This window comes from Hemiscyllium ocellatum, chromosome 11, assembly GCF_020745735.1.
Source record: "Hemiscyllium ocellatum isolate sHemOce1 chromosome 11, sHemOce1.pat.X.cur, whole genome shotgun sequence".
In the NCBI taxonomy this organism is placed as follows: Eukaryota; Metazoa; Chordata; class Chondrichthyes; order Orectolobiformes; family Hemiscylliidae; genus Hemiscyllium; species Hemiscyllium ocellatum.
The window spans coordinates 88,201,837-88,346,015 of NC_083411.1; the positions used below are offsets into that span (position 1 = coordinate 88,201,837).

A 144,179-nucleotide genomic window follows, 5' to 3' on the forward strand; every position below is an offset into this window, starting at 1 on the left:
TATCATCTTAAAATATCTTGAGGTTGTTTGGTCTGGTCCACAACAAATAATTAATTACTGGAAAGCCCAGCTTTAAGAAAGCTTATAGGGTCCTCTGTGCTGATGATCGTCCAGCAACTTCTTTCTGGGTTAGAGTTCTGTTACAGACAGAGGAGGTCAGACAAGTAAACCCCAGCGGCTGCAAGTTTCTCTGTCAAACTTTCCAAGAACCATATATAGGTTTGATATTTCTTTCTTATAAATCCGATATTCAAAAATTTGGATCCAGATTGATTTCAATCCAAAATAATCTTCCATTAGTTTATTCTATCAGCAATTCTACTTTGTTGACAAGAAACTTGGGAGAAGACATAATTTGCAAATAAAGATTAGAATTTTTGGTCAATGGGAATGTTTATCGTTTTGATAAGGAACTCTCTTTGCAGGGCCTGTCTTTTGTGTTGTGTGTGTTCTAAGTTATACTTCTGGTGTTCGCACCTTCTTTTTAAGAATGAGTTTTATTTTATAATAGTGATTATATTTGAGTTCTAAGGAAGTCTGATGAAAGTATCATTTAATCTGGATAGTGGTACAAAAGGCTATTTTCATCACTGTGTGACTTGTGGAGTATTGGGGCTTCATGACTGGCACATTGCTCTGTCATAGTTTTAACAGTAGGAAAATACCAAGGGCAGATCTTTGATCATTGTTAACTAATGAAGTTATAGAGTCATAGAGATGTGCAGCATGGGAACAGACCTGGTCCATGCTGACCAGATATCCCAACCCAATCTAATCCCACCTGTCAGCACCTGGCCCATATCCCTCCAAACCCTTCCTATTCATATAACCTTCCAAACGCCTTTTAGATGTTGCAATTGTACCAGCTTCCACCATTTCCAGTGGCAACTCATTCCATATACATAGCACCCTCTGTGAAAAGGTTGACCCTTAGGTCTCTCTTATATCTTTTCCCTTCTCACCCTTAACCTCTGCCCTCTCTAGTTCTGAACTCCCCAACCCCAGGGAAAAGACTTTGCCTATTTATCTTATCCATGCCACTTATGATTTTATAAACCTTGATAAGGTCACCTCTCAGCCTCTGGGTTCTCCCTTTTAAAGAAAGGATGAGAGTTGAGAAAAATGTATACAACAGCACAAAGATGAGTGGCAGGTTAGTTGATTTCACAATACAAAGAATGTGAATGATGAAAATTGAACTGAGAGGAAGCTAGCTCGAAAGGTAAAAATGAATAACGAGTTTCTGCCTATAAAATGGAAAAGAGTAAATGAGGTGTTAGCCCTCTAAAATGGGAGTTAAGAATTAATTGTAGATAATGAAATGAATAAATATTTCCCTAATCTTTGTAGAGGATATGAAAGCATTCCAGTAATAGCTGCACATTAAGAAGTGGAAGTGAGAGGAGTGTAGCAAAATCACAATAATAAGCAAACTATGAAGCAAATTTTGGAGCTGCAGGCTGACAAGGTTCTGAGTCTAGATGTACTTTATGCTAGGGCCTTAAAAGAGATTGCTAAGTAAGTAGAAGATTCATTGATTATTTTCCAAAATTCTCTAGATGCAGGAAAGGTTCCATCAGATTGGAAAATAGAAAATATAACCCTTCTATTCAAGAAGGAAACTACAAGCCAATTAAGCTGACTTATGTCATGAGGACAGTGTTGGAGTTGATTATAAAAAGATTATAGCCAATTACTTAGGAAAAATCCAACTGAAGGAGCTGCAGATGCTGAAGATCAGAAACAAAAGCAGAAATCTGGTTGCATATATAAATAGGAAGGGTTGAGAGGGATATGGGCCAAATGCTGGCATATGGGACTAGAACAAGTTTCAGGCATAAGCCCTTCATCAGGAATGTTACTGGGCAAGTAAGATCCCTGAATAAAATCTGGCTTGACTTTTTTTTTGACAAGTTGGTCTTTCATTGAAACACAAGCATACAATACTGCAAATTTGATTTTAGAAATAAAACTTTATTACATAAAGACAAAGTAGAATAATCCAAGATACTTACATAACACCACGATGTGAAAGATTTTAAATTCATGGTAAAATGCAATCCTATCTATCCCATCAGTATCATTTTACAGTGCCCAAACAGCAGAGAGAATTCAGTTCTGTATCACATTGGTTTAACAACTGTTTTCTTTCTAAACTCCCAGTCTTGAGACCCTTCAGTCCACTTCAGCCAGGGTGACCAGACATCCCAATTCGACCTAGTCCCATTTCCAATTTGGTCCGTATCCCTCGTAAACCCTTACTATTCATATACCCATCCAAATCCCTTTTAGATGTTGTAATTGTACCAACCTCCAACCTTTCCTCTGAGGAGCTTCTGAAGGTCAATCAATCTGAAATGTTAATGTTTTGACATCCTTTCTCTTGATTAGTTACACAAAGAAGCTTTCTCAAATCTGATTTTCTCAGTTTCAAATAACCCATTCAATGTTCTGGTCAAACACATCTGGTCTGGAACTTGCAAACCGCTTTCAAACTAAACTTTGAAGTAACCTTTTTCATAAGATAATGAGACAGAGCAGCAGAAATTAGGCCATTCAGCCCATCGAGTCTGCTCTGCTATTCAATCATGTTAGATATGTTTCTCAACCCCATTCTCCCCATAACCCTTCATAGTCAAGAACCTATCTATCTCAATCTTAAATATACTCAATGACCTCGCCTCCACAGCCTTCTCTGGCTGAATAAGTTTCTCCTCTCTGCTGTAAAAAGTCTCCCCGTTAAGGCTATGCCCTGTGGCCCTAGTCATTCCTACCAATGGAAGCCTCTTCCTAACATCTACTCTGACCAGGCCACTCAGTATTTTGTATGCTTCAATTAGATTACCCCTCTTTCTTCCCCCACCCCCAATCATCCTTCTAAACTCCATCAAGTGCAGTAAAATAATCCAAGCTAGTTATACATAATAACAACAATTCTAAACTTCCTTTGAGAGAAACTGTGTCATGCATCTAATTTCAAGGACCTATGTGAACTGAAACAGAAAAGTTTCCAAGCTGATTTTTTTTTCCTGAAGCTAAAAATACATTCTTGTTACTTATAAATCAAAAGCAAGCTAATGTTCCTCAATGTTTACTCTGTTTGTAAAGCTTTCACAACACAAACGGGATTCCCATTATTAACCAAGGGGCTCCCTCTCTCGTATTGGTTTAAAAAAAATCATGACTCCAGAACCATCAAACCCCTGGCAAGTTAAACATTAAACCCCTTCGTACACGCATACCAAAACCCACATTCCACAAACTCAAATTCCAAACTCTCTCTTTACATACATCTTACATTTAACATCACAAGCCTCTGTGGAATCTGTGCTGCGACCTCAGCTTGTCACAATTTACAGTAAACGTATTTACATGAGGCGACTGAAGGCATGTGAACTAAATTTGCAAATAACCCAAAGAGAGGGAAGAAAGTATGTTGTAAAGAATACATAGGAAGTTGTAGATATATATAGATTGATTGAGGAAGTGAAGTGGCAGATAGAGTACAGTGTTGGAAACTTTCAAATTTTTAACTTTGGCATTAGGAATGAAAAAGCATAATATTACTCAAACAGAAAACAATTGCAGCATTTTGAAGTGCAGATTGATCATTTTTTCCTGATGCATGAGACACAACGCTAGTGTGCAGATACAATAAATAAGCAAGAAAGCTTTCTTCTGAGAGGAATTGAACATTAATGTAGTATGTTATATTTCAATTAAGCAGAACTTTGGTAGGATCACATTTTAAATGCTGTGTGCAGTTTTGGCCTTTTTATTTAAGGAAAGATGTAGTTACATTGGAGACAGTTTGGATGAGATTTTCTAGATTGATACCTGAAATGAACCTGAAATGAGGAAAAGTTGAACAGACTGCTTTTTCACTGGAGTTTAGATTGAAGTGAATCTGAACGGTCTTGACAAAGGTAATTGTGGAAATGATGTTTCCTCTTCTGGCTGCAGGTTGTGGTGACAGTGTGCAGAGACCAGAAGAAGCAGTGACAGTGAGACAGTGCAGAAATTGCATGAAGATGACGGGAGATGGAGGGATAATATGAGGGTGCAGTGTCAGGGAATATGGGTGTAGGGATAGTAAGTGTGTACAGTGACTGAGTTATGGTGCAGGGGCAAAGTATGAGGACATCATGAGAGACGGTGCACGGACAATAAGAGAGGGCATGGTGACAGTGTACGGGAAGATTGTGAGGATGCAGCATTCGAGTTTGAGTAAAAGAAAGTACAGTGTCAATGAGATAGGGTGTAGGGACTGTGGGTTCAGGACAGTGGGAAGGTTCCTGGGACAATTTGTGGGTGAAGGGACATTGACAGAGGGAGAATTGACACTGGGTAAGGGTACAATGACAGAGGGTACAGGGAGAGAAGGTACAGTAGCGATGAGACAGGGTGTAGGGACAGAGGGCACAGTAACAGTGAACCAGGGTGTGGGGACAGATGGTAAAGCAATACAGAGACAGTGCAGGGTCAGAGGGTGCAAGGACAGAGGGCACAGTAATAGTGAGAGAGGGTGGAGGGAGAGGGTATAGTAACAGTGAGACAGGGTGCTGGGACAGAAGGTACAGTAATAATGAGCCAGGGTGTAGGGTTAGGGGGTGCAGTAACAGAGAGGGTGGAGGGACAGAGGATGCATTAACAGTGAGAGGGAGTGCAGAATCAGATGGTGCAGCAACAGTGAGACAGATTACATGGACAGAGGGTACAGTAACAGTGCCACAGGGTGCAGGAACAGAGAGCACAGTACCAGACAAGAAAGGATTCTGGGTAATCCAAGATAGAGGATGGGAAAAATTTCTGGCTGTAAGAGCTGCTCCTTTTTTTGAGGCATTTTAGGTGTTGGAGGTGATTTCCTCGAATTCCAGGAGCAGTGATTACTGTTTTATATGCTGTTGCATTGTTTTGGAACTTGGGGGAAAAAAAAGTCAAAACAACAGCAGTTTAAAAGGGAGAAGAGCAGACAAAGGAAGCACATGGTAAGGACAGTGCAGGAGAGATAGAGAGAACCTGCACAGTTATTGCCTTTGCTGTTTGAATTCGTGTATCGCTGGACATCAGAGTGCATTTAGGAAAATTAACAAACAATGAAATTCACAACTAATCTTGGAGGAACTGTTGGGCGAAGTTCACAGCACAGAATCAGATAAGTTAATTGTTGTTTTAAGTCTGTCCAACAGAAAGGCTGCAGTAGTGAGTATGGTGGATTCTTTCTTGATTATATGTTTTTGGAGATAAGTCTTGATTAAAGTTAAAATATAAGCCATAGCTATTAATTTAACCTGGGACAGTATTTGTAGAGGAATAAGGCGGTGTTATTTTCTGGGTCTGTAGATTGTGAAGGAGCAAAAATGGCCTTTGCAGATATATGTACTTCTTGTCAGATGTGGGAGTTTAAGGGTTACTGCGGATTATATCTGCCATAAATGCTGTTGGATGCGAATCTTATCAGGTCAAGTGGATCGGTTGGAGAGACAGATAGAAGCGATGAGGAATTTGCAACAGCAACAGTATGTGATGGATGGCAGTTATAGGAAGGGGGGAAAGTCTCAGATACAGTCACATGGATGGGTTAACTCCAGGAAGGGTAAGAGAAGTTGGCAACTAGGGCAGGAGTCTTTTGTGGATATACCCATTTCAAACAGGTATGCTGCTTTGGAAAATGTAGGGGGTGATGGATTCTCAGGGGAACGTAGCACGAACAGCCAAGTTTCTGGTATTGAGACTAGCTCTATTGCAACGAGGGATACGTCGGCTTCCAAGAGTTCAATTGTGTTAGGGGATTCTGTAGTCCGAGGTACAGACAGACGCTTCTGTGGCCAGCAGAGAAAAAGCAGAATGGTGTGTTGCTTCCCTGGTGCCAGGATCAAGGATGTCTCAGAGAGGGTGCAGAATGTTCTCACGGGGGAGAGGGGCCAGCAGCAGGTCATTGTCTACATTGGAACCAACGACATTGGAAGGGAAAAGGTTGAGAATCTGAAGGGAGATTACAGAGAGTTAGAAATTTAAAAAGGAGGTCCTCAAGGGTAGTAATATCTGGATTACTCACAGAGCTATGAGCTAGTGAGGGCAGGAATAGAAGGATAGAGCGGTTGAATGCACGGCTGAGGAGCTGATGTATGGGAGAAGGATTCACATTTTTGGATCTTTGGAATCTCTTTTGGGGTAGAAGTAACCTGTACAAGAAGGACGGATTGCACCTTAATTGGAAGGAGACTAATATACTGGCAAGGAAATTTGCTAGTGCGTTGCTGGTTAAAGCACAGCAGGTCAGGCAGCATCCAAGGAATAGGAAATTCGACGTTTCGGGCATAAGCCCTTCATCAGGAAACCTGATTTTTTACACAAGGAAATTTGCTAGAACTGCTTGGGAGGATTTAAACTAGTAAGGTGGGGGGTGGGACCCAGGGAGATAGTGAGGAAAGAGATCGATCTGAGATGGGTACAGCTGAGAACAGAAGTGAGTCAAACAGTCAGGACAGGCAGGGACTAGGTAGGACTAATAAATTAAACTGCATTTATTTCAATGCAAGGGGCCTAACAGGGAAGGCAGATGAACTCAGGGCATGGTTAGGAACATGGGACTGAGATGTCATAGCAATTATGGAAACATGGGAAACATGAGTGTTGCTGAACAAAGAGACCTTGGAGTGCAGGTTCATAGCTCCTTGAAAGTGGAGTCGCAGATAGATAGGATAGTGAAGAAGATGTTTGGTATGCTTTCCTTTATTGGTCAGAGTATTGAGTACAGGAGTTGGGAGGTCCTATTGGAAAGATATTGTGAAACTTGAAAGGGTTCAGAAAAGATTTACACGGATGTTACCAGGGTTGGAGGATTTGAGCTATAGGGAGAGGCTGAACAGGCTGGGACTGTTTTCCCTGGAGCGTCGGAGGCTGAGGGGTGACCTTATAGAGGTTTACAAAATTATGAGGGGCATGGATATGGCAAATAGGCAAAGTCTTTTCCTTGGGGTTGGGGAGTCCAGGTATTTGAATAGGAAGGGTTTGGGGGGATTTGGGCAGGGTGCTGGCAAATGGGACTAGATTGGGTTGGGATATCTGGTCGGCATGGACGGGTTGGACCGAAGGGTCTGTTTCCATGCTGTCCATCTCTATGACTCTAGGACTCTAAGGTGTAGGGACAGAGGGTGCATTAACAATGACACAGTGTGCTGGGAGCAAGGATTCAGTAACAGACAGGGTGCAAGAGAGAGGGTACAGTAACAAGGTGGAGGGACGGAGAGTACAGAAACATGAGACAGATTGCAGGGTCAGATGGTGCATTAACAGACGAGGTGGAGTAACAGACAGGGTGCAGGGACAGAAGGGAGAGTTACAGAGAGACAGTGCAGGGACAGAGGATACAGTAATAGTGAAACAGTGCAGGGACAGAGGGTGCAGTAACAGTGATACAGGGTGCAGGGATGGAGGTTACAGTAGCAGTGAGGCAGGGTGCAGGAATAAAGGGTACAGTAAGAGTGAGACAGGTTGCAGGGACAGGGTACAGTAACAGACAGGGTGCAGGGACAGAGGGTACAGTAACAGAAGGTGCAGGGACAGAGTGTGCAGTAATAGTGAGACAGGGTGCAGGGACAGAGTGTGCAGTAACAGTGAAACAGGGTGCAGAGACAGAGGGTACAGTAACAGTGAGACAGGATACAGGGACAGAGGGTGCAGTAACAGTGAGACAGGGTGCAGGGACAGAGGATACAGTAACAGTAAGGCAGTGTGCAGGTACAGAGGGTGCAGTGACAGTGAGAAAGATTACATAGACAGAGGGTCCAGTAACATTGACACAGAGTGTAGGGAGAGAGAGTACATTAACACACAAGGTGGAGGGACGGAAAGTACAGAAACATGAGACAGGTTGCAGGGTCAGATGGTGAATATCAGATGGAGTGCAGGGACAGAGGGTGCATTAACAGACAGGGTGGAGGGACAGATGATAGAGTTACAGAGGGACAGTGCAGGGACAGAGGATACAGTAATAGTGAAAAAATGCAGGGACAGAGGGTGCTGTAACCGCAATACAGGGTGCAGGGATGTAGCATACAGTAGCAGTGAGGCAGGGTGCTGGGACAGAGAGTGCATTGACAGTGAGACAGATTACATGGACAGAGGGTATAGTATCAGTGAGACTGGGTGCCGGGACAGGGAGTACAATAACAGACAAGTTGGAGGGACAGAAGGTATAGTAGCAGTGAGGTGAGGTGCAGGGACAGATGGTACAGTAACAGACAGGTTGCTGGTACAGAGGATACAGTGACAGTGAGACAGGTTGCAGGGACAGAGGGTACAGTAACAGTGAAACAGTGCAGTGACAGAAGGTATACGAACAGTGAGACAGGGTGCAGGGACCAAGTGTGTATAAACAGTGAGACAGGATGCAGGGACAGAAGATGCAGTAACAAAGAGACAGAGCAAGGACAGAGGGTACAGTAATAGAAACATAGTGCAGGGACTGATGGTGCAGTAACATTGAGACAGGGTGTAGGGACAGAGGGTGCAGTAACGGTGAGGCAGTGTGCAGGGACAGAGAATGCAGTAACAGTGACACAGGGTGCAGTAATAGTGAGACAGTGCAGAGACAGAGGGTGCAGTAACAGTCAGAGAGGGTGCAGGGACAGAGGGTGCAGAAACAGTTAGGATGCAGAGACAGAGGGTGCAGTAACAGACAGGTTGCATGGACAGAGCATGCAGTAACAGTGAGACAGGGTGCAGGGACAGAGAGTGCATTAACAGTGAGGCAGTGTGCAGGGACAGAGGGTGCAGTAACAGTGAGGCAGGTTGCAGTGACAGAGGGTGCAGTCACAGTTAGAAAGGGTGCAGGGACAGAAGGTGCAGTAACAGTGAGACAGGTTGCAGGGACCAAGTGTGTATAAACAGTGAGACAGGATGCAGGGACTGAAGGTGCATTAACAGAGAGACAGAGCAAGGACAGAGGGTACAGTAGTAGGGAAATAGTGCAGGGACTGACGGTGCAGTAACAGTGAGACAGGGTGCAGGGACAGAGGGTACAGTAATAGTGAGAGAGGGTGCAGAACAGAGATTGCAGTAACAGTGAGACAGGGTGCAGGGACAGAGAGTGCATTAACAGTGAGGCAGTGTGCAGGGACAGAGGGTGCAGAAACAATTAGAGAGAGTGCAGAGATTGAGGTTGCAGTAACAGTGAGACAGGGTGCAGGGACAGAGGGTGCAGTAACAGACAGGTTGCAGGGACAGAGCATGCAGTAACAGTGAGACAGGGTGCAGGAACAGAGGGTGCAGTAACAGTGCGACAGGGTGCAGGGACAGAGGGTTCAGTAACAGTGAGACACGGTGCAGGGACAGAGGGTGCAGTAACAGGGAGACAGGTTGCAGGGGCAGAGGTGAAAATGTGTTGCTGGAAAAGCGCAGGAGGTCAGGCAGCATCCAAGGAGAAGGAGAATTGACATTTCGGGCATGAGTCCGGACTTTCTCCCTGCAGCGACAGCGGGTACAATAACAGTGAAACGGTGCAGTGACAGAGGGTATTGGAACAGTGAGACAGGGTGCAGGGACAGGGGTACAGTAACAGTTAGAGAGGGTGCAGGGACAGCAGGTGCAATAACAGAGAATGTGCAGGGACAGAATGTGCAGTAACAGTAAGACAGGGTGCAAAGACAGAGGGTACAGTAACAGTGAGACAGGTTGCTGGGACAGAGGGTACAGTAACAGACAGGTTGCAGGGACAGAAGGTGCAGTAACAGACAGCATCAGGGACAGAGAATGCAGTAACAGATACGGTGCAGGGACAGAGGGTACAATAATAGTGAGACAGATTGCAGGGAGAGAGGGTGCAGTAACAGTGAAACAGTGCAGTGACAGAGGGTATAGGAACAGTGAGACAGGGTGCAGGACAGAGGGTGCAGTAACAGACAGCATCAGGGACAGAGAATGCAGTAACAGATACGGTGCAGGGACAGAGGGTATAGGAACAGTGAGACAGGGTGCAAGGACAGAGGGTGCAGTAACAGGGAGACAGGTTGCAGGGACAGAGGGTACAGTAACAGTGAGACAGGTTGCTGGGACAGAGGGTACAGTAACAGACAGATTGCAGGGACAGAGGGTGCAGTAACAGTGAAACAGTGCAGTGACAGAGGGTATAGGAACAGTGAGACAGGGTGCAGGACAGAGGGTGCAGTAACAGACAGCATCAGGGACAGAGAATGCAGTAACAGATACGGTGCAGGGACAGAGGGTATAGGAACAGTGAGACAGGGTGCAGGGACAGAGGGTACAGTAACAGTGAGACAGGTTGCTGGGACAGAGGGTGCAGTAACAGGGAGACAGGTTGCTGGGACAGAGGGTACAGTAACAGACAGGTTGCAGGGACAGCGGTTACAGTAACAGTGAAACAGTGCAGTGACAGAGGGTATAGGAACAGTGAGACAGGGTGCAGGGACAGGGGTACAGTAACAGTTAGAGAGGGTGCAGGGACAGCAGGTGCAATAACAGAGAATGTGCAGGGACAGAATGTGCAGTAACAGTAAGACAGGGTGCAAAGACAGAGGGTACAGTAACAGTGAGACAGGTTGCTGGGACAGAGGGTACAGTAACAGACAGGTTGCAGGGACAGAAGGTGCAGTAACAGACAGCATCAGGGACAGAGAATGCAGTAACAGATACGGTGCAGGGACAGAGGGTACAATAATAGTGAGACAGATTGCAGGGAGAGAGGGTGCAGTAACAGTGAAACAGTGCAGTGACAGAGGGTATAGGAACAGTGAGACAGGGTGCAGGACAGAGGGTGCAGTAACAGACAGCATCAGGGACAGAGAATGCAGTAACAGATACGGTGCAGGGACAGAGGGTATAGGAACAGTGAGACAGGGTGCAAGGACAGAGGGTGCAGTAACAGGGAGACAGGTTGCAGGGACAGAGGGTACAGTAACAGTGAGACAGGTTGCTGGGACAGAGGGTACAGTAACAGACAGATTGCAGGGACAGAGGGTGCAGTAACAGTGAAACAGTGCAGTGACAGAGGGTATAGGAACAGTGAGACAGGGTGCAGGACAGAGGGTGCAGTAACAGACAGCATCAGGGACAGAGAATGCAGTAACAGATACGGTGCAGGGACAGAGGGTATAGGAACAGTGAGACAGGGTGCAGGGACAGAGGGTACAGTAACAGTGAGACAGGTTGCTGGGACAGAGGGTGCAGTAACAGGGAGACAGGTTGCTGGGACAGAGGGTACAGTAACAGACAGGTTGCAGGGACAGCGGTTACAGTAACAGTGAAACAGTGCAGTGACAGAGGGTATAGGAACAGTGAGACAGGGTGCAGGGACCAAGTGTGTATAAACAGTGAGACAGGATGCAGGGACAGAAGGTGCAGTAACAGAGAGACAGAGCAAGGACAGAGGGTACAGTAACAGTGAGAGAGGGTGCAGAACAGAGAGTGCAGCAACAGTGAGACAGGGTGCAAGGACAGGGGGTGCAGAAACAATTAGAGAGGGTTCAGGGACAAATGGTGCAGTAACAGTGAGACAGGGTGCAGGGGCAGAGGTGAAAATGTGTTGCAGGAAAAGCGCAGCAGGTCAGGCAGCATCCAAGGAGCAGGAGAATTGACATTTCGGGCATGAGCCTGGGCTTTCTCCTTGCAGGGACAGTGGGTACAGTAACAGTGAAACGGTGCAGTGACAGAGGGTATAGGAACAGTGAGACAGGGACAGAGCGTACAGTAACAAACAGCTTGCAGGGACAGAGAATGTAGTAACAGTGAGACAGGGTGCAAGAACAGAGGGTACAATAATAGTGAGACAGATTGCAGGGACAGAGGGTGCAGTAACAGTGAAACAGTGCAGTGACAGAGGGTATAGGAACAGTGAGACAGGGTGCAGGACAGAGGGTGCAGTAACAGACAGCATCAGGGACAGAGAATGCAGTAACAGATACGGTGCAGGGACAGAGGGTATAGGAACAGTGAGACAGGGTGCAAGGACAGAGGGTGCAGTAACAGTGAGGCAGGTTGCAGTGACAGAGGGTGCAGTCACAGTTAGAAAGGGTGCAGGGACAGAGGGTGCACTAACAGTGAGGCAGGTTGCAGTGACAGAGGGTGCAGTAACAGAAAGGGTGCAGGGACAGAGGGTGCACTAACAGTGAGGCAGGGTGCAGGGACAGAAAGTGTAGTAACAGTGAGACAGGTTGCATGGACAGAGGGTACAGTAATAGTGAGACAGGGTGCAGGGACAGAGGGTGCAGTAACAGTGGGACAGGTTGCAGGGACAGAGGATACAGTAACAGACAGGTTGCAGGGACAGCAGGTACAGTAACAGTGAAACAGTGCAGGGACAGAGGGTATAGGAACAGTGAGACAGGGTGCAGGGACCAAGTGTCATTAAACAGTGAGACAGAGTGCAAGGACAGAAGGTGCAGTAACAGAGAGACAGAGCAAGGACAGAGAGTACAGTAGTAGGGAATAGTGCAAGGGACTGATGGTGCAGTAACAGTGAGACAGGGTGCAGGGACAGAGGGTACAGTAACAGACAGGTTGCAGGGACAGAGCGTGCAGTAAAAGTGAGACAGGGTGCAGGAACAGTGAGACAGGGTGCAGGGACAGAGGGTGCAGTAATAGTGAGACAGGGTGCAGGACGGAGAGTGCAGCAACAGTGAGACAGGGTGCAGGGACAGAAGGTGTAGTAACAGTGAGGCAGGGTGCAGGGCAGAAGGTGCAGTAACAGTTAGAGAGGGTGCAGGGACGGAAGGTGCAATGACAGAGAATGTGCAGGGACAGAATGTGCAGTAACAGTGAGACAGCATCAGGGACAGAGGGTGCAGTAACATAGAACATAGAACATAGAAAAATTCAGCACAGTACAGGCCCTTTGGCCCTTGATGTTGTGCCGACCCAAGCCCACCTAACCTACACTAACCCACTCTCCTCCATATGCCTATCCGATGCCTGTTAAATGCCCATAAAGAGGGAGATTCCACCACTGCTACTGGCAGGGCATTCCATGAACTCACGACTCGCTGAGTAAAGAATCTACCCCTAACATCTGTCCTATACCTACCTCCCCTTAGTTTAAAGTTATGCCCCCTCGTAATAGCTGACTCCATATGTGGAAAAAGGTTATCATTGTCAACCCTATTTAAATCCCTAATCATCTTGTACACCTCTATCAAATCTCCCCTAAACCTTCTTTTCTCCAATGAAAACAGCCGCAAGTGCCTCAGCCTTTCCTCATACGATCTTCCTACCATACCAGGCAACATCCTGGTAAACCTCCTCTGCACCTGTTCCAGTGCCTCCACATCCTTCCTATAGTATGGCAACCAAAACTGCACACAATACTCCAGATGCGGCCGCACCAGAGTCTTATACAACTGCAATATGACCTCAGGACTCCGGAACTCAATTCCTCTACCAATAAAAGCCAGTACATCATATGCCTTCTTCACAGCACTATTTACCTGGGTGGCAACTTTCAGAGATCTGTGTACATGGACACCAAGATCCCTCTGCTCATCCACACTACCAAGTAGCCGACCATTTGCCCAATACCCCATCTTCTTGTTACTCTTACCAAAGTGAATCACTTCACACTTATCTACACTGAACTCCATTTGCCACCTTTCTGCCCAGCTCTGCAGCTTATCTATCTCCCGCTGTAACCTGCCACATCCTTCCTCACTGTCAACAGCTCCACCGACTTTCATATCATCTGCAAACTTGCTCACCCAACCTTCTAGCCCCTCCTCCAGGTCATTTATAAAAACGACAAACAACAATGGTCCCAAAACAGATCCTTGCGGAACACTGCTAGTAACTGCACTCCAAGATGAACCTTTACCATCAACTACTACCCTCTGTCTTCTTCCAGCTAGCCAATTTCTAATCCAAACCTCTAACGCACCCTCAATGCCATACCTCCATACTTTTTGCAGTAGCCTACCATGGGGAACCTTATCAAACGCCTTACTACCATCCATATACACCATATCTACTGCTTTACCCTTGTTCACCTCCTTAGTCACCTCCTCAAAGAATTCAATAAGGTTTGTGAGCTACGACCTGCCCTTCACAAAACCATGCTGACTATCCTTGATCACATTATTCCTATCCAGATGTTCATAAATCCTATCCCTTACAATTCTCTCTAAGACTTTGCCCACAACAGAAGTGAGACTCACCAGCCTATAGTTACTAGGGTTATCCCTACTCCCCTTCTTGAACAAGGGAACCGCATTTGCTATCCTCCAGTCTTCTGGCACTATTCTTGTAGACGAGGACATAAAAATCAAGGCCAATGGCACTGTATTCTCCTCCCTTGCTTCCAGAGAATCCTAGGATAAATGCAATCAGGCCCAGGGGACTTATCTATTTTCACTCTTTCCAGAATTTCCAACACCTCTTCCCTACATATCTCAAAGCCATCCATTCTAATTAATTGTGAGTCAATATTCACATCGGCAACAATGTCCTGTTCCTGAGTGAATACTGACGAAAAGTATTCATTCAGTGTCTCTCCAATCTCTTCAGCCTCCATGCACAACTTCCCACTACTATCCTTGACTAGACCTATTCCTACCCTAGTCATTCTTTTATTCCTGACATACTATAGAAAGCCTTTGGGTTTTCCCTAATCCAACCAACCAAGGACTTTTCATGTCCCCTCCTTGCTGCTCTTAGCTCTCTCTTTAGATCCTTCCTGGCTACCTTATAACTCTCAATCACCCCAATTGAACTGTCACGCCTCATCTTTACATAGGCCTCCCTCTTCCCTTTAACAAGGGATTCCAATTCCTTATTAAACCACGGCCCCCTCACATGACCCTTTCCTCCCTACCTGACAGGTACATACTTATCAAGGACACTCAATAGCAGCTCCTTGAACAAGCTCCACATATCGATTGTGCCTTTCCCTTGAAGCCTACTTTTCCAAGTCATGCATCCTAAGTCATGCCTCACTGCATCATAATTTCCCTGCCCCCAGCTATAACTCTTGCCCTGCAGTGCACACTTATCCCTCTCCATCACTAGAGTAAAAGTCACCGAATTGTGGTCACTGTCCCCAAAGTGCTCACCTACCTCCAATTCTAACACCTGGCCTGGTTCGTTACCCAGAACCAAATCCAGTATGGCCTCACCTCTTGTTGGCCTGTCTACATATTGTGTCAGGAAACCCTCCTGCACACATTGGACAAACACCGACCCATCTAATGTACTCGAGCTATAGCTTTCCCAGTCAATATCTGGAAAGTTAAAGCCCCCATAACAACCAGCCTATTACTTTCACTCTTCTCCTGAATCATCCTCGCAATCCTTTCTTCTACGTTTCTAGGACTATTCGGAGGCCTGTAGAAAACTCCTAACAGGGTGACCTCACCTTTCCTATTTCTAAGCTCAGCCCAAACTCCCTCAGATAGTGAGTCTTCATCCATCGTCCTTTCCACCGCTGTAATACTATCTTTGACAAGCAATGCCACACCTCCCCCTCTTTTACCCCCATCTCTGAGCCTACTAAAACATTTAAACCCTGAAACCTGCAACAGCCAATCATGTCCCTGTTCTACCCATGTCTCCATAATAGCCACAACATCAAAATCCCAGGTACCAACCCACGCTGCAAGTTCACCTACCTTATTTCGTATACTTCTCGCATTGAAGTATACACACTTCAAGTCACCTTCCTGTTTACAGGCACCCTCCTTCGAGATGGATGCCTTGTTCCTAACCTCCCTACACTCCAGCTCCTGCACCATAAAGCTACAGTCCAGGTTTCCATGCCCCTGCAGAGTTAGTTTAAACCCCCCCCAAAGAGCACTAGCAAACCTCCCCCCAAGGATACTGGTGCCCCTCAGGTTCAGGTGTAGACCATCCTGTTTATAGAGGTCCCACCTTTCCCAGAAAGAACCCCAGTTATCCAGATACCAGAATCCCTCCCTCCTGCACCATCCCTGTAGCCACGCATTTAACTGTTCTCTCTCCCTATTCCTCGACTCTCTATCATGTGGCACTGGTAATGAACCAGAGACAACAACTCTGTTCTGGCTCTGAGCTTCCAACCTAGCTCCCTGAAAGCCTGCCTAACATCCTCATTCCTCTTCCTACCTATGTCGTTGGTGCCAATGTGGACCATAACTTCGGGCTGCTCCCCCTCCCCCTTAAGGACCCGGAAAACTCGATCAGAGACGTCACATACGCTTGCACCTGGGAGGCAACATACCAATCGTGAGTCTCTCTCACCCCTGCAAAACCGCCTATCTGTGCCCCGAATTATTGAGTCCCCAATAACTCTGCTCTTCTCCACCCTTCCCTTCTGTGCAACGGGGACAGGCTCCGTGCCAGAGGCGTGAACCCCATTGCTTACCCCTGGTAGGTCGATCCCCCCCACAAGTATCCAAAACGGTATACTTTGAGACAGCGAGACAGGGTGCAGGGACAGAGGGTGCAGCAACAGTGAGGCAGGGTGCAGGGACAGAAGGTGTAGTAACAGTGAGACAGGTTGCAGGGACAGAGGGTGCAGCAACAGTGAGACAGGTTGCAGGGACAGAGGGTACAGTAATAGTGAGACAGCATGCAGGGACAGAGGGTGCAATAACAGTGAGACAGGTTGCAGGGAAAGAGGGTGCAGTAACAGTGGGACAGGTTGCAGGGACAGAGGGTACAGTAATAGTGAGACAGGGTGCAGGGACAGAGGGTGCAGTAACAGTGAGACAGGTTGCAGGGACAGAGGGTACAGTAACAGACAGGTTGCAGGGACAGCGGGTACAGTAACAGTGAAACAGTGCAGTGACAGAGAATATAGGAACAGTGAGACAGGGTGCAGGGACCAAGTGTGCATGAACAGTGAGACAGAGTGCAGGGACAGAAGGTGCAGTAACAGAGAGACAGAGCAAGGACAGAGGGTACAGTAATAGGGAAATAGTGCAGGGACTGATGGCGCAGTAACAGTGAGACAGGGTGCAGGGACAGAGGGTGTAGTAACAGTGAGACAGGTTGCAGGGACAGAGGGTACAGTAACAGTGAGAGAGGGTGCAGGGACAGAGGGTGTAGTAACAGTTAGAGAGGGTGCAGGAACAGAAGGTGAAATAACAGAGAATGTGCAGGGACAGAATGTGCAGTAACAGAGAGACAGAGAAAGGACAGAGGGTACAGTAATAGGGAAATAGTGCAGGGACTGATGGTGCAGAAACAGTGAGACAGGATGCAGGTACAGAGAGTGCAGTAACAGTGAGGCAGGGTGCAGGAATAGACAGGTTGCAGTGTCAGAGGTTTAAGTAACAGTGAGACAGGTTGCAGGGATAGAGGGTACAGTAACACTGCGACAGATTATACAGACAGAGGGTCCAATAACAGTGACACAATGTGCAGGGACCCAGAGGACAGTAACAGATAAGGTGGAAAGCCAGAGGGTACAGTAACAGTGGGACAGTGTGCAGGGGCTGAGGATACAGTGACAGTGAGACCGGGTGCAGGGACAGAGGGGGGAAAGTAGCAGTGAGACAGGTTGCAGGGACAGAGGGTACAGTATCAGTGAGAAAGGATGCAGGGACAGAGTGTGCAGAAACAGTTAGAGAGGGTGCAGTAACAGAGAGGGTGCAGGGACAGAGGGTGCAGTAACAATTAGAGAGGGTGCAGGGACTGACAGTGCATTAACAGTGAAACAGGTTGCAGGGACACAGGGTACAGCAACATTGAGACAGTGTGCAGTGACAGAGAGGGTGCAGGGACAGAGTGTGCAGAAACAGTTAGACAGTAACAGTGGTACAGGTTGTAGAGACAGATGGTGCAGTAACAGAAATGGTGCAGGGATAGAGGGTAAAGTAACAGTGAAACAGGGTACACAGACAGAGTGTACAGTAACAGTGACATATGTTGCAGGGACAGAGGGTGCAGTAACAGTGAGACAGGGTGCAGGGACAGAGGGTGCAGTAATAGTGAGACAGAGTGCAGGGACAGAGGGTGCAGTAACAGTGAGGCAGGTTGCAGGGACAGAGAATGCAGTAACAGTGAGAGAGGGTGCAGGGACAGAGGGTGTAGTAACTGTGAGACAGGGTGCAGGGACAGAGGGTGCAGTAACAGAGAGACAGAGAAAGGACAGAGGGTACAGTAATAGGGAAATAGTGCAGGGACTGATGGTGCAGAAACAGTGAGACAGGGTGCAGGTACAGAGAGTGCAGTAACAGTGAGGCAGGGTGCAGGAATAGACAGGTTGCAGTGTCAGAGGTTCAAGTAACAGTGAGACAGGTTGCAGGGATAGAGGGTACAGTAACACTGCGACAGATTATACAGACAGAGGGTCCAATAACAGTGACACAATGTGCAGGGACCCAGAGGACAGTAACAGATAAGGTGGAAAGCCAGAGGGTACAGTAACAGTGGGACAGTGTGCAGGGGCTGAGGATACAGTGACAGTGAGACAGGGTGCAGGGACAGAGGGGGGGGGCAGTAGCAGTGAGACAGGTTGCAGGGACAGAGGGTACAGTAACAGTAAGAAAGGATGCAGGGACAGAGTGTGCAGAAACAGTTAGAGGGTGCAGTAACAGAGAGGGTGCAGGGACAGAGGGTGCAGTAACAATTAGAGAGGGTGCAGGGACTGACAGTGCATTAACAGTGAGACAGGTTGCAGGGACACAGGGTACAGCAACAGTGAGACAGTGTGCAGTGACAGAGAGGGTGCAGGGACAGAGTGTGCAGAAACAGTTAGACAGTAACAGTGGTACAGGTTGTAGAGACAGATGCTACAGTAACAGAGATGGTGCAGGGATAGAGGGTAAAGTAACAGTGAAGCAGGTACACAGACAGAGTGTACAGTAACAGTGACATATGTTGCAGGGACAGAGGGTGCAGTAACAGTGAGGCAGGTTGCAGGGACAGTAGGTGCAGGAACGGAAGGTGCATTAACAGAGAGGGTGCAGGGACAGAGAATGCAGTAACAGTGAGACAGGGTGCAGGGACAGAGGGTGCAGTAACAGTTAGAGAGTGTGCAGGGACAGAGAATGCAGTAACAGTGAGACAGGGTGCAGGGACAGAGGGTGCAGTAACAGTTAGAGAGGGTGTAGGGACAGTGTGTGCAGAAACAGTTAGACAGTAACAGTGGTACAGATTGTAGGGACAAATGATGTAGTAACAGAGATGGTGCAGGGATGGAGGGTAAAGTAACAGTGAAGCGGGGTACACAGACAGAGTGTACAGTAACAGTGACATAAGTTGCAGGGACAGCGGGTGCAGTAACAGTCAGACACGGTGTAGGGACAGAGGGTGCAGTAACAGTGAAACAGGGTCAGAGACAGAGAGGGTGCATTAACAGCGAGATGGGGTGCAGGGACTGGGCGTACAATAACAGTGAGGCAGGATGCAGGTACAGAGAGTGCAGTAAAAGTGAGGCAGGGTGCAGGAATAGACAGGTTGCAGTGTCAGAGGTTCTAGTAACAGTGAGACAGATTGCAGGGATTGAGGGTACAGTAACACTGCGACAGATTAAACAGAGGGACCAGTAGCAGTGACACAATGTGCAGGGACCCAAAAGACAGAAACAGATAAGGTGGAAAGCCAGAGGGTACAGTAACAGTGGGACAATGTGCAGGGACAGAGGGTACAGTAACAGTGAGACAGGATGCAGGGACAGAGTGTGCAGAAACAGTTAGACAGAGTGCAGGGACAGAGGGTACAGTAACAGTCAGAGAGGGTGCAAGTACAGAGAGTGCAGTAACAGTTAGATAGGGTGCAGGGACAGACGGTGCATTAACAGTGAGACAGGCTGCAGGGACATTAACAGTAGACAGGATGCAGTAACAGCTAGAGAGGGTGCAGGGACAGAGTGTGCAGAAATAGTTAGACAGTAACAGTGGTACAGGTTGTGGGGACAGATGGTGCAGTAACAGAGATGGTGCAGGGATGGAGGGATAGAAATGGACAGAATCTCGGGCGACCGAATCAACACAGACATCTACTATAAACTGACTGACTCCCACAGCTATCTGGACTACACCTCCTCCCACCCTGCCCTCTGTAAAAACGCCATCCCATATTCCCAATTCCTTCGTCTCTGCCGCATCTGCTCCCAGGACGACCAGTTCCAATACCGTACAGCCCAGATGGCTTCCTTCTTCAAAGACCGCAGATTCCCCCCAGACATGATCGACGATGCCCTCCACCGCATCTCCTCCACTTCCCGCTCCTCCGCCCTTGAGCCCCGCCCCTCCAACCACCACCAGGACAGAACCCCACTGGTTCTCACCTACCACCCCACCAACCTCCGTATACAGCGTATCATCCGCCGTCATTTCCGCCACCTCCAAACGGACCCCACCACCATGGATATATTTCCCTCCCCTCCCCTATCAGCGTTCCGCAAAGACCACTCCCTTCGTGACTCCCTCGTCAGGTCCACACCCCCCACCAACCCAACCTCCACTCCCGGCACTTTCCCCTGCAACCGCAGGAAATGCAAAACTTGCACCCACACCTCCTCCCTTACTTCCCTCCAAGGCCCCAAGGGATCCTTCCATATCTGCCACAAGTTCACCTGTACCTCCACACACATCATCTATTGCATCCGCTGCACCCGATGTGGCCTCCTCTACATTGGGGAGACGGCCGCCTACTTGCGGAACGCTTCAGGGAACACCTCTGGGACGCCCGGACCAACCAACCCAACCACCCCGTGGCTCAACACTTTAACTCTCCCTCCCACTCCATCAAGGACATGTAGGTCCTTGGACTCCTCCATCGCCAGAACATAACAACACGACTGTTGGAGGAAGAGCGCCTCATCTTCCGCCTGGGAACCCTCCAACCACAAGGGATGAACTCAGATTTCTCCAGTTTCCTCATTTCCCCTCCCCCCACCTTGTCTCAGTCGGTTCCCTCAACTCAGCACCGCCCTCCTAACCTGCAATTTTCTTCCTGACCTCTCCGCCCCCACCCCACTCCGGCCTATCACCCTCACCTTGACCTCCTTCCACCTATCACATCTCTATCGCCCCTCCCCCAAGTCCCTCCTCCCTACCTTTTATCTTAGCCTGCTGGACACACTTTCCTCATTCCTGATGAAGGGCTTGTGCCTGAAACGTTGAATTTTCTGTTCCTTGGATGCTGCCTGACCTGCTGTGCTTTAACCAGCAACACATTTTCAGCTCTGATCTCCAGCATCTGCAGACCTCACTTTTTACTTAAAGTAACATTGAAGCAGGGTACACAGACGGAGTGTACAGTAACAGTGACATACGTTGCAGGGACAGAGGGTGCAGTAACAGTGAGACACGGTGCAGGGACAGAGGGTGCAGTAACAGAGAGACAGGGTGCAGGGACAGGGTGTACAGTAACAGTGAGACAGGATGTATGGACAGAGGGTGCAGTAACAGTCAGAGAGGGTGTAAGTACAGAGAGTGCAGTAACAGTTAGAGAGGGTGCAGGGACAGAGTGTGCAGAAATAGTTAGACAGTAACAGTGGTACAGGTTGTGGGGACAGATGGTGCAGTAACAGAGATGGTGCAGGAATGGAGGGTAAAGTAACAGTGAAGCAGGGTACACAGACAGAGTGTACAGAAACAGTGACATACGTTGCAGGGACAGAGGGTGCAGTAACAGTGAGATACGGTGCAGGGACAGAGGGTGCAGTAACAGTGAGGCAGGTTGCAGGCACAGAAGGTGCAGTAACAGTTAGAGAGGGTGCAGGGACAGAGGGTTCAGTAACAGTGAGGCAGGTTGCAGTGACAGAAGGTGCAGTAACAGTTAGAGAGGGTGCAGGGACAGAGGGTGCAGTAACAGTTAGAGAGGCTGCAGGGACAGAGGGTGCAGTAACAGTCAGGCAGTGTGCAGGGACAGAAGGTGCAGTTAACAGTTAGAGAGGGTGCAGAGACTGAGGGTGCAGTAACAGTTAGAGAGGCTGCAGGGACAGAGGGTGCAGTAACAGTCAGGCAGTGTGCAGGGACAGAAGGTGCAGTTAACAGTTAGAGAGGGTGCAGAGACTGAGGGTGCAGTAACAGTTAGAGAGGCTGCAGGGACAGAGGGTGCAGTAACAGTGAGAGAGGGTGCAGGGAGAGACGGTGCAGAAACAGTTAGAGACGGTGGAGGGACAGAGGGTGCAGTAACAGTTAGGGACGGTGCAGGGACAGACAGCGCATTAACAGTGAGACAGGTTGCAAGGACACAGGGTGCAGTACCAGTAAGAGAGGGTGCAGTACCAGTAAGAGAGGGTGCAGGGACAGAGTGTGCAGAAACAGTTAGACAAAGTGCAGGGACAGAGGGTGCAGAAACAGTTGACAGGGTGCAGGGACGGACGGTGCAGTAACAGGGAGACAGAATGCATGGACAGAGGGTGCAGTAACAGTGAAACAGGGTCAGGGACAGGGAGTGCAGTAACAGTGAGACAGGGTGCAGGATCAGCGGGTACAGTAACAGTGATGCAGGGTGCAGGAATAGACAGGTTGCAGTGTCAGAGGTTCTAGTAACAGTGAGACAGGTTGCAGGGATAGAGGGTACAGTAACACTGCGACAGATTATACAGACAGAGGGTCCAGTAACAATGACACAATGTGCAAGGACCCAGAGGACAGTAACAGATAAGGTGGAAAGCCAGAGGGTACAGTAACAGTGAGACAGTTTGCAGCGACAGTGGGGACAGTAACAGTGAGACAGGTTGCAGGGACAGAGAGTGCATTAACGGAGAGACGGGGTGCAGGGACACGGCGTACAGTAGCAGTGAGACAGGATGTATGGACAGAGGGTGTGGTAACAGAGTGACATGATGTGGGGACAGAGAGGACAGTAACAGACAGGGTGCAGGTACAAAGGGTGCAGTAACAGTGAGACAGGGTGCAGGGACAGAGGGTGCAGTAACAGTCAGACAGGATGCAGGGACAGAGAGTGCAGTAACAGTGAGACCGGGTGCAGGGACAGGGGTGCATTAACAGTGAGACAGGCTGCAGTCAGAGGGTGCAGTAACAGTGAGATAGGGTGTAGGGACAGGGGTGCATTAACAGTGAGAGAGGTTGTAGTAACACTGAGACAGATTATACAGACAGAGGTTCCAGTAACAGTGACATAAGGTGCAGGGATAGAGTGTCCAGTAACAGTGAGACAGGGAGCAGGGAAAGATGCTTCAGTACCAGAAAGGTGGAGGGACAGTGGGCCCAGTAGCAGTGACATGGTTTAGTGACAGGATCAGAGGGTACAGTAACAGGGAGACAGATGCAGGGACTGGGACTACAACAACAGACAAGGCGGAGGAATAGAGGATGCAGTAACAGAGTGACAGTGCAGGGACAGCGGGCACCATAACAGTGACATGCAGGGACAGAGTGTACAGTAACAGTCTGGCAGGGTGCAGGGACAGATGGTACAGTAAAGCAGGGTGCAGGGACAAAGGGTACAGTAGCAGTGAGACAGGGTGCAGGGACAGAGGGTGCAGTAACAGTGAGGCAGGGTGCAGGGACAAAGGGTACAGTACCAGTGAGACATGGTGCAGGGACAGAGAGTACAGTAGCAGTGAGACAGGGTGCAGGGATGGAGAGTACAGTAGCAGTGAGACAGGGTGCAGGGACAGAGAGTACAGTAGCAGTGAGACAGGGTGCAGGGATGGAGAGTACAGTAGCAGTGAGACAGGGTGCAGGGACAGAGAGTACAGTAGCAGTGAGACAGGGTGCAGGGATGGAGAGTACAGTAGCAGTGAGACAGGGTGCAGGGATGGAGAGTACAGTAGCAGTGTGACAGGGTGCAGGGATGGAGAGTACAGTAGCAGTGAGACAGGGTGCAGGGACTGAGAGTACAGTAGCAGTGAGACAGGGTGCAGTGGGCCGGCTCTCTGCCCCGCACTGACTCTGCGCACTGCGGGTTGACGCATCTGCTCAGTGTGTCCCGGTGCAGGCAGCGGCTGGTGCTGTGCTCGGTGAGGGGAACAGCGATCCTGCCCAGCTCCTGCTTGCTCTGGGCAAAGCCGCTCATTTTCAGTTCTCTGGTTGGGGGGTAAGAGTAACGCTCAGGAACCGGGGACAAACCGGTGCTAATGCAGGGCGGCAATTGGCAAGCGGTCCCGGTATCGGCTCAGGATCATCCTTCCTTGTCTGCAGATAAAACTGGAGGAAAAAAAGATTGAATGTTGCCGTATTAAATCAAGATCTGACTGTAAATGAGCTGAGACTGACAACAAAATGCTGCAATCTGACCTTTTTTGGATGCAGCTTTGGTTAATGTGGTCCTTTTAGCTTGTTTATGATGGACCCTGCACCCTTTCTGTGGTTATCAGCTGAGGGAGGGGAGGGGAGAGGGGCTCATAGTTGGGTCCTGGTTGTAGAGAATCATTTGTCTCTGTGTCAGTCGGGACGAGATAACATGCCACACAATAGCCAGCTCTGTCTGCCCGCCGCTGGCTATTGACTCGTTTTTGTGTTTGTTTATTCCAGCTTCTCGGTTCAAAGGAGTTCCAGGGCGACGCCATCGAATGAAAATTCCACAAGAGGCTGATTACAAGATGAATGCGGCGGACACAGAAGGTACGTGAGCCCCTCTCAGAATGAGGTGTATCTTTGTGGGTTTTTTTTTCCCCCTGTGAAACCGGTAAACGGCCAAGAATCTGGGTCTGGATGGTTGGGGGTGCGGAGACACTTGACAGTTATCTGGATAATAAATGTCCGTCGACGGGGCCAGGACAAACCCGCATTCAGGGGCCACAGTGGCTCATCCTCCCTTTACTGTCACTGTATAGCTACCGTCCTCAGCAGCTCTCTGACAACACAAGACTGTTTTAGTAATGACTTGGAGATGTACAGCAGGGAAACAGACCCTTCAGTCCAACTCGTCCATGCCCATCAGATATCCCAACCCAATCTAGTCCCATTTGTCAGCATTTGGTCCATATCCCTCTAAACCCATCCAGATGCCTTTTAAAGGTTGTAATTTCACCACTTGCTCTGGCAGCTCATTCCATTCACATGCCACCTTCTGCGTGAAAAAGTTGCCCCTTAGGTCCCTTTTAAAGCTTTCTCCTCTCACCTGAAATCAATGCCCTCTAGTTTTGGAGTTACCCCCACCCCCAGGAAACAGCCTTGACTATTCATCCTATCCATGTTTCTTCTGGTTTTATAAATCTCTATGAGGTCACCCCACAGCCTCCAGTGCTTCAAGGAAAACAGCCCCTGCCTGTTCAACCTCTCCCTATAGCTCAAACCGTCCAACCCTGGCAACATCCTTGGAAATCTTTTCTGAACCCTTTCAAGTTTCTCAACGTCCTTCCTATAGCAGGGAGACTAGAATTGCATGTATTGTTTGGTCAGCAAATAATCCAAGTGGGTGAGAGGATAATGGATGATATGGTTGATTATGGGCAGAGCTGAAATTGTTGCTGGTGTCAACAATTAAAGGTTGTCAATTGTGCCACATGTATCCCATACAATCTGTGGACTGGCGGAGGGCTGAATAGCCATCTCCTGTTAGTTTCTTGTTGCTTGGAATCGCATGGACATCTGCAAAAACTCAACAGTAATGGCATTTATGGCAGGAGATCCAGAGAAATTCGATGATCAGAAACAGGGAATGCACTAAATAGCAAACATTTTAGGTTGAGTGTGATGTATAAGGCTTCATAAACGATGCATACTGTACATTCATTAGGTGTTTGCAGAGGACTCCAAGATAGCAGAGGTTGTTATCACTGTCTGAGCTAGGATAGCCTACATGAGGTTTTAGTCTATTTAGGGTGTTGGGTAAAACACTGGCAATTTTTAATGTCAGCATGTGGGAGATCATGTGTTTAAAGGTGCTTTGTATGCAGGGGTATTAAACAATTATTGGGACAATACTGTTGAGGAATCCAGAAATCATGATAGATAATTCCCCCCAGGTCAATATCTGGATATTATCAAAAAATAAAATGGTGCGAGCTGGTTGTTTGGAAGGAAGAGTTGGGTGTCAATCCCAGGAAAATATCCTGCCCTCATATAAACAATTGGTCAGGACAACTGGTCAATTTTGTGCCATCTATGACTATATCATAAAAAAGGATGCAGTTGAGCTGGTTGAGTTAAAGGGAAGGTTGATTTGAATGATTGGAGATTAACATGTAGAAATCTAGGACTAAACAGAACTCATCAGAGAGGGAAAGACTGAAGGTAAATATGAGGAAGATGTTGAAACTTCATGGAAGCAGTCAATCAGTTGGAATATTTGATTGGTATTGAGTAACTGAACAATGGAATGGGAATAAGAGAAAGTTAAACTGTTAAGTAAATGACAAAGGTGTGAAAAAGAAAACATTACTCCAAAGATTGATTCATTTGTTGGAATAGTTAATGGTTGGAGGAAGTAAGGGCAAATACATCTATTCAAAATCATGTTGGATAAATATCTCGAAAGATAATGCATTATTGATTACAAGTGCTAACAGACATTATTCTGAAATAAGCTTACAATTCAAGAACAGCTCAAATTTGAATCCAGTTATGGGAACAAAAATAATATTGGGTTTACAAAGGTATACTCATATTTCTTCACTTACATTGAGAACAAAACGTGCATGAGGGGAAAATACAACAAGTAATTTTTGTGTGTTAATTGGGTAGGGAGAGTGGGATGTGTGTGGTGGATGATCAAATCCATGTGGGATCCAGTTGATTTTCACCTTGAAGAACAAAGAACAATACAGCAGAGGAACAGGCCGTTTAGCCCTCCAAGCCTGTGCTGACATATTTTGCCCTTCCATACTAAAACTGTCTCCACTTACAGGATCTGTATCCCTCTATTCCCCTTCTATTCATGTTTTTGTCCAGGTGCTTCTTGAATGCTGCTATTGTGTCTGCTTGCATCTCCTCCTTAGGCACTCACCACTCTTAGTGTGAAAAACGTGCCTTGCACATCTTGTTTAAAGGGCTCCCTCCTTGAACCTGCATCGCCTGGCAGTTGCCCCCATCACCCTGGGAAAAGCTATTCATAATCTTATAAACTTGTATCAGGTTGTCCCTCAACTTCCCGCATTCCAGTGAAAACAAACACAGTCTATCTAACCTTTCTTCATAGCTAAAATCCCCCATAAGAGCAAAATCTTGGTAAATCTTTTCTGTACCCACTCCAAAGCATCCACATATAGTCTGCTGACCAGAACTGTACACAATATTCCAGATGTGGCCTAACTAAAGTTCTGTGAAGCTGCAGCATAACTTGCCTATCCTTATACTCAGTGCCCCTTTTAATGAAGGCAAACATACCATAGGCCTTTTTTACTGCCTAAACTACCTGTGCTGTAACCTCCAGTGATCTGTGGACCTGTATACCCAAAATAATGATGAGGATGGTGAACTGCAAGCATAAAAATGCATACCAAAACCTTGTCTTTCTGGAGGTGATAAATTTTATAGGACAGAGATCCAAAAAAAGCAGGGAAGAGTACTGCTCCTGATGCAGTGGATGCATAATTCAAATCTTTTACAGTGCAAAATCCAACAAATGGCTGCTATAGAATGATTGAGAAAGCTCATTCCAAACTTATATGATAGTATGATAGTACAGAACAAACTCAGTTATCCGAACGTCAGTCATCCAAATTTCGGATTATCCAAGCAAGATCTCAAGTTCCCGTAAAAACGTTATCTGTTATCCGAACAATCAGTTATCCAAACAAAATACTCCCTGCCCGTCTCCTTTGGATAATCGAGGTTGTTTTGTAGTTGAAACTTTCTTTTACACTGGAAATGTCCACTCTTGACCTGTATGTAGCTGTTGAGTGGAGTGAGAAACTGGTAATATTCAGAAAACCAAAGGTGAAAATGTTGCCACTTTTTAACATATTTTTATACTCCTCTCACTGTCATAAGACTTGTGTTGTGAGTAGCAACACTGATTTAATTAATAGCTCAGACTACAACTTGCAGTTACAGAAAACTACATATGTAACCTGCTTCAGCAGACTTCTATTGCAAATAGCAGTTAGTCATGTGACTTCATCCTGGTCCTTGATTTAGGTTAGATTTGATTCCCTGCAGTGTGGACACAGGTCCTTCAGCCCAACAAGTCCACACCGACCCTCTGAAGAGTAACTCACCCAGACCCATTCACCTATCACTATGGGCAATTTACCATGGCCAATTCACCTGACCCGCACATCTTTGGACTGTGGGAAGAAACCGGAGCAAACCCACACAAACACAGCGAGAATGTGCAAACTCCACGCAGACAGTTGCCCGAAGCTGGAATCAAACCCGGGTCCCTGGCACTGCAAGGCAGCAGTGCTAACCACTGAGCCACTTTATTAGTTCTTAAAGCAACGCAGCATAATGCACCATCCTTTTGTTTCCCAAGACAAAATTACACATTAAGAATGAGGATTTATATATACACATTAGGGTTATTACAAAACTAATTGCACAGAGTCGGTGGCACACTGGCTAACACTGCTGCCTCGCAGCACCGGGACCTTGGTTCGATTTCAGCCTTGTGTGACTGTGTAGAATTTGCATGTTCTCCCGGTGTCTGTGTGGGTTTCTGCTGGGTGCTTCAGTTTTCTCCCTCAGTCCCAAAGATGTGCAACTTAGGTGGATTGGCCATGCTAAATTGCCTGTAGTGTCCAGGGGTGTGCCGGCTAGGTAGATTAGCCATGGTAATCGCAGGGTTATGGGGATAGAATGGGATGCTCTTCAGAGGGTCAGTACAGACCCAATGGGCTGTCTGCACTGTATGGATTCTACAATTTTTAAAAAATTGGAAATATTAAAGATTTGAGAGTCTGTATAATGTATAGGTGCTTGGAAATCTTTATAGATCTTTTGATAGTGTAACCTTCCAGACATTTAAACTTTTTACTTGGGTATTCGTGAATTCAAAGTGTTTTGGAATCTTTCATGTTGGGTTGGTGTTGGGAGTCTATTTTTGTCTGTTTTGTGCACAATTGAAGTATTGTCCAATTCCCTAAACTGTCTTCTGTTCCTTCTTTTTGTTGCTCCATTTGGTATTTCTAGCCTGACTGCACATTCTGTGGTTAAGCAAGTTCCCTTTGTAGGACATATATTTCTGACCTTTTGTCCTGTAGGCAGATTAGGCATTTCCATGTATCTGTGTTGGTCATTTACCATCATCATTCTCTCTGTATTTTTGTGGTTTGGACCAGTTGGCAGGTTTATCCTAAGTGACCTTCCAAACATGAACTGTGGTGGTGATGGTACCATTTTGGTACCAAGCCTCTTAGCAGTCATCAAAATCATTGCCATCTCATGGTACATTAGTCAGTGGTTTGTGCCAAATTATTTTCAAGGGTTTGTGGTCAGTTTCCACAGTGAATTGCTTACTGAGCAATTATTTATAGAATCTTGTGATGTCAAACACTGAAGGGAGTATTTTGTGCTCCATGTGTGAATAACTGGATTGTGCTTGTGATAGTCCTTTCAATCCACAGAGTCATAGAGATATACAGCATGGAAACAGACCCTTCGGTCCAACCCGTCCATGCCGACCGGATATCCCAACCCAATCTAGTCCCACCTGCCAGCCAGCACCCGGTCCATATCCCTCCAAACCCTTCCTATTCATATACCCATTCAAATGCCTTTTAAATGTTGCAATTGTACCAGCCTCCACCACTTCCTCTGGCAGCTCATTTCATACACGTACCATTCTCTGTGTGAAAATGTTGCCACGTAGATCTCTTTTATATCTTTCCCCTCTCACCCTAAACCTATGCCTTCTAGTTCTAGACTCCCCGACCCCAGGGAAAAGACTTTGCCTGTTTACCCTATCCATGCCCCTCATACTTTTGTAAACCTGTATAAGGTCACCCCTCAGCCTCCGACACTCCAGGGAAAACAGCCCCAGCCTGTTCAGAGTCTCCCTATAGCTCAAATCCTCTAATCCTGGCAACACCCTTGTAAATCTTTTCTAAACCCTTTCAAGCTTCACAACATCTTCCGATAGGAAGGAGACCAGAATTGCAAGCAATATTCCAACAGTGGCCTAACCAATATCCTGTATAGCCACAACATGACCTCCCAACTCCTGTACTCAATACTCTGACCAATAAAGGAAAGCATACCAAACGCCTTCTTCACTATCCTATCTACCTGCGACTCCACTTTCAAGGAGCTTTGAACCCGCACTCCAAGGTCTCCTTGTTCAGTAACACTCCCTAGGACCTTACATTAAGTGCATAAATCCTGTTAAGATTTGCTTTCCCAAAATGCAGTATCTCGCATTTATCTGAATTAAACTCCACCTGCCACTTCTCAGCCCATTGGCTCATCTGGTCAAGATCCTTTTGTAATCTGAGGTAACCCTCTTCGCTGTCCACTACACCTCCAATTTGGTGTCATCTGCAAACTTACTAACTGTATCTCTTATGCTCGCATCCAAATCATTTATGTAAATGACAAAAAGTAGAAGACCTAGCACCGATCCTTGTGGCACTCCACTGGTCACAGGCTTCCAATCTGAAAAACAACCCTCCACCACCACCTTCTGTCTTCTACCTTTGAGCCAGTTCTGTATCCAAATAGCTAGTTCTGCCTATATTCCGTGAGATCTAACCTTGCTAATCAGTCTCACATGGGGAACCTTGTTGACTGCCTTACTGATGTCCATATAGATCACATCTACTGTTCTGCCCTCATCAATCCTCTTTGTTACTTCTTCAAAAAACTCAACCAAGTTTGTGAGACATGATTTCCCATGCACAAAACCATGTTGACTATCCCAAATCAGTCCTTGCCTTTCCAAATATATGTACATCCTGCCCCTCAGGATTCCCTCCAACAACTTGCCCACCACCGACATCAGGCTCACTGGTCTATTGTTCCCTGGCTTGTCCTTACCACCCTTCTTAAACAGTGGCACCACGTTTGCCAACCTCCAGTCTTCCGGCATCTCACATGTGACTATCGATGATACAAATATCTCAGCAAGATACCCAGCAATCACTTCTCTAGCTTCCCACAGAGTTCTTGGGTACACCTGATCAGGTCCTGGGGATTTATCCACCTTTACCAGTTTCAAGACATCCAGTACTTCCTCCTCTGTAATCTGGACATTTTGCAAGATGTCACCATCTATTTCCCTACAATCTATATCTTCCAAATCCTTTTCCACCATAAATACTGATGCAAAATACTTGTTTAGTATCTTCCCCATTTTCTGCGGCTCAACACAAAGGCCGCCTTGCTGATCTTTGAGGGGCCCTATTCTCTCCCTGGTTACCCTTTTATCCTTTATGTATTTGTAAAAACTCTTTGGATTCTCCTTAATTCTATTTGCCAAAGCCATCTCATGTCCCCTTTTTGCCCTCCTGATTTCCCTCTTAAGTATACTCCTACTTCCTTTATACTCTTCTAAGGATTCATTCGATCTATCCTGTCTATACCTGACATATGCTTCAAGTAGAATTGGTTTGCCTACAAGCATAACGCATGCTCCTAACTCTTTCTGAGGTACATTAACTTCCAGGATTTTCTTCTTCCTTAGATCATAGTAATGTAGCACGCGCACTATGCTGAGAAGACTTGTTTGAGTGATTCAGATATACGTTGGTCCTCCTGCCACACACATGATGTATCTTCTTTTCATAGAGTCATAGAGATGTACAGCATGGAAACAGACCCTTCAGTCCAACTCGTCCATGCCGACCAGATGTCCCAACCCAATCTAGTCCCACCTGCCAGCACCTGGCCCATATCCCATCCCATTTCCTATTTATATACCCATCCAGGTGCCTTTTAAATGTTGCAATTGTACTCGCCTCCACCACTTCCTCTGGCAGAGTGTAAAGATATACACACACAAGAGAAAAGAGAAATTTGTATTCCCCTTTTTCAATAGAATGTTCTCAACATGTATCTACTTTTCATACAATTAACATTATTCCAGCCATGACCACACCATCAGAAGTTGTATAGAGTCAACGAATCTGGGGAGAGGGTTTTGGGAACAAGGAAGAAGCTGAGAACTTAAACAGATATTTTGCATCAGATTCTATGGTGGAAGATACTTCAAATATCCCATTAATACTAAAGAGAACACAGGAGGAATTAAGAAGTAACATTAGACAAACTAATGGGGCTAAAGGCACGTAGGCTCCTAGCCCCTGATGGTTTGCATCCAGAGTTCTCCGAACAATGATCTTTGTCAGAAAAGTGTGGTATGAATTGTGCTTGGCAGTTTAAAAATCTGAGACATCTCTGCAGGTATTCTTTATCTTGGGCAGTAGGCAGTGGTGTATATTTTTGAGTTCAGTTTGTCCCCTAAATCCATTTGTCACCGTCAGTCAGTATGGAATTCAGCCATACTCTTCTTTGATTTTGCCCTTCACTACAATATCATTGATAGTCCATACACATGCGGAAATATTTCCTGTATTTCTGTCCATACGTTGCTGAAAAGATCTTCACTGACAAACAGAAAAATAATCTCTGGAAGCTTCCAGACGACAATTTGAAATCAATGATTTCCTGCAATTCTTTTACGAGAATAGTAATTTATTATCACTAATATTTATGAAAATACAGTGAGATATATATTAGTCACCATAATATACCACAATTTTAATTACAGAAATGGTAAAAAGAAATAATTGAGATGAAGTTGGGAAAAGGTTCACCCTTTGTTTCCTCCTTGTCAATCTGGGTTGATGGAGTGGCTTCATCGCTGAGGCCATCGAATCAAGGATTTCCAGACTGGACCCACCACACTGTTACCGGCAAATTCATCGCCGCCATAGCAAGGAGGAACAGATTGCACTTACCAAGTCACTGATGCTGAAGCTGCCGTAGCCACGAGGAACAAACAGGAACCACCATGCCACTACAGCAGAAACTAGCACACTGTCGTCAGAAGGAACCCTCTGGACCCACCAAGTCACCAGTGATGAAGCCATCATTCCAACCATGGCCCTTAAGGAAAGGACTTCCGGAACCACCATGATGCTGCCACTACAGCAGGATCTCGCAACTGTCTTCTTCCATTTTAGCCGCAGAAAAGAAGAAAAGGTGAATTCTGATACAATAGAGAAATGGAGAAATTAAAAAATGCAGATGGCCAGGCAAGTGGGAGCATACAGACTCAGGAGCCTGAACACTTCCTATCCAGCTGCCACCACCACCTTGTGAACTGACAATATCTGTGTTTGTCATCCAGCTTGAAGAAGAATTTAGCTCTTGTGAACTTGGAATTCAGTTCCTTCATTGTTGGAATTTTGTGTGAGCATCTTTTCAAAGAAAGCTTTAGACATCTCTGTTCAAACATGTCCTGATTATCCAATCCTTCATTACCATGTATGTAAATGAATGGCACCAGTCTATGTGCCGATGTACATGACGGATAATGTCATTACATTCCACTTAACCAACACATTCCTAAACTTCTCTTGTATGTCAATGCTGCACTTTCTGCAAGCATTGACTTATGGAATTGCATCTTCTCTGAAGTGTAATGCGGTATCACCTTTGAAACTGCAATTACATTGAATCCGTATGGGGACAATTATTGTAGTCCTGGATTGAGTCAGTGTAAGTATACATGGTCATTTCTGCTGCAACTAGTATCTGGTGATGTAGTGAATGGTCACAATATTGAGATCCGTTCATGCTGATAATCTTGCTGTTACTGAACGATTCATGTCCATTAAAATACTTGAGATTCCATACAGAATTACTCTATTTGTAATGTACCAATGTGAAGAATAGGTGACCTATTACGTGTAGTAAATCTGCTGCTGCAGGTTGTATCAATGACGTCCAACACATCTTTCTGAATTCTGATGGAACTTTGCACTAGTTTTCTCTGGCATATGATGTTAATAGTAGCGAAAGCTAGTTCTTCCTCTCTCAATCTTCACCCTGGTCAGAATTGCTGAAAACTTGATATACATGCTTGCACTTATGCAGATCTTTGGTGTTCTCCCTGTTGTTTCTACCAACATGTTGCACATAAACTTTTTCCCAGTTGTGAATTGATTGTAGCATTGATCATATGTTTGGAACCTGATTTCTTGCTTTGGTGAATCCAGTGTCCTTTTGTACAACATAACTTAAATGAATCTAGAAACATAGAATAGCTTTACAGTGGTTGCAACAGACTGCATTTCTCACACAACGTGCCTGAAGAAGGGTCATTGAACTCATTACATTAATGCTGTTCCTCAGATCTTTCCAGCTCTGCTGAATGTCTCCAGCAATTTCTGTTTAGAGTATTGCTAAGTACGTCTGCTTGATAGCACTGTTAAGTACTCCTTCCACCACTGCACTGATGCTTGAGAGTAGAATGATGGGGTAGTAATTGCTGGATTGGATTTGTTTTCGTTTTTGTCTAAAGGATATAATTGAGAGCCAGTTTTCAGCAGTATTCCCAAATTGTTGGTAGAGCCCACACCCTTGTAGTAACAAGCTCCTCCAGTCATTTCTTGATATCACAAAGACTGGAGATAGGCATCTGGGTTTCTGGAGATCTCTCGAGGTGGCTGAGATGAATCATCCATTCCACACTTTTTGATGTAGATTGTTGCAAATACTTTAGCCTTATCTTTTGCTCTGGTATAATGGGCTCCTCCATCATTGGGGCTATTTGTGGAATCTACTTCTCCAGTGAGTTGTTTAATTGTCCATCATCACCCACGACTAAATGCAGCAGGCTTACAGAGTTTAGATATAGTCCATTGTCTGTGGATTTCTTTTGTACATCCTTTCCAAAGTCCAACCTTGCAAATCTGCTAGTGTCCACGTAAATCTTGTCTGCATCCTCTCCAGTGTCTATATAACCCTTTATTAATAGTATAATAATGAGAACTCTATGCCTGACTATGGTTTGTGAGCATAACTTCTCTACTTTTTGATCCTGTCCTTCTAGAAATGAACCTGAATGCTTGATATTTTGTTATTGTCTATTGACCGCATCATGACTTTGTGATTTACATATTTGCACTGTCACTCTCTGCTCCTTTACCTCATTTCAATCCATGTGCAATCCAAGTAATGCTTGACATTTTTCTTGCCAAAATGTAGCTAACCTTAACTGCTCTCTGAATAAAGAAAAATGCTCCTGAATTACCCATTAATTTGTTAGTGATTTTTTATGTGATAGTGAGTTCCACATTCTCAATACTTCTCCTGAAAGGCATTTTTTCCCTCAATTCTTTTTTTAAATGCTTGTGGCCCCCAGTGCAGGTCTAACCCACAAATAAAAGTATATTCTCTATGTCTGCCATATTAATCCCTTTTGTGATATTTAACATAGAATCCCTAATGTGGAAGCAGGCTGTTTGGCCTATCGAGTCCACACCAACCTTCTGAAGAGCATCCCACCCAGATGCAAATCCCTAGCCTTCATTTCCCATGGCTAATCCATCGAGTCTGCACATCCTTGGACACTCTGGGCAATTCAGCATGGCCAATCCACCTAATCTGCACATCTTTGTACTGTAGGAGGAGTCTGGAGAACCTGGAGGAAATCTGTGAAGACACTGGGAGAACGTGCAAACTCCACACGGACAGTTGCCCAAGGGTAGAATTGAACCTGGATCCCTGGCACTATGAGGCAGCAGTGCTAACCACTGAGCCACTATGCCACTATGCCACCCACAGGTCATACCTTGTTCTTAAAAGCCCCAGCTTGTTCAATCTTTCGTGATGGATGTAACCTTTAAGATCTGGTATTATTCTTCTAATATATTTTTACATTGATTCCTCTGAAAACTGTCTCACTTTTTGCCAATAATTACTTTCAACTCCTACTCTCAAATTTCTGCTTGCTTTCCATTGTGCTACATGTCCCCACTTCCTGGTCTCTCCAGATCTAGAATCTTCTGTGTTGTTCCTTATCAAAGTCTTGATTTTATGTTAACTGCATTACCTTGATATAATCTTGCTTACTTCAGAGAACTCATGACATTTAGCAGACACGTGGCTTTGAGTATTTTTCTGACCCTTAACCGCTCCTCTGTCTCTGTCACTGTTTATATTTTTGAACTCCAAAAAAAAGGTTAATTAAAGACTGTGCTTCTAATTAATATGAGGAAAGAATGTATTACTCGGTCTTTCCTACCTTCTTTTGTCTCTAACCGCTCAACATAATTTAATCTGAATAAAACTATAGCAGGTTTCTTCAGATATGTTTGACGAGAATCAGATCAGAGTGCGGCTTGTGACCGAATGTAAGTAAAGGGATTTTGGTGAGGGAGGACCTCCTTCCAGAACAGAAGTTGAAAAGCTGATCAAGGCAGGACAGAAAGCTTGGAGATTCCAAGCCACATCACAAGCAATTGGGTTACTAATTGGTCAGTGTGTTGCTTACTTATCCTTTGAAGTAAAAAAAAAGAGAGATTTCATTCATATCAGTAAAGTTTGTGAATAAGAGTAAAGATCTTGAAGGCCAGAAATTGGTATGACAGTATAGTCATGTGACAGACCTGAGGGGACAGTGGGCAGATCATTGATGGTACCGAAAAGGCCCAGAAGAATTGTCAAGTATGAAACTATGCGCTTGCAACATTCTATGTTTCTCCCCCAATATTCAAACACATGCACACCTCCACCCAAACCAACTCCCATGCCAGATGTGTTCAACACCTCCTCTTTCATATCTCCCATTCGTTCAGCTGGCCCTATTCCCAATCAAATTCTTCCATCAGGAATGATGTCAAATCCCTGATCCAAAGCACAGGCTCACTGGACTCCGCCAGACCCAACCCCTCCAAAAAACATGATGTCAGTGGATCCCTCCATGTGACCAGGCCTGCCACTGGTCCTCCATCATCTCACATACCCCCTTCTGTCCTCAACATCCTTGAATGATCCATTTGCCTAACATCTTCCTTTGAGACTTTGACAGAGCAGAGGCAAAGGCAGAGGCTGAGCATTTGCTGCCAGGCCTCCTGCTCTTGCATTCCTTGTGCTCGGATGAGCAACACATGCAAAGATACTTGGACAATGGCGAGAGGAGACTCTCTATAGTCTCCCAGCTGTTGTGCAGTGAAAGATGATGTCCCAGCCAACTAATGGGGGGAGGAAAAAACAAATTTTGGAATGAACCTGCAAAATACAGGAAGATCGGTCCCTTTGGCTTAGGCATATTAACTTACTGAGACAGGAGCTGAAGTGGGATGCTGAACCAAAATTGTAAAATTAAACAGGAAAATAGTTTGGCTCAGCGTGAGTAGAAACAGTGCTAAATAATTTTTAATGTTGTTTACATTCATGTAGAACATGGGACTCCGTAGCTGGGAGCACTATTGTGAGGTATACAGGTGATGAGGATGAGGTACCCAGCACTTATGCTTCTCAATGTCTTGATGTTTAATGATTTTCAGAGGCATTCCACAAGGTGTTTTGCTGTTAACAGAAGTGGGGAAAATGTGTTTGAATGACATTCAGGAATGAGATTATGATTTCTTACACACATAAGAAAAGAATCGGTGAGGAGACATGAAATGGGAACTGTCTTTGATTTTGTTCAAACATCTGCTGAATTTTCATTTTTAATTTTTTAAATCAATTTTAGTTTGGAACTGTGAACTGTAAATTATAATCTGAAGATGACTTATGGTCGTTGTGAAACAGATTGTGTGTAAAATGAAGACTATGGACCAAACAAGCTTTTGTTTGTTTGTGAGGCCAGGCCTGGAGACTAAAAGCAGGCTGATAATTGATTAAAATGATTCTAATAGACACAGTGACCCTATGAGGAACATTGTGTTTAAACAGACAGCAGAACTTGGTTATTAACGAGGTCAGTACATGAAAATTGGTTCCAGCAAGTCTGGAAGAGATCTTATATTCCAGCAAGTGGTAACTTAGATCTCAGGAAGAGATATCTTTGGCATATAGAATTAAGGAGAATCCAAAGGGTTTTTACAAATACATTAAGGACAAAAGAATAAATAGGGAGAGAATAGGGCCCCTCAAAGATTAGAAAGGCGGCCTTTGGGTGGAGCCGCAGAAAATGGGGGAGATACTAATTGAGTAGTTTGCATCAGTATTTACTGTGGAAAAGGATATGGAATATATAGACTGTAGGGAAATAGATGATGACATCTTGCAAAATGTCCAGATTACAGAGGAGAAAGTACTGAATCTCTTGAAACAGGTAAAGGTGGATATATTCCCAGGCCCTGATCGGTGTACCCTAGAACACTGTGGGAAGCTAGAGAAGTGATTGCTGGGTCTCTTGCTGAGATATTTGTATCATCGATAGTCACAAGTGAGGTGCCGGAAGACTGGAGATTGATTAACGTGATGCCACTGTTTAAGGGTGGTAAGGACAAGCTAGGGAACTATAGACCAGTGAGCCCAACATCAGTGGTGGGCAAGTTGTTGGAGGGAATGCTAAGGGACAGGATGTACATGTATTTGGAAAGGCAAGGACTGATTAGGGATGGTCAACATGGCTTTGTGCATGGGAAATCATGTCTCACAAACTTGGTTGAGTTTTTTGAAGAAATAACAAAGAGGATTGATGAGGGTAGAGCAGTATATGTGATCTATATGGACTTTAGTAAGGCGTTGGACAAGGTTCCCCATGTGAGACTGATTGGCAATGTTAGATCTCACAGAATACAGGGAGAACTAGCCATTTGGATGCAGAACTGGCTCAAAGGTAGAAGACAGAGGGTGATGGAGGAGGATTGTTTTTCAGACTGGAGGCCTGTGACCAGTGGAGTGCCACAAGGATCGGTGCTGGGCCCTCTACTTTTTGTCATTTACATAAATGATTTGGATGTGAGCATAAGAGGTACAGTTAGTAAGTTTGTAGATGACACCAAAATTGGAGGTGTAGTGGACAGCAAAGAGGATTATCTCAGATTACAACAGGATCTTGACCAGATGGGCCAATGGGCTGAAAAGTGGCAGATGGAGTTTAATTCAGATAAATGCGAGGTGCTGCATTTTGGGAAAGCAAATCTTAATAGGATGTATACACTTAATGCTAAGGTCCTAGGGAGTGTTGCTGAACAAAGAGACTTTGGAGTGCAGGTTCATAGCTCCTTGAAAGTGGAGTCGCAGGTAGATAGGATAGTGAAGGCAGCGTTTGGTATGCTTTCCTTTATTGGTCAGAGTATTGAGTACAGGAGTTGGGAGGTCATGTTGCGGCTGTACAGGACATTAGTTAGGCCACTATTGGAATATTGCTTGCAATTCTGGTCTCCTTCCTATTGGAAAGATGTGTGAAACTTGAAAGCATTCAGAAAAGATTTACGAGGATATTGCCCAGGTTGGAGGATTTGAGCTATAGGAGCTTGAGGCTGAACAGACTGGGGCTGTTTTCCCTGGAGCGTCGGAGGCTGTGGGGTGACCTTATGGAGGTTTACAAAATTCTGAAGGGCATGGATAGGGTAAATAGGCAAAGTCTTTTCCCTGGTATGGGGGAGTCCACAGCTAGAAGGCATAGGTTTAGGGTGAGAGAAGTCAGATATCAGAGAGACCTACAGGGCAACTTTTTCACACAGAGGATGGTACGGGTATGGAATAAGCTGCCAGAGGAAGTGATGGAGGTTGGTACAATTGCAACATTTAAGAGGTATTCGGATGGGTATATGAATAGGAAGGGTTGGAGGGATATGGGCTGGGTGCTGGCAGGTGGGACTAGATTGGGTTGGCATAGCTGGTCGGTCTGCACCTGTTCGACTGAAGAGTCTGTTTCCGTGCTGTACATCTCTATGACTCTAGGGTGGTCAGTGTATTAGGGTAGAACATAGTTGAAGTTTGTTTTTGAACTGTGTTTTCTGGGAAGATGCGTTTGGCTGCTGGTGATGCAGCATGAATATTTGAAAACTCCCTGCCCAATCTCCTACACCAGCTTCCAGAAGCCCAGACAGTAGAAAGCCAAGTTGGAAATATTACTGCCTTTGTGAGTGAAGCTGAAAAGGTGACCCTGATCAACATTTCCAGAAAAGCAACCAAGGAGTCCACATCTATGCTCGTGAAATAATATTTGTGAAAACGATATAAGTAATCTGGTCAGTTTTAAAATTTGCTATTGCCACAGAAAAGAAGGAAAAAGACCAAAAGAGAAGGAAAACGAAGTGAAAGAGCAGAAGCAAAACTAAAAAACAAGGAAGGAAAACAGATGTTAGAGGATGGGCCCCAGACAAGAGACTGCATGCAGCCCTGTTACTCTGCCACCATCTTGCACTGTGTTTCAACAGTAAAGGTTCTGTAACTTAAACTATAACTGAACAGTGGGCTGCATTTAAGGAAGAGACAGTTCAAGTAGAATCAAGGCATTTTCTTGTGAAGGGAAACATAGGGTTAACCAATGCAGAGCTCCCCGAATTATGAAGAAAAAAAAGATCGAGATGAAGCTGAAATTATGGGTGCTTGACAGATGTCAGGTGGATAATACAATTAAGAAACAGATCAAACACTTTAACTAGATAAATGGACTCCCAAGTCTCTTTCAACACCCACTATTCCTAGCTTTTCATTATCTGTAAAATATTCTGTTCTATCCTTATTCATTCTCCACCATTTTGTCTATTTGATTAATTCATTAACATCTCAATCTAACTTCAAGTTTATCATCTGCACTATGTACAGTGCTGTCAATTTCCATGTCATCAACAAACAAAGAAAGTCCAGAGGGAATTTATAAAAGCAAGTAAAAGAAGCAAAGAGAGAAAATGAGAAGAAACTGCAGATAACATAAAAGGGAGTTCAAAACTCACCCATCAGCACATAAATAGTAGTAGGGTACCAAAGAATGAATGGAGTCAATTAGGGACCAAAAAGGGGATTTACACAGGGAGGCAGTGGTCTTGTCATTACCATGAAGGTAAATACTGTAGAAGTCATGGCAAAAGATGAGGTGGTTCAAACACTCTAAGGGTTTAAATTTGATAAAGATTGCAGAGACAATCTGTGTTTAAAGTTGATAAAGGACCAGAATTGGAGGAGATACATCCAAAGAGAATGGAAGAAGCAATGAGTGGATATTATAAAGGCATTAACCATAATTTTCCAGTTTACCCAGGGATAGTGCCAGAGGAAGGAAAAATTGTAAACATTACAAGCCTAGCAACTGTACGCCAGTCCGTTTAACCTGGCTGAGGGAGAAGCTTCTTGAAGTCATAATAGTGGAGAAATGTAATAGTCACTTGGGCAAAGTGGGTTAATTAAGGAAAATCAACACAGACTGTTAAGGGAAAGTTATACTTAAATAACTTGATGAAGTTTTTTTTGAGGTAACAGAAGGAGTAAATGAGGGAAATACTGTTGGTGTGGCAGTTCTGGATTCAAAAAGAAAAGTAAGACCTCATGCAATACAAGGGACAAATTGAAGGTAAATGAATCAAAGGCAAAGTATCAATTGGTTAGGAAATTGGCTGAGTAGCAGGAGGCAGAGAATAAGAAAAATGGTAAACTGTTCTAATTAGCAGGATGTGACTTGTGAGTTTGTGCTGGGGCTCCAACTATTCACAATGTTTATTAATAATTTAGATGACGGGATAGGAAGCCCACATCCAAGCTTGCTGATGATGTGGAGATAGTCAGCATTGTACAATTAAGTGCAGATAATAACATGAAGCTGCACTGAGATGTTAATAAATTAATCAAACAAACAAAACAGTGGGGAGATCAGGATAGAACAGAGTATTTTATAGATAATGTAAAGCTAGAAATAGTGGATGTTGTAAGAGAATTAGGAGTCCATTTATCTAGTTAAAGTGTTGTAGGTAGGTACAGAATATAATCAAAGGTTAATGAAGCATAAGGGGGCAGAAGTTAATCTGCACACATGAAACCCTGGTAAGATCACACTTGGAGTGATATTAGCACTTCTGGTTGATATGCATTAGAAAGAAAACACCAAACTTGGAGGAAGTGCGATGTACATTTAACATGGTCTCCAAGCGCCAAATTATGAGAAGAGATCACACAAACTAGGGTGTGGAAGGCAAAGGGGTGATTTGATTGTAGTTTTTAATATGTTAAAGATAGAGAGGCATAGGAAGCAACTGTAGCTGATGTAAGCAAAATAGAATAAATGAATGAAATCAGTGGGAGATGTGTAAATGATTACCTCTGTATTACACACAGGGACAGCATTTCAATATCGTAGAATTCAGAACAGCAGTTTATCCAGTCAATAATCTATTCCGATGCATTCAAAACATTTCCACTTTTACAATGCTGTCTTTCAGTTGAAAGGTTGCCGGTTCATTTGGTGCCTGGTAGCATCATTATTTAACATTCACATACCTTTTGCAGTTACAACACATCACAAATTTTAATAAACACAGTTATAACTCTGGCTACATTTCATGACAAACTGTAAAGGGGGCAACACCATCTTTACTTTGCCTTGAAGGGCTGAATTGCCTATTGCTGCTTCTATGTCTGCTGTCATTACCGTTGAAAGTAAATGCTGGGGAAGCCATGTTTAACCATGATATGCCAGAGAGCGTAATTAAAGAGAATGTTTGCCTGTAAGGGTCTCTTGGCACTTGTAATATTTTATGTCAGATTTAAAGGATTGTTTTTTTACCTTCAAAGGCACAGACTATGAAAATCAAGAGGAGCTGGAGGAGAAGACGCGGCTAATAAACCAGGTTCTGGAGCTGCAGCACACACTCGAAGGTGATTACTTGACTGCTTTGATGGTTTAACAATAAATTTTCTCCCTTTGCTTTTGTCATTCTCTCTTGATATCTCTTTTTGTGTTGAGTCCCTTGCTTTCGATGTTGTCTCTTTCTCCTGCTATACTGATCTCTTCCTCTTGTTTCCTGGCTTTTTACTCTCACAGCTTCTTTATTTTTCATGTTTACATTTCTCTTGTTTATGTACTGGCTCCTGTGCCTGAGGCCCTAGGCCCTTAATATTATGACTGATCTGATTGTGTCCTCAACTCGACTTTGCAGAATGCTCCCTTCCAACCCCACCATTCCACCAATAACCCTTGATTCTTGCATAGTTCAAAAATTTAACTCACCTTGAATATATTTAGTAAACAAAGTTGCACTGCTCTAGGGTGTAAACAATTCCATAGACTAACGACCCCCTGAGAAGGTTTCTTTTCATCTTTGTCTTAGATCAGAAAGCACTTATTTTGAAAGTGCATCCCTTTTCTGGACTCTCCCTTGAGAGAAAACATCCTCTCAAAAGTCTATCCTGTAATAATCCCCCAGTAGAATTTTATATGTTTCAATAAAATCTCTCTCTCTCTGCTTCCCAGTCTCGTTTTACAATATTTGTCTTCCTGTAACCTTTCTCTCTTTTGATCTTTATTTGTTATTATTTCTTTCCTCTATTTTCCTCTCTTGTGCTTCTCTGTTCACCTATGCTGGCATTCACCTCTCTCATGTTCAACACCCTTTTCTATGCTGGCCCTTGCCCCCTCATCCCACACTCAATGTTTTAGGCACATCCTAATTTTGTAATTCATTGGATGTGGATGTTGCTCACTTATTGCTTATCCCTAATTGCCTCTTGAAGTGAATGACTTGCTATGACCAGTCGCCCCATTGTTGTGGAATCACACATAGAGCAGACCAGGTAAGGATGACAGATTGCCTTCCAATGAACATGAGGCTTTTACAGAAATTATCAATGGCTACATGATTTATTTGTTTAATTCTAGATTTTTATTGATTCACATTTCACTAACTGCTATCATGGGATTTGAACTCATGTCTCACACAAACAGGAGTCTGGGTATCTGGCCTACTAATCCAGTAACAATACCACTAAATTATTGCTTTCCACTTGGCATCATTTATTATTCCAAGAATGTGATAAACCCTGCCATTCTAGAATACCTGTCTAATTTAGTACCACTAACAATGACTAACTTCTTACTTTTTGGATTGTGCAAGGCTGGAAACTTGGGGTCTTTTGCTATGAATTTAATTCCTTCAATTTGCCCTTTGAGCTTCCTCAACTTTAGCATGTTTCAACATGGTACTCAGTTCCATCTGGGCATAATTAGCATCAGGTCAAGTTTGAGTGGACAACCATTGAACTGACCAATTCTACCTTGGATGCAGGATCCTCCTTCTGTGAGGACCTGGTCCTGTTTATTGGGGTTCAGTTCACATGTTTTAAATAAGATTGTTGATCTTAGGTCACTTTAATCCTATCCTGTTTTACATCTATTTTTGTCTATTTAAAGGCCCCTGAAATTATAAGCCTTACATTCTTTTTTTAAAATTTTTTTTATCTAACACTTAATACTCAAATTCTGCAGAACCTCCTGACAGAAGGTTGTCAACCTGCATCCTAAAGATGCCTGCCTGTTGCACCTTGTGGTATCAATAGAACATTGCTCAGTCAACGTTTAACTGAATACAATACAGGATAGACCTGAGAAATCCTAGACTTTTGATGCATCTTTTAACCCATAAATGCACTTGTTTAATTTCCACTACTCCCTTCTATATTACAGTCTTCTTTAGGTGACTGCAAAAAGACTTCACTTTGAAAGTTTTCACCACGCAAAAGTGCAGTTTTTATTTTAATTGATTTACTTCTCTAGAAACCTCAGTGTTGACAAATACACCCGTCCTTGCAATTAGAGCAATCAAGTGCTCAAAAGAAGTGGGGATAGTTGCAGTCCCTTTTAAGGGTGGGGGTGATCACTCATTACTGAATGAATTTTTGGGCCTATGTAAAATCATACAAATTAGTCGCCCCTTGAGCCTGCTCTATTATTCATTTCAACTCCTTGCTCAACAAGAATCTGTTAACTCTGCCTTAAAAATATTCAAGGACTTCATCACCTTTTCAGGTAAGTTCCATGATTATGATTTATGATCCTCAGAGATAAAATTTTACTTTATCTGTTTTAAACAGGCCACCCCTGATTTTTAAACAGTGATCCATAGTTCTAGATTCTCCCATAAGAGGAGATACCCTCCCCACATCCCCTCAGGATCTTATGCTTCCATCAAGTCACCTCTTATTCTTCCATACACTTGTGGATACAAGCCCAGCCTGTCCAACCTTTCCTCATAAGACAACACTTTCCCTGTCCTATACTAAGAGGTATTACTCTACTAAACTTTTTCTGAACTATAGTACCTCCAATGTAATTAAAAGCTCAGAAAATTTTCAGGCTCGCTTTTCCTGCTGCAGGGGAATCGACTCTAATTTTTTGATCATCTGGTCTCTCTTTATAATCCCAATCCATTAACCTGGCTTTAGCATTACGTGTACTAAAAGCACTTTCTCTCAGTGATGGGACTAGCCTCAGTGTATATACCAAATTCTTTACAGCCTTCCAGCCTGTTTTGTTTGCCTTTTGTTTTAAATCAATTTATCTTATAATTCTTTCAGTAGCCACTAAAATATTTCAATCATCAGGCTTTCTACTTTTTGTGATATTCTTGGTCTGTTCCATGATTCTTATTCTTGTCAAACTGTGACCTCCACTCACCATTGTCTCGTTGTGGACTACTGCAACATCTCCTTCGAGAATCGAAGTTCCATTTCCTAGGGCTGGGCTGACTTCCAGGTTCACTGTCAGAACTAGTCCTGCATTTTCTGGCCTTCTTGTTCTTTACATCATTATGTGGATTGATGGATCTTATGTCCTGTCCCTTAGTTTACACATTTAGACAATGTTTGTATTTGCTGGTGGCTTTCCCCCCTCTCTGGCGTATCTCTGACTCTAGCACCAACATTTGGTATTTGTCCTCTGGGGCAAATACCTTCTGTTTTTCAGTATTACGGTGTCCATATTCAGCCAGCCCTTTATCTGCCAGAGTCTTCTCCTTGTAATTATCAAACAAATGTATTCAAAGTGCACAGTGTTTCATCACTTTCTGTGACTTGCTTCGATTCTGTAAGTGTGCAGTCCATGCCAATGGACCTCAAGGAATGCACTGTAACAGTTTGATTGCCATGGAGCAATATTATTGTTTTTCCATCAGAACCTGTAACACCATCTGGACCTTTCCATTTTTCCTGCCCTTCTCTTTGGTAATGTACTATACCCTTGTATTAAAACTGATTTTCTGTTGTACTTACATAATGCCATAAGCCTTGTCAAATTTTCTCTATAGTTTCAGTCTTAACAAGGGCCCTTCTACTTGCATGTGGAGGATTGAAGTCATAGAGTCATAGAGATGTACCCTCTCACCCTAAACCTATCTCCTCTAGTTCAGCTCAGAAAAAAAAATGGAGCTAATTGTAATCCCTTCACTCATGGAATCATCACTCGTTATGGAATAAATTTTTGGATTTATAAATGAACATACAAATTAGGAACAGGAGTAGGCCATTCAGCCCCTTGAGCCTACTGTGTAATTCATAAGATCACATTAATCTTGTGTTATAAAGAAAATCACGTAATAGCAGCACCGTTTAAACTAATGAGGCCTGAATCATATTATAACCAATACACACTTTAGTCCTTTGCATTTTAGAAACAATGTCCCCAATTCATCAATCGTATTATAGCAAATTCACATTAACAAAACGTGTTATAGCAGAACATTAGCTGAGAGAAATATCAAAAACACCTAAGAAAACTCCTGCCTATTTTACTTTACACATTGACACTTATCCAAATAGAATTTAATTGTTAATAGTATTCTTGTATCCTTGCATAATAATGATGTTCCTTACATTTGCTCTAACGTCAGTTAAAAGAACCAATGATCCCATATGATTTATTTTTCTCTAGTGAATTCAGCACATATCCCAGGTGTTAATTGGTAAGCTTTAACATTATGATGCAGTTAAAACTGTGGTACTTCATCTGAGGATTGTGTTCCTAAAAGACTGGAATAAACATCCATCACTTTGAATACTTGTAGTCTTTTGGTAACTTCAGATTTTTAGGAAATGAGGAAAGATATCTCTACCCCTTCTTCCATAAATTTAGGAACAAAAGGAAGATTTTTGGTTAAATCTAACTTTTCATCGAGACTTCCCTCCTTATCCAAACTACTAGTACCAAAAAGCTTCAGCCCCCACACTCTCGCAACTGCACTGAAGTATAATGCTCACAGTTCTTCTGAGAGCCTCATGGCTTTCTTCAACATAGAGATAGTGCCCTTACCACTTTCTCAGCTCCCCAGCATGACTAGAGTCCATGCTCAAATTGTTAATCTGCTTACCAATTCCTAAAACTTCTTCCCAAGTTTGTTCTTACAGTATATGGTTATTCAAATGTTCAGGACTCCTCATTTGAGCTGCATTCCCATCAGAACTCCTGAAATGGAGTCTGCCTCTTTCTCACTTGCTTTTCAGTGACCCCTAAACTGTCCTGAGTGACCTATCAAAACACTTACAGTAAACTTTGCTCCATTGCAGGACAGAATTCAATATTGCTGCATAGTCACTCTGGAACTGTGAATGCTGCAATGTTACCATTTTCACAGAACACAGACTTTTAGTATAAAGAAAGTTTACAAAAGGACTTCATCACAATGTTTATCATTTATCTCTGTAAACATTTAATGTACTTCTTATTCCTTACTTTTGCATCTTTTATAATTAACTTGAAGATGGATGGGCAGCAGAACAATAATAGAGGGGTTGGGGTTATGTTAAAGGAATACAATGATGTCTGGATTGTGCAAACTATAAATCCATCAACTACTCGAAAGCAATTGCCTTAATGTGTTCCATATCTAGTTTAATTGGAGCCTTTTTTGTAGTTGGCCTGCTCAACAATAAGGGTATCCCACTTCTGTGCTGATCACTTCATCTGCTTTTCAGATCTGTCAGCCAGAGTGGATGCTGTGAAAGAGGAGAACCTGAAGCTCAAATCAGAGAATCAAGTACTTGGTCAATACATTGAAAACCTCATGTCAGCCTCCAGCGTCTTTCAAACCACAGACTCGAAGAACAAGAGAAAGTAAGGAGCTCATGCCACTGATACCAGTCAGCTTTATATCTCGACAGGTGTAGTGGGTTAACCTGCATGTTGTGTTTATCGTGTGAAAACTCAATTTGACCCTTTCACTTCAAGATCCAGGGCTTTTAGAATTTAGTTCCTAATTTACAAACAGAATCAAAAGGTCTGAACAAGAGGATACAGCCTAATAATTGTGAGTTGATCAGAATGACTTACAAAACCCTTTCAAAACATTAGCAATTGTAAGTAAAATTTATAAACTCAAAACCCATAACATTTTTTCAAATGTTCTGAATTAAAAATTATTTGCTTTCAATTGAAGTCTTTAAAAGCATTTGCACAGTTAACAACGTCTAGTAGCCCATCAGTGTATGGCATGATATGTTTTATGGCCCCCACACACAGCACATACCAGTTCCTGATAGTCTGAAATTGTTCCTGGTTTCATGTCAAAAAAAGTGAAAGGGTTAAATATCCAGATTATTACATTCATTCAATCCATTCACCACAAATGACAAATTAGTTTCAATAAAAAGTGTCCTTTTTATTTTCCAGACCAACCAAAAGCTCCAAGAAGACAGACAAATAATAATAACAATAATAATGGTAAAGGGTACTGAGAGTCAAGACTGTCCAGTATTAGGATTGTAACCCTGTTAGAACCCGTAGTTTATTGTCTCAAGTCAACTTGCAAATCTTTTTTGTATTTAGTCTATTTAATTATGGAATAATAAACCCTAATGCTGATATTATGTTTATGTTCACATCTCATTTTGCACCAAAAGGATTCATTTTAGATTATTAATTTGAGAGACAGAAGATCTCAACATTAGCCCAATGTACCGAGACAATACTTTGTACCCAGATTGTAGACCACAAGACATCATAACTCCTTTTAGCCCCTAAATAATTGTTGATTAGCAACTTGGCCTGATTTTTTATTTCAAATCGCTTGATTACAAGATTGTTTTAAAAAAAAACTGAATGAAAGGCTTTGTTTGGCCGAACTGTTGAATCATTGATGCAGAATTACCAACACTGCTGTCTGACGCAGCACCATCACCACCATGCATTCACAGTTTTCATTTGCTGCACTGGAAATCTGTTCCACACATTCAAATGTCTTTACATGGAGAAGTTTCTGATGACAGTCCTTTTGAACTCTGGTATTTTAGTCTGGTTACTGTTCTTTCATAAGGTGTAAACATTGCTGGCAAGTTCAGCATTTAGCACATCACTATTCGCTGTATTTGTAGTGTACTGCCGTCTTCAATGATTCAGTCCATCTGGTGTAGGTACACCTACAATGGTGTTGGAAAGAGAGCTGCAGGTGTTTGATTCACTGAAGGAACAACACTATTGTTCCTACTTAGGGTGCCATGTAGCTTTCAAGGCAACTGTATGGTTGTGATATTCCAATGCATCTGTTGCACTTGTCCTTCAAAAGGTAGAGGAAGGTGCAGGTTTGGAAGGTGCTATTGAAGGAGGCTAGGTAATTCATTACAGTAAATTTGGTGTACGCTATACCCAGTTGCCCACGATTTTGGTCATGGACAGAGTGCTGTTGTTTTGCTGCATGGTGTTGATAGTACTGCACTCAGAGGCAGGTAGGAAGTTTACATTACACTCCTTGTGATTTTGTAGATGTTAGACAGACTTTGGGAGTCAGGAGGTACTTGTTACAGGACCCCCAGCATCTCAACTGCTTTTGCAGCTTAGTACTTACATTGCTAGTCCAGTTAATTCCTTATTGTTTTTTTTAAATTGGCCAAGGCATTGCCATAGATCAACTTGGAAACAAATCAACAAGCTTTTGTCCTATTGTGATCATATGAAATTTAACATGCTTCTGTCCATCCGGATTAGTGCAAGACAAGGGACTTCAACAGCTCTTTTCAACAATAATAGATCGCTACGATGTTTGTGGCATCATAAGCTGAAAAGTCTTTTTTAAAAATAAAACATTCCAGTTCAAGAAATATTGCATTACTTGTGGGAGGGGCAAATGTGAGATGGTTATGGTATTAAAGTTGTACTAGAAATTTGTAATGCCATTACAGACAGCTAAAGTGAGGTCATAAAATGCTGTCTTGATCACTTCCTGATGACATAATTAGAGACGATTACATCAAAATGAGGAAGATGTTTGAAATTATAAATTAACAGCAAGTTTGGTCAAGATGGTGCTTTCTCAACTGAATTCAGATGGAATCTCTGGCAAATGAAGTCTAGTTTATTGCATGAGAAGAAACAATATTGCCTAGGATGCAGAGTATTTAATAGCATTGTTGAGCATGACATAATAATGCAATAACCTTATTTGAGAATTATTGTTACTAAGTCTTATTACATCAAAATTGAAAGAAGTGCATCCCATTCCAAAGAATACAATGTGTTTTATTTTATCACAACTCAATGTGGAAGAACTCCATCTCTGTCCATTATATATAGTAAACTTACAAATGCAAATATTAAAACATTTATTTTAATATTACAAATTTAAAAAGAGCATCTTCCTCTAATATCTGCTGCACAGCATGCATCACTAACAAACAGTTGTGTCCCAAAGACTTTTGTTAAACAAATCAATGCCTTATGTGGAAGTTCATCTTCCCAAACAGCATGAATCCTAGTGGTCATTATTTTGGCATTGTCTTGCGATATCGCACAGCCTCTTCTGAAACCTGACCTGGATCTGGTTCACCACTGCCCCCTTGTGCCTGTAACCAGAATTAATTCCATAAGTATCTTGTACTATATTTCTTATGTAAACCTAATTGTAAATCTACATATGCCTTAGTTACTGGACTCTTCCTTAGAAATACAACTAAATGCAGAAACACATTGCATTGTCTACTCACTTGTCAGGAGTAAGAAGCAGTTGTGAAAAATTATAAACCATGCAGCTGATTTTCAGAAAAACAAATGTTATCCTTATTTGTGGCTAGCACATTCAAGATACCACAGTACATTGGGCATATTGCTTTTAGGAGAAGGACGATTGTAAATTAAATGCTTGTTCATGAACCTATGTACTAATTAGAAGTGGTTCTATTGCAACTCTGCACGTTGGTAGTAGAATCACCTCTGCAATAGAGGTTTATAAGTTCAAGCCTCATTTGAGACTACAGCATAAAATTTGAGTAGTTGACATCTTGCCACAAGTGAGCAACAACTTTTTTTTGTACATGTAAGTACATGGACCCTTTAAATTTTTTATGCAACATGTTACTTAAAGGGCAGATTTTTGCGCAGCCTGCATGGGAACCTCCAGATTTCAGGATAGCTGCTGAGCTCAGAGGGAATATCAAAATGAAGGAAATGCTAATTGTTGAAGGTCTCATTTTCAAATGAGATGTTAAACTAAGACCCTGTCTTCCTCTTGCATAGAAGTAAAAGATCCCATGTCATAATTCAAAAGGATTTATCAGTGTGTTCTGGCCAGAGAGTCATAGAGATGTACAGCATGGAAACAGACCCTTCGTACCAACCCGTCCATGCCGACCAGATATCCCAACCCAATCTAGTCCCACCTGCCAGCACCCACTCATGTCCCTCCAAACCCTTCCTATTCATAGACCCATCCAAATGCCTCTTAAATGTTGCAATTGTACCAGCCTCCACCATATCCTCTGGCAGCTCATTCCATACGCATACCACCCTCTGCATGAAAAAATTGCCCCTTAGGTCTCTTTTATATCTTTCCCCTCTCACCCTAAACCTATGCCCTCTAGTTCTGGACTCCCCGACCCCAGGGAAAAGACTTTGTCTATTTACCTTATCCATGCCCCTCATAATTTTGAAGACCTCTATAAGGTCACCCCTCAGCCTCCGACGTTCCAGGGAAAACAGCCTCAGCCTTTTCAGCCTCTCCCTGTAGCTCAGATCCTCCAACCCTGGCAACATCCTTGTAAATTTTTTCTGAACCCTTTCAAGTTTCACAACATCTTTCTGATAGGAAGGAGACCAGAATTGCAAGCACTATTCGAACAGTGGCCTAACCAATGTCCTGTACAGCCGCAACATGACCTCCCAACTCCTGTACTCAATACTCTGACCAATAAAGGAAAGCACATCTAACGCCTTCTTCACTATCCTATCTACCTGTGACTCCACTTTCAAGGAGCTATGAACCTGCACTCCAAGGTCTCTTTGTTCAGCAACACTCCCTAGGACCTTAGCATTAAGTGTATACGTCCTGTTAAGATTTGCTTTCCCAAAATGCAGTACCTCGCATTTATCTGAATTAAACTCCATCTGCCACTTCTCAGCCCATTGGCCCATCTGGCCAAGATCCTGTTGTAATCTGAGTTAATCCTCTTTGCTAATCACTACACCTCCAATTTTGGTGTCATCTGCAAACTTACTAACTGTACCTCTTATGCTCACATCCAAATCATTTATGTAAATGACAAAAAGTAGAGGGCCCAGCACCGATCCGTGTGGCACTCCACTGGTCACAGGCCTCCAGTCTGAAAAACAACACTCCACCATCACCCTCTGTCTTCTACCTTTGAGCCAGTTCTGTATCCAAATGGCTAGTTCTCCCTGTATTCCATGAGATCTAACTTTACTAATCTGTCTCCCATGGGGAACCTTGTCGAACACCTTACTGAAGTCCATATAGATCACATCTACTGCTCTGCCCTCATCAATCCTCTTTGTTACTTCTTCAAAAAATTCAATCAAGTTCGAGACACATGATTTCCCACGCACAAAGCCATGCTGACTGTCCCTAAACAGTCCTTGCCTTTCCAACTACATGTACATCCTGTCCCTGAGGATTCCCTCCAACAACTTGCCCACCACTGAGGTCAGGCACACCAGTGTATAGTTCCCTGGCTTGTCTTTACCACCATTTATTCTTTGGCCATTATCAGTCAAAATGATTATCTAGTGCCGAGCTGGTTATAACTTTACTGTAACAATGCACTCTGACCAATGTCAGATCTTATCAGCAGCAACACAACACAAACAGCAACTTTCCCATATGTTCCCCTGATTAAAGGCGGTTGCTCTCCAGTGTTTGCCGCTAATAAAGGAGTAACTTCAGATTTCTTTTGTCCTTTCTATTTATGGGGACAACCTTTCTCCATTACCAGTGTTTGAATTTTGGCAGGTGTCTTTTCTGGCTATCAGAAGTGAACTTGCTTGTGTGTGTGTATTCTGAGCCTTAGGAATACTGTTTGTCTAGATTTGCTAGTCGTTCCCATAATACATTTCCTGAATGCAGTGCAATTGATTGTGGAGCGATTGATTGCTCTTCCTCTTTCCGGATGTTTTAAAATTATCTAGAGAAAAATCTTTCCCTGGCTACTGGTCAGATTATACCAGCATTAATCCAGAATTGGAAAATTTTCTTTTAAAACTAATCGCGTGTTGGAACATATTATGGGTAACACAAGTTCTTGCTTTAATTTTCAAACATTTTTTGAACAAAGTAAAAACATCTATCCCATTTAAGATACTGAAAAATGCTAAAATCTCCAACCTTTGAAGAAGTCTCCAAGTCTTCTTTTGTTTTTAACATGATACTTCCTTTCATCCTGTCATTGCTTTTAGCTGCATTTCCTTGTTGATCATGGAGATCTGTAATTATGGATAATTATTTATTAACAAGTAATTTTCAAGCTAGAGCTGCCACCTGTTGAATGGGCTGTCCATTAAGTGGACCAGCAGTTGATTTTTTATTTTAAACATGAATCCATTTTTCAGTCAATTTAGCATGGAGCCATTAATTCCTAACATTTTCAATAAATATTCCCCATCAACAATAAGGATTTTTTTTTGAAAAGCTGAGCTTCACTGGCAGATACATACTTGATGTCCAGTGGGACTCTGAAGCAAAAAAGCCCCAGACTTAATTGTTCGCTCAAATTAATTGCGGTGCTGGGAAAGCACAGCCAGTCAGGCAGCATCTAAGGAGAAGGGCAGTTGATTTTTAGGCATAAGCCCTTCATCAGAAATGAGGCTCGTGGGCCAAGGGAGCTGAGAGATAAATGGGATGGTTGTGGGGCTGGGGGGGAATGCGAAAGATAGATGAAGGTGGGGATGAAAGTGATACGTTGGAGAGCAGGGTGGAGCAGATAGATGGGAAGGAAGATTGACAGGTAGGACCATTCAAGAGGGCAGTGTTGAGTTGGGAGGTTGGGTTTAGGATAAGATGGGAGTGGGGATGGGGGGGATGTGAATGGGGAAACTAGTGAAGTCCACAAGACAGAAGATGAATTCTTCCTCCAGGCGTTGGGTGGTTAGGCTTTGGCTATGGCGATGGAGGAGGCCCATGACCTGCAATGTCCTTGGCAGAGTGGGAGTTAAAGTTCGGCGGTGGGGTTGGTTGGTGTGGGTATTCCAGAGATGTTCTCTGAAATGATCCGTAAGTTGGTGTCCTGTCTCCCCCATGCACTCCCCAGACCACATCAGGTGCAAAGGATGCAGTAGATGATGTGTGTGGAAGTATAGCTAAATTTCTGTCAGATGTGGAAGGATCCTTTGGGGCCTCGGGTGGAGGTGAGGTGGAAGGCGTGGGTGAAGGTTTTGTACTTCTTGCGACAGCAAAGGAAGGTGTTCGGAGGGGAGGGTGCATTCGTGGGGGCCATGGATCTGGCATGGGAGTCACGGAGGGAATGGTCTTTCTGAAACACAGGTGGGGTGGGGAGGGAAATATATCTCTGGTGGTGGGATCCTCTGCCATTTCCGCCACTTACAAACAGACTTGACTGTTGGACCCACAGAAATTATGAGACATTTACTTTCAGCAGGCCTGCTAACTTCCATCACCAATGAAACCTGATGGCTAATTCCAAGCTAAAACAGCCTATATTTTATTAAAATAGCTCTATTAACTGACAATTTGTGAAAAGGAGACAATTTATACAACGAGCCAAAGAACCACTGCATCAATGGTAAAGTGATGCTGAGACGACCAACCCTATTATGAGGTAATTAATGTGTGGGAAAGTCAGCCAAAATTCACCTGAGAAGCAGGGAAACTTGTAAGTACTCTCTCACCATTATTATTGCTGCTGTTTGGCTTACCTGACTCTTGAGACTGTGCTTCTGTCGTTATTTTTTCTTCATCATTGAGCTGCACATCATCTGTCTTCTTATAATAATAATCATCAGGGGGCCCAAATCGCTGGGAGAACAAATGATAGCACATGACAGTACAACATGACAAAATAAAATACTAAGATGGAATAGGAGATACATGAAAATAGAGCGAGAGAGTTATAGCACATGAAAGTATGGGATAGAAGTGGCATCACAGGACAACAGCATATAGAAAAGTTGCCAAATAGAAACAAAGCAGCAATTTAAACAGAGGGCTTATTTTCACTTTAGTTAACTCTTACACCTGTGAGGATGTAAGAAAACAATGTGATTCAGCCAATGTCGTATAACAATTAAAAATAAGAAAACAGCTTATTGGAGTGAATTAATCTCATAACAGTTACATTTGTTTCTGCTGCTAATAGGGTTACATGACCGACAATACTGAACAGTGCATCTAAACATGTACACGAGCTACCACCAACCGGTGTTGCAAGGGTTCAAGTCAAGTGACTTACTGATAGAATGTCATGTTGTAATTGGTTTAGTGATGAAAAGGCTTGAAAACGAAACATAATTAAGATAAAGCTATCAGCATCTTAATGTTTAAAAACATAAGCCGAACTTAGAATTAATGCAGTTAGATGTTTATTCTCAGCAACCTGGATGTAACGGTCACTGCTTAATAAAAATTCAGATGATTTTTACCAATTGACGACTGGTTAGTCAAAGAAAAGCAGAGTATCCAACACACCAATCCTCTAGTAGGAAATACACATAATTCTTAAACAGACTTACCTTATTTGGCCAATAGAAGCTTATGAATAAAATAACTGGCAGAGCAACAGTGAACACGTAGACTCCCCAGAGCCAAGGGCGCTTGTCTGCTGCCAAAAACAGCCGCATGATCAAACCCGGCTGTGGACAACAGGGTACAGTAGCAATTAATTCAGTTACTGATAAAAGAAACACACACTCTGTCTCAGTCACAGACTTACACTGCGCAAATCACAATAAACACTAGTTACATACAGGCAAGCAAGTTGGGGGCAGAGGGAATCTCTTAAGCTAGATTTTGATTGTAGCATAACTCTTACCCAGCCTAATGAATCCATCTTACTGCATTTTCCTGAGATCTGGGCTTCATCTCGGATGGAGAGTGGGATTTTGGTAGGATTGCCACCTGTGCAAATGATGAAATGCAAGGCTGGGAATGGCCTCACCGGACAAGTAGTGGTCCAAAAGGTCAGAATTGCAGCTCTCACTGAAAGGAACATAAATTTTCCAGTGGGGAGGTCCATTCTCAGAACTGCAGCATTTAGAGTTTTCACCTCTACGTTCTGATGTCAAACATAACCTTCTATATGGCAACCTCAGTAAAGCAGTAGAGACTGAGCCAGAGCAAATTCCTGGGGCTAGTTACAGAAGAGCTGGAGTACCTCAGACACTGACAGGATTGGCTTCATTATATGCAGAACTTGTCATTCTTTGATGTAATCTTGTAGCAGCATGGAACAAGATTTCTCCACATGGTTACATGCACATAGCCATCAAATCAACTTACTCCGTCTGCATCGTAGATTGCCTTTGTTCGTGCCCATGTGTCTTTTGCCCACTGCTTGACAACTCTCTCATCAGACGATATAATAAAATTGTCAAACATTATGTTCGGGGTCAGAGACCATAGCTCAAGCCCAACTGCAGCAATTGAAGTCATACGGAATGGCTTTGTATTCTCAAAATAATTTGGATTCAGAATCTTGCGAGGTTTCCAGACTCCCTTTTAGAATGAAATTGGAAAAACTGTTACTCAAAATTGATAATTAGATTTCTGAATTATGCTACACAGTGGGAGGGAGACAGAGAGATGCATGTGCTATGAAGAAGTTACAAGCAACAACAAATAAAATTGAATGTCATTTAGAAGACTAAGTTAATGAGAAACAAAAAGTGAATTAATTCCACTGCTCTATGTAATGAATAGTTGAGGTTCAGATTGGAGGGTGTGAAAAGCAGAACGTTATACAGGTTATTATAGAGGAAAGGATGTTGCAGAGAGGAATTTGTTACAGAAATATATTTTAAAAATCAAGATGGTTAACTTTTTCTATCACATGTAACTACAATCACTAAGTTACAAGCATGCAGTTATTCGGCAATTATTTTTAGTGCTTGTCGGATGGGCCAATCAAATAATTTAAATAGAGTAAGTAGTCTTGTGAATCAGGGAAAGTGCAAGAAATGTAGAAATGTCTGGTATTGAGTAATTTAAGTGACCTGCTTATTACAATCCATGTTTAACAGCAAAATATTTAAGAATTAAACAAAGCTGTGTTTTACACTATTTCAAATTATTTTAAGATTAAAAACTGCAATCATCCTATGGTACAACATAGTACACAGCTAAATCCGTCTCCCTGCAAAGTACAGCAAACTTTTTATTAACTGTATAAAATAGGGCCTATGGGACCAGGTGTGTACCAATTAATCAAGACGTTGACAAAATCAGTGTAAAACACAATAAGTAATAGAAATGTGATGCATCACTATTATACTTTATTTAGGGCATATATCACTTAAATAATACTTACTGGTAGAGTACCCTCTCACTCGCACCCTCGACTGACGACTCAAATATTGTGAAGATTGCAATACAATAAATTTCCAGTATTTAAGGTTTATAATGTTTGTTGGTTTATTGAGGGGCGGGTTCATAAGGTACTGGTTAAAACAAAGTTTGCTGCAATTTATGTCTGTCAAATTTCCACTTCCTCATGTGAAAACACTTCTGATGCTTGCTGCGGTTTGATTCTGAGGGACTGGATGTTCTTCAGTAGCAAATCCAAAAGTTTGCTCCTCGTGTGTGCACCAGTGAAATGTCTCCCAGTGATTGAACAGTGTAAGATATCTTGATCAAACCTGAAGCCCTATGCATGCACAACTCAGTGGATCGGAACAATAATTGCAATAGTTTTAATCTATCTAATCCATGAGCACAAAGACTATACATCAAACCTTATGCTGAGCCGAAACAAAAACAGAAATTGCTGAAAAAACTCAGCAGGTCTGGCAGCATCTGTGCAGAGAAATCAGATTTAACATTTCAGGTTCGTGACCCTTCCTCAGATGCTGCCAGACCTGCTGAGCTTTTCCAGCAATTTCTGTTTTTGTTTCTGATTTACAGCATCCGCAGTTCTTCCTGTTTCTATGATAAGTTGAGATCAGCTAACTCTCCAGGGACTCAGAAACTCACTAAAGATGTTCTGAAATTTCACAAATCACATGATATATTTGCCAAAAAGCCATCCTGAGAATTACAAGGGATATTTAAATATCACATATGTAAGAAAGATTACAACAATTAAATTTACCTTGTATTTGGGATTGTCAATCATTGGTACTTTCCATTTGCCTTTGTAGGCAGGGTTAGTGATCATGGGAGGTTTCCAGGTTCCACAGCCAGCAGTCTTACACTTTGGATTTGGGATTTTGGGTTCTTCCCATTCACCATCCATATTAATATCCCTGTAAAATACAATAATGTAATACTGATATTAAAACAATTCCAGACTGAACTTTGGGTACATCTTATTTTGAATTATTTTTAATTTTAAACTTGCGTTGCAAATAATTTTTGTTCAAGGTGAAGAAAGTGGTATCATCATCAAGGACTCAGATCAGGCATGCATGGGTTAGTACAACTTAACATGCACCCTCTCAGCGAGGAGTGAAGGTTACATCAATGAGTTTTGTGAGGTAGGTTAAACAGTATTACAATGAGACACATGGAATATATGAAAGAATGTTCCAGTGAGTAATTGGGTGCATCAGAGAATGTAACAGTGAAGGTGTGGTTTATGAAAGAATATCAGAAAGATGGTACCAAATATCATATACTTGAAGGACAGGTGTACACTGACCTTTCATGCAACTATAAAATCACTAACTAGTCTCTGAGGCTATCTGAAGTAAGTCATAACTTACCAGTCTGGAGGTTTTATTGAATTAGGATCTGGAATATACTCTGGCTCCTCATCTAGCCAGTTATCTGGTTTCATGACTGTGGAATCTGGAATATAGGGAGGAGCATCCTCATCCCTGGCATGGAGAATATGACAACATCCTTTAGCATCTGTACATATGAATATCTGATATATCTTCATTCAAACACAGGAGGCTATAAATGAAATACAACCAACAATAATTACTCCAGGTTTTACACAGACCCAAGGACCCAGATGGGGAGTTTGAACTTAGCTGAACAGGAAGATAATCAACAGTGCATACTTTTCTTCCTCATTAACTTTCTTTCCAAAGTTGACATCCAACTTCAATACTGGTAAGGTGTGTAACTAAAGGAGGTTCACAGCTGAGTCCTTTTGGTTTGTTCCCAATATAAAAGGACTTGAAGCAAGAGCTTCTGGATTCTCATCAAGAATGTCTCTCTGAATTGACTACATTCCATTAAGACCAGCAAGATTATCGAGCTGTTTGGCTGGGACTCCACTAATGAAAGCAAAGACTGCAAACAGTAATTTGAAAATTGTACTATGAAAGGATGTTTCTGTATTCAATTATGGTCTTTAGTGTCGGAAGAGGTAGTTTCTCTATTTACTTGTGATATCTGTGTTGGCAGATGATCTATTCTCTCCATTGGTCATGTCTATTCACTTATAGTCTTAATATTAGTGGAGGGTAGCCCTTTGAGTGTGCTGCAGGACTCTATTGTTAGGAAGAGGTATGTCACTGTATTTGACTGATGCCCCCTGTTGTTTCTGTATTCCATAGTGGTGTATGGCATTGAGACAAGAATGTCCCTATGTTTTAGAGTGGAGGATCTCTGAATTTCCTGATGGTCTTGGGCTCATGTTTTCTTTCTACTCATAGTGGTCTCAAGTATAAAGGATTGTGATGTCAATTCACTAGTGCCCTCGACTGTTGATGGAAGGGAGTCCTACTTCCTGACGATCACTATAGTTTGAGAGAGGTAGGTCATAATTCAATTGTTGTTACCATAAGAGGACTGAAATCCATTTGTGGTCTCTGCTACTGGGGTTAGCTTGTTGACTTTGAATTCACAGTAAATTCTAATAAAAGGTGCCACAACTGGTTTTGGTGTAAACAGACTACGTAAGTGCAAACAAACATTTTCACCAAACCTGATCTTGCTTAATTCTCACCAGTCATGGGGCTTCACGGAATCTGGGTCAGGTATCTGCCACCTGTCATCCCAGTCTTCAGGCTTTTGATGATTTGGATCATCGATCTCTTTGGGAGGATTGACAGGGGGAGTTACATCATGCAGGAGGCTTCCTCTGCTCACACTGTTCTCATCGATTAGTATCTCAAAACTGTTATCAGGTCTCACAACTAAACCAATAATTTTGAAATTGTTATTGGATAGAGATAGAGAGAATATTTCAAGTACAGCAATTATACAGTATAATTTTTAAAAATTCATTCAGAAGGTGAGGGCATTGCTGGCTGTGCTGTCATTTATTGCCCACCTAATTGAGGGTAGTTAGGAGTCAACCACATTGCTGTGGGTCTGGAGTCACATGTAAGCCATCAGGTAAGGATGGCAGTTTCCTTCCGTAAAGGACATTAGTGAACCAAATGGGTTTTTCCAACAATTGACAATGGATTCATGGTCATCATTAGATGACGACTCTTAATCCCACCATCTGCCATAATAGGATTTGAACCCGGGTCCCCACAACATTCAGGCTCTCCAGATTAACAGTCCAGAGATAATATCACTAGGCCATTGCTTCCCCCTTTAACTGGGTTAATTATTATACTTTAGTAACTTTAAATATTATGCTAATGATACTTGAAGTTACTAAAAGTATAATAATTAACCCAGTTAAAAATAAATCAATGTAGCTAGACGTTGGCAGCTATAATGTAATCTAAATTTGCTGCAAGAAGGTTGGCTCTGCAGATTGCCCAACACACATTTTAATATTACTGAACAATTTATTATTTTCACATGTTAACTAATAGAGAGTTGTTAGATTATTCAATTGCTATATTCAAACGTGTTTAGATTTGCTTGTTCTGTTGTTCTTTAATGAACTATTACTATCTCACAAATGAAGCCTGCAAGTTTTACTCTAATCCTAACCCATTGAGGATACCCACTTAAAGACTGTCAGCCATCTTGTGGGACCTATTTCTGAATACTCTAGAAAGATTAAGAGAGTTTTGTTACTCAATGTATACAGGTGAGGTCTTTTATCAGTGAAGTAACTCTGTAGGTCCACTTCTGGTTTCCTGGAATGTTTCTCTTCATATGCACCCGTCACTGGATCCCTATGTCTGAAGATGAAGTGCAATTTATAGTCCTGTCCGCACTTGTCTGGTCCAAACATGATAGTATAAGGGGTTTTGTCAAAGAACTTTCTCTGTAAAAACAACATTAGAACTTATATAAAAAAAGAGAAAAGTATCATTCAGATCATCCAGATTGTGTCGCCATGTGCAGAACCTATTCAAACTATTTTAACTGTGCTCCTGACTCAATATCAAGCTGGTATCCATCTGCTCCCTATAGATGTATGAAAATCAATGGCAATGATTCACAGTCTAGAATAACTGGAAACACTAAATATTGCTAGAGGTCTGTATTAACAATCATCCATTGATGTAATCTGAGAATAATGATAACTATTGACACTGTGGAACTGACACCAACCATCTATTTTTTGTTTGTTCATGGAATGTGAGCATAGATAATAAATGTGAGCTGTTTTGGCAATACGTAATTGCCTTTGAGAATGGAAATGAGCAGCCTCTTTGAACTGCTGCCTCCTGTGTTGCAAGTACCTAACAGCATTGTTAAGTGATGCATTTCTACGTCGTGCTGGAATGTAACAGAGGAGAACTAAGCAAACATGTGCAAGAGCTTTGGCAGCTTTTACAGCGCATCACTGCATCCTGGCAGTGAAGGGAGTGAATGCTGAAAGTGCCCATCAATATTTGTCCTGTATGGTGTTGAGCTTGGAGTGTTATTGAAGCCACATTCATTCAAATAAATGGGGTATAATTTCATCACTATCCTGAATGTGCATTATGCATGGTGAAAAGTCTTTGAGGGGTCAGATGATGAGTTATTCACTGTAGAATGCTCAGCCTCTAATATATTCTTGTAAGTACTATCTTTATAATGGTGGAACAGTTAGGTTTCTGCAGAATGGCAATTCCAAGATATATGCTGTGTGACTTGCAGAAATAATAATGCAATTGCACATTGAGGAAGATGGTTAGATCATGTGGCAATTATGCGGCATAAATATTGTTTGTCAATTGAATCCTGAATGTTGTCCTGGCTTCGCTGCATGCAAGCATGGCTGTTTCAGTATCTGGGGAGTTGTGAATAGAACAATGCAAACATCCCTCTTCAGATCAAACAATGGAGGGAAGGGTATTGATCAAGCACCAGACCATGGCTGGAACTAGAACATCATGCTGAGGAACTCTTGCAGCAATGTCCTGGTACTGAGGTGATTATCTCCAGTACCGTCAACCATCTTCTTTGTGTTAGGTATCACTTATATTATGAAAGATTTAATATCCTTGAAGGAACTTCAGTTTTGTGAAAAAAGGAATTTATTTTAATTTTTGTAGACATTGTTGGAATGGTTTCTTTAAAAAGGGGTAATTGAAAGGATACTGTGGAGAGTGGAGATTTACATCAACAAGACCTCCTAGATGACTGGTGATGACTGCTTGCTTTGCTGGAGACCCTTTTTCTTCTGGCTTAGAGACATTCTTATTTTATCTAGTTAACTTGGAGGAAAACCATGTAAAAAGAAAGCAGCCGAGTTGGAGGAAAATTTGCTCTGAACATGACTAGCTGACCCCTCATTTCCAAAAATGAAACCCTTTAGTCAGTTCAAGTCAGTTCAACAAATCTATTTGTTCTTTTGAAAGAGTGATTGTAAAAACACCTCAAGATTGCATTTCCTGAGTAAGCTGTGTCTGCAAGAATTCACAGACAACCTTGTGTAATTAGTGACACTTGGCATAATACCAGTTTCCAGAACATTCTATCAGTTATCCTTCTGCCTTTAGAAATACCTATCTCTCAAAATGTGTTTTTTTTTCAGGAAGCCATTCTCTGCAAGAAATCTGCTTATTTGCCCTCTTTTCCTAAAGAATGTGTGTTTGAGTGAGAGATATTTAGAGGGATAAGCATTTATACTTTATTTTACTGACTACATTAAGTAATTATTGTATCTTCTTTGAATAATTTTGTTTTGATAATAAACTCATAATTCTAGCAGTTAAGAAACTTGGTTGGTAGAGCTTTTTGTTTAAAACCTGATATAGATATTTAGTTGGTCACCTTGCTGACCAGAAAGTATGTTTATTTTATGCTGCAGCCTTTGGAATAGTGGGACTGTAGAGGCAATGCACCCTCCTGTCTCATTCACAGCTCTTCCATTAGCAGACAGCTCCCCCAACCGACAGTTCCTACAGACTCCAATTTTGCTAGTAATCCTTGATGTCTCTCAAATGCTGCTACTCTTTGGACCAGGAATGAGTTCTGTAGCTGAGTAATCCTGGCAAACCTAAACTGAGATATGGTGGCCAGGTTACTGAAGAGTAATTGCCATTTGGTAGCACCCTTAATGACATTTTTCATCATTTTGCTATAATTGAAAGCAGACATATTAGATTGTAATTGGCTGGGTTAGATTGGCCCTGGCTTACTTGGGCAAGAGAAATCTGAGCAATTTTTCCCCACTTTGTTGGGTAAATGTCAGTTTGTAACGATGCAGGATTAACTTGGCCCAGGGTGCAGCTAGTTCTGCAGCACAAGTCTATAAGCATTACAGCTTTAATATTATTGGAGCCTATAGCCTTATCTAGTGTACCCAGTAGCATGCTGATATCATGTGATGTGAATCAAACAGTTATCACTGAATGTAACAGGACTGCAGAGTTTTGATCTGAATGGTTGGTTTTGGGATCATTTAGTTCTATCTACAGACATTGCTCCACTGTTTATCATGCATGCCGTCCCCACCATTGAACCAAGGTTGATCCCTTGGTTTGAAGGTAATGGCAAAAAGGGATATGCTGGGTAATGAAGTTAGATTGTGGAGATGTACAATTCTTCAATTCATAAATCCCAGTTTTGAGTTCCTAGAAATGTTCTGAACGTATCCCATGTAGCACAGTTGTAATTCGACATAACAGTTTTGATTGAGTTTGGGGTTGATGGGTAGAGACATACCAATGCAATCTGAAATCAAAGTAATTATCAAGTAACAATCCAAGAATGACGAATAACCAAACGCTGCAACCCCAAATTTCCTGGACTTATTGGTTAACAGTCTGGAAAACAGTAACCATTAAGTTTGATAAACTTTGGTTTTATCAGATGAATTGTTATCGCACTGCGAGATTGCTTCAGAACATTATTCACAACCTTGTTGTTGACGCGATGTTCCATTTGGTCTCCCCCATTGAGGTTTCCAACATCATAGATGCCAGTCTTCAACCACTTTGATTCACTCCACATGACAGAGAAATTGCTGAGCCCACTAAAACAGCAAAGGTTATGGGCTCTAACAGCATCATAACTATAATGCTAAAGGTTTCTATACCAGAACTAACTGAGCCTTAGCCAAACTGTTCCAATATAGCTACAACACTAGTGCTATTTACACCAAAGGACTCTGGGATACTAAGCTACTTCCACTTGTGCTACAACCACTGCCAGCACAATAACTTGCACTACGTGATACTCTTATGTAGAGAAAACGATCCATCGAAACATTACAGCTAGAGATACATTAGACAAGCAATGAAATATTTAATGCAGATGATGTTTTCCAATCAACACCCAGTTGCATTCAGTAAAGACATGTTTCGCACTACAGCGTGCCCAAAAAGGATGTTGAGCTTTTCAATAGGATAACTTACCAGATCGAGTTGATCATCTTCAGAGAGAAGCTTCAGGTATGCACCCCCACACTCTATTTCATTCTGGAAATGTACCTCATACCTGCAGGAAAGAAGAAGAATTGGAGACTGGTACATCTAACTGCAGTGATGCCTCTACCTTTAAAAAAAGATTTAATAATATTCCTCTGCTTGTTCTCCAGTTTCTACTCATTAAAACTCCATTCACTGGCTAAGAGGGTAGGCCTAAGGAGGTTTCTGATAGATTTCTCTTAATACCTTGTTAGGAGCTATATGAAAAAGAAGCCAGTAATGAAACTCTCTTTAGTTTTTTTCTCCCCCACAGGGAGACATCAAGTGATCAACCTCCAGTCAGTAAATCCCTGATACTGTAACTAACTTTGGAAACTCAGTGAGAGGATACATGTCCACAAAACTGAATATTACCAATAACTGTGGTGAGAAATTATCCATATGATGATCCAGTAAACAGGAGGTTATTTGGCCCCTCATTTCAGAAGTATTCAACAAGTCCCACTTTCTTGCTTCCCGTAATCCAGCAATTTGTTTTAACTGCTTAAGCATGTATTGAATTCTCTTTGGAAAGTTACTACTGAATCTGCTTTGATCACTCTGTCATGCAGTGCATTCTAGAGCATAACTAAATGTTCTGATATCTTGCCTTTGGTTCTTCGCCAATTACCTTAAATCTTGTCTTCTGCTCACCAAATCTTCACAAGATTATGAGAAATAGGAGCATAAATTGGCTATTTGGTCCCTCAATGCTGCCTATCATTCAACAAGATCACTTTAGTACATGTCCCTTTGTATGATTTAATTTTGGATTGGACATTTTCCTTGACTGCCTCTGTTAAGCATGGCTTCCTGTAAATTACATGAATGCTGATAACCGCTGACTTTGCCGTGAACCCCTGCTGGGGTTTTTCTTATACAGTGACTGGCATGAAGAGATGACTGTTATTTCTCATTCATTCAGTTAGAGGAAAGCCTGCTAAGAACAAGTTGATCTCATTTCCGAAAGAAAACACATGAGTTTGGGATGAAACCTACTTTCTTTGAAAGAATGATGGAAGAAACTTCTCAGAATTACACTTTCTGAATAAGAATGTTTGCAAGACTTTACAGACAATGGTGCAAGTTCTGTGAATTGATCACTTGTACAAGAACATAGCAGCAACAGGCTCTGCAATATTCTATGATTTATCCTTTAGCTCGCAAAACAAGACCATTAATTATTTTCTCTTTTCAGAAATCTAATTTCTGTGGAGAAATCTATTTTATCCACCCCCCCCCCCCATTTTCCTAAAGACATGGTGTGCACTTGAATGAGTATTTTTGGGAACATTTAAAAGGCTAAACATTTAGGTTTCCAAGTTACTGACTGTATGTTAAGCAATTGTTGCTTCTTCATTGAATGACTTTTGATAGTAAATTCATGATTGTGTTAAGAAATCTGGTTGATAGGTCTTATTCTTTAAATCTGTCATAGTTGAAACATATAATGGAAAAAGTATTTTTACTTTCTGTTGCGATCCATGGATAGTGAGACTGAGTGATGATGTACTCCTCCTGCCTTGTTCGTAACATTATAAAGCAAAGGATTCTATAGGTCATCTTAATAGTCATCCTAAACTATTTTGCAAACGTTCAAGACATTTGTACAGAGATTCCCTGGTTTATCTACACCCCTTTTAAAATTGTGCTATTTACTTTATATTGCTTCTCTCCCTTCTTCTATACCTTAAACTGAATCTACCACATTTGTTAATATCTTCCTTACTATTACCATCTATGTTACTGGTTTACCATGCTTGTGTTTGGGTCTGCAGCACACTTTGTAATTATGCCCTGTGATACAGGAGTGCATTAATCAATGCATCATCACATCAAACAACATCTCAACAAACAAAAGGAACAACAAGTTACCTGATCCTGGGGTGGGTGGAGGGGAGGGAATGACAACAACTACCCTCAGTATCTATAGATTTAAAAAGGGACATTTGACATACCTCAATCTCTTGATTGTTATCATCATCCCTGCTAGAAAGTGCTCATGCATGGATGTTGCCTAGGACAGGATTGGGCACAGTGTGAGGTCTCAAGCAATGTGTCAGCAGGCTGTTCAAATCATGTTTTGACTCACAAATAAAGATTGACCTACATTTTAGGTGGGGAATGCAACCATGACTTATGAAACCAGAAGAACAATCTGACAATGACTACACACCTCTATTGCAAACTTGCAATAGCATGCAAAGTTTCACAAATGGACAGTGCTTATAGACTAAGTGGTGCTTCAGATGTGGAAGCCATATGTTACCACATTTAACCTCATGTGTCCTGTATCTGACAAAATACAAATTGATGTATCAATTAGACGCAAGGCTGATTAATTTCCCAGGTTTATATGGATTTAAAGTCCTAGTTATATAATGCCAAAACAGTGCTTTATTTCAGTTGTCCATTGCAATGTGTTCTTCAGGAACAAAACCCTAATACAAACGTTTAAACTTTCTTCCTTGGTCACTTTTTCACTGTAATAGGAAACTCCTGTTTATGCAGGTCCAAATGCTGAACATTCAAGTGCTAATCTTTCCAAAGAGTAATAAAAACAATATGTACTGGAGAAACTCAGTAGCTCTCATAGAATCTATAGACAGCATACTCAATGTTATCCCGGTTTGACTCTTTACAGATGCTACCAGACATGCTGAGTTTCTGGAGCACTTTTCTTTCAGATTTTGAGAATCCGCAGTATATTGCTTTCTGAAGGCAAACTAACCTTTGGAGAAAAAAATAGTTTTGTTTGATGGAAATTTTATCATTTATTATTTAAAACTTGAACATAAGATTGAACACTTGGGTAAGGAACTGGAAGACAGCTAGTGACCATGCAGTTGTACTTCACAGTTAAATACCTGAGTAGCGGTCCTGTTCGTTCATCTGATGCACTTAAGCCAGGCTTGGAATGAAAACTCAATACTCACTGCACAATTAGGGGCAAGTCTTTGAAATGGAAGGGTGTCTGGAAGTAGGCAGCAATGGCATGATGTTTGGCCTGGGATTTCAACACCAATCCTTTGTTTCCTGGCACTTTCTGATCATAAGATTCTTCTACAGCCCATATTCCTAGAATTCACAAACCACAAACAGCCACTACTTTGAGAACTCATTATTATAAACACAGCCATTCAATATAAAATGTATAACACCCAGTATTGAAACAGTATTGCATACTGTACCATAAGCACAATATCCCAGAGTTATGCAGGGGTCCATTTTAAACAGTATCTTACAATCTATAGTATTTACAAAGTACACCATTTAGTGGTGTCATGAACACTCTGATGAAAAGTTTTTGCCCGAAACGTCAATTTTCCTGCTCCTCAGATGCTGCCTAACCGGTTCTGCTTTTCTAGCACCACACTCCTGATTCCAATCTCCAGCATCTGCAGTCCTCACTTTTGCGTCATGCATACGCTGTGCCATACAATAACTCAGTCTGGTCCAAGTAAGTGAAGGCAGGATCTGGATAATCATTACCAGCCATGATCAAACAAATGCCCAAAATCATCATTTGTTGAACTGATCGGCTAAATGGTCATAATGTGTTCATAATAACAGCAGCATGGTTTTGATTCTTTACCAAGTGAAAAAGTAGAGTAAGAAGCCTGTTTAACTTGCCTCAGAGCAGAAGGCAATGAACTATCACTGTCCAAAACTGCCAAGACAGCAGTTCAGGATGACACATTAATAGTCAATTTGCGAACAGTATGTATAAATGAATAGTTTAGGCTCAGACATGGAAAATAGCTGAAAAAGGTTTCTGGGACCTCTGGAACTGTACTCAAAAGAAAATTAAAATTTGCAGTAGACAAGAAGAAAAACTAAGAAATTCTCAAGAAAGTTTAGAGCATGACCTCTTGTTTGGTTGTCAACAGAAAGTGAAGTTCAGATTCAAATTATGACATACTGAGGAAGGACAACAAACAGGTAACTAAATTTAATTCAACTTCAATTGCTGACCTGGTCAGGATATTTCAACATAGAAAGATGAATCACTAAGCCAAAGGAATAGCTTAAATAATGACCGAATACACATTAGTGGGGAGGTGACAGTACATTGGGAATGTCACTGGTTAATGCTCTAGGGAGATTGATTCAAATCTCACTATAGCAGAATGAAGTTTGAATTCATTGCGATTGGAATTAAAAGCCAGACTAAGGGCAACTGAGTAATTGCTCTTGATTGTCACTAAAACCCACCCGAATCATTACTACTCTTTAGGGGAGAAAATCTTTCATCCTTACCTGGTCTGGCCTATGTATGACTCCAGATTCTTAACCACCCTCTGAAATGGTCTCGAGAGTCACTCAGTTCAAAAGCAATTAGGAAGCTCCTGGCTATGGAGGGTGTATAACAAATACTTACCAGGCTGCTAGTTTAGGGATATGGGGTAGGCTATTTGGAACAAAGATGGGGAGAAATTTCTTCACTTAGCTGGTGAGCTTGTTGAATTCTCCAACACAGAAAGAGCTGGAGGCCAAAACATTAAAATGTTTTCAAAAAGCAGTTAGATATAATTCTTCGGGTTAGAGGGATCAAAGGGTATGGGGAGAAAGTGGGATCAGGGCACTAAATTTGGGTGGCACACTGGCTCAGTGCTTAGCACTGCTGTCTCACAGCACCAGGGTCCCAGGCTCAACTCCAGCCTCAGGCGACTGTGTGGAGTTTGCACATTCTCCCCATGTCTGTGTGGGTTTCCTCTGGGTGCTCCGGTTTCCTCCCACGTCCAAAAATGTGCAGATTAGGTGAATTGGCCATGCTAAATTGCCCTTAGTGTCAAGTGAAGGGGTAAATGTAGGGGAATGGCTCTGGGTGTGTTGTTCTTCAGACGGTCAATGTGGGCTTGTTGGGCCGAAGGGCCTGTTTCCACACTGTAAATAATCTAAAATTAGATGATCAATCAAGATCATGCTGAATGGTAAAGCAGGGCCAAATAGCCTACTCTGGATCCTATTTTCTGTATTCTATTTATGTTTCACAGGGAAAGATATATCTTACCATTATATTTGCTCTCATTAGTGTCGACCTTTTTTGCTTCGGACCTCACCCATCTGAAGAAAAGAATGCAGAATATTTCAGCTGTTATGTGGCAACCTATATTATCCATACAGTCTCTACTGGCAGAACATGGACTAGAACAATTCAAGAAGACAGAACATCACCACCTTCTCAAGGGCAACGATGGATAGCAATAAATACTGACCCAGACAGTGATAAGCAGAATACTGAAATAGCCCCTAGCTTTCGCTGTTTAATCTCTGAAGTGTGTAGCACTAGTCTCTGATCTGCTAACCTATCCAGTTTTTAAAATCAGGTATAGTTTTCTGTCAGAATCTATTCCCTATTTCAACGTCCAAATTGGAATCTTGCCATTTATAAATTTACGATGTGTAAACCTTTTTTCCTCCTATTAAACAAGAACAGCAGTACATAATCTAATTAAGCAGACACAGCATGGCTTCACGAAGGGGAAATAGTATCTTTTTTTCCCCAAAGTCACAACCAGGGTTGAATAAGGGGGAACTAGATGTGTTGCATTTGGAATTTCAGAAGGCATTCGACAAAGTACCTCACAAAAAGGTTAACTCATAAGACCCCATGGTGTTGAAGGTAGCACATGGACATGAACAGAGAATTGGCAAATGGGCAGAAAACAGCAAGTGAGGATAAGAGGTTATTTTAGATTAGATTAGATTAGATTAGATTAGACTTACAGTGTGGAAACAGGCCCTTCGGCCCAACAAGTCCACACCGACCCGCCGAAGCGCAACCCACCCATACCCCTACATTTACCCCTTACCTAACACTACGGGCAATTTAGCTTAGCCAATTCACCTGACCTGCACATCTTTGGACTGTGGGAGGAAACCGGAGCACCCGGAGGAAACCCACGCAGACACGGGGAGAACGTGCAAACTCCACACAGTCAGTCACCTGAGTCGGGAATTGAACCCGGGTCTACAGGTGCTGTGAGGCAGCAGTGCTAACCACTGTGCCACCGTGCCGCCCACAGCTCGGTGAAACTTATAACCAGTGGTGTTCCACAGGGACTGCAACTGTTTATAATATATATTAATGACTTGGAAGTAGGAAGCAAATATATGTACTTTGCATGCCACACAAAAAAAATAGGTGGAAAGGCAGGTTGCAAAAGGGATACAAACACTTTACAGAGATATTGAGAGCTTTTTACTCATTCACTTAACCAAATTGACTATAAAGTGGGAAAATGTGAAGTTGATCATTTTGGAATGAAGAACAGATGACCAGTATTATTTAAAATGGGGAAAAACTGCAGAAAGCTGCAACACACACACACACTCTCTCTCTCTCTCTCTCTCTCTCTGATGTGAGGGTACTTGTGCACCAAACAAAACCCATCCCACAGATGCAGCAGATGATCAGGAGGCTAATGGAATGTTAGCCCTTTTTTCAAGAGAGTTGGAGTAGAAAAGTCTTATTACAACTGTGCAAGGTGTTAGTGAGACCACATCTCGAGCACTGTGTGCAGTTTTGGTCCTGTTAGTTAAGCAAAGATATTATGTCATTGGAGCCAGTTCAGGGAAGGTTCACTAGGGTGATCCCTGATATGGAGGGATTGTCTTCTGTGCAAGGGTTAAACAGATTAGGACTCGACTCACTGGAATTTAGAAGATTGAGAGGTGGTCTAATTGAAACATGTAGGATTCTTAAGGGCTTCACAGGATAAATGGTGGGAGCATCTTTCCCCTTGGAAGTGTCTAGGACCAGAGGCATAGTCTCAGAATTAATGGGTACCAATCTAAGACTGAGATGTGGAGGAATTCCTTTTCTCAGATGGTTGAGTCTTTGCCACAAAGTGCTGTGGTGCAGAATCCTTTTGTATATTTAAGGCTGAGATTTTTGGTTGATCTTCATCAGTAGGAGAATCAAGGGTTGTGGGGAAAAGGCAGGAAAGTGGATTTGAAGACCAGCCATGATCCTGTTGAATGGAAGAGACTGTTTGGGGAGTCAATAGGCCTATTCCTGCTCGAATTTCCATTGGCAGTATAGTTCCACCATTTTGTGCAGTTAAGCAGCCCGCTATGATTCAATCTTGTAATGAGTCATTCACAAGCCATTCCACCTTTCACGTTATTTACCAGTTAAAAGGATGAGTCTGCAGCAGAGGCAAACAATCCAATAAATTTGTAAAAGACGAACAAAATCAGAGCTGTTTGATTGTGGTAGAAATTGTAAAAGAAAATGTTTAAGAAAATACTAATTTTTCCTCGATCTAGTCAGCAAATGCCTATTGACTGTTACAACATCCAGCAAATTGTATGATTCTTTTGATAGCTGTTATTTATTTTATTGAGGTGCCACAGACCAAAAGTCCAAGATTTGATGCTCGATTGCACAGAATTAGCTATTCTCAGCCAGATCAGCAGGAGCATCACAACAACTCTAGGTTGGAGAGGGGGGGACAAACAGTCCCAGTTACTGATCATAATTCAGTTTTCTCTGGTAACCCCATAGCCCAACATATTCCTCACCTTATCATTACCGTCCAGCTAGGTGATCAATCAGTAGAGTTACAACACAAGATTACATGTGCAAGATAACAGAAACAGTATGCTATATATTCTATGAACAACATACACTGCCACAATTAATCAGATTGGAGGAGGACAATTAAACAATCTGAGAACACTCCACAAATATCCCTCTCCTCAACAATGATGGAATTCACAACATCATTGAAGAGAAAGCAAAAATTAGATTTGTCAGCTGGATGATCTATCTCAGCCAGCAGCAGAGAATACGTTCTTCAGACAAAAACATATGAAGCAGGTCACAGCAGGAAACAACCGGCAAGAATGGCAGTTTAATGTTCCAGGATTTGGATGTTTCAGATAAGATAGAGGGGGATGTAAAAGAGGTAAGGGAGTTGCGTTACTTATTAGGGAGAATATCATGGCTGTATTGAGGGAGGATATCTTGGAGAGCTCATCCAGCAAAACCATACGGGTAGAGCTCAGAAATACTTAGAGATGCAGTCACTGATGGGTTATACTACAGGCATCCCAATGGTCAGCAGGACATAAAGAAACAGATATGTGGGGAAATTATGGGAAAATGTAAAAAACAACAAGGTTGTTGCAGTGGGTAATTTTAACTTCCCTTATATTGACTCTGTCTCCCTTAGTGCCAGGGGCTTGGATAGGGGGTACTGAATTTGAGAGGTGTATCCTGGAGGGTTCCTTGAAGCAAATGTAAATACTCCAATTAGGGAAGGGCCATTGTCGTCCTGGTTCCTGGGAATGAGCTTGGTCAGGTGATCAAGGGTCAGTGTGGAAACATGTCAGAAATAGTGACCATAATTCCATAAGTTTTACTTATGGATAAAATAAGATTAGTCCTTGGGTGGAAGTACTAAATTGGGGAAAGCTAATTATAACAATATTAGGCAGGAACTGAGGAATATAGATTGGGGGCAGATGTCTGAGGGTAAATAAACATCTGTCATATGGGAATCTTTCAAAGGCTAGTAGATTAGAGTTCAGGACCAGCATCCTCCTATGAATTGAAGGATTAGGATGACAAGGTTCGGGTATCTTGGATGACAAGAGAAAATGTGAGCTTTTCCTTTTCAAAAAGGAAAAGGAGTTATACATAAGGCTTAGGAAACTGAACACAGACACAGCCCTCAAAAGGATATAAAGGAAGCAGCAGAGCACTTTAAACAAGAATTAGGAGAGCTCAAAGGGGACATGAAATTTCCTTGAAAAACAGGATAAAGGAAAATCAAGACATTTTATAAGGAACAAGAGGGTAGCTAGGAAAAGGGTAAAATTCATTCAAAGTTAAACCAAGGAATTTATGCATGGAGCCGCAGGAAATGAACGAGGTCATATTGACAAAGGAAAAGGACATAGTGAATGGAGAAGGGTATATTAATATTCTAGGGCATGTCGATATAGAAAAAAAGTGATGGTGTTGGATGTTTTGTAAAGCATTATGGTAGACAGAACCTAATGGGATCTATGCCAGAAAACTGAGGGAGGAGAGTGAGAAAATTGCTAGGCCTTGTATGAAATATTTCATCCTCTTTAATCACTAGAGTCCGAGAGGACCGGAGAATTGCTAATGTTTTGTTTAATAAGGGCAACAGGGATAATCTGGGAAATTACAGGCTAATAAATCTGGTCAATGGCAGGGAAATAACTGGAGAAGATTATTAGAGACAGGATTACTCACATCTGTAAAAACAAACTTTTTAGTGATATGCAGCATGGCTCTATGGAGGAAAGGTCATGTCTCACAAACTTGATTGTGTTTTTGGAGAAAATGACAAAGATGATTGACAAGGGCAGGGCAGTGGATGTTGTCTACTTAAATCTTAGCAAGGCCTTTGACAGTCCCTCATGTCAGCCTGATACAGAAGGTGATGAGCTGATAAGATGGACACAGAACTGGCTTGGTCATAGAAGACAGAGCAGTGGTGAAGAATGTTTTTCTGACTGGTGATTTGTGACAAGTGATGTTCTACAGGAATCAATGCTGGGACTTTATATATATATGATTTGGATCAGAATGTAGGTGGTCTGATTTGTAAATTCACAATTCCCCCAATCTTTGTGTCATTTGTAATAGTGAGAAAGATTGCTGGAGGTTACAGCAGAATATAAATAGGCTGGAGACTTGGCCAGTGAATTGGCAGATGGCAGTTAATTCAGACAAACGTGAGAGTGATGCATTTCAGAAATGTAATGCAGGATGGAAGTATACAGTAAATGGCAGAACTCTTAGAAACAGGGTCCTCAGCGTACAGGTCCACAGTTCCATGAACATGGCAACACAACTGGATAAGGTGGTCAAGAAATCATATAGCATGCTTGTCTACATTGGTTGAGGCATAGAGTATAAAAATTGGCAAGTCCTGTTGTAGTTGTATAGTACTTCAGTTAGGCCACATTTGGAATATTGCATACAGTTCTGGTTGTGGGAAGACAGGAGAGGCTTTGGAGAGGGTACAGAAAAGGTTTACTAGGATGTTGCCTGGTTTGAGGGTTACTAACCAGGAGAGATTGAACAAACTTGGTTTATTTGCACTTGATTATCGGAGCCGGAGGAGTGACCTGATAGAAGTTTACAAATTATGAGAAGCATTGATCAAATGGATAGTCAGAATCTTTTTCCTAGGATAGAAATATCAATTACGAGGGGATATAGGTTTAACCAAACAAAAGGGGGAAAACTTTAAAAGGAGATTTTTTTTAAAACACAGAGGTTGGTAATTGCCTGGAATGCACTGCCAGAGGAGGTGGAGAAACAGATACAATAGCAACGTTTAACAGAATCATAAACAGGCAGGGAATAGAGGTATGTAGACCATGTAGAGGCACAATGTTTTTAGTTTAGATAGGTGTCTTGTTTCATGACAGTACAGTACAGGCTGTTCAACCTGTCATAAAGTCATAGAGACGTACAGCATGGAAACAGACCCTTCGGTCCAACCCGTCCATGCCGATCAGATATGCCAACCCAATCCAGTCCCATCTGCCAGCATCCGGCCCATATCCCTCCAAACCCTTCCTATTCATATACCCATCTTAAATGTTGCACTTGTACCAGCCTCCATCACATCCTCTGGCAGCTCATTCCATACACGTACCACCCTGTGTGTGAAAAAGTTGCCCCTCAGGTCTCTTTTATAGCTTTCCCCTCTCACCCTAAACCTATATGCCCTCTAGTTCTGGACTCCCCAACCCCAGGGAAAAGACTTTGTCTATTTATCATATTCATGCCCTTCATAATTTTGTAAACCTCTATAAGGTCATCCCTCAGCCCCCGACGCTCCAGGGAAAACAGCCCCAGCCTGTTCAGCTGCTCCGTGTAGCTCAGATCCTCCAAACCTGGCAACATTCTTGTAAATCTTTTCTGAACTGAAAATTTTTGCTGGAAAAGTGCAGCAGGTCAGGCAGCATCCAAGGAGCAGGAGAATTGATGTTTCGGGCATGAGCCCTTCTTCAGGAATCTGCATCACAGATGCCCGAAACGTCAATTCTCCTGCTCCTTGGATGCTGCCTGACCTGCTGTGTTTTTCCAGCAACACATTTTCAGCTCTGATCTCCAGCATCTGCAGCCCTCACTTTCCCCTAGAAAATCTTTTCTGAACCCTTACAAGTTTCACAACTTCATTCCGGTAAGAAGGAGACCAGAATTACACGCAGTGTTCCAACAGTGGCCTAACCAATGTCCTGTACAGTCGCATCATGACCTCCCAACTCCTGCACTCAATACTCTGACCAATAAAGGAAAGCATACAAATGCCTTCTTCACTATCCTATCTATCTGCGACTCTACATTCAAGGAGCTGTGAACCTGCACTCCAATGTCTCTTTGTTCAGCAACACTACCTAGGACCTTACCATTAAGTGTATACGTCCTAAGATTTGCTTTCCCAAAATGCAGCACCTCGCATTTATCTGAATTAAACTCCATCTGCCACTTCTCAGCCCATTGGCCCATCTGGTCCAGATCCTGTTGTAATTTGAGGTAACCCTCTTCGCTGTCCACTACACCTCCAATTTTGGTGTCATCTGCAAACTTACTAACTGTACCTCTTATGCTCGCATCCAAATCATTTATGTAAATGACAAAAAGTAGAGGGCCCAGCACCGATCCTTGTGGCACTCCACTGGTCACAGGCCTCCAGTCGGAAAAACAACCCTCCACCACCACCCTCTGTCTTCTACCTTTGAGCCTGTTCTCTATCCAGATGGCTAGTTCTCCCTGTATTCCATGAGATCTAACCTTGCTAATCAGTCTCCCATGGGGAACCTTGTCGAACGCCTTACCGAAGTCCATATAGATCACATCTACTGTTCTGCCCTCAATCTTCTTTGTTACTTCTTCAAAAAAAGTTTGTGAGACATGATTTTCCACGCACAAAGCCATGTTGACTATCCCGAATCAGTCCTTGTCTTTTCAAATACATGTCCATCCTGTCACTCAGGATTCCCTCCAACAACTTGCCCACTGGTCTACAGTTCCCTGGCTTGTCTTTACCACCCTTCTTAAACAGTGGCACCATGTTTGCCAACCTCCAGCCTTCCAGCACCTCACCTGTGACTATCGATGCTACAAATCTCTCAGCAAGAGGCCCAGCAATCACTTCTCTAGCTTCTCACAGAGTTCTCGGGTACACCTGATCAGGTCCTGGAAATTTATCCACCTTTAACCATTTCAAGGTATCCAGCACTTCCTACTGTGTAATCTGGACATTTTGCCAGATGTCACCATCTATTTCCCTACAGTCTATATATTCCATATCCTTTTCCACAGTAAAACTGATGCAAAATATTCATTTAGTATCTCCCCCATTTTCTGTGGCTCCACACAAAGGCCACCTTGCTGATCTTTGTTGTGTTATTAATTGTAGGCACTGGATATTGCAAGGACTGAGGACAACAAAATCCAGCTGTACAGAAGAACTGAGCTTTATAACTAGCCATACCCTTAATTAAGCCGGTGAAGTCTATCACCAGTGGTATTTACACAGAAATAACTTGCTCACAATATTCAGTTTGGGTCCTGCTAAGCGACTTTACTCTACATTTCCCTTATTCTTGCACTGTGGGTGTACCTATACTAGATGGACTACAGCAGTTTAAGGCAGCAGCTCACTACAACGTCAAAGGGAATCAGGGATAGGCAATAGTGCTGGCCTTACCATGATCCTCACATTTCATGAATGAGCAATAAAAATCAAGTGCCCGTGTGTGGTCTCAAGACACAATACCAATTTTAAATCTGGTTTAAGTTCACTCTGCAGTTGAATCCATTAGAGATACTTTGTATAAACTGACAGAGGCCAAGTAGCTATGTAGGGAAGGTTGTGTAGTATAAACATGGAGCTGAAAAGAGGCCGTGCTTTCAGAAGACAATGAAAGGGAAAAAAAGTCAGCGAAGTTTGTTTTATTCTCTCGCGGAATGTAGGCATCATTAGCTGGCTATATTTATTGCCTCTCCCTAGAAATATTTAGCACCAGGTTGATCAGTATATAATAATGTCTCCTTCCAAATTAGTGGCTATTCTAACTTGAAGGAAAGGATCGTTTCTGGCATCAGTGTGGGTGTCAGTAAAACATGGATATTCTGGTTAACCTCCAAACACTTGGAAAACAATTAACATTCTGGTAGCTAATGTCATTGCTTTTAAGGCCAAGAGTTTTCATTTTGAACATATGTAAAATTTGCCATGAATTAGCATAATTGAACAGCATTTTAGAATGCAATCATTTTAAAATTTTGAAATACAAAATATCCCTTGATGCACTTAAAGTCAGTTAATCCAATCCAGTTGAAAATGTATTTACCTTAAGGAAAAAAAAAGCCTTTTTAATCACAACGTCTATTTCACCATTTGTGAATAACCCAATTTTCAATAACTGAGAATATCTTTGCAAAGAATTCAGGACCATTAATTGTATGCAGTCAACTTGTTAAAATATTTAAAGGCTTTTCAAAAAGGTGTTAATTGGTATCCTGTGCTGTTACAATCATATTGAAAATGGACTATTAATATTTAACTTCTCACTTGACTTTAATACCTGAGACTTTCAGGGTCAAATATGATTTCAAGAAGAATACTGCTGATCTAAAATTGCTGCTATATTTACCTGACAAGCCTCAGCAATTCACATGAAACATAAGACAGTCTGCCTCAGAACTGCTATTTTAATCAAGATGCACTGAAACGCATTAAGATGTTAAGATTTACATCGCATATTTTACACATATTTGATAATAATTGCACATGTTAGAGATTAATCATTTTTATAACTATTCAGCTTGAAATGAAACGATGACACACACTAGAATCTGGAAAGGAACTGTACATCAACAGCAGCCTTTCAGCAAGAATACTGGAAGTTCTTCTCCACCACCAGTCACAGAAACCAGCACCAACGAAAAAGCAACTTGGAAAAAAAATGATTGTTTGAGAACACAAGCTCTGCAAACTTTGCAACTGCTAAAGAAATGGAGAAACAACTAAACAACTCTACTCTAGTCTTTTCATTCAAAGAGATTCTTAAGATCTCACGGTGGCACAGTGGTTAGCACTGCTGCCTCACAGCGCCAGAGACCCGGGTTCAATTCCCGACTCAGGCGACTGACTGTGTGGAGTTTGCACGTTCTCCCCGTGTCTGCGTGGGTTTCCTCCGGGTGCTCCGGTTTCCTCCCACAGTCCAAAGATGTGCGGGTCAGGTGAATTGGCCATGCTAAATTGCCCGTAGTGTTAGGTAAGGGGTAAATGTAGGGGTATGGGTGGGTTTCGCTTCGGCGGGTCGGTGTGGACTTGTTGGGCCGAAGGGCCTGTTTCCACACTGTAAGTCTAATCTGAAGAAATAGTGGACCTTTAGTTCTTAATGCTGTTAATTATCACTTAATATAAGGGTGACTCTTTCTCTATGCTCATGGTAAAAATGACCTTGATGCAGGAAGAGGGAGTTCAAGGCGAATCACTTTCCCATATTGCAGCCTGCAAAATATTCAGTCAATTCAACATAATGGACAGAAAATCACGAAGGTTCCATTATGCTGGACAATCTCTCTTGCCCAACTATTCGTGAATTTTGTTCAAAAATATTTTTTACAGCTAGTGCAGGGCTGCATCTACAGTCAATACATGTATCATGATAGATAACAGTTTCAGACCAGTCTTATTTATAAAGACATAACAATAACTTCTCAATCTAGCAGCAATGACCAGCCCACCAAGAACACTGCAGCAATAGTAATTTGAAAAAAGGGATTTGGAAATCTACCAGCATCATCTTGGCTCTTCCACCAACAACAGAAAATCAAGTTACCAACTGACATTTACACTGAAAATCAGACTTGAAATCAAACAAAGCATCTCTTAACTGCATATAGTCAATTTATCGTAGCCATCAAACTTCAGGTATATTTAATATTTATGGAATACAGTTTTACATTTCTGTGAAATCAATTTCATCATTAAATCATGAGAGATTTTACACAGATGAATTAATCACAGTCTCACTAACCTACAAACACTTCTTACACAAGCAGTGAGATCACTTACCCTTCAAGACCATCAGTGTCAAAGGAGGCCATAAAGTAGACATCACCAGTAGGCGTTGGTGGTCTATAAGCAATCTGAAAAAAGTACAGAGTATATGAGCTCACATTAACGTGTAGCTTTGTGTTTTAGAAAAGTTCTTACCTACAGGTGATTCAATTGTCTGGGCTAGGGTCACTGTTATACTGTAGAGCCACCAAAGATATCCCTTCAGTCTATGACTAGGAATTTTCTTACAGTAAAAGGGAGAAGACCAGAGATACAATCTCCTCAACCAGCTTCATAAATTCCCCAGTTTAATATCATACTAAAACCTGAAGAGGTTGTCTATTAAATAAATGTAACCTGTAATTAAACAGAAAACTAGAGATGCCATCATTCTGAAATCTGTGCAGAAGGTTTGGGTTGGTGACAAGTGACACGTATCTTTCACTCTAAAAAACAAAAAGAAAAGGGGCAGCACGGTGGCACAGTGGTTAGCACTGCTGCCTCACAGCGCCTGAGACCCGGGTTCAATTCCCGCCTCAGGCGGCTGACTGTGTGGAGTTTGCATATTCTCCCCGTGTCTGCGTGGGTTTCCTCTGGGTGCTCCGGTTTCCTCCCACAGTCCAAAAAAATGTGCAGGTTAGGTGAATTGGCCATGCTAAATTGCCCGTAGTGTTAGGCAAAGGGATAAATGTAGGGGAATGGGTCTGGGTGGGTTGCGTTTCGGCAAGTTGGTGTGGACTTATTGGGCCGAAGGGCCTGTTTCCACACTGTAAGTAATCTAAAACCTAAAAAACAAAGAAATTCAGCTGGTCTGACAGGGTCTGTGGAGAGAAAGAGTCAGCATTTCAGGTCCAGTGACCCTTCTTCAGAAAGGATTGTAACTAGGGAAAGGTGTGATGAATTTCATGCTAGCTGCTTATTTTGTACATACTTGCAGGAAGTGCTCTACCAAATTCAACAGCAATTACCCATAGGAAATTGGAACATTTAATCTATGAATACGTACAAGAAAAGCTCTCACCTGGTTTGAACGGGGAGATTCTTCATCATGAAATTCTGAATCCTCAATGTCTTCAGCAAACACAAGTATCAGTCCACAGACCATGAGATATGAAATTGACTGAAGATTCATAGTTTCTTGTAAAAACAAAGCAAAAGCAAATTATTCCAATTTATTACATTCACAGGATGTTTTGAAGATTCCATTCTTGGCATAAACTGTCATGCGACTCGAGGTTGGAAATTGGGACCACGTAAATTAGGTTTACTGTTCCACACTGACTACCTAACCTGTGCAACAACCAATCTACTTGAAAAGGAACTAAATTAGAATGGACTTTCCAACAGATGGGTAATCTGCTTTGACAGGTTACAGTGCAGCAGAACTGAAAGTTACCAAATAATATCTGTAAATTAAGTTGCAAGTTTAAGTGGTATTGCATGTGTTTTGGATGCAAGAAAACACTACTTTGACAGGTATATTTTTCTAGTGTTATAGCTGGATAATGACAAACTAAAAAAAAAACACACCAAGTTCATGAAGCAGAGAGAATGGGAATTTGTACTCTGTGCATTAGATTATTACTGAAAGAATATTGTGACAGTTATTTTCCTGTTTGTATGATGATGTCCATTTCAGACAGGATTAATCTTGCAAATACACAGATAATTATGACCAAATAGCTACTGTTCAATGTTATTAGAAATCAGTCATTGTGATGCAAATTGAAAGTGATTTTTCTTTAAACCTGCTCAAACATTGGGACAATTTAAAGGGCATCTAATGGATCTAACTAGTTAGACTTTGCCCTAGCATTGTTTGATACTTAAAACTTATTGTGTGGCATCTTGAATTACAAACTGGTAACAGTGCAATCACAAAACTGTTGCAGAGAAATAAGCCATTTGACTATTCTGTCTGCACTGGCTCTTTAAACAGACATTACCTACTACTAAGTTGCTACTTTTCTCCATATTCTTGCATTATTTATATCCAGCTAATTACTCCATATCGTCTTTAATACCTCAATCTAACCTGGTTAGAAGTCACATAACACCAGGTTATAGTCCTGATAAAGGGCTTATGCCCGAAACGTCGATTCTCAAGCTTCTCGGATGCTGCGTGACTTGCTGTGTTTATCCAGCAGCACATTCTTGACTCTGATCTCCAGCATCTGCAGTCCTCACTTTCTACAGGTTAATTGGACATCCCAAGATTTCAGAGCGCTGCTTCATCAGGTGATCTTGTCCACCCCAGTCCAAAACTGGCATCTCCATATCAATTTAACCTGATCCCGCCAAACTTCTAGCAATGAGGGAAAGCAGGCGAACAACGGTAGTCCTTACCAGACTGAAGCGTTGCGAAATGAATAGCACAAGGTCTGAGAGGTAAAAGTACAAACTCCATAGGTGAATTCAATGTCAAATCAGGTACAGAAAGGAAATGCATTTAATTTTAACTTTTTACAATCAATCAATCTGTAGAAATGAGGCTCCTGTGTTTGTAATTGTTATTTTTCAGTGAATAACACTTATCAAACATGGAAATTTGCCCACCCTTTAATATATTTTAGTGGTAAATCAGGCAGCTAAGTGTGCACTAAAGCTGGGCAGCTGCTTTCATTCAAGCAGTAACATTTGGATTTTGCTTTAGTTACGGCGTGCTTCCATCAGATATTAACTTTTACTCCCATTTCCTTCGTGGCTTTAGCACTCATTCACATGTTTCTGATTAGGATGATGTTCAATTTAAATTGGCCAGAAGGTGGATGTGGCTGTATTTCCAGTTTTATATGGCCAGTAGCCTTGAACAAAGGGATGTGATGATCTACCTTGACCGCTATAGGAGTCGAGAGTACAGTCCACAGCCGGAATCTAAAGTTCAAAAAAGTTAAGTTGTGGCCATCCCTTAAAAAAAATCCTTATTGATTACTCTAGAAAATATGCATAAGGTTAAGGTGACTGCAGAGCCAGGATCAGAGACGGTTTTTAAAAAAGAGATGAGAAAGACACGCTCCTTGTTTCTGACATGATTACACTGACAGCTCTGGATTACCAAACTTTATCCCATTTCAACAGTAACATTCCACACTGTAAGTCTAATCTAATTAACCTTCCCGCCTTCCCACAAGGAGCTCGGTTAGACTAAGGAGCAATCATTTACACCTACTGTTGTTTTGATCCTCAGCAAGTTGTCTTCCACCACCCAATGCTCTCGGCCGGTGGGTATCGGCAGACGCTATCGCCAACTCCCCGACCTTTACCCCCGACAACCGAGAGACCTTTCACCAACAGGGCGGGGTTTACCTGCGGGACACCATGGCAACAGGGCGGGGTTTACCTGCGGGACACCATGGCAACGGGGCGGGGTTTAACCTGCGCGACACCATGGCAACGGGGCGGGGTTTAACCGGCGGGACTCCGCGGAAACGGGTCGGGGTTTAACCGGTGGGACACCATGGCAACGGGGCGGAGTTTACCTGCGGGACACCAGGACAATGTGGCGGGGTTTAACTTGCGGGTCACCATGGTAACGGGGCGGGGTTTAACCTGCGGGACACCATGGCAACGGGGCGGGGTTTAACCTGCGGGACACCATGGCAAGGGGGCGGGGTTTAACTTGCGGGTCACCATGGTAACGGGGCGGGGTTTAACCTGCGGGACACCATGGCAACGGGGCGGGGTTTAACCGGCGGGACACCATGGTAACGGGGCGGGGTTTAACCGGCGGGACACCATGGTAACGGGGCGGGGTTTAACCTGCGGGACACCATGGCAACGGGGCGCGGTTTAACCTGCGGGACACCATGGTAACGGGGCGGGGTTTAACCTGCGGGACACCATGGTAACGGAGCCGGAACAGAAGATGTATCGCTGTCACTTCATTCACTGGTGCTTCTTATATTTAAACTTCATCAAAATTTCTTCGTTAGTTTAAATGGAGTTGTCATTGAGTTTTATTATTATTTTGTGACTGAATCTATTTCATTGTTTACCGCCTTCCACCTCCGTCCTGCCCAGGCATCAGGAGGGAGCAGCACCCGGCCACACTCTCCTGGTGTGGACCTTCAGACATCCCCCAGGAGAGTCTCTGCTCGGGGCTGCTGCATAAACCTGCACTCACTCAGGAGACGTTTTTGTTCCTCTCCCGGAGTGTTATGCTCGTACGTCAAATGCAAAAAAATAATTGCTCTAATCTTCATGTCTTTTCAAAGTCCTTCAGTGGCCTTCAGCTTTCTTTTTGAGAATATGCCTTCTGAAATATGGTTGTCTCTGTGGATACTCTGAAGAGGTATAATTTCAACTGTACCATGTACTATGCATCGAATGACTTAACGACAATTGGAGTATTATAAGCATTTTCTTCAATTCACACAATCAACTCCAGCGTTGGTACACAAGGCAGAGCACTCTTACATTGGGCAGTGACATAAAAGCCACATCAAAGACATCAAAATCAGTAAAGGCAAAGTGGGGATTCCAGTTAGAATATTGCTCTAAGACCATATCCTAAATTGCCAATTGCTCCCTGTGTTGTTACAGATATCTTGAAAATCCAATTCTAGTTAATGCTTCCGATCAGAACTCCCTTCCAACCAGCTCAATCTGAAACAAAATAGGGAAGAGGGAAGATCTCCAGCATCTGCAGACCTCACTTTTTACTCGAAGAGTTACTTACGCTCTATCTCTTTGTCTAGATTATTTTGGAAGGATTAAAAAAGTGAAACCCTGTTCTTTACATCACGAGTGAAACTATACTGTGTATACAGGGAAAATTGATTAAATATAGATGTCCTCTTTACATTGAAGCATAAATCCTAATTACAGATCTGTTCATATCTGTAACTCTGAGATTTTAGTCTTTGACCTCCCCAAGAATTCACTGCATAAATGGATTTTGTCCACATGGTTTAAGCTTGGACCTGCCTGTACCAATGTTTTCTGCAGCTATCCAAACAGCAAACAAATAAATTAGTTTTAGGGTGGAAGGTGGCTCAGTGATTAGCACTACTGCTTTTCAGTGCGTGTGACCTGGGTTCAATTCCAGCTTTTGGTGACTATCTGTGTGGTATTTGATTGTTCTTCATGTGTCCGCATGGGTTTAAGCTGGGTTTCCTCCCAAATTCAATGAAAAATACATGTAAACTGATGTTGAAATTTTGGTGCAGAAATTTTAAAATAAGCGCCTGTAAATGAAGTGGCAGTGGTGCATGTTCTGTTCCGGCCTTTTTGCCATGGTGTTCTGCAGGTAAAACCCGCACTGTTGCCATGGTGTTCTGCAGGTGAAAGGTCTCCTCTTAGTCAGGGGTTAAAGGTCAGGGAGTGGAGAAGTGCAGTTTAGGTGGACTGGCCAAGATAAATTGCCCTGTAGTGACCAGGGATGTGCAGGCTAGGTGGATGGGGGATGGCATGTGGAGGGGTGGAGGCTGGGTCTGGATGGAAGGTCAGTGTAGGGTTTGTGGTCCAAATGGCCTCTTTCAGTAGTAGAGATTCTATGAGTCTAACCGGCTGCTCATGCAACTTCTGCTTACCTCTAGGAAACCTCAGAGACACAGCCCGATTGCTAATGTCTGTTGGTTGCAGGTCTGTCACTGAGGTGTAATACTAGAGTGAGATGCTGTGTAACATAGGGTTACAGTATTATTGTCTATTTGAATAATATCGGATTAGACTACTGTTGGGTACAGGTATATTTGTATAATCCTGTAATTCAGTTCAAGTCTATGCATGTCTTCTGTATAATGTTGGGGGACTCTGCAATAAAGCATTAGTAGGTACATCTTTGTTTGTGTAACCCTCTGTACTCATGGGTACAGCTCTGTCAATATAATACTAGATTGTCTTTGTCTTTGTCTTTGGTAGGTATAGGTACATCAATAATGTTGGTAACAATGGGCTCCATCTGAGGAGATGAATAAAGAGTGTTATGGGAAAGAATATTGCAAAAGAAATATATCAAACACGAATATGCTAGTCTGAGTTACATGTGACTCCATTATTGTTTTCACTGGTGCTTTGGTCTTGGTCCTGGGAATGAGAGGTAGGTGGGGAGATCCAGTTGTTGTGTTGCTCTCAGATACTGCAGTGTGATGTAGCTCATTGAAACAATGTCTTGGTGCAGTTCTGTTTGTGGGGGTTGGGGTGATTGCTTCTGAGGTTAAGTATGTAGTTTGTATTTGTATTTTTTCTGTAGACGATGGTTTGAAGCTCTCCGCTAACCATACATTCAATATCACATCCAGGAATGGGAGTCTGTTGTCGTTCTCCTCCTCTTTTGTGAACTTTATGCCTGTCAGGATATTGTTGATGGTGGATAGCCACATTACCTTACATCAAAGACATATCAGAAATGACTTCCAGACTACTTAGACCCCTTGGCATCATGGTAGCCCACAAACCTACCAACACACTTAAACAGTGACTAATCAACCTAAAGGATCCATTAAACACTACCAGCAAAACTAACTCCATTTACAAAATACCATGCAAGAACTGTAAAAAAAACACTACATCAGACAAACAAGCAGGAAACTTGTCACCAGGGTACATGAACACCAACTAGCCACCAAAAGACATGACCCACTATCACTAGTTTCCATATGTACAGACAAAAAAGGACACCACTTTTTGACTGGGACAACACACACATCCTAGGACAGATGAAACAAAGACATGCATGAGAATTCTTAGAGGCACAGCATTCTAACCAGAATTCCATTGATTTAAATCCCATCTACCTTCCCTTTGGGAAAAAAATCGGAAATGACATCATCCACTTTAAGAAACCAAATGTTATGAAGATGTGAGTGTACCTTTAAGAGAGTAAAAGCAGCAGAACTACCGGACAGAGCACCAGTGTTTCCAATAAGGCAACAATATAACATTGGATCGAATAACTTGATTAGTTCATTTCCTGGAGACAAAAACAAATTTGAATTTGGCCAATCAGTTTAAATTATACCACGAAAAACATACCAATTTCCAATTAAGTTTGAATTGAATATATTGACAATCTTAAAAGCCAATGACACAATCCGATGCTCTGGAGTATAAGACCGGGGGAAATTGCACAGTTCAGAGGAGAGCTGCCAAGTCCTAGCATGTAACAGACTGCCTGGAAAAAGTGTCTCTCTTAAAAGTACCTTTTTGATCAGTAACCTTTAAGACAGAAATTCCTAGCGAGGAGAAAAGAAGACACAGGAAGATCCAAAGACAAGAACCTACAGCTGCCTGGTTTTGAGATATGAAATGTTGTTTTGTAAATCTTAATTGGGAGTTTTATCAGACTGGTATTATAGAAGGGAAGATAAAACATAGATTAGAGGAAAAAAATGTAAATAGTGGTTAATGAATTATTCTGTTATATTTTAAGAAATAAAGTTGTTAGTTTTTACTTTACATAGTTCTTGGCCACTCAAATTTTTACAGATTACTGCAGGGGACAAATCTTGTGTTGCTGGTTTTAAGTTAAGCAGGAGAGTTTACAACACCGTGTTATAACATCAAGACCTATAAACAGAGAGGTGGGATATACCACCAGCACTTCACCAGAGACTCTCACTGATGATGTTACCTGGTATGGTGACAAAACATCTGAAAACAAACCTTCCAGCTCAGCGAGCTAACTTACATACTGATTATCAACCTGAGCTGTAAATCTTCTCAAATTGGTTTCAATTATCCAAATTTCAGATTATTTGAACAAGATGTCAAAGTCCTGTAAAAACACTATCTGAACAATCAGTTATCCGAACAAAATACTCCTCGCCCGTCTCTTTTGCTTAATTGAGGTTGTTCTGTAAATAGAACAGGGAATAACTTCAGGCACAAGAAATGAGGGACAACTAGGAGAAGGGTAGCAATAAATGCAGAACTGAGGGTGTTATACTTAAATGCAGTATGCAAAACAAAGTAAATGAGCTTTGTAGCCTAGATTGACATTAGTGGCTATGACGTTGCAGGTATCACAGAGACCTGGCTGCAAGGGGATCAGGGCTGGAAACTGTAAATATATATATAAAAGGCTTACCGGTAGAATGGATTCTAGACTGCGAGTGAGCGTGTCCTCGGCGTTCGGAGGTCACGTGGTCCTCTGATGTGTGTGCAGAGGATGATCACGTGATGCTCTGAGACGCGGGCGCGGTCACGTGGTCTCCCTGTTTCTCGCTCCGGAAGAGTGCCGGGAGGTCACGTACGCGCCCCGGTAGTGTGCGAGTCTGCCGTTTCGCGCCCGAAAGGAGGCCGCATGGTGCTCCTTTTGAGAGACAAAGGAAGGTCACGTGGGATCGGACATCCGGTAATGCGAGGAGGTGGGGAATGGAGTCAGAGCAACAGCCAATTAGAAGACAATCTCACTTGAGCGATGGGCTGATGTTTTGTCTGGTATAAAAGACTGGGTCAGGGGCAGGAATACGTCTTTTGTTCTTTGTGAACTGACTTATTTAGTAGTTTGTCAGGGACAGAAAGGTTTAGACCCAGAGCTCTGTATACTTTATCCACTTATTGTTGGAATAAAACTGAAAGTGTACGATTGAATATCTTTTCCTATTGCTTTATTTAAAGAGCACGCAGGACTGGGCTCACACATAGAAGAAAATAAGTTGGTAGATTGAGCCCAAAGTCTAACAAAACTAAATATCCAAGGAAATGAGACCTATCAAAAAGATGCACAGAGTTGCCCATTTAGTAAGAAAAGAACAAAAGTTAAATTATATCAAGAAATGATGTAGACTCAGCATGTGTGGAATCTGAGAGTGGAGTTGAGAAACCCTGGTGAAATTTGTGTACAGACCTCATAGCATAGTAAGGATATGGAGAAGAAAAGAAATCAGGAGATAGAAAAGGCTTATAGGAAAGGCAATATTAAATAATCATGGGGGACTTCAGTGTGCAGGTGATCTGGGGAAATTCAGTTGGTAGTGGATCTCAAGAAAAGAAACTTACTGAATGTCTGCCAGATGATTTTTTTTTGGAGCAGCTTATGGTAGAGCCCACTAGGGAACAGGCAATTTTGTATATGATGATGTGTAATAAAACAAACTTGATTAGGTGAAGGTACGCCTAGGGGGCAGTAGCCATAATATGATAGAATTCACCTTGCAGTTTGAGAGGGAGAAGCTGGAATTTGAAGTAATGGCATTATAATTGAGTAAAGGTAACTACAAAGACATGAGGGAGGAACTGGTCAAAGCTGATTGGAAGAGGAAACTAGCAGGGAAGACAGTGGAGCAGCAATGGGGAATTCAGGAGGCACAGCAGAAATTCATCTCTAGGAACAAGAAACATACTAAGGGTAGGATTAGGTAACCATGGCTGACAAGAGAAGTCTGGGCCAGCATAAAAGCACAAGATAAAGCATACAATGTGGTGTAGATTAGTGCTAAACCAGAGGATTGGAAGCCTTTAAAAAAATAGCAGAGGATAACTTTAAAAAAGTTATAATGCGTTGCAGGTGGTGGGGGAGACGATGAAATATTAAAGTTCAGTTAGCTAGTAATATGAAAGGAGATTGTAGGTGCTTTTTTAGGTATTGAGAGAGTGGAAAGAGTGGGCATTGGATTGCTGGGAAATGAGGCTGGAGAAGTAGTAATGGGGAACAATGAAAGGGCAGAGGAACTGAGTAGGTACCTTACATCAGTTGTCAAAGTGGAAGACACCAGCAGCATACCAGAACTTTAAGAGATTTGAGGGCAGAGATGAGTGTAGTGGCCATCCACTAAGGAGAAAGTGCTGGGGAAGCTGAAAGTGGATAAACCACCCAGACCAGATGGACTATACCACAGAGTACTGAGGAGATTGTAGAGACATTGATGATCTTTCAGAAATCATTGAAGTCAGGGATTAGAAAATGTCTAATGTAACACTCATGCTTATGAAGAGAGGGAGGCAGAAAACAGGGAACTATAGGATGGTCTGACCCCAGTTGTTGGTCAGAATTTAGTGTCCTTTATTGAGGATGAAATTGCGGAGTACTTGGAAATGTGTGATAAAATAGGACTGAGTCAGCATGGCTTCATCAAGGTGAGAGCATGTCTAACAAACCTGTTGGACTTCTTTGAGGAGATGATAAGCAAGTTAGACAAAGGAGAGTTAGTGGGCATAATCTATTTGGATTTCCAGAACGCCTTTGACAAGGTGCTGCACAGGAGGCTGCTAAATGAGATAAAAGCCCATTGTGTTAGGGGCTAGATACTGGCATGTTTAGAGGATTGGCTAACTGGCAGAAGATAGAATTGGATGTAGGGTTTTTTTTGGGATGGCGATCATTGAGTAGTGAACATTTGCACGGGTCTGTTTTGGGACCATAGCTGATCATGATATACATTAATGATCTGGGCAGAGGAACTGTGAAGTTTGCAGATGACACAAAAGTAAGTGGAAGTATAGGAAGTGGGGAGGTAACAGCAGGACATGGACGGGCCAGGAGAGTGGCCAAAGAAGTGGCAGATGGAATACAATGTGGGAAAAATGTGACATTATGCCTGGATAAAGTGGAAGTGGAGAAGATGTTTCCACTAATAGGAGAAACTATGTCTTGCAGGCACAGTCTCATAGTAAAGGAACAACCTTTTAGAGCTGCAATGAGGAGGAATTTTTTGAGTCAGAGGGTGGTGAATCTGTGGAAATCATTACCACAGAAGGCTGTGGAGACCAAATCATTGTGTGTGTGTGTGTGTGAGAGAGAGAGGAAGAGGTTCTTGATTGGCAAGTGAATCAAAGTTTATGGGAGAGGCAGGAGAATGAGGTTGAGAAACATATCAACTTCAATCAAACGGAGAGCAGACTTGATGGGGCAAATGGCCTAATTCTGCTCATATATCCTATGTTCCTGTGAACAATTTAATGATTCATACTGGCCCTACCCGTTTATGCCTGCACCACTGGTTCCATGAAGTTTTTTCCACATAACCTGCCTTCTAAGTTTCAAAAAGCCCTGCCGAATTCAGGTTTATACCCTATCCCATCCCTCTGCCAGCATGATGGGATCTGCTGAAAATGTGGGCTGACTATCACATCTGGATCCAGCCTGCAATTTTAAAATGCCTTGAAATCTGCCCCAACTCCACAGAAATCTGGCCCAGTTACTTCAAACTAAATTTGAAACAGAATGGAAAGCTGGAGATGACAAGATACATAATGCTTCATCAATTGGTGACATTAGGGCGGAAAAAAAAGTCATTGCTAACTTATCAGAGCAACCTTTATATCCATACTGTGATTATGTGGTAAGATATAAGGGGCAAATAGAAGAATGGAGGGGGATTTGATTTTGTGATTGAGATGGGCAGGGTGTCGACATAAACAGGTAAGACTGCAATCACTAAATCAGAGTTTACTTTAATTTTTGGAATGAGGAACCTGAAGGGAACACTCTCTCATGGCCAAAATGAACCACTCTCATAGAGTCATAGAGATGTAGAGCATGGAAACAGACCCTTCAGTCCAACCCGTCCATGCTGACCAGATATCCCAACCCAATCTCGTCCCACCTGCCAGCACCCGGCCTATATCCCTCCAAGCCCTTCCTATTCATATACCCATCCAGATACCTTTTAAATGTTGCAATTGTACCAGCCTCCACCACATCCTCTGGCAGCTCATTGCATACACCTACCACTGTCTGCATGAAAAGTTGCCCCTTAGGTCTCTTTTATATCTTTCCCCACTCACCCTAAACCTATGCCCTCTAGTTCTGGACTCACCGACCCCAGGGAAAAGACTTTGTCTATTTATCCTATCCATGCCACTCATAATTTTGTAAACCTCTATAAGGTCACCCCTCAGTCACCGACACTCCAGGGAAAACACCCCCAGCCTGTTCAGCCTCTCCCTGTAGCTCAAATCCTCCAACCCTGGCAACATCCTTGTAAATCTTTTCTGAACACTTTCAAGTTTCACAACGTCTTTCCGATAGGAAGGAGACTCACGCAATATTCCAATAGTGGCCTAACCAATGTCCTGTACAGCCGCAACATGACCTCCCAACTCCTGTACTCAATACTCTGATCAATAAAGGAAAGCATACCAAACGCCTTCTTCAGTATCCTATCTACCTGCGACTCCACTTTCAAGGAGCTATGAACCTGCACTCTAACACAATGCCCCTCTGAAGAGCATCCCACCCCATCCTATTCCTGTAACCTGAATTTCCCATGGTTAATCCACTTAGCCTGCACATCCCTGGGCACTATAGCATGGTCAATCCACTTAACCTGTACATCTTTGCAGCAGAAGGAAGCCCACATAGACGCTGAGAATGTGCAAACACTTGCCTGAGGCTGGAATTGAATCTAGGACTCTGGTGCTGTAAGACAGCAGTGCTAACCACTGAGCTGCTGTGCTGCCCTAAGATGGTACAAATGAGGTCAATCATGTGGGATACTGACTGAGAATGGAAGGAAGCCACCAGTGTGGAGTGGGCTTTTGGGATGTTCACTTTTACATGTATTATTTTTCTATCATCCCTCTCATGGTCGGCCGTAATTCACTGCATCTTTGTTTTGGAGAAGGCACTTTGATGTGGGCCAATGTACTATGCTGTACAGTCCCATGTTCTATGTTAATATGGGATTGTAAAGCAAAGGTTAATGTATCTGTCATCCTATTTATGGTGGCAGACACATTGACATTTGGAGTCTGCTCATATATGGTCAAGATGTAAATTGACTTGTGATTGCCACTTTTGACATTCCTTGTATTGTATTGTCACTTGAGGAATGACATTGCTTTCAGGGATCAGTATGCACAGACCCACAGATGATGTGTATGAGTTAAGCTCTTTACTGGATGGGATATACAGAACCATTGTATACACCAAAAGTGCATAGAGCTCTACTTGCCAAAAATAGATATGAGAGCAAAGGTAAGGTACAGAACAAAACAACGTAAAATCTTTTGCATTTTTGTTTTAGAAGAGTACAGCTCATAAATAGTGTTAAGCAATTAGCAAGTGTTACGAAAGAGAAATATGAAAATAAACTTGCGGGGGGTATTAAAATCAATCCTTATTTTGCAATTGCTTTCAAGAAATGGTGGTCCAAATTGACCCCTTAAACTGATGTCAATGATCTGATTGAAAATTAAAGTGGCCATGCTGAATAACTATTGTGCATCAGTATTTATAGCAGAGGTAGAGAGGTCAGAATGCCAGCCACCCTAAAGAAGTCATTATTGAATTAGAGACTTAATAAAATTAATGTAAGCAGGATAACTGTTTTAAGGAAGTCAAGTGCATTAAGGAGCAGTAACTATTGAGGACTGAATGTGGCTCAATGATTAGCACTGCTGCCTCACAGGTTGATCCAGGTTCAATTCCGCCCTTGGGTGACTATCTTTGTGGAGTTTGCACATTCACCCAATGTCTGTGAGTTTGCTCCCATTTTCTGCCACAGTCCAAAGATGTGCAAGTCAGATGGATTGGCCATGCAAAGTTGCCATAATGTTCATGGAGGTGCAGACTAGGTGGGTTAGCCATGGGAAATGCAAGGTTATAGGGGAGAGGGATGGGATGCTCTTTGAAGGGTTGGTGTGGACTCGATGGGCCAAAAGGCCTGCTTCCACTTTGTAGGGAATCTATGTCCACTGGCTCTCCTTTGTCAAAGATGCTCATTACCCCCTCAAAGAGTTCGAACAGATTTGTCAAGCATGACCTCCCCTTGACAAAGTCCTGGTGACTGAGCCTTATTTTACCATGCATTTCCAAGTACAATTTCATCTTTGATAATGAACTCTAAAATCTTAGCAATGAGCATGGTCAGGCTAACCAGCCTGTAGTTCACTGTCTTCTGCCTCCCTTCCTACTTAAACAGGGTGTTACATTAACCATTTTCCAGTTCTCTGGGACCTCTTCTGACTCCCGCTTATGCCCGAAACGTTGAATCACCTGTTCCTTGGATGCTGCCTGACTTCCTGCGCGTTTCCAGCAACACATTTTCAGCTCAGATCACCACTAATGCCTCAGCTATCTCCGTCAGAACTCTGGGTGTAGTCCATCTGGTACGGGTGATTATCCGCCTTCGGATGTTTCAACTTACTGAGCATTTTCCCCTTAATGATGGCCACTACATTCACCTATGCCCCCAAAACCTTTGAAGTTCTGGTATGCTACTGGTGTCTTCCACTGTGAAACTGATGTAAACTACACATTCAGTTTCTCTGCCATTTTGTTGTTCCCCATTTATTACATCTCTAAACTCATTTTCCAGCAGTCCCATGTCCACTCATGCCTTTAGTTGACCTTTTTTACATATCTCAAAAAGCACTTGCAGTCTTATTTAATATTACTACAAGGCAATTGTAGTTTTATTACACATTAGTAACTTGACGAACTAGCACACAGAGACCTAGTTTTGACAAAGGGTCAGTTAGACTCTAAATGTCAGCTCTTTTCTCTCCTTACAGAGGCTGCCAGACCTGCTGAGATTTTCCAGCATTTTCTCTTTTGGTTTCAGATTCCAGCATCTGCAGTAATTTACTTTTAAATCCCTGTCCTTTTGTGTATTCTATAAACAACTTTAAGGAAGGCTTGCTGCGTGTCCCAGGTTGCACCATGTGCCTGCACAGTTTAGATTAGATTAGATTAGATTAGATTACTTACAGTGTGGAAACAGGCCCTTCGGCCCAACAAGTCCACACCGACCCGCCGAAGCGCAACCCACCCATACCCCTACATTTACCCCTTACCTAACACTATGGGCAATTTAGCATGGCCAATTCACCCTGACCCGCACATCTTTGGACTGTGGGAGGAAACCGGAGCACCCGGAGGAAACCCACGCAGACACGGGGAGAACGTGCAAACTCCACACAGTCAGTCGCCTGAGGTGGGAATACTTCTCTGCTCTTATACACCAGTCCCCTTGCAATAAAAGCCAACATTCCATTTGATTTTCTAAATGCTTGCTTTAAAAACATTGTGTTTTCTTATGCAAGGACATCCAAGTCCCCCTGAACAGCAAACATCCATAGCCTTTTTTTTCCATTTTCTGATAATGGATCATAACCTAAAACATTTGTAGATATTCACAGATGGTGCCTGATCTGAATGTTTCCAGCATTTCTCTGTTCTTACTTCTAAATTATTTGCTGCCATACTATGAACCTTCCTTAGGATTTTTCTATAAATGGATGTAGATGTCGCTGGCAAGGCTAAAATTTGTTGCCCGCCCCTAATTGCCCTTGATCTGAGTGGCTTTGTAAGAGCTGCCTGCATTGCTGTCAATTTGGAATTACATATAGACTAGATCTTGTAAAGATGGCAGACTACCTTCAGAATGCATATCATTTCTACATCAAAACCAAAAGTTCAAACAGGGAGAGAGAAGATAGTCACCATATTAATCAGGTTCCTGACATCAAAGATTAGAAAGGTATTCTATTGTAATATAAAGTATATTAATTCTTATTGTTAATAATTATTAGGTAGCAGACATGATAATTTTTGGTCTGGTTCCAATTGTAAGAGAAACCAGGTTTTTGTTTTGCTGTTTTGTTTAAACTACCAAATTACGTTGCACCTTGGTGTGATAGCACATGATGACCACGGGAGGGAGCTGTTTACTCCTTCAATTGAGTGAGTCCTCTATGTTAACTCAGGAGTGCAAGTTCAAGCATGAGATCCAAAGCCACAGTTTGATATCTTGCAGCCACTGTCTGTAAATGACGTCTCCATGCTGGACTGATAGGATGAGATTAGAGCAGTTTGGCGTTCACAGCTGGAAGTTTTTCAGCCAGGCTTATCAGAGAACCACAGAATACACAGCAATGCCACAGGGAACTGTCTGCATCCGATTCTTCCCCTCATTTTAAAGGGGCAAGGTCTCTGGAAAATACATGTACAAATTTTAACTTTTTGTTTGTTTTCAGCATAAAGATAGAGGTGTTAGCATAATTTGCCGAATTATGAATAGTAAAGTCTCATCAGATAAGTAAAGAAAGACTTGGGGATTTAAGTTTATAATCATTTGAAGGTGGCAAATTAGACTGAGTAGTTAACAAAGAATATAGAGGCTTGAGCTTCATAAGGTGAGGTATTAAGTGCTATCGCAGGAAATGTATGCTCTCCCCATTATAAAGCTCTGGTTAGATCGAGGGAGAGTGTGTCCAGATCTGGTCTCCACGCATCAGAAAAGATAAAAAGATTCTTGACAGATTGCAGAAGACATTTCTTAGATGGGTTCCAGCAATTAGGGAACGTTGCTACAAAGCTAGAACCTGGGGTTATTCTCCTTGGAACAAAGGAGGTCAAATTTGATGGATGTGAACAAGATTAGATGGTTTAGAACTCTTTAATCACCTATGGGACAAGCGCATCTCTGGCTAAGCCAGCACTTGTATGTCCATTCCGAGTTGCCCTTTAGAATGTGATGGTGAGCTAACTCCTTGGACCACTGCAGTCCATTTGTTGTAGGCACTCCCATGAGGTTATTAAGAGAGGGAGTTCCAGAACTTTATTGTAGCAACACTGAAAGAATGGTGATATATTTCCAAGTCAGAATGGTGAGTGACCTGGGAAAATTTGTAGGTGGTGGTGTTCCCATGTATTTGTTGGCCTGGTCCTTTTTTAGGTGGCAGCGAGTGTAGACTTGGAATGTGCTATCTAAGGAGCCTTGGTGAATTTTTGCAGTCCATCTTGTAAATGGTACACAATGCTGGTACTGAGCGTCAGTTGTGAAGAGAGTGCCAATCATATTGATTGCTTTGACCTGACGGTGTTCAGCTTCTTTATTAGTGCTGTACTCATCCAGCAATTGGTGAGTGTTCCATCACACTCCTAGATAAGGAAGGCTCCCAGTATTTGATGCCACAAAGAGTGGGAACATATCTATGGCACTGAGTAATAGATGCAGCAATGCTGTGAGGAAAAACTTTTGGTGCAGTGATTTATAGTGCGTTAGACCTTCACTGTCCATCAGAGGCAATTGATAAAGATCCTAGGGTACATGTAGAGTAAGGAGTTAAGCAGGATATGGGACTGTCTGGATTTGCTCTACACCAAGCCAGAATGGTCTCAGTTGGCCAAATGACAACCATCTGTGCTGGAAAAACTCTGTGACTCAAGACATCTTTTAATTGTTTCACAATAGCCCATTCATTAATGACTTTTTCCTCCCTACTTTAACAGTACAGAACAACCTCGATTATCTGAACGAGATGGAAGGGGAGTATTTTGTTTGGATAATTGATCATTTGGATAACTGATCTGAACATAAAGCAGTGGTAATTTGTGAGTGCCAGTTATCCGAACATGTCTCTGTTATCTGGCAATGCCCACCATCTAACTGGTAACTGAATGCTGAGTTGCCTTATACCATTTTTACGGGACCTTGAGATCTCATTTGAATAATGCAAAATTCTGATATTCGATGTTCGGACAATCGAGGTTGTACTTTGGTCATATGTTACACAAATAATCATTGTCTCTTGGCAATTTCAAATCCACTTAAAGTACAGATTGCATCTACGTCGCTCTTTGTAATTCTGCTGTACAGGATATTTGGGCTTGTGTGGATTTATTCAATTTCCAGGTTCACAGTGGCCACTTATCCTAGTTCACCTTCCCAAGTTATATCCAATGAAACCATGGAAGTGTGGCTCAATTACTTGCACTGTGATTCAGGACTTCGGGGATGATGCAGTGAGACTCTCATAGAATCACACTGTAAGTGACACCATGCAGGTCTCATGAGATTGTCGAAGGTCCAATTTCCTTTGGCCTCAAGAATGGGCAATAGATTAGACCAGATCCACCTCGTATCTCACTTGTCCACATTCTTAGATACATTTGTATCCCACCAACATAACATGGTAGGTCCTGGGGCTTCATATTGAGAGCAATCATTTGGCAGAGGCAACTAAAGTGCTACTGCTGAACTCATAACCTCATGAGACTTGGAATTCTGTGTTAGTGCCCTGGTGGCAAGGAGTAAAACAAAGGAGTAATCACTACTTGTCTTAATGGATGATAGATCATGGCAGTAGGTGATTGAGACCATCACAGCAGCATAGTACAATGCAAAGAAATTAGGGCTCTGTTGAGAGAACTTCCATGATTTTTATGAGGAAGGAGAAAGCAAGTGTGAATCTTTACACAGATTTAAAAATGCAGTCAGTTATGTGGCATCTGCCAACTGTGTCCTATCAATGAAACACTGCTGTTAAAATAGCAGCATGCAGCAATTGCATAACCTCAGATACAGTAGGGATTGGTTCAGTAGTCACAAGTCAAACTAATTCCACACAAGTATCTGCAAGTATCTAATGCATGAAAGATCAAAAAGGCAACGTTGCCTTCAGATTAGCTTCTAGATGTAAAGGGAAGTGGCACTGTCAATGTTGGAGCAAGCTTTATAATGCTGCTGTAAGTCATATGTCTCTATGGGCGAAACACCATTTAACTGAAGACAGGTCAAGAGCTGCTTTACAGTTGTTACAGTTCCTCTATAGTCAAATAGTCACAACCATTTAAAGACATGGCAATAGACTGCAGGCAATGCAACATCATAGAGGATCAGAAAATAATGCTATGAATTGGCAGATCTCTACTGAAGGTTCATTGTTTTCTTTCATTTCTTTGATTTATTTATTATCACATGTGCCTGAAGCTGTTCTTGAACCTGTTGGTGCATGTGTTCAAGCTGCTGTACCTTCTGCCTGATGGAAGAAGTTGTAGGAAAGCATTACTGGGGTGCAATGGGTCTTTAATGATATTGGCAGCCTTTCGGTGGTAATGAGCTGTGTAAGTGGGTGGAAGGTTAGCCTCCATGATGGTCTAGGCCATGCACACAGCCTACTGTAATTTCTTACAGTCCTGGGCAGAGCAGTTGCCATACCAGGCTGTTATGCAACTGGACAATATGCTTTCAGGGGTGCATTTGTAAAAGTTGGTGAGGGTCCATATGGACATGTCAAATGTCCTGACCTGTCTGATGAAGAAGAGGCATTATTGTACCTTCTTGACCATTGCATCTATGTGGGAAGTCCAGGATGGGTTGTCATTCTCCATTCTGGTCAGGTTGACTGCAAATGTCAGCATTCTGGACTTTCCAACATATATGAGAGTGATGCTCAGGTCCACAACTTCCAGTCAGCTACCTATTAATTTGCTATGTTGTTTTGCTCTTTACGTTCTTAAAGAAACATCAGTTCCAAGACATGGTGTGCTGAAGCCCATTACATCACTCTTGATGATATAAATAGAGGGCATGAAGAGAACACTGATGTAGAATTACTGACCACCAGGCAGCAGGAACAGGAAGAGCAGTAGGTGGAAGAAGAGGCCTGTTGTTGATGGATAAGAACCATCTCCAGCAGCTGCAAAGGCACTGGATCCAGACCTCTGTGGTTTAGCATTTCAACTGTGATAAACTGATGCTGTAATTGAGTCATGTGCCTAGCAGCTTATGCACCATGGAGACAAGCCTGAAGGCGTGCACATCATGTATGAGTGAGGTGCTGATGCATAGTATTGATAGCAAGCAGACATCCTTGGAGGTCCTGGTGGATCCAGGGCCATCTGCTTCCCAGCCCCTCAAAGCAATGTAATAGCTGCAGTTCTACTGTTCGCATTCTGCCAGTTGAAGAAAGCATCTCTGACAGTTCCAGTTTTCACTCCTTTGGGTGGACACCTTTGTTCCTATCCAGACCATTCAAAGATCATGAAGCCGTTTTGCAGGAATGTACTGCAGCCCTCTCCTTGTGGAACCACTGCTTCTGTGAGAAGAGGGACTGGGATTTATATAGCACCTCTCATGACCACAGAATATCTAATGCATTTTACAGCCAAAGAAATAATTTGGGAGTGTAATTTGAAAAGCATGACATCCATTATGTACGTAGCAAATTCCTACAAACAGTCCTGTGTCAATAACCAGACAATCTGTTCTTCTGACGTGGATTTAGGTATAAATATTGGCCAAGGCAACCGGGGGAAACTCCCTGGCTGTTCAAAAATTGTAGCACAGGACCTTGTCAGCCAGTTAAGTGTGTAGGCCAGGCCTCGATGTAATATCTCACCCGGAAGAAAGCTCCTCTGACGATGCAACATATTGACACTGCCACATTGGAGTTCTGACGGAAAATTTTTGATCTCAAGACTGGGGATGGGTTTGGATCCACAACTTTCTGGTTGGGAGAATTGCCACCAACTAAGCCACAGCAGAAACATGGACCAGGAGTTTTAGATTAAAGTGTGGTCCGATTGAGAGCAGGCAGATGTGCAGTTTGCTACTGCTATCACCACCACCCCTAACCAATTTACAAGATGGCTTGGGATCTTATTGGCTGCTTGATGTTTCCAAACAACTGGGAAGCCAATTGAGGGCAACTACTGATTAATTATGGGGCCTATTAAAGGCCAATTTCTGTGCTAACTGGATTTTTCTATCAATACAGTTGGTTGCAGAGTTTGGCCTCAGGACAGGAAGTATGATTTGGGAAGTGGGATGGATTATATGATGGACCTATCATGGCTACAGAGCCAGAGGTGTGACTCGTAGCCATTCTCTAGAGGACATGTTTCTCTGTGCTCATGGCCTGGCAGATGTGACTTTGTTTTAAACAGTGAGTCAAGCTAATCTGGCCTTCTACCACCTCCCTCTGTCAGTATTCAAGTGCTGCAGCACCTCCCATTGGTTGTCTATTTGCTGTCCCTGACTGAATGGTGAGCATGCTCCCTGGCCTTTTAATTGGTTTCAGTTTTGAAACTTCTAGTAGGCAAACAGGCATGGACCTGGATGGCCCATGTCCAGCCCGTAATTACCACTGATTGAAAATTCAGTCCAGTCATGTCTTCTCTAGTGACTCTGGTAGAAATAGGAGCATTTGTGGTCCCTTTGATTCTCCTTCATTGCAATAATTGGGAACCTTTCTTTACCCAATCTAGCATTTACAGACCATTGCTAATTTGCCAGAGGATATTAAAGGTCAATCATATTGCAGTGGGTCTGAAGTCACATGCAGGCCAGACCAAGCAAAGACAGCAGTTTCCTTCTCTAAAGGATATTAGTGAATCAGATGGGTTTTCACAGCAATTGACAATGGTTTCATGGTCGTCATTAGACCCTTAATTCCAGATCTCTGTAAAAGTCATTTCCATCATCTGCCATGGTAGGATTTGAACAAGAGAAAGCATTACCTGTTTTCTCTAGATTAATATTACCGCTTGGCCATTGCCTCCCCAACAATGTGGAAGAACTGTGAGTTGTGGAGCTTTTGGGACTAATTAGAGGGATGAGGACGCAGGCAGAGGGGTTACAAATAAAAGGATATGGCAGCATAGCAGGGCAACTGTTTTGATAATGTCACTTAGAGTTTGGGACATTTGGGGAAAAAATGTCAAAATTAATGACTCTTTAATGAAATGCGTGCAGTATTCAGAACAAAATAAATCAATTCACGGCAAAAATAAAAGTTAATGTGCATAATCATATAGCCATTACAGAGATAAGCTTATAACAAGATCGAAGTGGGGTAAGATATATTTAGGAGTATGGGACTTTTTGTAACAACGGGGAAGAGTGATGGGAGATAGCAAGAAATTATGTTGGATCAGATGATGTAGAATCTATGGAGGTGGAGGCAAAATATAAAAAAGAGGGGGAAAGAGACTAATAGGCATAGTCTTCAAGCGCACATACAGCAATTGTACTTTAGGACAGAATAAGTAAGACATGAAAAAGACATTACATTAATCATGGGTGACATCAATCTTCATGTCAATTGGAAAAATCAAATTGGCAAAGGTAGCCACAAGAATTCCTGGAACAATATGTTGTAGATTCAGGTGAAGGATTGGGCTATTTTGGATGTGGTAATATGAAATTAGTCAGGTTTCATAAATTTATCTCAGTGAAAGATCCCCAGGGAACAGTGACCATAACTGAAAACCAGAACTATTATGACACTGAAGGAGGCCATTCAGCCCATCGTGCCTGCACTGGCTCTTCAAACAAGTATCATTACCTAGTCTCAATCTCCTGCTTCTTCTCCATATCCTTGTGCACTATTTCTTTCCACATAGTCATCCAATGGTCTCTCAGCTGCCTCAATTGAACCTGCCTCCTCCACACTCCCAGGCAGTGAATTCTGTAACCTAACTACTGGCTCAGTAATAAAACTTTCTCTCACTTCATCCTTGCTTTTTTTCACATTATTTTTAATCTATGCAGTCTTGTTCTTGTTCCTTCCAAGAGCAGGAACAACCCCTCCCTATCTACCCTATTCAGCCTGCCCATGATTTTGAAACTGATCTACGTAACATAGTATTTAGTTTACAGATGGCATAAAAATAGGTGGGATGGTAAGTAATGAGGGTGACATAGAGGGACATAGACAGGTTAAGTGAGTGGGCAAATACTTGGCAGATGGAATATAATCTGAGAAATGAGTTTATATACTTTGACAGGAAAAATAGAAGAGCTGTAAGTAATTTACATGGGGAAGGAATGCAGAAAGCCACATCACAGATAGATATGGAGGAATTTTCTACTGAGGAGAGGGCGAGTAGCTTGGAATAGTACTCATGAAATTTAGAAGAATGTGTATAGACCTTTATTGAAACGTGTGAGATTCGAAGGACACTGAAAGGTTGTTTCTTCTCTCAAAGGGTTGTGAATCTATGGAATTCTTTACTGCTGAGGGCTTTTAAAGCTGGGTCATGACGTATATTGAGGGCTATATGGGGAAAAGGGTATCAAGGATTATGGAGACAAGGTAAGGAAATAAAGCTGAGGATTATCAGATCAGCCATGACCTCATTGAATGGTGGGCTAGACTAGATGGGCTGAATGGCCTACTTATGCTCCTATATCTCATGGTCTAACTTTGGCCGCCTTCAACTTGTGATAGAATACTGGATTAGTAAAAGCTAAAAGCATTGTGATCCACTGTGGAATCTGGCATTGAAGCATCAATTTCATTGTACCCCTTATGATTTCACAAAAGGGATACTTTTATCTCCAGGAGCTCACAACCACATGTGTGCTGTCAACAAAATCCCGCTTTCTGGGCAAACCACCAAGATAGATATAAAACCCAAAAGCCAAATAACTGCTTGCTGCTCGCTGGCATCTCTGAGAAAAAATAGTGCTTTCATCTTCCTTGTCATACAAAGTATTAGTGACCTGGAGAATGCTTCCATACTAACCTTATTTAAATGAGATCACTGCTGGTCACTGAAATCCTTCTGCAGTAAATGTATTGAGCTCTAAGGCTTTTTTTTTACTTGTTTTGTGTTATATCTCACTCCAGATAATACAATATACCTTTAAGGGAACATGCACATGAAGTTGTCACTATGTCTTGGCATGTGACCTCATTGTATAAATGTCTCAGTCTCCATCTTACTAAATCCTCTTGCAGCATGACATGCTGCAGGAAGCATGCAAAAGCATATCTGAATTTCTCATTGAGCTCAGGCATGCAAGCACCTTTGATTGTAATGTACACATATATAAATAACACATGCTGTAATAAAAGTTAATTAAATTCTTCAGTACTATGTCACCCAAGTCTCCTTGGTATAATACATGGCCAGTAGGAACTCAAGTCCACTTCCACAGGTTACAGATGCTGTATTAATTCCCTAAAAACCTCAGCTTGTTTAAGTATTGCTTCTTTAAGAAATGCATGACCTTGACCCTGAAGGCTGCTGCACTGCTTTCATACTAGCTCACCTCCTGAGATCCAGGAATGCATCCTGTTCATCTTCCCACCCATCAACATAAATCACATCTCAAGCAGGATCCTTCAGAATAGTCCCCTGCTTTACCCAATGCTGGTATTCTCCAAGCAGTTATAAGCAGCAGGATAAATGGTCACAAGTAAATGCTTCCTTAAGCAGCAATGTAAGGCACTTTGATCAAATCACATACCATACCAAAAAAGGCCTTTTGGGAATTCTGGGACAACTTCTCTGCCTTTTTTGTAGTAAGAATGTGAAAATCTCTTGATTTAAAAACCAGTTGAGATGAAAAGTACAGGTATATTAGAAAGGTTGATAAATATATTTGGAGATGAGCAAGAGAAAGTTAATGCTGATGGGGTGAGATGAATAGTCTTGGTCGGAAGATCATATGAAGAATAAAGATCAGTACGGCTGAATAGCTTGTCTTTGCTCTGCATGCTCTTTGTAATTCAACGATAAACCCAGAAGTGAGCCTCCTTTATATGGGATCAGTTTGTCTGTTCCTGGAATCTCAACCCAGATGTGGTGACATTGGTCTTATCCGGGGCTCAGTGAGCTCAGTTGGCTGGACAGCCGGTTTGTGATGCAGAGTGATGCCAAAAGTGTGGGTTCAATTCCTGTATCAGTTGAGGTCACTTTCGAGGTCCCACCTTCTCAACCTTCCCATTCACTTGAGGCATGGTCACCCTTAGGTTAAACCTGAGAGGAGAGAAAGAGCCAATGGAAGTGCAATCCTCTGAGACGATGGTGACTTTACATCAGTCTAAAATGGGTCATGGCTAATCATCAGCCAATCTTCACCACACCAATATTCTCATCGATCCCAATATCATACCCTGTCTTATGACCAGTTCTCAGACAATCCTTACTGTTCTGGATGGATACCTCAAACCATTAATTTCCGAGGTGAGGAGGGGTTAACTGGCTCCCCTTAATCATTCACTTGCCCCATTGGTTGCTTTACAAAGCATCCCATTTTTTGTGGATCCCTTAAAAGGAGACCAAATAACCATGTGTTCTTGAGTTAACAAAAACAGTAACTTTACTAATTACTGAATGCATGAAGTAATATAATTCAACATACTTGTACATGGCTTTGAAATCAGACGTGAGTCAAAAAAGACAAAATTTAACAAAAATAAGATTTGAATTAGTCTCTGACTTGTTCATGACTAGCAGATGGCTGAACATTACAATTGTAGCACTGGATGGTATAAGTTATTAGTTAAACAGGCAATTTCAATGTTTTTGACTGTAAGTTAATTGAAATGCTTTTATCCTGTTTTCTTTCATCAGATACTGACTGGCAATCAGTGAAAAGATAAATTTTCCTTGACCTGGAGTGCTGTTGTGATTGTATAAAGTTAAAAAGCACACAACACCAGGTTATAGTCCAAAAGGTTCATTTGGATGTACTAGCTTTTGGAGTGTTGATCCTTCATCAGGTAGTTTTCGAAGAGGATCCTAAGACACAGAATTTATAGCAAAAGATTACTGTCATGTAGCTGAAATGATATATTGAACATACCTAGATTGCTGTTATGTCTTTCATCTTTTAGGATGGGTTGCAGGTTTTGGTTCATTAATATGTATATTCCAGAACTTCTTTTAAGGCACATTCTCAAGATAACAAGGTTTTTTTTAAAAAGAAAAGTGACATCTCAGCTCAGACAATGCATTAAAGGTGTGAGGTTAGAGTGTGTATCCCAATCTCGAGTCAGACTGGTTCTACTTCTAAAATAGGAATTTATAAAATATTACATGGATTGACTGCCTGCAGGTTGTGTCTTTTTGAGCAAAAATAGAATGTATCTGCAAATATAATTCTGCAAATGCAAATTCACCCCATAGACTTAAATGTGTGTGTGCATCTATGAGCAAGAGAGAGAGTGTGAGTGCATGTGAGAGAGTATGTGTTTGCATGTGTATCCTTGATAAAATGTTGAGAATGATGGAACATAAGCCTGTAAGAGGTGTGTGTGTGTGTGTTCACTTGTACCCAAGGTTCCACTTGAGGCCAGACTCATGGCTGTCAGCCTCTGCTTGGCCACTCTCGCCAATGTACCCATACCTCAGGGCATCCTTGCCTGCAGTGTATGAGATAGACAATGTTGGCCGAGTCACATGAAAACCTAACACGTACATGGTGGATGGGGTGTCCCCATGTATAATGATGGTATCCATGTTGACACATTAACATGTCTTGTCGTGGTTGCCATGATGGGGTTGTACGGTGCTGTGGTCAACGTTGTCCTGAAGTCTGGGCAATTTGCTGCGAACAATGGTCTGTTTAAGATTTGGTGGTTGTTTAAAGGTGAGAAGTGGAAGCATAGGGAAAGTCTTGGTGAGATGCTCATTGTAATCGATAATGTGTCTCTGTCTACGAAGAACATGATGTAGTTTCTCCATTCCTGGGAAGTACTGGACAACGAAGGGTACCCTGTCAGTCACGTCTCTTGTCATTATGGTTTCTCACTGTGGCATGTTGGAACTGACAATTAATGAGTTGAGCATTGTACCCTACATTGTACCCTGTTCTGATAATGGCACTTTCAGGTGTCTGTTGCATTTTTCATCTGAACAGGTCCTATGTATGCGTAGGGCTTGTCTGTAGGGAATGGCTATTTTATAATGTTTAGGGTGGAAGCTGGAGAAGTGTAACATTGAGATGTTATCCGTGGGTTTGAAATAGAGTGAGGTACTGAGGTGCCCGCCCTTGATGGAGATGCTTGTGTCCAAGAATGAGACAGATACTAAAGAGTAGTGCATGGTAAATCTGATGGTGGGATGAAACTTGTTGATCAGTCTGTAGTTGTTTCACTGACTCCTCGCCTTGGGTCCAGAGGATAAAAATGTCGCCAATGTATCTGGTGTATAGTGCTGTTTGGAGGCCCTGTGTAGCCAAGAAATATTGTTCAAACTTATACATGAAAATGTTGGCATATTGGGGTGCAAATTGGTCCCCATGTCTGTTCCATGTGTCTAGATGAAGAGCTGGTTGTCAAAGGTGAGAATGCTATGGTTGAGGATGAAGCGGATGAGTTATAGGATGGTGCTCGGAGATTGGTAGTTGTTGGTATTGAATACTGAGGCTGTTGCAGTGATGCTGTCATTGTGGGACATCACCCACCATGCACAAGGCAGGTACTCATGTGACTCGGCCAATGTCTGTCTCAAACGCTGCAAGCAAGGATGCCTGAGGCATGGTATGCAGGCGAGACCAAGCAGACAATATGACAATGGATGAATCGACACCGTCACCATGCAACAATCACCAGTCAGTGTTCTCTCCCAGTTGCGGAACACTTCAGTGGCGAGGGACATTTGGTCTTGGATCTTCGGGTGACCGTTCTCCAGGGTTGACTTTAGGACAGGCAAAAACGCAGAGTGGCCAAGCAGAGGCTGACAGCCGAGTTTGGAACCCATGAAGATGGCCTCAACCAGGACCTTGGATTCATGTCACACTACAGGTGACCTCACTTCACTATACACTCACACACGCAAGTGCTCATACACACACACTCACGCAGACCCTCCCTCTTACACATACATACATGCTCACACCCTCTCACAGACATACACTCCATCACACACACACATTTTACTAAGCATACACACACGCAAACAAATACTTTCTTATGTGCACTCACACTCATATGCTCACACTCACAGTCACACTCTCGCTCTCGCTCATGGACACATACACACATAAGGCTATGGGGTGAATTTTCATTTGCATTTGCAGAATTATATTTGCAGATACATGCTATTTTGCTAAAAAAAATACACAACCTGCATGCAGTCAATGTAGACAGTCAATCCATGTAATATTTTATAAATTCCTACTTTGGAAATGGAACCAGTCTGACTCAAGATTGGGATACAGACAGACTCTAACCTCACACCTTTTAATGCATTATTTGAGCTGAGATGTCACCTTTTTTATAAGACCCTAAGTTGTCTCGAGAATGTGACTTAAAAGAAGTTCTGGGATTTACATATTAATGAGCCATAACCTGCAACCCATTCTAAAAGATGAAAGACTTAACAGCAATCTAGGTTTGTTCAATATATCATTTCAGTTGCATGACACTAATTTTTTGCTCTAAGTTGTGTCTTCTGATCCTGCTCCACAGCTATCTGATGAAGGAGCAGCGCTCCAAAAGCTAGTGCTTCCAAATAAACCAGTTGGACTATAACCTGGTGTTGTGTGATTTTTAATTTTGTCCACCCCAGTCCAACATCAGCATCTCCACATTGTGATTATATAACTAAAAGCTGTGATGTTCATCATGCACCTATCCACGCAACAGAATGTTAGGCCACTGACACACATGTTGGCTTTGACCCCTGTGACCCCTGTTCTTGTGTATTTTCAAAGGAAGAAAATGCAAATGTGTCTTTCACCCAGACTGCTGTCTTTTGCTTTTTGTCATCATGTTTGCAATCTGAGTTATCCCCAGGAGATTACAAATTACAGTCGTGTGATTTCTCCTTTTGAAGCATCTTCATTGACACTTGTCGGTGTGATATTCCAGAGTGTCTCTTTTCAGGCAGCCACTAAATGTCCAGTCAGCTTTGGCTTTAACTTTTTAAAAAACACACATTGTAATTAAGGTTCGATATGTTAATAGGGGTGATTCAGAATTATGATCTGTGGTCATGACACTGGTGTCACTAAAAATTGAAAGAGACAAGTTTTATATTACTTGAAGAATATTTTATAGCATTGAGAAATTGCCATGGAGTTGAGCGTGTGATTGGATTTAATGTTGGTGTAATTGTTTTGACGATGTTAGTGCTCCTGGTATTTAACTTTAGAAAAGTCTGCATGTCACTGGGATTCTGGTTTTGATTTCTTTATGTAAATAGGCTTCCTTTTGAAATCAAAATAAGATGTGCTATTTTTTCCTGTTAACTCTCAACTCTGGAAATCAGTATCTCTGGCTAAAACTGGGATGCTAATTTCCTCCAATAATATGTATTCTTGGCTGTCACTAGCTCTAGATGGATGAAGCATGACAAATTCAGTTTGGATAAACCCTCACCCACTCATCTTTGCCTCCAGGAAGAAATATTTCTCCAGCTGAAAGTGATTAGTGTCTATCCTATGTTCAATCTCTCCATATGGTTTGTCAGTGGTCAATAGGGAACTGGAAGGAGGGGAGGGGGAAGGGAGAGGGTTAAAGGAATGGAGCTAAACCTTATTTACTGAAGGCCAAATCTTAATGTGAAGCAGCAGAAATTAATATTCATTAAGGACATCAAAAATGGATTGTATACCAATTGTTTGTTTGAAAACTATTTTAAAGGGTGAGAGAAAAAGTAAAAAAGGCAAAATAGACGGAGATTATTTATAATTGTTTCTTCAGAAGTGATACAGTAACTAGGCTTTAGCTCAGAAACACATTGTCCAGGGTAGGGGGTTGGGAGCGGGCTGTTTCAGGATTGAGAAAGAGACCCTGAAGAAGAGGTTCTCTTGAATATCATGCAGCCTATAACTGTCAGATGGGGATGCCGAAGAGAGTGGATAGGCATGGCGAGGTGGGAGTTGGGGCCTATGGAAGACATTGTTAAATGGGTGGGAGTTTGAATCACTGTGCGGATCTCGAACACGAGTAGAGACCAAACCTGGTTTGAGTGGGGTGGAGTCCAATGGCAGGCAGGGAGTCCAAAAGTAATGTGGACAGTCAAGTCACTGGAGTAGACAGATTGGGAGGTTGGAGATGGTAGTAGTTGTTGGGTAGTGCCTGGAAGATACAGTCCTTCTCTTCCTGCCCACAAACAGTGGTACAATGCCAGTTATCTCATTGATTCAGCCCTTCTTGTCTCTTTTCATCTTTTGGGTTTTCCAAGGCCTGGGAAATCCAGTGGCATGAGTTAACAATGAAGACATGCAACTTTCTTCCATGATTATATTGGTCATTGATAACTCAACCTCCTTCCAGAAATTCAGAAATGAGTGGATTCAAAGTAGGATTGGGTCCTGGGTCAGTTTTGTTTTTACAACTTCAGCCTAACTCCGAAGGTATTGAGTTAAACTGTTGAGCACAATATATTCAACTTGGTATGATTACTGTTTGCAATGGTCATGTAAACTTAGACTTAAGAGTTGATCAAAGCGATATTTAGGTAATTTCCGTTCAGATGCTTTGACCGATACAAATTTATCAAACAGATCAGTTTGGAGCTGAAATCTTGTAATGACACATGGGGCTGTTCAACCCTTTTGGGTAAACTATTGGGGCACTACCTCTGTGCTTTCAACCTCTCCTAGTTAGCACCAGTACAGTACTTAACAACAATAACTTACATTCAAATAACACCTTTGCCATAATAAGACCTCTCAAAATTTCACAGGTATGTAATCAGAGAAACCATGATGTTGTGCCAAGGAGACATTGAGACACGTAACCAAATACTTGATTAAGAAAAATAGATTTTAAGCAGTCTTTTTAAGGGAGCAGGGCTAAATGGAAAGGTTTGAGGCCAGATGTGGGGGTGAATTCCAAAGCTGAATGGCTGAAGGCCTAGTCACCAGCAGCAGAAAAAAGAGTATTTAATGAATCTCAAATCAGTGCTTTAAGTGGAATGTTGCAAAATATTAATTGACAAGTTTGACAGTGGTGCTTAGATTCTCACCTAAGGTCATATTGTGCAGATTTCTCGACGGTACAGGATCTTTACTTGCAAGAAAGCATAGCACTTACCCCAGCTGACCTTAGAGTTTTACATTTAGTTGGGACCTTTAGCTAACAAAGCAAGTTTCTGTTCTCCCACAGTTCAATAATGCAAGGGGTACCTGAGCCTAATAAGTCTGCACGGGGCATACTCTACTGCATCATTGAAGAGATCTGGGAGAGAAATCGCCAGGATCTTTAGTGGCACATTGGGTTAACCACTCCAAGCTACCATTGAATCTGATGGGGCAGGTTAAGCAGGGAAACTGGTAATAAGTTCTGAACTCTAGCCTGATGGCTAAAGGTTTGCTTACTTTTGAAACCTTATGGTAGTTGAAATGACAAGTGTTCATCTGATTTTAACATTAGTTGGAGTTAGCATAAAATAGCCAGTTATCTTGCAAATCTGATAATTTGATTTAACTTGAATTCAAAGGCCGCATGACTTGGACCCAGACAACCTGACTACAGTTTTCTTGCCTACAGAAACAATGAGCTTCTCTTCAAGATAACAATGACTGCATCTAATTTTTCAATTTCATATACTTTTACTAAAGATACACAAAAAAAACACAAAGTCCCAATTTGTGGCAGTTTAATCTCATTAAGATCTGTTGTGTCACTTTTTGTTAAGAGAATTCAAACTTCATTTCAGTAAACTAGTCTTGTTTTGAAACTGATCTCTTCCTTTAAGTATTTCTAATTTATATAAATCTACAGTCAACAGTCCCTTTAAGCTCCATCTGTCCAGTATCTGTAGATCTCTTTGAAATATAGCTCTCTTTTTACAACATCATACTGTACCACACAATTACGTGACATTCACAAACTTTGAAATTCTATTTACCAGAACTTCCATCAAGGTTATTAATAAATATTATGAACAGCAGGGGTCTAAGGACTGATCCCTAGGGAACTGTACTGGTGACAGCTGTTCAATTAGAACTCTTACCAATGATAACTACTCTCTGTTTCCTATCATTCAGTCAATTCATTGTCCAGTTGACAACTTCCTCTTTGATCCCATGGGCTTTCACTTTAACATTTAATGTTTTTGGAGGATTCTAATCCAAAACCAACTGCTGTGCATTTGACAGAAGGAGAAATTCCAGCTCAACAATCAGTCTTCCCTATATTTAAGTGTATCTGTCAACTTTAGAACTCCTAAAATCAAAAGATGAAAGAAGGCCATTCCCTCTTCACCTATCCAGAAGTCACCCTATCAGAACATCCAGCTGTTTCTTAAGTGATTTCAGGTATTGCTTTCGCTTTCCAATATATAAATCCATTCTTTGTGTGAAGAAATACTTCCTGAGACCAGTCCTAAATTTGCTTCATTAGTTTTAAGTTGTATTCCCTTGCCTGCATGTCCAAAGTTTACTTGAAGTGGTGTCATATTTATCTTTTCTCTGCTAGTGCCTGTTTTCTGCACTTCAATAAAATTAGCTCTCAGTTGACTTTTCAAGATTGAAGTTTCTCCAGTTCTTTTATTCCTCTTACTCCAATCTTCTACCATGAGAAATTAATCCTAATCCACCCTTCCCTCAAGATTTTATGCCTTTAGAGTCTAGAGTTGAACATTGTATTTAAGCTGTGAGAACCATACAATTTGTGCACATCTACTTTGCCCACAGAGTTCAATGCTCTATTTGTTTTGATGATTGCTGTTTCACAGTGATTGAACTTGTTGACAGCTGTGTACTGAAATGTGCAGATGTTTTAACTTTACCCCTAGCCGTGTCAACCTTCATGCAACTCATATCATCTGATTTTTATCTTGCTTTCTGTCGTACCATACACTATAATAAACATAATTTTTTTTATCCTCAGGAACTAATAGCGATAAAGGCTGAGGTTTGAGACTGTCATTGTGAGGGAGGTAAAGCTACATTGGAGGCTTCAGAACACGAGAAATAAAATAAGAATTTTCATTATAGGAAATTGACAAAATAAGCATAGCCAATTACAAGCCCATGAGTTGATGTTAATGCTAGGTAAAATGATTGGACACAAAAGCAGAAATTGCTGGGAAATCTCAGCAGGTCTGGCAACATCTGTGGGAAGAAATCAGAGTTAACGTTTCATGTCCAGTCACCCTTGTTCAGGACCTGTTCTGAAGAAGGGTTGCTGCACCCGAAATATTAACTCTGATTTCTCTCCACAGATACTGTCAGACCTGCTGAATTTCTCTAGCAATTTCTGTGCCTTGTTTCAGATTTCCAGCACCCACAGTTCTTTTCGTTTTGTAAAATAATTGGACAGATTGTTAGGAAAAACATTTGGGATTACCTGTATGATTTAGCCTCTTGCAAACAGCAGCTAACACGAATCTATAAGGAGATGATGATTTCACTTGCTCGATTTCCTTGAAGTTTTTGAAGATTGACAGTTTAAATGAATTGTGGTAAACCCTAATTGTAGCTTTTTCAGCAGGAGTGACTAGCCTTCTGAAACACTTTTGACAATGTTTTGAAAAATTAGTACTTAACCTTTAAATAGTCAGTCTGGATGAGTTTGACACAGTTTTGTTGGAAAGCACCTGATGTGTGAGGAGCGATATCAGAGCGGGTGAGGATGTAAGAAGAATAGCATGTATCAAAGATTAGTATTCTGACTGCTATTCTTCCTATTGTTCATTTAACAGCCTAGATTCAGAAGTTCATTGCAAATAGGTCAAATGCATGACTGAAACAGGTGGTTGCCTCATTAAATGAGGCAATGTACAATATTTGCAAAACACACTTGAATGCTTCACTCAATAAAAGTCAGTTGATAAAAAGAGCAGATTTTAGACAGATAAGTCCAGAAGTATTTTTGTGGAGGCATGAGAAGCAGGAATGAACCCCCAAAATAATGTTGCTTATGACAGCACATACCTTCCCCTCCCTTGACAGCATTCGGCTTGATGTCACCTTCTCTTGGGATGGGCAACCAATAATAGCCTCGTGACTACTCAATGAAATAATTTTTAAAAGTTTCGCTCCCGCCTCAGAGTATGTTCCTGCTACTTCAGCTTGGCTTCAGACAGTCCAGATATGTGCAAACCTGGAGTAGTCAAGCTGCAATTGATGGCCCATTTGGCATACACACAATGTTACATAAACCTACAACTGACTTTGCAGTAAGGAAGTAGCAGTAGAAAGTGAGGAAGAGGAAAGGAGATGGAGTTTTTTTTTTCTGATAGATTATGATTGTGATGGTAGCAAGAGCCTTTGGATCAAGATCCCATCCCTTTGTCTAAATCTTCAACATCACTCTCTATGTTCCTTCTTTTCTAACTTTCACTCCCCAGCTCAGGTGTGTCAACCTGAAAAGACGTAGATAGTTTATGTCAGCAGATAGGGCTGGATGACCTATAAAGCATGATGGATCCAGAGGATTATGGAATGTTTGAGAATGTCTCCGTTTTCTAATGGAGATAGTGAAGAGGCTTACCCCTTCTTTATGACTCATGGGACTCTGATCACATGGGGAAAAGTCTCGATGAAGGATGGTCAAGAAACATCACATGCCCTCAGGCTGAGACTCCTGGTCAGCTCTGTTCAGATTTTAAAAAATCTTTTGTCATGTCGTTTTATCCCAATACCAAGGAGTTTATGTTTGTAACAGATTGATCAAGGAGAAGGCAAGGTTAAGAATTGTTTACAGGCTTAGGCTTTCTGAGAAAAATGTTTATTTCATATTAAGACTAAGCATTATTTTACAGTACATGGTAATGTGAGGTATGCCAAGCTCGCACCAAGTGGTGCTGCGAGCTGAAATATTGAGGTCACAACCTCTAAAGCGTCAAAGGCCAACCCCCTTATCCTAGATCTTTTCCCCTCTTCCACCAGTCACCAAGCCGTTGCAACAGTTTTCAAGCCTCAAGATGGGGTTACAATGTGAACTAGTTTGGGAATGGTGCTCTAATCTTACTGCTACATTATGTAAAGTCTATTCCTAACTCAGTTTAAGTTGGTGAACTTCACATACTTCCTCTTTGTTTCCTTCTTATCTCAAGCCAACCTAACTAACTCAGCTCACAGTGTGCAAATTATGCACAGTGGAGAACAGCTTCATGACATCATCACAAGGTTGCTCAACTGTCCTAAAACCTGGAGACAACAGCAGTACTATCCTGTCCAGTTGACGTTATATCCTGTGTTAAAAAGAAAGATCGTGCAGAAGTGGAACTCCCCAGTGAGTTAAAACTAAGTGCATCTCAGCTTGTGGCATACTAAGTTATATTAACCAAGACATTGTTAGTTTTGATTCCTGGTCTGGGAAAGTTCTATAATTACAAATTAGGCAATGACAGGTTAGCAATGATTGGCTGTGATGGTTCTAGAATAGGGAAGAAACTTGTTTTTAAAAAAAAACTTGTTGTTACTTCTGATTGTTAAGAGGTGAGTTTGCTGAAAAATGCATAAATTTGGACATAGTATTGAGCAGATTAGTCTCCGTTGTAAAGCCTGGAATGATTAAATGTTCTGTTAATAACCACTATCACACTATGCACATAGTGAACCATCACAGTACTCTGGGCTGTGAAATGCCCATATGAATGTAGTTGAGATCAATCAGTCACTACAAGTGAGGATCAAACTGGAAAAAGCATTGACTGTAGCTGGAACAGCCGAGTGAAGAGAACTTTATATTAATGCCTGACAAAGGGTCTGATATAGAATAGAAACTTCTCAAAGTATGAATTTATTTCTTAAATGCCATCTGCGATGCCAAATGTTCGTATCACTTTTGACTTAATGGGGTAAAAATATTTAGAAATTTAATTAACTTTCAGTCTCGCATTGTAGTGTCTGCAAAGATAGTAGTCACTACATGACATAATAACAGAAATATGTCAGAATCCATGAGAAAGTCTGGAATGCTGGCCTTCCACTTCACTGGAAAGGGCATGCATCATCCCTTTGCTCATGTCCCATGTTGACCTCAGACTGAGTTGTCTTTTCTGAATAAGCAGGATTCTATTCCGCTCTCCTCTGTCTGTTTTCCTGTGCATGCTTCTTTTGTAGCCTCTCGGGACCAGGTCTGTCTGCTATCATCCCAGGATAAGAAGCTTCTGGTTGCTATTAGCATCTTCCCAATTATGATACATGGCATAAAGCTCACAAGGTATAGTAGGGTATTGAAAAATGACTGAGCAGTGGGAAATGTGGGAGCACTTTCAATGATTTGTTCCGCCAAAATGAAAGTCAAAGAGATATCTATTAACCTTCTCTCTGCTGTGAGCACATTTAGTTATAAGTTTCCACTGAGGAATGGGTGAACAATCTATGCACAGAGCTAATAGAAATTACAACGTTGCAGGCATCAATATATTGCTTTACTCATTGTGTCTGTGACTTTTTCTGCTCGCACTATGGCCTTTACTGAAACACAGCTGTCATATTGACAAATTAGCTGTGGGTTCATTTATTGATTAGCATTTGTTTTAATGACTAATTTTCTGAGTTTCACAAAAAATGAGGTTTTCTGGACAGCCGTCAGGATTGAGAACTTGTCAATAAGTCCCTGAAATTGAGTTAGCAAATATGACATGAAGGTGATATCAACAAACCCCAAATTCTCCATGTTCTCTGGTTGTCACTGATTTTCTTGGCATGAATTGTAGATTTTAAGAAAACATTGGCAGTGCTTTACAGACTTATTATTGACTTAAATTTCGGAACAATTTATCTGAATTTACTAACCGGGCTTACTAACTGGGCGGCACGGTGGCACAGTGGTTAGCAGTGGTTAGCACTGTGGGTTCAATTCCCTGACTCAGGTGACTGTCTGTGTGGAGTTTGCATGTTCTCCCCGTGTCTGCGTGGGTTTCCACCGGGTGCTCCGCTTTCCTCCCACAATCCAAAAATGTGCAGGTCAGGTGAATTGGCCATGCTAAATTGCCCGTAGTATTAGGTAAAGGGTAAATGTAGGGGAATGGGTGGGTTCCACTTCGGCGGGTCGGTGTGAACTTGTTGGGCCGAAGGGCCTGTTTCCACACTGTAAGTAATCTAATCTAATCTAAATTATGTTGGCAAAAATAGAAATTAATAATGCACATTTAGACGATTACGGTCAAGTTAGGCACAGGTCCATATAGAGTCCCCAAGTACCATAGAAATTATTATCTTTTAATTATTAAAAAATGTTTTTTTGAAGAAGTCTGCCACGGTTAAAAATAAAATCATTGATATCAAGTTGCTGTCTGCAAAGGTCTGAATGTAGAGTGTCAGGGATATTTGAAACAGAGAAAGAAACAAACCAGGAAGGGACAACAAAAGAAGGTTGTCTATTTACCCCTCTTAACCAAGAGTCACCTCTTACAAAATTTTGGTGTTTTGGCCTTCCAGGAATATACAGAAAAGAACTAAAAATTAACTGGTCTGTGTGTCTGAGTGGCCTGGGTTAGAGTGGTGCTGGAAAAGCACAGCAGGTCAGGCAGCATCTGAGGAGCAGGGAAATCGACGTTTCAGGCAAAGTCCTTCATCAGGAAGTTTCCTGATGAAGGGCTTTTGCCCGTAACGTCGATTTTCCTGCTCCTCAAATGCTGCCTGACCTGCTGTGCTTTTCCAGCACCACTCAAATCTTGGCTCTGATCTCCAACATCTGCAGTCCTCACTTTCACCTTGTCTGAGTGGCCTGGCGTTCTAGTGGATGGACTTCTGTGTTGTGAAGGTCACAGCTTTGAGAACCACTATTCTATATTCCTGCAGTTTAGGTAAAGGAAAAGGAAAAATGCTCTCTGACTGAATGCTGAAGACCAATGAGCCAGACAAAAGGACAACATAAGACCTCTCTCTTTCAGTGCTGCCAGTCAGTCACTTCTAATAAGAATCAGGAGAAAAGAATCTTAATCAACCTACAAAGTCAACGATCTCAACACTGACTGCAAACTGCCAACATCAGTGCTGCTGGTAACATCCACTGCAATAGCTGCAATGTTCAACTATCCATTCTTCATGAATAATTCTGACGATTATTCCTTTCTTTTAGATGTTTGTCCTTTTGGACTTGCATGTTATTTCTACTCTGTGTATGAGAGCTCTGTGCGTCTATTTCTTCTCACACTTAGTGATTAATAAAGTTTATCTTTTTATTAATTCAAGGGAGCCTAGTTAAATGGGCATCTTGTAAAAAGTAAGTTCAGTTGCATCTGGGAGTAAGGTATATCCACAGGGCAGCAATCCTTTTAAAATTAAATTTAAAATAAAGGCATTGAGTGAATAAAGAATAGTCAATATATCCCTCCTTATTCAAGAGTGTAAAAGTATGGGGTATCTTGCCTGGAACCACATGTTGTGCAACTTCGTTCAAGGACCGATTGTCGCAATAGTTCTTATTTTAAGGTTTACTTTCTATGTGGAGAATTTAGAAATTAGAAGATATTGGTCCATATATTCCAATTAAAAAATGGTGAAGTTATGCATATGCACATGCTATCCAACTTTTAAGCATGGAACATTGAGTAAATAAGCTCAAGTGTTAAAAATAAATGCTGTCTGTGCGGATTCTTGGCTTTCAGCTTCAAGAAAATGCCATCTCACTGTCCACCAAAATTTTGAAACATGTTAAATGGTGTGAGGTTGATCTGTTTTCAGGATGAACACAAACTGAACTCATCGCAATAAATTACTCTGTTCCAATGTTGGTACATTTATAATAACATTATTAATCTTAATTATTCTCAAAATTCTGTTCTTCTCATGTGGAACTTCAGAGGATTGTTGGGATCCACTATTTTAAGGAAGAGATATGACTAGAGTATATGAACATTTTAAAATAATTATTTGTTTAGATTATCTCAAATTTTAGCTAAGAATGATGTCTAAGTTGTTCCACTCTGCAGAGTTCTCCATCACCATGTGACTGTGACATTATCATTGACTTAGATGGAAGGTGTGTGATTTATATAAGCATTTATACATTTTTAACATCATTTATCTTTGAGTTTGGACTTTTGAATTTTAAACTATTGGCATGTGGAGTTTTCTGTATCTAGACGGGTTCAATGACTGATTTGTATGTAAGTGGTAACATGATCTTCCCTACAGAGGACCAAGACAAAACAAGGGTGACACAGTGGCTCAGTAGTTAGCACTACTGCCTCGAAGCACCAGGGATCTTGGTTCAGTTCTAGCTTTATGCGACTGGGTGTGTGGAGTTTGCACGTTCTTCCAGTGGCTGCATGGGTTTCCACCACAATCCAAAGCTGTGTAGGTTAAGAGGATTGGCTATGTTAAAAACTACACAATAGTGTCCAGGGAAGAGCAGTTTAGGTAGGTTAGCTTTGGTAAAAGCTATGGGGATTGCATGGGATGCTTTTCAGAGAGTTCATGCAGTCTCAATGAACTGAATTGCAGGAGTGGTCATCTGGAAAAATACCTGTGAGGTGAAATGGTAGGTAACTTGATGGTCAAAGTATTGAGATGGAAGCCCACCTTCTTTCTGCTACTTCATGATATATGGAGTGGTAGGGAAGGCAGCAACAGATTTTGGTGGCAACTGGCCACGGGCATTTTACAGCCGCTGGCATTTTGTCAATGTTAGATATTTCCCCTGATAGAAGGCCTCAAAGCAGCAAGGACAGCAGGTTGAGGATTATTGTCATTTCCTTTCTGGATGTTGATTATCCATAGAGGTCCACAGGATGGCTCATCTTTCTGTTCACTGGAATTGGAAGCCCAACTCATTAAAAGGATTTATTTCCAGTCCTTCAAGGTACAAATCAACATGGAGACAAAGTGTCTTTCCCATTGCAGCCGTAGAAGTAGCTATCACAATTGGGAACACTCTGATTGAGTCAGCAGCTCAGATAGACAGGCTGCAATCCTTAACTAGATACAAGCATTCTTACCTCTGACTCTTTTGACAATTACTGTGGTTTTGTTGGCAGCTGCTTAATTGGCTGCTGCTGATAATATCTCGCCAACAGTTCTACTTCTCAGCCTAGCATGCTAAACTGCCAGCATGTGTTTCTGGCCATTGACAGCTCTTTGTGGTCCTTTCCTCTTTGCTGATTGAGTCCAGAAATACATTAATAGACTCAATATGTTTGTATATACAGGACAAACATGCTTTCAGATGCTGTTCAAACAGGATGTTAGCATTCCAATATTCAAGAATTAAGACACTTTAGGGAGCAATATTACATTACTCCTTAAAGACAAATGTGGTCGATTTTGTATTGTAGAATCATAGAAAGTTCTTTTATATAAGAAGGCCATCCAGTTTGTGCTTTAGAAATAGGGATCCATTTAGTCTGACTGTCCTGCTTTATCACCATAGTCCTGTGATTTTCTTGCCTTCAATTCTCTTTTAAATCCATGCATTCCAAATAATAATAATTTTCTTACAGAAAAACATTTCTCTGCATCTTACTTTTGACTCTTTTTTTTCTTGGCAATTACCATAATTTTTTTGTCCTCACTGCCTCACTCCTTTGTCAGTAGAAACATCTTTTCTTCATCGATTCTGTTAACATCCTTTTATGACGCTGAACACCTCCATTAAATGCCCACTTCAATTGTTCGAGTGACAACAATCCAAATTTCTCTAGTCTCATCACCCATCTCTGGTACCATTGTAGTAAACATCCTGTTCAACTCCTCCAAAGCTTTGGTATCCTTCCTAAAATGTATGCATTATTACTGTCACTGTTTTAACTTGAACAATCAGACATTAGCTGAAAATGTTCCAAGGAACAAGAAATTCGACGTTTCGGGCATAAGCCCTTCTTCAGGCTTATGCCCGAAACGTCGGATTTCCTGTTCCTTGGATGCTGCCTGACCTGCTGCGCTTTTCCAGCAACACATTTTCAGCTCTGATCTCCAGCATCTGCAGACCTCACTTTCTCCAATCAGACTTTACATGGAATTATTTCAGCACATACTCTCAATGAAGCTTCTTCCATCTGCTGAGAATATATATTACAGGTGCTAAGGGCTTCAATGTCATAGACCATTGTTGATGTGAGAAAGAGATGAATTACTACACTCTGCTAAGATATCATTAAGTTTTGTCAGCACATAAAATATAGCACAACACTGTATAGTATCCTTTCACAGTTTGCTCAAAAATAACCTCTGCAACATATCTGCTATGCTCATTACATTGCCATGGCCATCACAGTGATGACTGCGCTTAATTGTTTTTGCCTCTGGCTTCTTTCAGACAGCATTAGGAGGTTTGTGCTGCAACTTTAGCTGGTTGCTCAACTGCAGGGCATGCCACTAATGTTTTGCTCCCTTGCTTAGCTGAGTTCATAACCTTGCATGTATATGAAAAGTACAGATATCAGAAGGCTGCGCATTCTTCTAAATGACAGGACTCAACGAAGCTCAAAGGACAAAACAATCGATGGAACTTGGTGATATCAGCTCCCTCTATCAATGGAGAATCATACAATAGTAGAAAGGAGATATATTCATTGGACAACATGGAAGTTACAATGGGAAACAGGCTTTTCAACCCAACTAGTCCATACCGATGCTAATCTGACACACAAGCAGCTGTCTTAATCCCACGTGGCTACACAGTTCTCATATGCCTGCATCCCTCTACCCTTCAGTCAGAAATCTCTCTCATTCTGAAATCCTATTCTTAAGTGTATTCTTAGTCTCTGCTTTCATCAATAACTCCAGTAACACAGTCTCACAACTCTCTTTTTAAAATGTTTCTGCTCCTCTCTCTGTTTTCAGGTTCTTACCTTTTAACCTTAAAGCAAAAATAATTTTATGTCAGAAGCAAGGAAGCAGCAGTAGTTCTGACCACACATCTGGGGCAGTATTGCAAAGGAAAACTAAGACCTTTATATCAACTGATAGAAATTATCCACAAGATAGCACAAATTCACAAGCTAGCTTGCATTAAAATCAGGAAAATTCTGTGAGGCAGATGTAGGCTAACCTATGCCAACAGAGTAATTTGGAAGAAAGTGAAAATCCCAGTGTGTTATTTTCCTGGAGGCTGAAAACCTAGCATAGAATTGACGTTTTCCCATGTGAGTTAGCCATCGAGTATCCAGCAAAAGCAAACATTCAGCAACTCTGGATCAGCTCCCTTACAGTCTGTTTAGTCATGTTCCTCATGACTTTTTTAATTTAAACAATCTGATGCACCAATATTTTTATAAAAGTTTTTCAACATAAAGCAGGTACAGTATAAGAATAAATGATATTTCCTTCCCCATTAATTTCCATCTGTAATCCCTGAGAAACATTTCTGGTCATTCTGAACTTTGCCTGGACTCCTCCAGGGGATTTCATTGAAGACTCTGTGGACATTTATGCTGAGAGGAGCAGATGTTAGTAACTTCAAAACCCTGTTGTGTTTTCTACACCCTTCCAGAAAGTTATTGCTGATTTGGTATTTTAACAGCAGAATATGTTGGACTGCAGCCAACTTTAATACAATTAGGAAAGGACTATTTTTCTTTTAAGAATAGACATGGAGTTAGGGATGTAGGGAATGGAGTTTATTTTGCTCCAATTTACAAGAACTTGCACTTAATGTGGCATATTTAACATGGTATAATATCCCAAAGCAATTCACAATAGTATTAACAAACAGAAATTGACACCAGGGGCAGGTGGGGGTGTTTCTGTGAGTGCACAAGGTGTGAAAGTTCTGGAAATTGACATAAGGTCAATTACAGCTTTCTTCAGGATAGGTTGTGAGTCCACTATGGAACCTAAGCTGGTGGGAAAATAACTGAACTGATTTAAAAGGTGATAAGAGACAATTATGTCTGAATTTCTTCTTTCCCATTAGCACATGGCTCTGTCTGCACCTCCCTGGGCTCAATGAGGTGAGTGCACAGCTGGGAGGGCTTCTTCAATGAAACTTCAAAGAAAAACTGAAGATTTATTTTTTAAAAAAGGGAAAACTAGGAAGAAGGCTGTTATGTCACAGTGGTAATGTCCATATCTCTGGGCCAGATGTCATGGGTTCAAGGCCAACTTGCCACACACTATTGCAATATCAGAAATATTGAAGACCTGGAAAGACTTTGATCAGTTAGACTGAAGAGCTCCAGTCATGGCCATTGAGAAAGTGCTGTTGAAAACATTTCTGCCCTCAGAGAATGTTTTCACTGCTTTGACAGATGATTGCTACTTTCTCAGAAGGCTCTTCACCTGTCAGCACCTCATTCACTTTAAGGGGCACTAACCTCCTGCCAGCCTTTGCTATGGTATGGAGGGGAGGGATGCAGCTTCTGCAGCTCCACCTTCAATCTCCGAGTGGTAAGAGCAAGCAGCTTCACAGCCAAAGGCAGCATCATTGGATAAGGTTCCCCAATTCATTCTGGTCGCAGACCGGAAACCCTACAATGATGATCTCTTGGGTGAGGAGGTGTGACCTGGCTCCCCTTTGTTCACCCACTCCCTTGGTTGTTCCCCGATCCAAAAGGAGCCAATTTAAGCAGGCTTTCTTGAATTAACGAAAGGAGTGAATTTATTAATTGCTGCATGAGATCAAGCAGCATCACAACACATGCAAACACAGATTAGAAATGAGAGGTGAGTCCAAAAAAGGTAAAAGTTTTTTTAAAAGTAGGTTATATAGACCAATCTGTCAATTGTTTGTGAAGAGCAGTTAGTTAAATCTTGCTCTGTTGCAGTGGATATTTCTAGCATCACTGATATTGGTAGCTGAACATTTTGCTTTTCACAATCCTTAGTTTTGCAGATTGGTTGCAATTCTGTGGTTCTGTTTTGTTTTGACCATGATTGAACACCAACATTCAGAGTGATATAGAGTCCTTTGTTCTGTTTTCTTTTGTCTGATTTGCTCTCTGAGTGTTTCACATGGTCTTCCTTTGCCTTCAATACAGGGGTGAGTTAGGGATAATTCTTTGACTAGGACCTTCGCAGCATTCTGATGATCAAACCCAGAATGGAACACATGAAATGTTCAGTCTCACTAGCCCCCTCCAGTAGAGGTGAAACTGGCTTTTAACCATATCATTGTGCAGTCTTCAAAGGCAAAACACAAAATATATCTACAGTATGGGACATATTCTGTAGTGAGTGGCATGTTGTTTACCAGGGCACTCAATGTCTTTTTAGTCATGAGAGATCACAGTCCAGTGTGTTTTGACTTGCTTCTTTCCCCCTCTTTGAAGAGCTGTTGTTTGCTGTTCCCTTCACATCTGTAGGTATGATATTTCATGGGCCTTTCTCATCAGAAAGGATAAAGAAGAATTAAATACATAAAATAACGATACATTTTCATTCTTTAAGCCTCAGTCAACGTCATCCTTTCAGTTTTAGCCAGGTCACTTTAAGTTCTGGACAAAGTTTAAAGAATCATACAACACCAGGTTATAGTCCAACCATCTAATACCTGGTGTTGTGTGATTTTTTAACATTGTTCACTCCAGTCTAACACCGGCATTATTCCACTTTTAAGTTCTGGACATGGTGTCTGCAATCAGATTTGAGTTCCAATAGTGAGGGTGATTTTCAGCTGGATGGTGGAACAAAGAAACTCCAGTGGAATAATCTGGCATTCTGGGGTCTTAACTTTTCTGCAAAAGTCCATGTTTATGGTCAATATTAACTGTGGTCTTCTTGTATCCATATCAGACATATATCTCAAAGTATCTGAGAGCCATTAAAATTTGGAGCTGCAAACACAGGCCCATTTGTTAAAATGACCATCATCTTTTCAAATAAATTTTGGCTTTCTCCAGTAGTAGGTTTGTCAGCGATGCAAATACTGAACTGAAGGTTTGGATGAGCTTCTGGTAAAATGTGCACATTTCAAGAACTTCATAAATTTCCAACTTTTGTGTAAATGGAGAAATGTGCTGCAGTTCCTACCTTTTGTGGCCTTTTCTTGACCAACTGCCAGTTCTGGATACTTGTATCCAGGATCAAAGTCCTTATATACAAATATACTTGGAAACAAGTCCTTGCACTTAGGCCTTAACAAATTTACTCTTTTGAAGGATTGACTACTAGGTCAGCTAGCTGCATTTTCCAGTACAGGGCTTCTCATTGCTGCAAGTATATTTCCCAGCTTTCACTCTGTTAAGATGTTTACTGAACAATTAGATAATTTGGTCACTGTCAGGTCACTGGTTCATTAACCTTCGAGTTTGAATGGCAGGACTTGACACTGGTGTAACCTGCTGAAATTATAAGGTGGAGATTTCTTTTGTGTGGACAGTCAAGGGAACCTGCCAGTACTCCTTGCGTATGTCTATCTTGGTAATATAAGTAGCTCGATCTATCCTACCTCTACAAACTTCCAGTCAGGGTATCTGGTAGCAGTCTGGTAGCTCTGGGCAATGCATTAACCTTTTGGTCATCAATGCAGAGCCTTGTGGATTTGTCTGATTCGAGTATGAGCACAAATAGGGAGCTCCAACCACTGCAAGAGTGGACATTGGACAATGGAAAATGAGTTTGGAGAAGTAGTAATGGGGAAAAGAAATGGTGGAGGAACTGAATAAGTACTTTGCATCAGTTTTCACAGTGGAAGACCCTAGTAGCATACCAGAGCTTCAAGAAAGTTAGGGCAGAGGTGAGCATAGTGGCTATCACTGAGCTGAAAGTGTTGGGAAGCTGAAGGATATGAAGGTGGATAAATCACCTGGACCAGAAAGTCTACATCACAGAGTACTAAAGGAGATAGCTGAGGAAATTGTTGAGGCATTAGTGGTGATCTTTCATGAATCACTGGAGTCAGGAAGGATCTAAGTGGACTGGAAAATGGCTAATGTAACACCCCTGTTTAAGAAGGGGGGGAGGCAGAAGACTGGAAACTATAGGCTGGTTAACATGACCTCAGTCTTTTGTAAAAGTTTAGAGTTGATTATTAAGGATGAGATCAGAGGAGCAGCAAAATCAACGTGTTGGGCAAAAGCCCAAATGTCCAGCAAGTACATGCCATGTTCGTGCTCCAGCCAACACAAGGTGAACCCATAAAGCCCCTCACAGAGTAACCAAGAAAAAAGAAAGAAAGCAGACAGGAGCTTCAGCAAGAGAATTACCTGACTGAAACAGAGTTTCAGATATAGAGAGATTGGACAGACTGACGTTGTTTTCGTAGAGCTGAGGAGGAGAATGTGAGGGGACAATATTTAGATATATAAAATTATAGTGGCATTGGTAGGTTATACATGGAGAAACATTTAGCCTCAATGGAGGAATCAATGATTGGGGCTATAGATTGAATACTAGAGGTGGAAAGTTTAGAGAAAATTTAATGAAAGGTGTTAGAACTCGAAACTCGAAACTGGAAATGCATGGTAAAATGAGGTTCTGTCTGCTTGGCTTCCTCAAGGGAACGCATGCCTGACAAATCTGTTAGAATTCTTTTGGGAGTATCAAGCAAGTTAAGCAAAGGAGAGCCAGTGGAAGTGATCTATTTGGATTTCAAGAAGGCCTTTGGCAAGTGCCATACAGGAGACTGCTAAATAAGATAAGAGCCATGGTTTTGGGGGCATGGATAGAGGACTTGAGAAGGAATTACTTTTGATTGAATGATTTATTGTCACTTGCATTTTGCAGGAAGATACAGTGAACAGCTTCAACTGTCACCACAATCTGGCACAATTTTGAATAGCTTAAGAATAAAAAGAAAAGAAGTTATAACTGCAAGAGAGTCTATCTCCATTCCGCTGTCTCCACCATGTGTCCTGTGCTGGCTCACTAATGACATCAGTGCTGCTGCCGCCCCTCCTCCCCCACCTCATTGCCGTCAATGCCAGGCGTAGGAGTTGCTACTTTTTAGGTGCCATCTCTTCGCCACTGGGCCCATGTCACTGACGCCACCACCAATGTCAGGTCCCATGCTGAAATCGCATTCATACCGCAACCAGGAATCCCTGGCTCTGCTGCTGCCTTGATGGCACCAGAAGCCCCTGCGCTGGGCCTACTGCAGCCAGAGGTCGCTGGTTCCACTACCAAGTCAGGCTACAGCTGCAACCTCGCCAAGAGTTCTGCTGTAGCCACCCTCCTCTGAGATGTTGCCTTGCCAGTGCTGCCATCTTGAAAAGTCCTCTGCTAATGTTACCTTCAATTACTGAAGGAGCTTTGTTGTTGCCACCAGCCCCAAATGCCAGGAGGATGTCCTTGTTGCTGCCTCTAAACGCTGGACGAGCCGCCATTCCGCGCAAAACCCTTTCTTGCTGCTGCCAATTAATCCACCACAAAAGGCTTTAAAGAAAAGAAAAAAGTAAAGCAAAAACACCAAAAGAAAAAGAAGTAAAGCAGAAGTGAAAAAAGAAAAAAGAAAGGGAGCAAATGACCCCCCAGGCTGAAGAGCCTGCATATAGCCCTGCTATCCCACTGCCATTTTGAATACCTTTTTGTTTTAATTTCTTCAGCCAGAGTGTGGTGAATCTGTGGAATTTATTGCTGCAGAAGGTAGTAGATGTCAAATCATTTCAGTGTATTTGAGACAGAGATAGATGGGTCCTTGATTAGTAAGAAGATCAAGGGTTTCAGGGAAAGGCAGGAGAATGGGTTGAGAAAGGTGTCAACCATGATCAAATGGTGGAACAGACTTGATGGGCTGAATAGCCTAATTCTGTTCCTATATCTTATATCCCTATTACCTATGGTTTCTGTCTCTACCACCCTTACAGGAAATGAGTTTCGAGTTCTAACACCTTTCATTAAATTTTCTCTAAACTTTCCACTTTCAATCTATAGCCCCAATCATTGATTCCTCCATTGAGGCTAAATGTTTCTCCATGTATAACCTACCAATGCCACTATAATTTTATATATCTAAATATTGTCCCCTCACATTCTCCTCCTCAGCTCTACGAAAACCACGTCAGTCTGTCCAATCTCTCTATATCTGAAACTCTGTTTCAGTCAGGTAATTCTCTTGCTGAAGCTCCTGTCTGCTTTCTTTCTTTTTTCTTGGTTACTCTGTGAGGGGCTTTATGGGTTCACCTTGTGTTGGCTGGAGCACGAACATGGCATGTACTTGCTGGACATTTGGGCTTTTGCCCAACACGTTGATTTTGCTGCTCCTCTGATGCTGCCTGAACTGCTGTGCTCTTCCAGCACCACTAATTCAGAATCTGGTTTCCAGCATCTGCAGCCATTGTTTTACCACCTTGCTGGACATTTCCAGCCTGAGTAAGTATGTCTGTGTGTTTTTAATTTATTGCTGTTTGGGAGATATTCTGTAGTTCTTGGTCCACTTCACAGGCTTATGAGAGTCTCTCTTGGAACTCTGATACGTAGTCTAACATGGAATCCTCCTCCTTCTGGTCTAAAAACATCTCCTTGAGTTGTTTCAGAGGCCCTTGCACTTTGTGTCCATAAACCAATTCAGACCAAGTAAAATCGGTCATCTCATTGGATGAGTCAATTACAACATTTAAAAGGAATCTGAATGCTTATATGAATAAGAAGGGTTTAGAGGGATATGGGCCAAATACTAGCAATTGGGACTAGGTTTATTTAGGGTATCTGACTGACTTGGATGAGTTGGACTGAAGTTTACATGCTGTACAACTCTATGACTCGGTGATTCTTTCATGACTAACAGAGGAAGATCTAATATTTTATGCCTATCATGAGGATACCCCTGGCAATATGCCTTGATCTTTGTTTTTCGCATCTATTGGTACGATTGTGGCATCACCTGTGACTGTGTGATGTTCTGAAGATTACTGCAAGGTTGCAAGGAGTGTGAAGAGAAGGAAAAACTACCAACTGTGAAAAACTACCAATGACTATCTTGATTAGAGTGGTGCTCTGAAAGCACAGCAGGTCAGGCAGCATCTGAGGAGCAGGAAAATCGACGTTTTGGTCAAAAGCCTTTCGTCAGGAATTTTCCTGCTCCTCAGATGATTCCTGACCTGCTGTGCTTTTCCAGCACCACTCTAATCTAGCCTCTGATCTCCAGCACCAGCAGTCCTCACTTTTGCCTAGAATGACTGCCTTGTGATGGTCAGCCTAATTCCTGGGAAACCTGAAAGCAGGACAATAATTATTTTGCTCTGGGAAAGAGCAATGGCTAGGTATGCAGTTTAATTGTTTGGGTTTCTGACTTGATCATGACTCTGTCAGGGTTTTGGTCAAGATCATTCTGCATCAGAAAAGATTAGGATAAGTAGATTGTTTGTTGTAAAGTGTGTCTTGAAAGGAGTGGAGAGAGATGCAGAAATAGAAAGTTTTAGGCAAGAAACTCCAGAATTTCGGGTCTTGATAGTTGAAGGTACGATTGTTAATGACGGGGTAATGAAAATTGAGGATGCACAAAATCACTGCTGGTTTAATGAAAGTTTTTCTCTGGTTGGGGAGGAGAGGATTGTTGGTGGCAGTCCAAAAGCCACCTATTTGTTGTCCTGTCCTATAGGTGCCAGCCTATCCAGCCCTTGGAGACCCAACCAACCAGAATTAAATCTAAAATGGGAAAAATGTGAGACACTGACTCTCATTAAAATATTCAAGTAAATCCCACATCCTTAGGAACAGACTGGTCACATCCAATCTCTGTTCAAAGTAGAAGTAAGCAGGCAGGTTAAGTTTGGGTTACAGATAGATCCCTCTTAACCCATGTCTTTGGAATTTAAAATTCACTCATTGACTATCTACTCTTGAAGAAACATTTCTGCAGCATTTAGGATGCAACTCAAGAAATTATCAAAAGACTGGGGTTAATGCATGGCCTGTGCAGTTCTGTTTATTTTGCTTGTTAGCTCTGCTCAGGGAGTACAATGAGCTGAAAGATGTGCTCCTTCCTGTACTGATAATGTTCAGTTATAAATAGGATTAGTCCATGTAGTCAAACCTTTCCTTTCAAGGCAACTCTCTTTCAAGGCATGCCAGATTATTTTGTCTGCTTGTTACTTCCATTGTCTCTAGCCATGAGAAGGGTGGAGCACAGATGAGTTTAATATTTCCAACAGGATGGGAAAGTAATATTGAGTTGAACAGAATCTAACTAAAATAAGCATACGTTCCCGAGAGGAATATCCATTTAAAGTAAGCTTGACAGTTCCAAATCGCAGGCACTCTAACAAGTCAACCTTTTCCAACGAGAGGTATTCAGTTTTAATAAAAATTTAATCTGATATCCATATCTGTATTCCTGCCATTATATATGAGATTCTGCTTGAAGTTATACTTCCTCAATATGACATGATTTCAAGATTATACCTTCTAAATATTAACAACATTAATGTTGCGTGATATCTTCAGTACTTTATGCTGAATCCATTTGACACTGCAGTTCAGTTAATATTCCATATTACAAGAAAGAAGTAGCAGGAATAAGAAACAACAGTTTACCCCTTCTGCTCTGCTACTTTGATGTTACACATGGCCCAGATTGGGCCAGTTTGTTGTGGGAGTGAGTGTAACTGTCGTGGATCTAGTGTGAAACAGAATAACACAGACAATGTCATGGAATTATGTACAATCCTTTATATGTGGCTTTCTCCAGCAAACCAGCTCGAACTAAAGCAATAATTCCAGTCAAAGGCTAACTTAAAATTGTAGAATTGGAAAATTAGAAGTTATTCTAGTCAGTTTTGAGAAGATTTGTAGCTCAGGTTGAGGTTCTGGATGTAGGTTTGCTTGCTGAGCTGGAAAGTTCATTTTCAGAAGTTTCATCACCCTAATAGGTAACAGCTTCAGTGAGCCTCTGGACAAAGCTTTGTCTGGAGGATCGCTGAAGATGTTACTTAGTATGGTGACGAAACGTCTGAAAATGAACCTTGCAGTTCAGCGAGCAAACCTCCATATGGAAGTTATTCTGTCCGAAGTGAAATCGGTTGGCTTAAATAGCAACTGTTGTTGATGGAAGATTTGTTGGGTGCTCCTGTGGAATAGATTGCTTTCAGTTCTGATGTTCATATTATCACTACTGCTGTCAAAGCTATAACAGTTGGTTTGTCAACTTCATGTAGTGAGCCAATTGCTTCCAGTAGGAAAGCTGGGAAGTTATTTTCAGTTGGAATTGGTCATTTGTAAATGTGACTTTGAGTTGGATTAATCTTGAATGACGTTGGCACTGGTTTTCTGCCAGGCTATTTTTTGGAAGCTTACTGCCAGGAATTGAATAGAATGAATGGCAATCCTTCAAATCTATCATTAAACATGATGAGCAGATAAGGGCTTGGCAACAAAGCAGCGCAAAAGTGAAAAGTGTTTGCTGGAGTTCAAAATCTTTCATTGTGAGTACTGACATCTCCTTCAGAATTTCAAACATATACCTTTAGGATAACTTCAGAGCATCAAACTTCTGCAGACATTAGGGGTTGCACAATGGCTAAGTGGTTAACACTGTTGCCTCACAGTACCAGGACCTTGGGTTCATGTCGCACTACAGGTGACCACACTGCACTACACACACACACACATACAGACACAGACACAGACAGACAGACACACATACAGATGCACATGCACACAGACAGACACACAGACACTGCTACACACACACACATACAGACCCATATACACACGCGGACCCTTTCTCATATACAAGCTCTCTGTCATATGCTCACACATAAACTTCCACACTTACACACTCACATGCACCCTCTTACAGATTTATATCCTTTACACTCACACTCACACACATGTATACACTCTCTCACAGACACTCGTAACAACTCCCCGACCAACACACGCGCACACACACGTATACACACACACACACACACATATATAAGTTTGTGGGGTGAATTTGAACTTGCAGAATTACATTTTATTTTGCTCAAACACTGCATGAATCCATGTAAGATTCTGTAAATCCGTTTTTTAGATTAGAATCAGTCTGACCGTTGGGGCACAGACACCTCACTCATTCAATGCATTATCTGGGCCGACATGACACCAATTGTTAAATTTCACTTGAGAATGTAACTTTTAAAAGTTCTGCGATTTACATATGAAAGAACTGAAACCAACATGTTCATTTTAAAAAATGAGAGACTTAACAAACAATGCAGGTCTTTTTCAATATATAATTTCAATTACATCACACTGTAAACTTTTGCTATAAATTCTGTGTCTTACGATCTTATACTCCACAACCACCTGGTGAAGGAACAGCAGCTCTGAAAGCTAGTGCTTCTAAATAAAACTGTTGGACTATAACCTGGTGTTGTGTGATTTTAAGCATGTTACATCGTGGTCTGGAGCAAATCCTTATTTTCATGATCAACTGAGTGTTGGAAATGTTGCGAAGGTGTTAATTATTACACTTCTGAACCATAGACGTGGTCCTTAAAGAGCTATCCATTCAGCTTGTCATCTTGCACAAATGACCCTAATTCAGTCTGAATGGAATCTAAATAAATAAATTGAGTAAGTCTGGAAAGTTGGAAGCTATCTGCTTTCTTCTGATTTTATGACATAGGAATTGTAGGTTGGGTTTCAGAAATCTGCCAGGAGTGGGAATGAAGGCAGATGGCTGGTTCTGGCCAGCATTCCAGTTTGCCAAATCTTCCTACCTCTATACAGTTAAGTCAGGTAGCCTGAAGCCTAGCTGCCTGCATGTGGCAGGTAGCTTGTTAATCCATTAATGAGAAATGATTAGAGGCCGAATGGGATCTTCCCATTGGTGTTTGAGCAGCCCATGGCATCTGGTACATTACACAGACTTCCTAACCTGTGGTGGAGAAAGCAAATGTCAGTTTGCAACATCTCCCTCAGCATGCCACATCTTCCCCAGCATGTGTCTACACACCACATCTTTAGCTCCAGGCTCCCCTGTGTTGAGGTTCCCTCTTCATAATAGTGGTCTGGCTGATATGACCTTTTTTTCAAGATTGTAGAAAATATTGAGAGGGTGTCTCCAACCAGAAGTATTATCTCTCTCCTTTACTGGCATCAGAAGGCTGCAGCTCTTTCAGTACTGTAGGGCGTAATACCAGTCTTCAAGGTTTTGGAGCCTTTTGCAAGGATGTTTTATGGATGGATAAACACCAGGCTCATGGATTGGACTAGGCTGGGGAGAAGGTAGCTAAGACTGCATTAGGTGGATGGAGATAAAGGTGATAAGTTGGACAGGAGGGTGGAGCAGATAGATGGGAAGGAAGATTGGCAAGTAGGACAGGTCATGAGGATGGTGCTGATCTGGCAGGTTGGACTGGGGTAGGTGGGGGGGAGGGGAAATTAGGAAATTGTTGAAATCCACATTGATACCCTGGGGTTAAGGTGTTCCCAGGTGGAAGGTGAAGTGTTCTTCCTCCAGGCGTCAGGTGTATAGAACAGCGATGGAGGACGACCAGGGCCTGCATGTTCTTGGCAGAGTGGGAGGGGGAGTTGAAATGTTTGGCCATGGGGCGGTGGGGTTGATTGGTGTGAGTGTCCCTGAGATGTTCCTGAAAGTGCACTGCGAGAAGGCGCCCAGTCTCCCCAGAGACTGCATCGGGAGCAACGGATACAATAAATGACATTTGTGGAAGTGCAGGTGAAACTTTGATGGATGTGGAAGGTATCTTTAGGGCCTTGGATGGAGGTGAGGGGGGAGGTGTGGGCGCAGGTTTTGCAATTCCTGCACTGGCAGGGGAAGATGCCAGGAGGGGAGGGTGGGTTGTTGGGGCGTGTGGACCTGACCAGGTAGTCACGGAAGGAATGGTCTTTGCGGAAAGCAGATAGGGGTGGGGAGGGGCATATATCCCTGGTGATGGGGTCCGTTTGTAAGTGGTAGAAATGTTGGCGGATGATGCGGTTTATATGAAGGTTGGTAGGGTGGAAGACCCTGGTAGGGAGGACCAGGGGGGTTCTGTCCTTGTTGCGGTTGGAGGGGTAGGGTTTGAGAGCAGAGGTGCATGAAGAGGATGCGATGCATTGGAGGGCATCTTCTACCGCGTGGGAGAGGAAATTACTGTCTTTAAAGAAGGAGGCCATCTGGTGTGTTCTGTGGTGGAACTGGTCCTCCTGGGAGCAGATACGGAGAAGGTAGAGGAATTGGGAATACGCTCCCAACAGGTCCACACCCCCCACACTTCAACCCCGTGGCATCAATGTGGATTTCACCAGTTTCCTCATTTCCCCTCCCTCCATCTTACCCCAGTTCCAACCTGTAATCTCAACACCATCCTCATGACCTGTCCTACCTGCCAAACTTCCTTCCCACCTATCCGCTCCACTCTCATCTCTGACCTATCACATTTATCCCTACCTCCATCCACCTATTGCACTCTTAGCTACCTTCTCCCCAGCCCCAGCCCTCTCCCATTTATCTCTGCACCCTGGAGGCTCCCTGCCTCATTCCTGATGAAGGGCTCCCGAAATGTCGATTTTCCTGCTCCTCGGATACTGCCTGACTTGCTGTGGGTTTCTGGCACCACTCTAATCTTGACTCTGATCTTTAGCATCTGCAGTCCTCCCTTTCGCCTGATCAGGTGAATTGGTCATGCTAAATTGCCCATAGTGTTAGGTGCATTAGTCAGGGGTAAATATAAATGAAAATAAAACCTGTGCTCTCTAGTTTTGGACTCCTTTACACTGTGGAAAAGATCTTGACTATTCATCCTATCCAAGTCCCTCATGATTTTATAAACTTCTATAAGGTCATGCTTCAGCCTGCAATGGTCCAGAGAAAATAGCCCTAGCCTACTCAGCCTCTCCCTATAGCTCAAACCCACTAGCCCTGGCAACATCCTTATCAATCTCTTCTGAACCCTTTCTAGTTTAACAACATTCTTCCTTTAACAAGGAGAGCAGAACTGCATACAGTATTCCAAAAGTGACGTAACCAATGTCCTGTACAGCCACAACATGACCTCCCAATTCCTATACTCAATGCACTGACCAATAAGGATGAGCATACCAAACACCACCTTCACTACCCCTTCTACCTGTGACTCGCCTTTCAAGGAGCTATGAACCTGTACTCCAGGGTTACTTTGTTCAGCAAAACTACCCAGAACCTTACCATTAAGCGAATAAGTCCTGTCCTGATTTGTCCTATCAAAATGCAGTTTCTCACATTTATCTAGATTAAACTCCATCTGCCACTCCTCAGCCCATTGGCCCATCTGATCTAGGTCCCATTGTACTCTGAGATGACCTTCTCTGCTGTCCACTACGCATTAAATTTTGGCGTCATCTGCAAATTTACTAACCAGACCTCCTATATTCATATTCAAATCATTTATATAAATGACAAAAAGCAGTGGACCCAGCATCGAATCCTGCAGCACACCGCGGGTCACAGGCCTCCAGTCTGAAAAGCACCTCTCCACCACCACCCGCTGTCTCCTACCTTCTAGCCAAATTTGTATGTAAATGGCTAGTTATGGAGTCATAGAGATGTACAGCATGGAAACAGACCTTTTGGTCCAACTCATCCAAGCTGACCAGATATCCTAACCCAATCTTGTTCCATTTGCCAGCACCCAGCCCATATCCCTCTAAACCCTTCCTATTCATATACCCATCCAGATGCCTTTTAAATATTGTAATTGTACCATCATCCATCACTTCCTCTGGCAGCTCATTCCAAACATACATCACCCTCTGTGTGAAAAAGTTGCCCCTTAGGTTCCTTTCACATCTTTCCCCTCTCATTCTAAACATATGCCCTCTAGTTCTGAACTCCCCCACCCCAGGGAAAATACCTTGTCTGTTTATCCTATCCATGACCCTTATGATTTTATAAAACTCTATAAGATCACCCCTTCATCTCCGATGCTCCAGGGAAAACAGACCTAGCCTATTCAGCCTTTCCCTGTAGCTCAAATCCTCCAAGCTTGGCAACATCCTTGTAAATCTTTTCTGAACCCTTCTCTCTGTTTATTCTATATGATCCAACCTTGTTAGCTGCTCCCTCACCACCCGATGCCTGGAGGAAGAACACTTCAGCTCCATGGCATCAATATGCATTTCACCAGTTTCCTCATTTCCCCTTCCCCCACCTCAACCCCAGCTCTAGCCTTCCAGCTCAGCACCGCCCTCACGACCTGTCCTACCTGCCTATCTTCCTTTCCACCTATCCACTCCACCCTCCTCTCTGACCTATCACCTTCATCCCACTCCCATTCACCCATTGTACTCTTTGCTACCTTCCCCTACCCTCCTCTCTGACCTATCACCTCCATCCCCACCCCCATTCACCTACTGTACTCTATGCTACGTTCTCCCCACCCCCACCCCCTCTCATTTATCTCTCCACTGCAGGCACCCTGCCTCTATTCATGATGAAGGGCTTTTGTCCGAAACATCGATTTTCCTGCTCCTCGGATGCTGCCTGACCTGCTGTGATTTTCCAGCACTACACTAATCTAAACTGTGGTTTCCAGCATCTGCAGTCCTTGTTTTTACCAACCTTGTTAACCAGTCCACCATGCAGAACCTTGTTGAATGCCTTACTGAAGTCCATATAGACAAAGTTCTCCACTCTGCCTCGGTCAAACCTCTTCATCACATCTTCAAAAATCTCAGTCAAGTTAGTGATATGATTTCCCATGCACAAAGCCATATTGACTATCCCTGATCAGGACTTGCAGCAGGAAACCCTCCAAAAGAATCCAAGCATCTTGCACTTTGCCAAAGAAAGTAAGATTTTGCCCATAATTTCATTAACTCAGTCACCATAAACAAGTGTGTGTGTTTACTGATGAAAAATGAAGAAATGAAGAATTACCATTAGAATTCAGGGTTTATTTTTATTTTTATTGTGATTAATATTCTCACAGAGATGTTTTAGCTGATCTCCTTCAGCAGGTCACTGAGACTGACAAAAACAGTGCTCTGAATCTATTTTTGTCACATTCCTTCCTTGTTGCCAGGCAATTCATCTGCTCATCAAATCTGACGATCAAGACAAATATACTCATTTTCCCTCCTTGTTTCCTGATGTAGTGTTGAGATGATTGCTAGCCCATCTAAGGCTGGGGTATGGAGAGGCAAGTCACTTCTTAAGATAGGAGGATGGGAAATTACTAGGCCTGTTAATTCATTGAGTCAGTATGAGAGGTTTGACAACAGGCTACCTTGCTTGACAACTGGCTGTCTAGCCTGTCCGTACAGTAAGGGGAGGCAAACCTAAAACAAGAGACAAAATGCCATTTAAAATTGAGCTTTGAATGGGTTGGTGAACATAATCGATGTTGCTATTACAGTAGGGAATTCAAATTGGTGGTAGCATATGCAGCGGAGAAAATAACATCTGTAATTGGTAATTGTATTCGGCTGTGTTTGTAGTTCAGAGGGTTAAAGGCAGCTCTGAGCCCTCCACGTGCAGCTGGCTCCATCTGGTAGACCCATTGTAGAGAAAGCTGGGCTCCTGCCTGTGCATTTCCTCCATACTTCAAGCCAGCATGTGAACTGCTCCCTTGGGGAGGAAGTCCTTCAGCTTTTTTTAATGCAAGAACATCCTGTTCAATGGCTTATCAACAAGGGCCTCAGGCTTAAAGCCAAGAGCTGCAAAAACTTCAGGATCTGGCTGAAGTATTTACCCCAGTGAGCACAGGAAGCCTACAGGGAGATCTTAGAGAGAGAGAGAGAGAGAGAGAGAGAGAGAGAATGAGAAAGAAATAGGTCAAGTGAAGTATAACTGCATCTACTTATTGCCAAGTATTAGCAAGGAGATTCGTCTTGCATTTAGAGAATGCTTTTGTGTTCGGAAACTTCTAGTAAAGAATGAAGCAGTTGCTATTATTTGGACTGCTCTTGCAGCAGAAGGGGCCGGATGTTTACAAATGCTGGCAAATGTTCCAAAGGCTGAGTCTGACAGCTGATAAACTAGCAGAATGTGCTGAGGCAGAGCAGAGCGGAGCCTGGGAAAGGTCTTCGCTGTATCTGCCTGCATCAGTCTGCAATAATTATCTTAGCGTGACCGCGATTCCAATCCTTTCCAATGTCATAGAAAATGAGAAGATGGCTGTGCACCTAGAAAAGGCAAGATGACCATCCCTTGTCAACTTACTGCTGTCTGGAAAAGAAATATTTTATCAACGCTTCATGACTGGACTGCGGATTTCATTACATCATCATGCCTCAATCAACAAGATAATGATCATAATTTACAAAAGAACCAGAGAGAGCTGAAGCAAATTCAATAATAATTTTCAAAAGAGAATAGCCTGTATATCTGAAAAGGAACAAAGCATGCCATGTTTATTGGGAAAGTGCAGGGAAATGGAATAAATTTAATAATTCTTTTGTAAAACATGGACTGAATGGCTGCCTCCTATGCTGGAGAATTCCAAAGGGATATTTTTAACCTGAAGGAGGGTTTGAGTGCAAGCTGGGGGGTTAAACTCCATGGAAAATGTCAGTGCAATGGAAAGCTGGCTAAACGGGCTCCCAGGTTTAATTGGAGTGTGTTCGGCTACTTGTGCACAACCCGCATAGAAGAGGCTGGTCGCCTAATAATGTATGATAATCACTTAGTTGGCACAGCAAAGAGTTTCCCAGGCTTCCTGAAACTCACCAGTGAAAACAGGGTGAGAGCTCAATGGCAATTGAGGAAGCTGATTGAAACGCGTGGAAATACTGCAATAAATACTTAGTACTCATAGCTGCTTTCTTACCTGTTGTGGGAAAGTGTTTTTGCCAAAAGTTTACTTTCTGCATTTTCAAGGTTTTCTGAAACACAAAAAAATGAGTCGTGCTGGGGTTGTTTTTGCTTGGACCTTGAAGGAAGACCAGCACTGTCAACAGTTCTGACACTGGCTGCCTACTGTTATGAGCTCTGTAACTAGACAGTGGAGAAAGAATCAGCGCAAAGGCCAACAATAGAGAATGTGGTAGCAGCAGAGTACAGCTCACATGCAGCACTATGCATGACACAGTGTACAGTCAGAGGTTTAGTTTCTTTGGCTGAGTCAGGTGATAGCAGAGATGTTCAACCTTCAAAGAATGATCTACTCCCAAAGGTACTGGTGTGCTACCAGTATCTGTCCAAGTCACCACCATCCTCAACATTTTAACATCTGGATCTTTGCAGACTGCCAGAGGTGGTGGTTCAGCCATGTCTAAGAGGGGGTGACTTACCAGCTGTTTGCTTGTGATGGTGCAGTCAGGAAGAAGAAGTGCAGAGGTTCTCATCTATGCTTCACATTTCAGAGCTGCATTGTGTCATTGACAATCACACAGGGCAACCTGGCACTTCCAGACCAACCATGAATGTTTGGTAGTTCCAAGCTTCCATTCCATCAATATGAAGCTGGTAAACAACCAAATTAAGACACTTAGATTCCTAAGGATTCAACATAATTCGTCCATCCTTTAGTAGTGCAGGCCTCTGATGTTTTTAGACCTGCAAATGGATTTTTTTTAAGGAGTGGCTGCTGGGACATAAGCAAAACCCACTTTAAACTTGATGTCTGAATGGAACCCAACCAATGAATCCCAGCAATGTGGGAATTAATGTCAAATGACAGGTTGTGCAACTATAAAACTTCCTCTTTTTTCTCTCTCTATTTCTACATGATGTCATTCTTGTGGCTTGAACAGATGTAGAGACAGGATGTTCAAATCCCTGCTCTGACAGCTAAGATGCTCTTGCATACAATGTATTTTGGAAGTCGTGAGGTGCCCCACCAAAGCCTGTTCCACTACCTTCTGTGCAGAGGCAGATTCAGTCCTTGTGCAATGAGGCAGAATGTGGGCTACTGAATGGACAAAGATGGAAATAGGTGAGTAGTGCATCCTCACATTGATTTACCATCACTTATTTAATGGCCAAGCCACATTTCACTGTAACTGCTGTACTGGAGAATGCTTTGGTAGAGATCAATGTGGCACTGTAAGGTCAAGACTTGGGTATGTGTCATCCTATTTAATGTGCAGACATGTTGGCATACAGACTGTGGTCAAGACTCGCATTTAATTGAAGCATTTGATGTTCTATGACACTGGCCACTGAAAAGCCACATCATGGCAATGTCCTGCAACATCAACCCACTCATGCTCGAGTCAGACAATCTCCTTTGTCTGTTGTCAGTGTGTTTGAAAGGCGTGCCACATAGTTTTTGCCACTGCTGAGTGATTTACATTTTCTTTGACAGCCAGCAGATACAGAATTTGTTCCCAGTTTGGAAAGGACTGCCTCCTCTTAACCATGTTCCCTGTTTCTGTCCTTGTCTCCACCAACCACTCCTGTTTACTTTATGAAGCAGTTCAAAGAAGGTTTACAAGACTAATACCTGGAATGAGCAGATGGCTTACGAGGGGAGGCTAAACAGACTATGTATAATGTCTATGGCAATACATCCTCAGCAAGATTTAATCCTCTGAGTAATTATTAGGAGGAGATGGTGGCATACTGATAATATTACTGAACTAGTAATCCAGAGGCCTAAGCTAATGCCCTAGGGACACCAGTATCTGATAGAATTTGAATTCAAATATTAAAATCTGGAATTAAAAAGTTAATCTCAATTGTCATAAAAATTGATCTAGATAATGCAAGTCCTTTTTAGGGAAGGGAAATCTGCCATCTTTACCAGGTCTGGCCTGCAGTGACCCAGCAATGTGGACGACATGAAATGGCCTATCAGGTCACTTAGTTCCTTGCCAGTGATGCCCATAGGCCAAGAAAGAAAAATAGATCAGCAATCATCACTGACTCCTATCGAAGTAAAAGCCTGATCAGAGATTGAAGATATAGGGTTTCACTGAAAATGAATCAACATGACTAAGTGCCACATTACCAGTGGTTCGCTGATAGTTAATTGTGACACTAGCTAGCTGAGAGGTCTACTACTCCCATCTCTACTGACACCAAAATTTCCCTATCTCCATTGGCTGTCAGCCAACACTTGTGAGCTGGGAAACATGTGCATATCCACCCTCATGTTGTTCCTTCCCCTTGTTTTCTGTGCTTTCTTTATTGGAGTGAAGAAAAGAGCTGAACTGTGAATGAGGGCAGTTACATTTTCTTTGTGCTTTCATGGGATATGGCCACAATAGACAAGGCCAGGATTTGTTGCCCATGCCTGATTGCCATTTAGAAAGACAATTTCTTGAGCCCCAACTATCAAAGTCAGGCCTGAAGAATGATGGGGAGTGGTAGCGATAGATAGATGAATACGGATTCTTGGAAGTGCACAGAAGGGTAGGATGCATGTGTGAGCATTTGAAACGTTGGATGTTGTTGTGAAACTTGAAAGGGTTCAGAAAAGATTTACATGGATGTTGTCAGGTTTGGAGGATTTGAGCTCTATGGAGAGTCTGAATATGCTGGGGCTATTTTCCCTGGAGAGTCAGAGGCTGGGGGCTGACCTTATAGAGAATTATAAAATCATGAGGGGCATGGATAGGATAAATAGACGAAGTCCAGAGTCCAGGTTTAGGGTGAGGGAGTAAGATATAAAAGAGACCTAAGGGGCAACTTTTTCACGCAGAGGGTGATGCGTGTATGGAATGAGCTGCCAGAGGAAGTAGTGGAGGCTGATACAATTGCAACATTAAAAAGGCATCAGGATGGGTATATGAATAGCAAGGGTTTGGAGGGATATGGGCCGGGTGCTGGTAAGTGGGACTAATTGGGTTGGGATATCTGGTCGGCATGGACGAGTTGGATCAAAGGGTCTATTTCTGTGCTGTACATCTCTATGACTCTATGTGAATCAGGAAGCTTGAAAAAGAAGAACGTGGTGCTGTTGCAAAACAAAAAAAACGTAAACAAAATGTGCAACTCTCCTCTTAAAGTTCTTACTGCACCGAATCCATCAGTATGCCCTGACCTCTTAATGTAAAAAATGAGGTCTGCAGATGCTGGAGATCACAGCTGAAAATGTGTTGCTGGTCAAAGCACAGCAGGCCAGGCAGCATCTCAGGAATAGAGAATTCGACGTTTCGAGCATAAGCCCTTCATCAGGATTCCTGATGAAGGGCTTATGCTCGAAACGTCGAATTCTCTATTTCTGAGATGCTGCCTGGCCTGCTGTGCTTTGACCAGCCACACATTTTCAGCTCTGACCTCTTAATGCCCCAGAAGAGAAAAGAACAGTAATACTGGACGTCTTAGGAGCCTCTTTGCATTTTTAGTGTCAGAAGCAGGGTTTTCTCTCCATTTTTGGAGAAACATACCCTGCTCTGGCTCCACACTGAGTCAAACAGCACATAAATGCTGGCCTCATTGGAGTTCAGTGCACCCTTTGCCATTTGGAATTAAATATCTAACTTCCACTCCATTTGTTTCAATCTCCAATTCCTTCAAACTCCATCTTAGATTTGTCCCTTAATTGCTGGAATTGCATTTGTGTAATGTGGGTCTTCTTCATATTGGTTGCTGTTCATTAGACGCCAAACTGAAGGAAGATGAATGAGGTGGCTGAGATTTTTAAGAAAACCACAGACAGATGCACTGAACTCATTTCCAGGTTTCCTACATATTATTGGACTCCCTGGTTTCTAACACCTCCCCTGTGATTCTGTGAATCACACAAATACTGGTTAATGGGTAACATAAAGATTGTGTGAAGAGAAATAAATTTCACTTGATAGAACCACAACAGCCACTTTTTTCTTTAAAGTTTAGTCAAGTGGCAAACCAAAGCAGTTAAGAAACACAATATCCCAAATGATTATTCAGAAGTGAATTGCAAAGATCCATAACATATAATATGATAAATGTAAACAAATACTATTTAGCCCATTCCTATTATTGGAGCTATGTATAATTTCCTTCTGACAATAAACACTTGGAATTATATGGCTTACGTTTCAAATAAAAATTTCCTCTCTTTGCCCTGAACTTTTCTCCCTTCAGCTCTTAGGATTTTTTTTTATGAGGGAAGGAATTTCACAGTCTTCTATGCCTTGCCTACTTTCTGTGCTCACAGAGACAAAAACAGTACCATTTTTTATCCCATGAGGGAGGTCTAAATGATTCAGCTTTAACACCTGGCTGAATTTTATATGCAATTAGCATTCAATTCTCCAGTTTAAGCTCATTTGAATAATTATTCACAATTCCAACAGTAGGTAAAGGGCTGGCATAAGGGTTTGGAGAAAAACTTGCAAATATATAAAATTTAAAGGTAGGTGGATATTAAAAAGGGAAGTACCACAATGTAGAATAAAACTGCAAATGTAGTGATTGCCAACTCTGGATCCATTAACAGGGGCAGGAAAGAAATAGGAGTTAAAAAAAGGGAAAGAAAATTCTATTTATATATGTTCAGGTAAGTAATAAAGAATTGGCAATCAATAACCATTTTGAGACAGGTTGTGATATTCCACAACAAATTCTGTAGGTGAGTACTACATTATCAAAAGCCAATATTACTGTCCCCATGTAAAGAAATTCTTTGATACATGCTGAGTGTCTTTGCAGTAAACTGTATGGTGAATATCTGTTTCTGTTGACTTTGACTTAAGATTCAGCTGTCTATATTATTCAATGATATCTTCAGTCCCTGACAAATCTACGATTGTGGGTAATTTGGTAGTTATGGTTAAACAAGCAGCGCCTTCTTCTTCCATGCCGACATATCTTACAAATGCAGGATCCTGCAACGTATGAGGCACTTACAAAAATCCTTGCTGCACAATGGTTAGACACATATTATCACCAGCGAGGTTCTGGCACTGCCTGCTTTGAGAAGGCAGTATCCCAGCATCTGTCTAATCAAAACAACGTTTCCTTTCTCTGCAGATGTGAGTGAGTGGACTTTGAGAAGAGAGCCACAAAGCTCCTCTCTGAAACCCTGTCTTGACTTACATTCTTCCGCAATTCCTCCTTTCCCTCTGACCAGTTCAGAACATCCTCATTCACCAAACTACAAAGGCCAAGAAAAAAAGAAAAATGATAAGTGGCTTATTTAAACTTTAAGAAGTCCAAAGCACTTACACACAGCAATTGTGCCCCTTTTAAAGATTCTCCTACTGCCACGCCCACTTCTGAGACCTGTTTCTCACCAGGCTTGAATTGGTGAACTGGGGAGTTAGTATCCGGCATTGACAAAGGCTGGAAAATGCACGCTTCCCTACATGGAGCAATGAGTCTGTCATCTGCTTCTGACAGGAGTTTCAGTTAATGCCTTCTATTCTTGTATGGAAAATGCAGTGGGGCCATAGTAGAAATTTAGTTAATAACTGATTTCCATGTTAGCATTTAAAAATCAGCAAAGTGAAAGTTAACCCCTAATTTATAGCAGCTGGCAATTTACCAATGGTCATCACAACAGACACAAGTCATGTCCTCTTTGAATCTTAACACCAACGTGCCGAAAAACATGAATCCCTGGATAGTGTTTAGCAATGTAAAGCCTGGATGGTATTTTCCTGGTTAGTTAAGGAGTTCTGCAGTAAATTATGGGACCTCAACTGCTACTGTGGCTTTTCAGCTAAGTCAGCAGACTAAGGATGAAACTTGGCATTTCCTGGGCTGGTTTGACTTATGTGTGGGATGGTATTTACCCTCCAAGCCATCTGGAGCTCATAACTAACTCCCCCGTTTATAATTTGCAGTGCCAAACTTACAGTTGCTTTTCAAATCAGCAGTTTCCTATTCAAATACTTCAGTAAAGACTATCGACTGGGCGAAGTTTCAATCTATTCTAAAATTCTATACTTGGGTGCAAATGTCCCATCACATCACATGTTTTTAAAAGGCGCTTTTGAACCACTGTTGCAGCCTCACTGTGACAAACAAAATTATTTATTTTTGATGTTGTTTAAAAATGAACAGAGACACGACTGTGATTAAAGAGATCAAATTGTTAACGAGTTTGTATGCTGGCACAAATCAAAATCTAGAAAGAATAATTATTTAATTATGTAATTCCACAGAGAGGTAGCTCACTCGCCGCGTACAGGAATGAGCGATCTTCAATGAGAGGCTGCATTGTGTACACCATCACCTGGAATTTGTTGCCCATTGCAACTCCTCATGGTTTTAAGGGAGGAAAGGGATTGGTTGAATGCCATACTGTAGGGGCTTGCAGCACTCTTTGGAGTGTTTCATCGTTAGTTGTCATCACCTTCACTCAGGGTAGGAGACCCAATAATTACCCTCACCTGGATTGACCTACCCATCAAAGTGATTTAGGAGGATGAAGTTGTTGTCATATTTTAACAATTACTTAGACCC

At 42.1% G+C, this 144,179-nt stretch overlaps 2 protein-coding genes across 4 annotated transcripts; one reads left to right on the top strand and one right to left on the bottom strand.

Moving 5' to 3' along the window:
• The first annotated feature begins 23,824 nt into the window (after window positions 1-23,824).
• Window positions 23,825-48,475, top strand: LOC132820497 (short coiled-coil protein B). Of its 2 annotated transcripts, none has more exons than XM_060832701.1 (5): window positions 23,825-23,866; window positions 24,381-24,470; window positions 42,426-42,509; window positions 47,595-47,780; window positions 48,289-48,475. In XM_060832701.1, the coding sequence occupies exons 2-4, from the start codon at window positions 24,419-24,421 to the stop codon at window positions 47,735-47,737; spliced, it is 279 nt and encodes a 92-aa protein (XP_060688684.1). In that variant the 5' UTR covers window positions 23,825-23,866; window positions 24,381-24,418; the 3' UTR covers window positions 47,738-47,780; window positions 48,289-48,475. The 2 variants fall into 2 exon arrangements, with proteins under 2 accessions (XP_060688684.1, XP_060688683.1); XM_060832700.1 differs by having other exon boundaries at window positions 23,852-23,943; window positions 47,595-47,733.
• LOC132820496 (calnexin-like) lies at window positions 48,257-83,162 on the bottom strand. Of its 2 annotated transcripts, none has more exons than XM_060832697.1 (15): window positions 83,020-83,162; window positions 80,872-80,987; window positions 79,866-79,939; window positions 69,788-69,840; window positions 67,710-67,851; window positions 64,723-64,804; window positions 61,001-61,193; window positions 59,967-60,156; window positions 58,771-58,884; window positions 58,158-58,311; window positions 56,351-56,566; window positions 55,585-55,704; window positions 54,772-54,871; window positions 53,225-53,322; window positions 48,257-50,453 (listed from the first exon to the last, which is right to left on the bottom strand). In XM_060832697.1, exons 2-15 carry the CDS (start codon window positions 80,980-80,982, stop codon window positions 50,373-50,375), a joined length of 1,728 nt encoding a protein of 575 aa, XP_060688680.1. In that variant the 5' UTR covers window positions 80,983-80,987; window positions 83,020-83,162; the 3' UTR covers window positions 48,257-50,372. The 2 variants fall into 2 exon arrangements, with proteins under 2 accessions (XP_060688680.1, XP_060688681.1); XM_060832698.1 differs by lacking the exon at window positions 83,020-83,162 and adding an exon at window positions 81,875-81,937.
• Window positions 83,163-144,179: the final 61,017 nt, after the last annotated feature.

What these genes read in the sequence shown, in the direction of transcription:
- LOC132820497 (XM_060832700.1), top strand. Translation starts at nt 24,419, where the DNA reads ATGAAAATTCCACAAGAGGCTGATTACAAGATGAATGCGGCGGACACA. An exon ending in GCTGCAGCACACACTCGAAG is followed by an intron (nt 42,510 to 47,594) that starts GTGATTACTTGA and finishes TCTGCTTTTCAG; the next exon opens with ATCTGTCAGCCAGAGTGGAT. An exon ending in GACTCGAAGAACAAGAGAAA is followed by an intron (nt 47,734 to 48,288) that starts GTAAGGAGCTCA and finishes TTTATTTTCCAG; the next exon opens with ACCAACCAAAAGCTCCAAGA.
- LOC132820496 (XM_060832697.1), bottom strand. Translation starts at nt 80,982, where the DNA reads ATGAATCTTCAGTCAATTTCATATCTCATGGTCTGTGGACTGATACTT. An exon ending in GACTTGCCCCTAATTGTGCA is followed by an intron (nt 64,805 to 67,709) that starts GTGAGTATTGAG and finishes TCTTTCCTGCAG; the next exon opens with GTATGAGGTACATTTCCAGA. An exon ending in TCAATAAAACCTCCAGACTG is followed by an intron (nt 58,312 to 58,770) that starts GTAAGTTATGAC and finishes TGTATTTTACAG; the next exon opens with GGATATTAATATGGATGGTG.